At 54.6% G+C, this 138739-nt stretch overlaps 5 protein-coding genes, 1 non-coding gene and 1 pseudogene across 8 annotated transcripts; 3 read left to right on the forward strand and 4 right to left on the reverse strand.

The window, feature by feature from the left end:
• The first annotated feature begins 3139 nt into the window (after positions 1–3139).
• Positions 3140–40471, forward strand: ARID3B (AT-rich interaction domain 3B). Its single transcript, XM_004594703.2, has 8 exons — positions 3140–3774; positions 27854–27925; positions 28040–28112; positions 36607–36790; positions 37292–37566; positions 37647–37901; positions 38480–38578; positions 39822–40471. The coding sequence occupies exons 1-8, from the start codon at positions 3241–3243 to the stop codon at positions 40010–40012; spliced, it is 1683 nt and encodes a 560-aa protein (XP_004594760.2). The 5' UTR covers positions 3140–3240; the 3' UTR covers positions 40013–40471.
• A 4365-nt stretch (positions 40472–44836) lies between these two features.
• CLK3 (CDC like kinase 3) lies at positions 44837–52107 on the forward strand. Its single transcript, XM_058665470.1, has 13 exons — positions 44837–44991; positions 46612–46748; positions 46987–47215; positions 48482–48578; positions 48815–48881; positions 49990–50106; positions 50233–50399; positions 50683–50777; positions 50861–50990; positions 51108–51190; positions 51276–51355; positions 51478–51568; positions 51712–52107. The coding sequence occupies exons 2-13, from the start codon at positions 46612–46614 to the stop codon at positions 51886–51888; spliced, it is 1470 nt and encodes a 489-aa protein (XP_058521453.1). The 5' UTR covers positions 44837–44991; the 3' UTR covers positions 51889–52107.
• A 985-nt stretch (positions 52108–53092) lies between these two features.
• On the reverse strand, positions 53093–101779 carry EDC3 (enhancer of mRNA decapping 3). Of its 3 annotated transcripts, none has more exons than XM_058665467.1 (7): positions 101618–101779; positions 89201–89382; positions 79244–79563; positions 67696–68031; positions 55731–55884; positions 54636–54853; positions 53093–53605 (listed from the first exon to the last, which is right to left on the reverse strand). In XM_058665467.1, exons 2-7 carry the CDS (start codon positions 89362–89364, stop codon positions 53271–53273), a joined length of 1527 nt encoding a protein of 508 aa, XP_058521450.1. In that variant the 5' UTR covers positions 89365–89382; positions 101618–101779; the 3' UTR covers positions 53093–53270. The 3 variants fall into 3 exon arrangements, with proteins under 3 accessions (XP_058521450.1, XP_058521449.1, XP_058521451.1); XM_058665466.1 differs by having other exon boundaries at positions 101578–101779; XM_058665468.1 differs by having other exon boundaries at positions 101705–101776.
• LOC105942332 (cAMP-dependent protein kinase type I-alpha regulatory subunit-like) lies at positions 81929–83409 on the forward strand (annotated as a pseudogene).
• A 4178-nt stretch (positions 101780–105957) lies between the features above and the next one.
• On the reverse strand, positions 105958–110730 carry LOC101533768 (cytochrome P450 1A1). Its single transcript, XM_058665463.1, has 7 exons — positions 110366–110730; positions 107714–108578; positions 107411–107537; positions 107216–107305; positions 106995–107118; positions 106771–106857; positions 105958–106600 (listed from the first exon to the last, which is right to left on the reverse strand). Exons 1-7 carry the CDS (start codon positions 110464–110466, stop codon positions 106312–106314), a joined length of 1683 nt encoding a protein of 560 aa, XP_058521446.1. The 5' UTR covers positions 110467–110730; the 3' UTR covers positions 105958–106311.
• A 7966-nt stretch (positions 110731–118696) lies between these two features.
• On the reverse strand, positions 118697–118769 carry TRNAK-CUU (transfer RNA lysine (anticodon CUU)). Its single transcript has one exon. It is a non-coding gene; the product is annotated as a tRNA-Lys (tRNA).
• A 9655-nt stretch (positions 118770–128424) lies between these two features.
• Positions 128425–132663, reverse strand: LOC131480511 (cytochrome P450 1A2-like). The gene is made up of 6 exons (XM_058665469.1): positions 131833–132663; positions 131323–131443; positions 130681–130770; positions 130323–130446; positions 129283–129369; positions 128425–128722 (listed from the first exon to the last, which is right to left on the reverse strand). Exons 1-6 carry the CDS (start codon positions 132661–132663, stop codon positions 128425–128427), a joined length of 1551 nt encoding a protein of 516 aa, XP_058521452.1.
• Between the last annotated feature and the right edge of the window lie 6076 nt (positions 132664–138739).

A 138739-nucleotide genomic window follows, 5' to 3' on the forward strand; every position in this document is an offset into this window, starting at 1 on the left:
TCTGCCTCTATCCTTCTCTCTCTAACTCTGCCTCTTCCTTTATTTGAAAGGCAGTTACAGAGGGGGAGAGACAGAGATCCTCATCTTCTAGTTCACTCCCGACATGGCCAAAGTGGCCATGGCTGAGCCAGGGTCCCACGTGGGTGGCAGGAGCTCAAGTACTCATCTCCAGCTGCTCTCCCACAACAAGAACATCCAGGAGTCCAACCAGCGCCCACAGGGGATGTTGTGGTCTGTCACAGGTCATGAATCCGTTTAAGGTTAATGCGAGCCTGTTTAGCAGGACAATCCATGGCAAAGTACAAGCGCGGGTAAGTATCCAAGGCGGGGGTTTGTGATCACTAAAAAGGGAGTGTTGGAATGGGAATGAAAGTAGTTTTTTAAAAAAGGGGGAGGGGGGATACTGTGGCTGTTACTCTGCCGCGGTGCAAGGAGGAAGTGAGGGGTGGAGGGCGTCCGCTCGTCACAGCTTGGAGGCCGATAAAGTGCAAGCAGGGGCCGCGTGGGGCGTGAACACTGAGCAGTCCAGTCACTGACTCCACGTTTCTAGGAGCCAGGTGCAGGTGCACGCGGGCATTGGGAGGTGGACGTTAGGGCCGCTGGATACCTGGCCCCAGGTCGAATGGGGGTCAGCAAAGTCAGAGCAGGGCTGGGTGCACATAGCGACCGGGTGGCCGCCCAAACCAGAGAGGGCACCCAGGGGAGCAGCGTCCACAAGGGGCGAGCCGGAGGCGGGACAAGGAGCTGAGAAGCCCAGGAAAGTGCGGGCAGGAGGGACCGGAAGACAGAAAACCCCAAGACCAGTCTATCGTTTATTAACTTTCCTCCCGACCCTCGGCCCGTTGCAGCTACAGCCTTCCTCCGCAGTCCAAACACACTAAGCCGAGAGAGATGCCGTCGCCAGCTCGGCTCTTTTCAACTGCCCGCGGAAGTGCCCACACCGGAACTCCTCTGCGCCTACTCTCTCCCATTGGCTGAAGCTGCAGCCAGCTTCCACCCTTTTCCGCCCTTAGACTCCGGGGGCGGGGCCGTTCCCAGGAGTCACTTCCGCCCCGCCCCACCCCTCCTTTCCCTTTTACGCCGCTTCCGGGCACCGGGCCCCGCCCCGCCCCGTGCGGCCCCGCCCCCGCCCGGGCCCCGCGGTGCGGCCAGCGGCGCCGCTTCCGGTGCGGGCCCCGCCCCGGCTGTGGCCCCCCGGCTGCGGAGGAGGCCGAGACGGCCGGGCGCGGCGGGCGGACGCGGGCGGCCCCTCACTCAGGTGAGGCTCCGCGGCAGGTGGAGGCGAGGCCAGTGGGACCCGGGAAGGGCGTCGGGTGCCTGTGCGAGGGCATGCAGAGAAAGGGGCGCGCCCGGGGACAGCCGGCGGCGGCGGGATGGCCGGCTCCGCGCCCCGGGAAGTTCAGGGGGCGGCGGTGGGGGGCGGCTCGGGGCGGGCAGGTGGAGCGAGCCGCGCGCTGCGGGGCCCGAGTCCCCGGAGCTGCGGGCTCTGGACTCCGGGCTGAGGGTTGCGGGGCTGCGGGGCTCCGGGGCTGCGGGCTCTGGACTCCGAGCTGCGAGCTCCAGGCAGCGGCATCCCCTGGGCTGCGGACTCCGGGGCTCCCGGCTCCGAGCGGGGCTGGGGGTGGGTGTGCGGCCGCTCCAGTCCGCCCCGCCCCGGGGATGCCGCTTGCGGGAGCTCAAGGCGGAACGAGAGCGTTGCCGAGTGTCCCGAGGGGAAGTCGGCGCGGGCAGGCGGGGCGCGAGGCTCGCTGGAACTTGAGTCTTTTCTCGGAAATACAAAAGGCACGGTCAGTGTTTTCTAAGATAAACCCGAGAGCGAGAAGTTTTTTGTTTTTTTTTTTTTTAAATCTCTACTTTTTTTTGGCCTCACTTTAACCAATGTCCCTAATCCTCCACCCCCTCTTATTTATAAAAAAATTCGCAAATGCGAAGTTTTTCTTGCTAAGGGTATGATTACTGCCTCATGAATTTTTGAAGGTGCTAAAGAGAATTTTTTTAACCACCGCTCCATCCCCCTTGACCCTGTCCCAAACGCTGGAACAATGCGAGTATCAAGTCCCAGCCTGCGCAAGGCAGCACCGGCTTTCCTGTGATAAAAGCATTGTAAGCGAGGGGTGCAGGTCTGGTGCACCCTCAAGTTTGCGGGTGCACAGTGATCCCACCCCTACACACCCTGTGTTGATTATTCAAGCTTTTGGGGGAGACCACTGCAGGGAGGCTTGCCATGGGGGAGTTGGCAGGACGACACAGTGTGGATAGCAGGAAGGGGGGGCCATTGGAGAGGAGGAAGAGGAGGGGGTGTGCTTGGAGACCGGGCTGGTAAGAATGCAGATAAACCTGCCCCCAGAAGGCTTTTGGCCTCCTGAGCCCTTTCTTTTTGGGAGCAAATCCGAAAGCAGTGTGGGAGAAATACAGTTACTTGGCTGGCTGCTGGCAGGGGGGAGTTGAAAGAAGAGGAAGAAGAATTAGCTTGTTTAGGAGGCAATATTGATATGTTTCAAATTAATTAACTTTTAGATCTCCCGAGGAATCCCCCCTCCCCCGCTTTTTTTTGAGCCAGGGTTGCAATTTGAACCTTCCAACTCCCCCTGCCCCCCATGTTTCTTTCTTTCATGTTGTTGAAATTGGATTCTTTCGTGTCCAGTTCACCCGGCTCCTGCCACCCCGCCAGCCGCCCAGCAGGCAGGCGACATGAGCTGGGCAATCCGGGGAGCTTCGAGGCAAGGGGAGCTTCATCTCGTCTTGCACCAAGTCTCTCCCCAGTCGCTTCCCAGCCGGAGGTTCCAGTGGGCCTGGCAACGGTGGGGTGTTCTCCCTTGGAGCCACCCCGTCTTTTTTTTTATCCCCGTGACTCCCGTGTTATGGAGAACCTCAGCTGTCTTCTCAGGGATAAACAGATGACTGGTTAGAGGGAGAGGGCACAGAATGCATACCTCAGCCAGATCGTGTCTGGATTTGCTCTCTTTAAAGTGCTCAGGAGCCTCCACTGCCCTGGAACTCCCTGCACAGCCCCCCACCCCCAGGCTAAACAACAGCAACAACAATGTCAGGCTTGGGACCCTGTTTGATATTCGAAACAGCAAGTCTCCTGAGGAGAGAACAGGATGCCTTTTCTACATGTTTTACATAGTTGTTTTTTTTTGTTTTGTTTTTAATTGTTGAAGGTTTTAGCCCAGTGTGCCTGCCGGGCTGTGCCCTGCTCAGAGCCATGCCTGTGTGCGGGTGAAGCTGGGAGCCAGAATGGAGCCCCTGCAGCAGCCGCCACTGCCGCCGCCACACCTGACTCCTCAGCAGATGGAGGCTCGGCCACAGCAGGGGCAGCCAACCAGAGACGCCTCAGGGCTTTATGCCCAGAAGCTAGCGGCCCAGCCGGCCCTGCTGTCTGCCCCAAGGTTGGCTGGCAGCCCTGTCCTGGCGCCCCCTGCCCGAGTTCTCCCGGCCTCAGCCGTGGCCCGAGTCTTCAACCGGAGCCATGGGAACACAGACGCTAAGGAAGACGAAGGTGGCTTGGAAGATGCCGACGGGGATGAGGACGATGCGGAGGCAGATGACCAGGAGGCCCAGGCGGCTCCCAAATATCTTCCTGTGCACAAAACAGCTCGTCAGGAGCCCAGAGTGGCCCCAGCTTCTGGCAGCATGCTTCCAGCACAGCCGGGGCTCCCTGCGCACGGACAGCAAGCCAGAGAAGATCATACCAAAGATGCTTCACGGGCTGCACCTGCCGTGGCCACTGCCGGGCAGCCGAGCTGGAATCTGGACGAGCAGCTCAAGCAGGTGCGTGCTTCTGCCAGGGGAGGTCACGTGTCCCTCCTGAAGGCTAGGGAGGGCACCGGCGCTGTGCCAGCTGGGTCTTGCTAGCCGCCTTCCAGGACTACTACCCCAAACCTGTGTGATAGCCTGGAAAGTGTTTTTCTCACTTGGCATTTGTTTTCCGTGTTCAAGCAATGGAGTGCATAGGTCATTCTTAATATACTGTTCCCAATGGAGTGAGAGAATGACAGCACCGTCCCTCTGTCTCTAAAGGAAGGATGAGCTTGCGCGAATGTTCTGAGGGCTGTCTAAAAATGAGATGTGGGGCTCTAATTATAGGCTTGTGACGTCGATAGAGCCATCCTGCCTGTATTCAGCTTCTTGGCAAAGCCAGGCTGTCTGAGGACACTGTGTTCTTTTTGCAGCCGATCAGAGCTGATAAGAGGCACGTGCAGTGTGTGTGTTCCTACAGAGAACATCTCCCCATTATCTCCTTAGAAATTGGGACAGGCCAGCCAGAGTTGTGCAGTGGGTCAAGCCACCACCACCTATAACGCCGGCATCCCAAATGGGTGCCAGTTTGTGTCCCGGCTGCTCTACTTCAGATCCAGCTCCCTGCTAAATGTTCCTGGGACATCAGTGGAGGATGGCCTAGGTCATTGGGCCCCTGCACCCATGTGGGAGACCCAGAAGAACTCCCTAGCTTTGGCCTGACTCAATCCTGGCCGTTATGGCCATCTGAGGAGTGAATCAGAAGGTGGAAGATCTCTCTGTGTAAATTTGCCTTTCAGATAAACAAATTCACCACTACCACCAATCCTCCCTCCCCCCCCAAAAAAAAAAGTGGGAAAGGGAGAAGAAACGGGTAGACCTCAAAATTCCTCTATAGGCCAGGAAAGCAGATGGAGGATTCTCTCTCACACAACTCTACCTTTCAAATAAATAATGTTTAAAAGAAGAAAACAAAAACAAGTTTGGGAACACAATGCCCAGGCCCCGCCCTGTGAGGTAAATCACTAGGCGTCTGCGGTTGGTGTTCTTACGAAAGAGTTATGTATTTATTTGAAAGTCAGGAGTTAGTAAGAAACAGAGACACAGCTCTTGCATCCATTGGTTTATTCCGCAGAGGGCTGCAGGAGCCGGAGCTTCATCCGGGTCTCCCACGCAGGTGGCCAGGATCGCCGGCATTTGGACCATTTTCTGCTGCTTTCCCAGACATTTAAGCAGGGAGCTGGATGGGCAGTGGGGCAGCTGAGATTCAAACCAGAGCTCTGATGGGATGCTGGTGCTTGCAGATAGTGGCTTAATGCGCTGTGCTACTGTGCCAGCCCCTCTGATTCCGTCTTTCGTTTGTGGCCTTGGCTCACTCAAAGAATGGGAGCGATGAGCTGGTCCGGTGACATGGGTGCTCAGGTGGGGAGTGACAGCAAGCCAGTGGCGGCTCAGCATTCTGCACGTGTAGGCCCAGGGTGCTGGGTTCAAGTCCTCAGAACTGTGGGTTCACTTGGGGCCTCTGAAAAGTCAGATGAGACAGGACTTACAGCAGTGAGAAGTGAGGTTCCCAGCCTGACATTTTTTCATCTTCCGCCCTCCCCCAAGTCTTGTCTTCTCACTTGTGAAGGAAAAAGTGATAGCTCCTTGGGCTGGCACGTGTTACAGTCAGTCCATTGCCCAGGCACGTGGCAGGTGGTGGTGGTGCTCCTGTATCCACAAGGACACGCCCTTGAAGCAGGGCCAGTCCCGGAGCTGCGCATCTCCGCATTCTGGGACAGCAGTAGAGCTGGGACCAGAGTCAGAGAATCCCAACTTCCACGACAGCAGTGCCCTGGCTGCCAGCCCTGGCCCGCCTCCCGGCTGATTGCTTCCATTTAGCAAAACATCTGTGAGCTGCCGGCCACCCCCGCTTGCCTGTGTGGTTGGCAGAGTTCCATGGCGGCCGCTGAGTCAGCCCGTAGTGGGATCCCGCCCTGACAGCGCTGGGAAAGTTCAGGCCCGAGGCGGCTGGGCTGCCCCCGCCTTGGCAGCCGGCCAGCCGCGGCGTGTGTGCGGTTGTTCCTAGAAAGTGCCGCCGCGTGCGCAGAACAAGTGCAGCTCCAGAGCCTGTCTGTCTTCAGGAAGTGCAGCAGGTGTTGAGGTCAAGCCATTAGGGCTTTGAAAAAAGAGACACTGGAGAGTTGGCGTGTGCGGGTACACACGTGTGCTCCGACCGAGGCAGGCACCAGGCTGCAGTGTGCCTCAGTGCCGGGGAGGGGTGCGGACCGGCTGCTGGCATCAGAAACCCTTCGAGTTTGTTTCATTTGAGGCTTCCTGGCTAATTATAGACTGCCTCGCAGAGCACCTGCCAAAATGTTGTACAAATGCTGAGTTGCTGGGGCCTAATCCCTGACCCAGAATTTACCTTCCCTTGGATTTGAAGATCACGAACTGGGTTAGGGGACGTTGGGTGGCAATTACTCAAAACTGGAGGTGTGCCCCTCCTTCTCGTCTGAATTTTAATTTTTCAGAATTTCTTTGTTCTGTACTCCCCTTGTCTAAATCCTATAAGAGTTTTAACAAAATGATTTGGAGCTTTTTCTTAGTAGCACTTTAGGAGGAGTTTAATATCCTTGGGGAGACTCAGTGGAAACTGTTACATGGTGAGACTAGCTTTGTTTCTTTCTTTCTTTTAAACTGTTCTAGGTCTATTCATTTCTGGAAAACAGAGTATTCTTTCTTCAGTAACAGAGACTCCTGTGGTTGCCCCAGATCTTACTGTGAATGTGTTACGGTGTCCATTTGGTTCTTTTGAACAACCCACCTTTTATAGACATCTCATTGTGCCTGGTTCCTGTTCTGAGGGGCAGGTTGGTTTTTGCCTCCAGGAACTGGTGGTTGGTGTGACTGCCACGGGGATCAGAGCCTGCATTGGGTTAGTCTGTGCCCTAAGCCTGCTGAAACCCAGTACTGGATCCCTGGCTTGGCGTGGAGAGCCAGAAATCCATGTTGGTCTTACACACACACACAGACCAGAGACAGAAAAAGCTAACTCTCTGCTTGGCCTTTAGCACAGCCAGGCACTCCACCAGGAAAGCTCAAGTAGCATCTGCAGGATTTGGGGTTGGTGTGGGGGCAGGAGGGATCTCCAGGCACCCACCCATGGAAAGAAACTGAGAAAGCTTGAGGGCACCGCAGACTGGCCTCAGTTGCTCAGTGCTTTTCTTGGGACAGGGAAAGTCAAACACAGAATTACTTCCTGGTTTCCCCTTGACTCCGCTCCTTAGGAGATTTCCGCTTCCATAGGCCTGGGTCACTGGGGTGCGGCGTCCGTTGACACCAGGGTGACGGTAAGATGGATGGTGCCGTTGAGCCCAGCTTTCTCAACCCCGGCAACTCTCGGTGGGGTGAGTAAATGATTGTAAAACAAGACAAAGACAAAGAACCGAGTGTCCGTCCCTCAGAGGAGGAGGCAGAGCCTGCCAGGGACGTTGCTGGCCTCTTAGGGGTGGTCTTCTGTCTGGGCCAGTTCTGGTTTTTTCGAGCCTGGAGCCCTTGCACGGGCCCGAGAATGATGAGTGGGTTGGTAGATGTGCAGGCCAGAGCAGGAGGTGACCTGTGCATTTTTTTGCCTGTGTGGTGTCACTGTGTGGGTCACAGGCAGCTCTGTGCAAAGCACTGGCAGCCATTGCCCATGCGGCCTTAGCCTCCTGCCTTTCCATTCCCTTTGGGCTTTCCAGGGCTTGTGTTCAGGTTTGCTTTCTAGAATGACAGAGTAACTGCACAAAAGATTTATTTATTTTTATTTGAAAGGCAAATTTACAAAGAGAAGGAGAGAGAGAAAAGATCTTCAGCCCACTGGTTTACTCCCTAAGTGGCTCTAACAGCCAGAGCTGAGCCGATCCGGAGCCAGGAGCTCCATCCAGGTCTCCCATATGGGTACAAGTTCCCAAGGTTTTGGGTCATCCTCTGCTGCTTTCCCAGGCCACAAGCATGGAAATGGAAGGAAAGTGAGGCAGCTGGGACATGAACTAGCTCCCATTAGGGATTCTAGCATTTACAGGTAGAGGATTAACCAGTTAAGCCAACATTCCAGCCCTGAATTCCTGGCATTTGTAAAGCTCACTGGTAAGCATGTGAGTTGCCAGGATAGGATGGCAACAGTTCCACACACCTGGAGCCCATGGGGCCACCCTGGCTGGCAAAGGCTGTGTGCGTCCTCCTGGAGTTCATCGGGGCAGGCTCTGTCCTCTCCACCCGTGGGCACCAGAAGACCAAGGAAGCTCGTTTGGCTTTTCCCTTGTGCTCATGAATTGCATACAGAATCCATCTTGTCTCACTGTTGGATAGGGAATGGGCCCAGGGCTCCTGGGGCTGATGGTCCCTGGGTACATGCTGAGTGACTGTGGGACATCACATTGGGGCAGGGAAGTGGTGGCAGGTGCCTCCCAGCCTGTAGCTTAGGGTGCCCACCCTGGCACCCATGATCTGTCTCAGTGTCGTCTCTAGAGGGGTGGTTCTCAGCCTTGGGGGAGCTCTCACCCAACCAGGGTCCAAGTTTCAGTTGTGGTGACTGGAGCAAGGGCAGATGGGTGGAGGACAGGGGTGCTGCTGAAGGGCCCACAGATTCCTAGGGTGTGGAGTGGGGGTCCTGCCACCATGGAGTGGCACCGCTCTAGGATGTGCTGTCGACAGACATGCCCAGGTGCGGCCCTCTGCTTGTGTCTGATCCAAGACAGTCTGCTTGGGTTTTCTTCATTTCTGCTTTTTTTTTTTTTTTAATTTGAAAGGTCGAGTTTAGAGAGAAAGAGAGCTCTTTGAGCTGCTGGTTCACTCGCCAAATAGCAGCAATGGTTAGAGCTGAGCTGATCCAGAGCAGGGAGCCAGGAGCCTCCTCCGGGTCTCCCATGAAGGAAAGGGCCCCAAGGCCCTGGGCCGTCCTCGACTGCTTTCTTAGGCCATAAGCAGGGAGCTGGATGGGAAGTGGAGCAGCCAGAACATATAGGATCCCAGCCCCACAGAATCTTAACGTACCAGACCACAGTGCTGGCCCTGCAGTTCTGTTTTTCAGTACCCATGTGCAGTTTGGTCAGCAGAGTGAGAGTTTGGATCCAGAATTTGAGATGTCTGACTTGGCTGTGGCAGTGGGTATCTCGTCTGTCCATCTGTTTCATTGTGTTGGGAGTACTCCCGTCTCCCTCTCTCCCTGCCTGCCTTTCCTAGAGAGACTGAGAACTCCCATCTGCTGGGTTGCTCTTCAAATACCCACACTGCTCAGGGGCATCAGGCAAACATAACCAGGATCTGGAAATGTCTGCTGTGTGGGTGACAGGGGCCCAAGTGCTTGTTCTGTGCTCTGCTGCTTCCCAGGCTGTGCATGAACGAGAAGCTGGGATTGAGCGAGATGCACACCCGGGCACCCCATGGTGAAGGGGTGTGGACAGTCAGCCCCTAGGTGACACGTCTGTGCCTCCAGCACTTCTTCCTACCCAGCCCTGCATCATGTCCATGGTGATGGGTGGGAGAGCTCGGTGGCCCTTTGAGCCTTGAACCCCCAAGACTAAGGCGTGCGTGCTAGATGAACTGGTTACTTGATAACATTGGATTATTGAGTCAGTGTTGTTTTGAGAGCTCAAGGATGTGGAGTTACACCTCCAGCTCTACCATGTGCTTCTGTGGTACTTGGGTTTTTTTTTTTAAGATGTATTTATATTTTTATTGGAAAGGCAGATTTATAGAGAGAAAGATTGTCTGTCTGCTGGCCCACTGTCTGAATGGCTGCAACAGCCAGAACTGAGTCAGTCCAAAGCCAGGAGTCTGGAGCTTCCTCCGGATCCCCCACACGGGCTCAGGGTCCCAAGGCTTTGGGCTGTCCGTGACTGCTTTCCCAGGCAATAGACAGGGAGCTGGATGGGAAGTGGAACAGCCGAAATATGAGTCAGCGCCTGTAAGGGATCCCATTGGTTGCAAGACGAGGATTTAGCCATTAAGCTATTGTGCTGGTCTCGGTGTTTGTGTTTTGTACCAGTGCACTTGCAAACTTTCAATTCCATTTTCCACAAATGTACAAGTTTGAACTGGATCAGAAGTGGAACAGCTGGGACTTGAACCATTGCCTAATATGGAATGCTAGTGCTGTTGGAAGCAGCTTTACCTGTGCCATCTGCCAGTCCATACCCTGGTGCCTGAAGCAGTTGGGTTCATACCAAATCCAGGAGCCAAGGGCTGCATTCAGATCTCCTGTGTGGGTGACAGGCGCCTGGGTACTTGAGCCACCATGTGCTGTCTCCTGGGGTGCATTAGCAGGAAGCTGAATCAGAAGCAGAGTAGCCAGGACTTGAACTGGCACTCCGAAATGGAATGTGAGTCTCCCAAGCAGGGGCATGACCCACTGCAGTGTGATCTCCTTCCCCAAGCTGTAGTGCTTTGGATCCCAGCCTCTCTCACCCTATGCGTGATCGCTCGTGTTCCAGGACACACGTGTTGTCCCACCATGCCCAGAGGCAACTGTAAACCTGCTACAGAGAGAGAACAAATGTGGACGTGAGAGATCGTTGTAAACTGAATGCCATTATCCAGAGCTGAGGTCAGTTTGTTGTTCGTACCTGAATGCTTGATGAAGCTATACTTCTCCCCTCCCTGCCCTTTTTTATAATTCATTTTATTTGTTTGAAAGAGTTACAGAGAAAAGAAAAAAAGAGTTACAGAGAAGGAATGAGACAGATCTTCCATGTGCTGCTTCAGTCCGCAGATGGCTGCAGTGGCTAGGGTTGAGCCCTGCTGAAGCCAGGAACTTCATCCAGGTCTCCCACATTGGTGCAGGGATCCAAACACTTGGGACATTTTCCACTGCTTTCCCAGGCCATCAGCAGGGAGCTGGACCAGAAGTGGAGCCCATATGGGGTGCAGGTGTCACAAGGTGGGGCTTGTATGTGCTGCACCACAGCGCCCTCCCCGTGGCCGTCAGTTTCAGTGTGTTGGGTAAGAAGCTTGGCATCCTCCGCTGCTGGATTGTGAGGCACAGTGATGTTTAGGTTACAGACACCGCCCGCATATTTCCCACAGCGGCCAGCCTGCCTCCTGCATTTAGCGTTGTCAGTGCTATGTATTTAGGCTGTTTTTCCTGTTTCCTTAACAGAGATTTTCATGAAGATAACGGTATGTTATCTTCTTGCGGTTGTAAGCATGCAGGAGCAATCCCCGTAGGCTTTGTCTGCCACTTGGTAACATTGGAGAGAACTGCAGGGCCTGTCTCCTGGCTGTCCACCCAGATTTCTGCCTTAGTTCCACTTCTGCTCCCTCAATGTCCCTGGATCTGTTCTGTCCTGAAGCCATTTAGATTGTATGTTTAACACGTTCTCTATAATTTTTTTTTAAGATTTATTTTATTTTTATTGCAAAGTCAGATATACAGAGAAGAGGAGAGACAGAGGAAGATTTTCCGTCCAATGATTCACTCCCCAAGTGAGCACAACGTCTGGTGCTGCGCTGATCCGAAGCCAGGAGCCAGGAGCCAGGAGCCAGGAGCTCAGGAACTTCCTCCAAAGTCTCCCACACGGGTGCAGGGTCCCAAGGCTTTGGGCCGTCCTCGACTGCTTTCCCAGGTCACAAGCAGGGAGCTGGATGGGAAGTGGGACTGCTGGGATTAGAACCGGCGCCTATATTAGATCCCGCACATTCAAGGCGAGGACTTTAGCTGCTAGGCCACGCCGCCGGGCCCTCTCTGTAATTCTTGTAACGGCTATAACTGCATGTGCTTGAGGCTGCACACGGCTGACTCCTTGGGTCTGACTTCCGTCTCTCACACGTTGTGACATGTCATGCTTTCATTGCTTGGTGGTGCTAAATCTTTCACAGTTGCAGTTGTTTGTTCTTCTGAAGATTTATTTATTTTATTATTATAGAGAGAGGGCAAGGCAGCGAGAGGAATATCTCCTGTCTGCAGGTTTACACAAATGGCCGCAGCAGCCATGGCTGGACCAGTCTGAAGCAGGGAATGGCTTCTGGGTCTCCCCCGCGTGTAGAGGAGCCCGAGCACGTGGGCCGTCCTCCGCTGCCTTTCCAGGCCAGAATCAGGGAGCTAGATGGGAAGTGGAGCAGTCAGGACTCAAACTGGCGCCCATATTGGATTCTGTTGTGATTGCTTATTTAGCTCAGGTGGTCAAATGCCTTTTGGTTTCCAAATACATGTTTTTTGATTGTCTTTTTTCCAGTATCATTACGTTGTGGTTAGAGAACTGGCCAGATGCTGGTTATCTGGCATTTGGGGTGTGCTTCCCATCATATGGCGGGAAGGAGTGGCCTCCGTCCACAAGGCGGAGTGGGGTGGTCACACTGCTGAGCTATGTCACTCAGAGCATCCTCCTCCCTAGTTCGATGCCACTTAAAATTCTAGTTTTGAGGCTGGTGTGGTAGCCTAGCAGCTAACGTCCTCACCTTGCATGTGCCGGGATCCCTTATGGGCGCCAGTTCTAATCCCAGCAGCTCTACTTCCCATCCAGCTCCCTGCTTATGGCCTGGGAAAGCAGTCGAGGACGGCCCAGAGCCTTGGGACCCTGCACCCGTGTGGGAGACCCGGAAGAGGCTCTGGGCTCTTGGCTTTAGATCAGTGCAGCTCTGGCTAGTGACCGCTAGGGGAGTGAATCAGTGGATGGAAGATCTTCCTGTCTGTATATCTGCCTTTCCAATAAAATTAAATAAATCTTTAGAAAATAATAATGGTAAAGTAAATCTTCTAAAATAAATAAATAAAATGCTAGTTTCAACAGGAGAGTGACCTCTTCCTGCTTGGTGTAGGTTTGGTTGGCTGTGCGCCCGTCATTGCTGGTTGCAGGGGTTATCTGGTGGCCAAGTTGTCAGCAATTGAGGCTGTGCCTGGACCTGTTAGCCCTCTGCTTGTGGATATTCAGGAACCATCTCCTTGTCTTTTCTTATCTCCTGTCCTGTCTTTGGCAGTGAGTTGAGTTTTATACTTTACCATTTTATAAGTTACACTTTGTTTCTAGTCTTTGGTTACTTTTTGAGGTTTCTGTGATTTTTTTTAAGATTTATTTATTTTTATTACAAAGTCAGATATACAGAGAGGAGGAGAGACAGAGGGGAAGATCTTCTGTCTGATGATTCACTCCCCAAGTGACCGCAACACCTGGTGGAGCGCCGATCCGAAGCCAGGAGCCAGGAACCTCTTCCGGGTCTCCCACGCAGGTGCAGGGTCCCAAAGCATTGGGCCGTCCTCGACTGCTTTCCCAGGCCACAAGCAGGGAGCTGGATGGGAAGTGGAGCTACCGGGATTAGAACTGGCGTCCATATGGGATCCCAGCGCATTCAAGGCGAGGACTTTAGCTGCTAGGCCACGCCGCCGGGCCCGAGGTTTCTGTGATTTATCTGAAAGGCTGAGTTAGAGAAAGAGGCACAGATTTCCCTCCAGTGTCTGCCTGGCTGGGGCTGGGCCAGCCGGGACCTTCTGGATCTCCCGTGGGTGCAGGGACCCAACGACTTAAGCCGTTATCCTGCTTTCCCAAGTACATGAGCAGGGAACTGGATCAGAAGTGGAGCAGCCAGACTCAGACTGTTACCCATGTGGGATGCCAGGAGTTTAACTCACCATGCCACAGTGCTGGTCTCTGCGTGCTTTACTTCTGATACAACTTAGGAGCTAATGTACTGATGTACATTAGAAATTCTAGTTTCACCTCCTGTCTCTCCAGTTCTACCTTCCAAAAATAGTGGCCAATATTTTAGTTGTATTTCATTTTAACCTCACCCAAATTAGGCCTTTTCCCCCCACCCCCAATTGTCATTATGTATTTAGGTAACTTGATCTGTTTCTCTTCCATTACTGCATCCTTTCCCTCTGTGTTCACTTGCCAGTTCCCTTCTTTACTTTTATTTTAACCCAGAGGGGTGTTTGTGTGACAGCTGGCCTTCACATGGCTGATGCTGGCTCGTACACTATCGGACAGCTCTGGAATCCAAATTGACTGCATTATTAACACTGTGGCAGTGGGCTTTAGTGTCCCCAGCAATCATTTTTACTGCACCTTGTTACTTTTTTTTTTTTTTTTTAAGATTTATTTATTTTTGTTGGAAAGTCAAGTATACAGAGAGAAGGAGAGAGAGAGGAAGATCTTCCGTCCGATAGTTCACTCCCCAAGTGGCCGCAATGGCTGGAGCTGAGTCAATCCAAAGCCAGGAGCCAGGAGCTTCTTCTGGGTCTCCCAGGCAGGGGCAGGTGCAGGGTCCCAAGGCTTTGGGCCATCCTCGACTGCTTTCCCAGGCCACAAGCAGGGAGCTGGATGGAACGCGGGGCCATGGGGATTAGACTGGCGCATGTATGGGATCCTGGCGGCGTTTTCAAGACAGACTTTAACCGCTACACTATCGTGCCGGGCGCCCATTACTTGTGTGAATCTTTTTCTCCCTTGTCACTTTAGGAATTTTCTTTTTGACTCTCCTTGTATATTCTAGGTTTAGATTTACTTTTTAAAAAAATATTGATTGGGCCCGGCGGCGTGGCCTAACGGCTAAAGTCCTCACCTTGAAAGCCCCGGGATCCCATATGGGCGCCGGTTCTAATCCCGGCAGCTCCACTTCCCATCCAGCTCCCTGCTTGTGGCCTGGGAAAGCAGTTGAGGACGGCCCAAGGCTTTGGGACCCTGTACCCGTGTGGGAGACCTGGAAGAGGTTCCAGGTTCTCAGCTTCGGATCGGCGCACCACCGGTCCGTTGCGGCTCACTTGGGGAGTGAGTCATCGGATGGAAGATCTTCCTCTCTGTCTCTCCTCTCTGTATATCTTGCTGTAATAAAAATGAATAAATCTTTAAAAAAAATATTGATTGATTAGGGTGGCGGCATCCTTGGACAGACCAATTCTCAACCTTCAAGCACTGGCAGCCTGTATGGGCACTAGTTGTGTCCCAGTTGCTTCTCTTCCCATCCAACTCGCGCCTTGTGGCCTGGGAAAGCAGCAGAGGATGGCTCAAGGCCTTGAGACTCTCCAGGCGTGTAGCAGCCACAGAAGAGGCTCCTGGCTTTGGGTTGGTTAATTTCCGACCACTGAGGCCGTTTGAGGAATGAAGCTGCAAACGGACGATCTTTCTCAAGTCTCTCCTCTCGGCCAATCTGCCTTTCCAGTTAAAAAAAATTTTTTTTAAAGTATTGATTTGATTTGAGACATCAGACATTGTCTTGTATGTGCTGGTTCCCTCCCCAAGGGATAGCATTAGCCAGGCCTGGGCCAGGTCTGCCGCGGAGCCAGCCATCCTCTGCTGCTCTCCCTGCTGTTTGGCAGTAAGCTGCGCTCTCAGGCTCCGACCTGGGCTGCCAGTGCGGGAAGCGGTGGTCTCACAGCACAGTGGTGGCCTCTGGCTTTATTTCTCTGTGTCCCCCTTTTGGCCGTGATCTGCTCTTTCAGCCTGATGTGCGTGTATGTTACCCCTCGGCCGCTGTTTTTCTGTTTCCATCTTGCTGTCTTCTGTCATAACTCTATCCCATTCTGGAATACTTTAGCTGTCCATTTTCCAATTCTGATTCTCTTCAGCTGTGTCCTCTTTTGTGAAGTGTTCTCATAATTGGGTATATTGTTGAAATGGTTTTGCCATTTAAAAATTTGTTCTTTTCTCATTCCCCTCACCCCCACCCATAGGTCTTTGAACATTTCTTAATTTTCTGGAACTTTGGAACTTTCTGCTATAAAATTGCTAAAACTTTTTAGTATGAATTTTTAAAAAAAAAAATTATTGGAAAGGCAGAAAGAGAGAAGGAGATAATAGAAAGAAAGGTCTTCTGTCCACTGATTCACTTCCCAGATGGCTGCAGTGGCTGGAGCTAAGCTGGTCTGAAGCAAGGAGCCAGGAGCTTCTTCTGGGTCTCCCATGTGAGTGCAGGGTCCCAAGGCTTTGAGCCATCCTCTCTACTGCTCTCCCAGGCCACAAGCAGGGAGTTGGATGCATTGCCCTAGTATGAAATTTTCAAGCAAGCCCAAGAAGAGAATGGCGAGGCCCACTGTGCCCTTTTCTCATCTTGAAGAGATGGCAATGTCCCCCCCCACACACACTTTTTTATTTGTTTGTAGCACTCGGGGTGGTGGAAGCATCTCTCTGGCATGTCCCTTCTGCCAGGCACTTCGACCCTCACTGGCCTCAGCCTGGAGTCCCACCTTTGCACAGTGACCTTGGGTGACATCTGGCCGCAAGGCCCTGGCAGCTCAGTGGTGACTCCTCCCAGGAGGCCCTTGCCTCTGTGTCCCCTCACACTCGTCTGTGAAGGTTGTGGCTGCTCTGTCATTCTCTCGCTTCAGGTCTGAGCTTCCTGGGAAGACTACGCCGGTCACTTTATAGTTGTGTTTTGCTGTGCAGGTATATCTGCTGTCTGGAATTAATGGGAATGATGTGGAGGAGGGGTCACAAGGCAGGGGTGAAGTTGCTGTTTTGGGACACCCACATTCCATAAGGATGCGGCTAGATGACGTCCTGGTGCCTCCCACTTCCCGCTAATGCATCCTGGGCAGCGGCAGGTGGTGGCTCAAGTTGCCATGTCCCTACACCACTCGTGGGAGGACCTAGATGGAAACCCAGTGCCTTGGCTTGTACCTGTTCCAGCCCTGCCTTTTGGGTAGTTAGGTTAATGGACTGGTAGATGGAATATCTCTTCACCTCTTTTCTCTCTGCCAAATAAAATGAAAAATAAGTTAAATATTAAATATAAAAATGTTTATTTAAAAAACTAAAAATAATTTATTTACTTGAGTGGCAGAGACAAAACTAGATAGTCTATCTACTGGTTTACTCCCCATTTGCTCACAACACATGGAGCTGGGCCAGGTCAAAGCCAGGAGTCTACAACACAGGTCAAGTCTCCTGTATGTGGACAGGGACCCAGGGATTTGTGCTGTTAGCACTGTTGCTGCTTCCAGCTAGCTGGGATCAGGAGCCAGAGGCAGGCCTTGAACTCCGGCCCACCCATGTGGACTGCACTCTGAGCAGTGTCGTGTCAAATGGCTGCATGGCGTTCTGTCTCCTGAGCAAGACTGGCCTCTGGTGCCAGGTGTTTCAAGCTTGTCTGGCTTCCATCGCTGAGACGTCCATCAAATTGAGTTGTGGAGCAGAGCTCAGTCAGGTGCACTGCAAGAACCGAGCAGGGAGAGCTGGGATCACAGTCATGGCTGTGCCTGCTTCTGGCCTTTGCCAGTCAGTCTCTCGGGATTCCCCACAATTTTCCTTCCTTCTGCTTTGATTTGTCATCTGAGAAGCCAGGTGGCAGTCATAGCCCTGTGAGAGCCCCTGACAAGGGCGCAGCTGAGTGCGTGTGGAGCTGTACTGCCTGCCTGGGCTGCCAGGGCACCGCCTGGTCCTGACGGGCTCTGCTGCGTGGAGCCACGCTGCCAGGCTGGCCACGTGGGCACTGCCCAGTCATGGTGGGCACTCTGCTGCCTCAGAGAGGCAGTCACTCCTAGAAGATGGTGCTGCCTTGAGTCTCCCCTGTGGAAGTGTGGGGAGGCCTGCTGTTCCACTCCATGCCCCCTCCCCCCCCAAGAACCTGCTGTTTTCACATCTTTGCTCGTGTGTGCTAGGTCTCCCTCAGGGGAGCGGGCACTGCTGCTGTCTTCTGCTTTGTTGTTGTTGAGTTGTGTCCCCACTGTCCGCTTGTCCATGCATGGCAGTCTCACAGCCTGGCAGAGGCGTGGGCAGCAGGGACTCGTGTGACAACAGCCACCAGACTTGGGTAAGATCTGGTGCGAGCACTGAAGAAAGTCCATGGCTAGGGCTGCTGGCCCCTTGCCCCCAGGGACCAAACTTGAAACAGAAGAGGGATGTTTGCTTTCTTTGTAAAGTAACTAATGCCGAAAGTTTTTTGGAAAAGGGGTATTTTTTTTTTTATTTATTAGATAGGCAAACTGACGGGAAGGGAGGAACAGAAAGATCTTCCAACTGCTAGTTCATACCCCAAATTTGCTACAATGTCCAGGGTTGGGCTAGTCTGAAGCAAGGAGGCTGGAACTTCCACCAGGTCTTCCACAGCTGCCCAGGCGCTTGGGCCATCTTGTGCTCCCCAGTCACGTTAACAAGGAGCTGGATTGGAAGCAGAGCAGCCAGAACTTAAACTGATGCTCATATGGGGTGCCATCATTGGGTGGTGGCTTTATCTGCTACACCACAGGACAATGGAAGCTAGTCTGAGTCCTTGGGACTCCACACACGGGAGACCTGGAAGAAGCTCCTGGCTCCCAGCTTCTGACCGACTGCTTCCAGCTGTTGTGGCTGTTTGTGGAGTGAACCAGAAGATTAGGATCTCTGTCTCCGTCATCACATCCCTCTTTGTAATTCTGTCAAATAATAACAACTAAGTAAAATGTTGTAGTCACCTTCTACTTTTTTTATGATATATGTGTTTTTATTGGAAAGGCAGTTTAACAGAGGAAGAACGGGAAAGACCCTCCATTTGCTGGTTTAACTCCCCCAGTGACTACAGTAGCTAGAGCTGAGCTGATCTGAAGTCAGGAGCTTCTTCTGGGTCGCCCACATGGGTGCAGGGTCCCAAGGCTTTGGGCCGTCCTCCACTGCTTTCCCAGGCCACAAGCAGGGAGCTGGATGGGAACTGGAGCAACTGAGACATGAACCCGTGCCTATTTGCCTTCCTGGTGCTTGCATGCAAAGGGTTAGCCAATTGAGCCTTCATCCTCTCCTTCTAATTTTTTTTTAAGATTTATTTTTATTGCAAAGTCAGATGTTTAGAGAGGAGGAGAGACAAAGAGGAAGATCTTCCATTCGTTGATTCACTCCCCAAGTGGCCACAATGGCTGGAGCCAAGCCGATCCAAAGCAGGAGCCCAGAGCCTCTTCTAGGTCTCCCATGTGGGTGCAGGGTCCCAAGGCTTTGGGGCCATCCTCGCAGGGAGCTGGATGGGAAGCTGGGCTGCTGTGATTAGAACTGGCGTCCATATAGGATCCCAGCACATTCAAGATGAAGACTTTAGCCGCCAGACCACCGTACCAGGCCCCATCCTCTCCTTTTAAAATGTGTAGTTTGAGGGGATGGCATTGTGATTCTGTGGGTTAATCTTGTTACAGTGCAGCTTGAGTTCCTGCTGCGTCACTTCTAATCCAGCGCTCTGGTAAAGAAGTGGAAGACGATCTAGGAGCTTGAGTCCTTGCTCCCCACCCATATGTGGGAGTACTCGATGCGTATCGTGATCTTGGCTTGGGCATGTGCCTGCACTGGGCATTATGGCCATTTGACGAGTGAACTGGTATGTAGAGGATATATCCCCACTCTCTCTCTGTCATTCATTCTGGCTTTGAAATAAACCTTTAAAAAATAAAATGAGGGGGCTGGCACTGTGGCACAGTTGATGAAGCTATTGCCTGTGGCACCAGCATCCCATATGGGCACCAGTTTGAGTCAAGGCTGCTCCACTTCTGATCTAGCTCCCTGCTAATGCACCTGGGAAAGCACTGGGGGATATGGCCCAAGTGCTCGGGCTCCTGGTTTTGGCCTGGCCAAATGCCAGGCATTGCAGACATTGGGGAAGTGAACCAGTGGATGGAGGGTATCTTTCTCTTACTGTTTCAAGTAAATAATTATTTTTAAAGAATGTACAGTTTTAGAGAAGTTTGTTAACATTTTTGTGAAAGTTGGCCTCAACCAGTTTCCTGACTCTCGTCCGGCCTGTATGTTTGTATATATCAGTAGTGACTGCAGAGACCTGGGAGCTGCTCAGGGCTGGCTGCAGGGATCCACGGTGCTGCCAACGGAAGGGAGCTAGGCTTCCCGTCTGATGCCCAGGCTTGAGCTTGCCAGGGGCACCAGAGCTCCTGGTTACCAGCCTCGCATCCCCTTTGTTCTTCCTTGTGGACACGGTGGTGGTTCTCTGCCGGGGGGGCAGGTGGGATGGCACCCTTACCCCCTCCCCCATCCTTTGGGTTCAGCACAGTCAGCAAAGTGCGCCTGATCGCTTGGCGCCTTTCCAGGCCACCGCCTTTGAATGGGTCTGTGTAGCAAGCGGGAGGTGGACAGGCTCTCTGGTTCCCGCTAAAGTTACCTGGCGGCGGAAGGTGTGCATCTGATAATTACAGCCCTAGCGCGCTTCCGAGGCCTGAGCCGTTGAGTGCAAGGCGGTAATCCTGATCTTATCGCAAGGGTTTTGTAGTTCCGCAGCTGGCTAGGAACTGTAGCTCTGTTGCCTCCTGGGCTCGTTCTCTCTGGACTGTCCGTAATCCTGCCCATTACCGCCTGGGATCAGTGAAATCTGTGGCAGGACAAAGAGCATGTTTCTTTGTACCGAGAACTGGCAATTGCACTAGCATCACCAACCACATCTTCCCTGGCAGGTGCACTGTGTGTCGCCTTTACTGAGCCAGTGACCTGGCCACAGCTAACTCGTCTATGTTCTACTTATTTAAAAACAAGAACAACAAAAAGGAACTAATGTACTCCGCCAGATACTTGAGCTTCAGTGGGCTTGGGCTGTGCCCCTTCCCCCACCCCCGGAGCTGTGGTGGCTGCCTTGAGTTTGGCTCCTTGACCCCAGGGTGCATTGTCCACTCACAGAGTCAGAAGGGACCCTGGGATTTCTCTGTCTTTGGATCTGTAAATCCAAGATCTGGACGCTTGGACATTGGGATATTGAGGTGTCTGGCTGTCGGGGACACAGAGTAAAGAGGCACTGGCGGGCCCGGCGGCGTGGCCTAGCGGCTCAAGTCCTCTCCTTGAACGCTCCGGGATCCCATATGGGCGCCAGTTCTAATCCCGGCAGCCCGACTTCCCATCCAGCTCTCTGCTTGTGGCCTGGGAAAGCAGTCGAGAACGGCCCAAGGCCTTGGGACCCTGCACCGCATGGGAGACCCGGAGGAAGAGGTTTTTGGTTCCCGGCTTAGGATCTGCGCAGCACCGGCTGTTGCAGTCACTTGGGGACTCCTCCTCGTTGTATATCTGACTTTGTAATAAAAATAAATAAATCTTTAAAAAAAGAAAAAGAGGCACTGTCTGAGCCCCACACTCTTGTCCTCAGGAAAGGGTTAACTGCCACCCGGGCCTGGAGTGAGGAATGGGAGCTAAAATTGCTTTTGACATCTGAGCTGGGCTTTAATAAGATATTGCAGGTGGTCAAGGAGTAATCCTAAAATAGCCTGGATCCTTAATTGCTTTTAAAGTCAGGCTCCCGCCTCTTTGGGCGGCGCAGCACTAAGGAATGCAGCCTGGCTCCTGGGATCCTGGAGGCGTGGTCCCCGGCTGCTTGGGATGGGGGGTTCTTGGGTTTTTTCCTCCTTCAAATGCCACCAGAAAGAAAGAGCCCAGGCAGCCTTCCTGGGTCAGGAGACCGTTTACTGAATTCTCCACAGCCTGCTGCCAGCTGCGGGCACCTGGCTTCCTGCTCCATGCACAGCCCAGCTGCTTTCTGCCACAGCCAGAGCATCACTTTCTCACACTCCTCCTCCTCCTCCCCCAGTCCACCCGCACCCTGGTTGCTCCACGGTTTTTGACACCAATGCTAATGTGGGATGCTCAGCCCCTGGCCAGCTGCTGGCACAGAAGTTACCTGTAGCTTTGCTGGTCATCCTGAGGGCTCTGAAAGTGCACTTCATCAGATGGAGGGACAGAACACTCTCCTTTGTGAGCAGCCAAACCCTGCAGAGGTGTCAGCTGGGAGCGGGCCACTTCAGCACTGTCCCAGTGCAGAGAGGTTCACCAGGAGGTGAGGCAGGGGAGCGGCTGACAGGGCTTGATTCAGTAGTTAATCCAGGAAAGGTTGGCAGTTTTGTCTTGTGCTTATTTGGAAGAGAGGGAGAAGTTATCCGCGGGCATTGAGAGAGATCTTTCATCCACTGGTTCAGTCCTCAAATGGCCACAACGTCTGGGGCTAGGCTAAGAGGAAGCCAGGAGCTGGTGCTGCAGACGTTTGCTTATGCTGCTGCACCCCAGCGCTGGCCCCAGTGTAAACACTTGTCCACACTCGGCACAATCACATTGTCTGGTTGCTGTTATAGTCATCCCTCGCCGTGTTAGATGTAAGCTCGATGGGGTTAGAGCCTCTCACCTGACATTTTTCCTACTCTACATGGCAGGTCATGATGTCCTGAGGGTGAGAAGTCAGAGCCTGCACTGTCCCAGGAATGAGTAGTCTGGGTCGGTGTGTGTGTGTGTGTGTGTGTGTGAGGAAGAGAGGGAGGGCGATTAGTGTGTGTGTGGTGTCTGTCACATGTTAGGAGTCTGTGTACATGTATGTGAGCACCTGTTTGTGTGTATGTGACATATTAGGAATCTGACTCCCTCTGTGTGTCACATATCTGGGTCCATGTGTGTACCTGTATATGTATGTGTGTGTATGAGAGAAACACGAGTCTGGTGTGTGTCAGAGACATGTAAGAGTCTGGGTCCATATGTGTACCTGGTGTATCTGTGTGTATGTGACAGAGACATTTAGGAATCTGGGTCCATATGTGTACCTGTGTGTGTGAGAGAGGCTGGCTCCCTCTCTATGTGTGTGGCATTGTCCCAACGGAAGTGGGTTTTGGGAGCAGTCCACTGACTTAGTCATTTGTTTTTTCAGGAAGTGTCTTTTGGCCCCCTCCTCTTCACAGTTCACAGTTTAAATTTCCTCCTGGAATTCAAGGCATTTCGCAGCCTGTTTCCATCCTAAGCTCTCAGACTTACAGCCTCCCTGCCAAAACACGCCTTGTTTACCCCAGCTCCCTGCTCATTTAGACTGTAAATCTCCACTGGCTTGAGCTCCGCCCCCACGCTCCCCACCCCCACCATTTTGCTGCCTTGCCCCATTCAATGCTCTCTGTGTCCAGCCTGTTTCCTAACTCATGGTGCCAGCTGTGGGAACCGAGTCTAAGGGAGGGGGGAGGTTCCTCGGCATATCCAGTGCTCTCCCTGGGTGCTCAGGAAATCGGTGTGCTCTAAAGAAGTTGTCACCCGATCTTTGCCTCCTGGGCCAGCCCTGTCTTTTGTCCACATGGGGACACCCACACAGGTGGTCATCCGGAGGCGGGAAGCTACTTGCTCCTCTCTTGGGCATTGCCAAGCAAGGGACTGGCTAGGCTAGTTCTTATCTCACCCTGGTTTTGCCCTTTGGGTGAGCTTTAGAGAAAAGGGGGAGTCTTGCCCCTCCTCCACAGGGCAGCCTTTTGGATCTTAAGATTTACTTACTTATTTGAAAGGCAATTACAGAGACCTTTCATCTGCTGTTCACTCCCCACATGGCCACAGTGACCCAGGACCTGGGCCAGGAGCTTCATCTGGGTCTCCCATGTGGATGGCAGGGGCCCAGGCTCTGTCTCCCGGACACTTCAGCAGGGAGCTAAATTGGAAGTGGAGTAGGCGGACCTCACATATAGCAGCTGACCCCACTGCATCTGGGCACTGGGCCCCCTTTCAGGTGTTCACAGGTCGTGGGCTTTCCCCCATCCTGTGGGTCTCCTTGGGTGCAGGTGATGGGCCAGCACCATTTCTCTTGGGAATAGCTGCTAAAGCAGAGCTGGGGGCTTCAGAGTGGAGCTCTCAGTGTGCAGGGTACCATGTGCTTCTTGTGCCCTTAGAGGTGTGGCTCCTCTCTCTGCCCCTTGTCCCCAGAGTGCTGTGGCTGCTCTGTATGGAGGTGCTTATGGCAGTGCCCAGGTCATGTGAGGGCCACTTCTGATGAGGCCAGGAAGGTCGATCAAGGAGTGGGTGAGAGCCAGCAGGGCCGGAAGCAGGTGCCTGAGGCATCCTCACTGCTTTCCCTCTGTCTTGTTGATGTGGTGGGTGCTCTACTTCCTCACTGTCCCAGATAGCCTTCCTGTCTGTGGAATGGCGCAGGCCCTGCCTCCTCTCCTTCCCCAGCTGCCGCTCCCCACATTCTGCCAGGGCATAAAGGCACAGCACCATGGCTTCCCTGGAAAAAGCTTTTCTCTGTGAGCAAGCAGTGAAACTGGTCTTGTGTGGGTGTGGGACAAATGATTTCCTATTATAACCTCTGTGAGACCAGAGGTTAACATCAGGCTCTGCTAGAGGAGCAGGCCGGCCCTAAAGGAATGCTCAGGACACTGCAGCATCCTGTGTGCACCCCAGGAGGCTGAACGACTCCCCTGCAGGTCAGATGTGTGTGCAGCCTCAGTAACAGCTGCCTAGAGGCCAGGAAGTCTGAGGGGCCTGAGGGAGTGGAAGGGAGCCCCTTGCCGCAGTGAGGATGTGGAGGAATCATGGGGTTGCAGGGTTCACGGGTCCGCCTCAGCAGATTGACCTGGGTCTTCTGGAGCCGCTGTCCATCCCTGGTAGGGGGTGGTCAGAACTCCCCACACCTTAGCTACAAAGTGCTGGGAGGCAGGGTCCGTGTAGAGCAGTCCCAAGACGCAGCAGGAACTGTTGGGGACACTTCTCTAGCTGCCCAGCTGAGCAGGAAAGGTTCATTGTGGAGCATCCCCGCCTTGGTATCGGACCGAAGAGGACAGGCCTCTTCAGGGCTCCCCAGAGCTGACAGCTGCTAGAGGTGAGCATCCCATGGCCACCCTGCTCTGCCAGCTGGCCCGTTCCGGGGCGCCCACATACGGGCAGAGCATGGATTGAGAGGACCCAGACCTGCAGCCCCCTTCTCCTGCCAGGGGTTCTTCCTCCGTTCCTGCTCTTGGGTGTGTATTTTCACACCAGCCTGCTTCTTTCCAGGTTTCACACTCCACACCGCCCCCTCGCCTGCCCCACGAGGCTCTGGTTGTGGAGGCTGGCCTCTCGTCCCAGCTAAGTGCTGCATCACGTGAGTGATCAGAGTGCCCAGAGGTTAGTGTAATTGTAATGAACAAGTAACACATCTCATATCTGTTAGTGCCTTCCAGCTTCCCATATGTGGCCTAGTGGGGAGGCAAGATCTTCAGGAAACTGCTCACATACCAGATGCAGGGCACCACTCTGCTGCACCCCCCATAAGTGCCTCTCAGCTGTGGGGCTCCCACTAAGTGACTGTCCAGCAGGAGCTCCCAGTCCTGCCTCCATGGAGAAGGCTGTGACTTCCCAGTGTGGCTGACCTGACGGGCATCATTCCTCCTAGTGACTGCATGCGCCAGTTGCCGCAGATGACACTAGGTTTCTGGTTGGATGATTGCCATGTAGATCTTGAGTTTTTGCCTTTCTTGTTTGTGTTTTAACTACTGTCCTTCCCACTTGGCCATAGGCTCCCCTGAACTGAAGGTACATGTGCTGCCGCCACCACCCCTGCCACCCTGGGCCTGACTCTGGCACTCCTCAGATAGAGTTGGCCAGACACAGCTGGTGTGTGGCTGTTTGCTTTCACCTTCTCCCTTGGCCTTACCTTGCTACGTGCCAAATGACTGCTATCAGAAAGTGGAGCGTGTCTTAGGCCATGTGGAGCAGGGGAAGTAAAATACAGCTGTGGGAACAAGCCTCAGGCACTTGTTCATGGCTGGGAGCTGAGAGAGACTGCAGCTGGGCCAGATGCAGCTGGGCCCAAAGACTCAAGAAACCTCTGCTCGCAGCCACACATGCCCCTCCCCCGCCACTTGCTGGGTGGCACCTATGGGCCTGGGGAGAAACGAGAGTGTGGCTGGGAAGAATCAGGGGTGAGTGCCAGCTCTGGGCTCTTGAGAGCTGCCCATCCCCACATGGCATGGCATTATTCAAGGTGCCAGTTAGCTAAGATAGCCTGACTTTCTGTGCCAGATGGCGTTGTGATGTGGGTGTAGAACAAGATGACAAACCTCCAGACCTGACATGATGGCTCAGTGGTTAAATTCTCACCTTGCACGCGCTGGGGTGTCATATGGACGTCAGTTCATATCTTGGCTGCTCCACTTTCCTTTCAGCTTCCTGCTTGTGGCCTGGGATAACGGTAGAGGGTGGGCCAAAGTCTTGGGACCCTGCACCTGCATTGGAGATCTGAAAGAAGCTCCTAGCTCCTGGGGTCAGATCAGCTCAGGTCCAGCTATTGTGGCCACTGGGGGAGTAAACAAGTGTATGGGAGATCTTTCTCTCCTCTCTGTAAATCTGCTTTTCCAATAAAAAGAAATAAATCAGAAGACACACCTCCCAGTCGCAGTTCTCCAAGTGTGGGTGAAGAGCTTTGCAGGGTGGCTGTCAGAGCAAGGGGCGGGCGCTGCTCCGGATCTGCGGGTGCCACCTGCCGAAGGAAGGGGAGGTTGCCCGTAGGAGCGCCTCACCTGCAGCCTGGGAGTTTCCTGAGGAGAGGAAGGGAAGAAGAAGTGGTTCAGAGAACTCAGGGGCCTGTTGGCCCTCTGTGTCTTTCTGGCTTTCTGTTTCTCTAACAAAAATGAGGGGAGGCTGTGCCTTAGGGACAGTCTCAGGCTATGCCAATGTCATGGCACCCAGAAAGCACCGTCATGGTTGCTGGGTATGGGGTTTTTGATCGTGAGGTGAGGCTTGCTTCAGATTGTGGGCCCTAGCCCCTCTATCCCCCACTAAAAACGTTGTAGGAGGCAGGCTAAATACTAGGTACTCAGTACTTGGCTATGCTGCCTGGTGATGGCTTCCGAGAACCCTGCTGTGGTGAGCAGGGTCTGGCAAAAATGAGCCTGTGTACTCCACGACCATCAAGTTCAAGTGGCACTCACTACACCCCAGCAAACCTGACTCCCTCTTATTTGGGAACTGTGTTAGCAAAATATAAAGCCAGGATGTGGCATAGCAACTAAAGCTACCACCTGCAATGCTGACATCCCTTATTGCTCAGCAGTTCAAGTCCCAGATGATCTGGTTCCAATCCAGTTCTCTGCTAATGCTGCTAAGGAAAAGCCGTGGAGGATGGCCCATATGCTCGGGCCCCTGGACCCATGTGGCAGAACCAGATGAAGCTCCTGACCATTGTGACCATTTGAGGAGTAAACCAGCACATGCAAGACCTCTGTCTCTGTAGCTTTTTCAATTTTTTTAAAAAAAATCAATTCAAGTTAAAAACAATCAAAAAATATTGTCTAAGGGTGGGCTTGGCTTGACAGGTGGAAGCAATCTGCCAGCATAAGTGTGTGCTGGAGGATGGAGTCGTTTAGGTTGAATTAGGCTTCAGCGACCAGTGATGTGTACACAGGAATCTAGGCTGGGGGTGGGCCCGGTGGGGATTACTGGGGGTCACTGACTGGGCTGCAGTTCCACTGATACACGTGAAGGCTGAGTGTCTGGTGGGCAGGGTTGGGCTGGGCCGTAGCATTCATTGGTTTGTGTAAAAGGGCAGGAGATAGATCTGATCCAGCAGCTGCAACTACCAGTGTGTGCATTGGCTGATGTGGGTGACAGAGTGAACCAGACCCTTCACTGGCAGGCACACACAGGAGTCAGTGCTGCGATCACATCAGAGGAGATTTCTTTGAGGATCCCCCCAGCTAAACGGCTGGACTCAGAACTGCAACCATGGGGAGAGTGGCAAGACCTGTGGTCTGACTGAGGAGGCCATGTGGCAGATGCGGACGGAGGCCTCCTCAGTGGCTTAGAGCAGTGGACGGCACACCCAGATGCACATGGAAGCTGTGGGAGCACACTGGACTCTGCAGAGGACTTTTGGTACCACAGCAGAGGAAGGAAAGTGCAAATTGGTCAACTACCCAGGCCAAGAATAGACAACAAGTATTTGAGTGAATGGAAATTTGGGGGTGGGCTGTGCCAGCAAGTGGACCTTGGAAGGATTTCCTCATCCTCAGATCGGCGAGATCAGCAGCATCTCACAACTCTCGAAAGCACTTGGGCAGAACTCTCAGAACATGCTCCACCTAGGGGAGCCTGGGATGACATCGGGTGGCCGTTCCCCATCGCTGGGTACTGAGGGGGTTGGGGGCTGGGTGCAGCTTCTCTTTATTGCTTCCCGTCCCCCAGATGCAAGCGGAAGAAAGGGAAAAGTTGGAAACAGTGGTCTCCCCCAATTTCCCCTAGTTCTTGACCCTTCCCCACCTGATCAACTGTGTAAACAACAGCAAAAAGAAATTTTAAAAATAATAAATTAATTGAACTTAAACAACAAAGAAAAGAAAAGCCATTGTCCCCGTAAGAGGCAGAGGTAGTGCTCTGAGGGTGTGCTGTGGCATGACCCACCCCACGTGGCTGTTAGGCGCCTTCAGCCTGCCCCAGCGGCAGCTTTGCTCACGGCCTGCTCCTCCTGTGCCTGTCTCAGCCTTATGTTTTGTTCTCCTTTTCAGAACGGTAGCTTGGCCTGGAGCGACGATGCAGATGGAGGCCGGGGAAGAGAGATCTCCAGGGACTTTGCCAAGGTCTGTGGGCATTGCATCCTCAGTGATGGGGAAGAGAGCAGGAGTGGCCGGGGTGTCCCTGGGGTGAGGTCCTCACACCGAGGTGGCATGACCCACCCGCTTTCCTTCTTGCAGCTGTATGAACTGGACAGTGACCCTGAGAGGAGGGAGTTCCTGGATGATCTTTTCATCTTCATGCAGAAGAGGGGTGAGTGTGCATGCCTGGGCACCCCGTGAGGATGAGAGGGCTCCCCTGCAGAGAGGGTCCTCATCCAGTCCCCAGGAACAGATTGGGACTGAAAGGCTGGCAGGGTGGGTTCTGACAAGAGATGCGTGGGACTGATGAGCCACACTTGACCCCACCTGACTTTTGTCTGTCTGGCTAATTGGCTGGTCTATGGAGACCAAATTCAGGTGGATACCTGGTGTCTGAACCTGTAGCTGCTGGGACCGGGGGCGGGAGCCAGGTCCTCCCAAGAGTCCAGAATGCTCCAGGAAAGTAGAGGCAACTTTTCTCCTCATGCGCACTGGCTGGTAGCTTTGGCTCTCATCAGCTTGGTTTATGAATTCGAGCACTTTCAACCACAGAATACACACCCCTGCTTGACAGTGCACCCTTCAAATCCTCTGCCATCCATCTTGTTGCCTTCTTGCTTCCTGCATCCCCCAGAAGCCATCTGCACTTGGACCATGGTGGGACTGATCGGAAGCTCAAGGATTTCATTTCCCAGCTTTCTCTCCCAGCACAGCCACCTCTCCTGCACCCCACAGTGCCCCCTATCCTTGCTGGTAGCTGCTGGTTAGCTTAGAAAGGCAGTGAGAGTTGGGCGTCAGGGTCTCCATTCTCAAGCCTGGGAAGCAGCTGAGAGACTGGCAGCCCCACACTCCCAGGTCTACCTGGGAGGAGACACCCATGCACGGCCTTCCCTCCCAATGACCTCTTAGATGCAGGCCCTGCAAGCTGTATGAGCTGGCGCACGCCCCACGCCCAGGCGCAGCCGTCCCCAGGAGCCCCAGCCTGGAACGGCCTGTGCCTCATTTCCTCCGTCATTGTTCTTCTTCTCTTCAAAGAAGGCTGTTTTCTTTTTGAAGGAGCATGGAAGTGAGATCTGGGTGGCCAAGGGTGAAGATAGGGGATGATGATGTGTTAACTACAGGCACTCCTGCCTTCAGTGAAGCCACCTTGGAGCCTGTCAGTCTTGGTCTCCCTGTGTGTCCCCAGGCAGGAGCCTGGGACTCCTTCAGTGGCGTCCGCGTGGGGCTATTGAGGTCTTGAGGAAAACTTGTGTGTGCCTTCAGCACTCGGGTCAGGCATCTCCGGGGGGCAGGAATGATCCAACGGCTTCCAGGGGGCTCTCAGCCTGGGGACCACACCATGCTGCCCTTGTGGCTGGGCCTCCCCAGACAACCCCCTCCTGCTCCGTGGGGCAAGATTCCCCTCACACCTATCCCAGCCCCCATCTCTCAGACTGGCAACCTGCCCCACCTCCAGGCAGCCTATGCCTTCTGCTGGAACTGGAATGTGAAGGTTAGGGTGCTGGGCCCCACCTTGAGCTGTACTGCGAAAATATGCTAGTGGGGGGTTGTGTTTACCTGTTGTTGAAGGCGAGTTATGGGCTTTCAGGGAACTCGCTGTGGCTGACTGTGTGCTTGGGCAGGAGCCACGGGACTGAGACCCGAAGACAGTGGGGTCGCCTTTAAGTTCATGGTGATCTCCCTCCTGGAAAACTCTGAGTGGCTGCAGAGGGAGAACTAGGAAAAGTACACCTCGTGGCATGCAGGCAGTCTGGGCAAGGGTGTTCAAGCGGCAGATACGTTCCCAGGGCCTGGGAACAGCCTGAATCGGAGGCAGCGTCCCAGGAGCCATGCAAGGGGCTGGGCGCTGCTGAGAGCAGCAGAGGAAATGGACAGGCCGGAGGGAGGAGAGCTAGCACAGCAGGCAGCCCAGTGACTGAGTGCAGCTGCAGGTGATAAAACTGTAACTCGACTCCTGCTTGTGAACCGCTTTGCGTGTTGACTGTCCAGCTGGGCCGGCACCTTCCTTTCTGGGCTGGCACCCTGCGGCCCTGGAGTAGGGTGGGCGGGGTGGGAGCCACAGCTGCTGCCTGCCTCCTGCGGAGCTGATGGGCGGGCTCAGTGGGAGTTAGTGCACCTGAAGTTTCCCTTAGCTACATCTCCTGCCACTGCTGGGCCTCCACTCCGCTGGCTGAGCAGTCAGCTGCTCCTTGGCTGACTGAAAACAAATTGAATTAAACAAACTCTTTGCAGAATATTTCTCTAGAAATGAAGACGTTCCTGCCAGGTCCTGGCGGCCCTTTGCAAAATACAGTTACTTGCCAAAAGCAAGTAACAGTTCTGAACAAGCCCTCCTGGTGGGTCAGCTTGCCCTGTGCTGTCCCAGGAAGCCTGCTGGCTTACCTGAGATGTCCTTGTGGCTATTGCTGGAGTGGGAGAGGTCTGAGGGCTAGTGGGTCTGGTGAGGAAGGCTGGGTAGGAGCCATCCCATTTTTACTTCATCGATGAGCAAGAAAATCTCACTCGTGTTCTCCAGGGCTGAGGCAACATGAGGACAGGGCCCCGTGCGGGCCTAGGTCAGTGATCCCAGCCCACTGGCCTCCTGGCACCCAGGTCAGTGTGCCTGTGCACCTCTTGTACCACCTTGAGACACGTGCGCTTGGCACCAGCAACCCAGCTGCTGCTTTTGGCGCAGCAGGCGACCTTGTCTGCGGCAGTGCCCACATCTCCAGGGTCCTTGTGGGAAGGTGTTCTTACACTTTGTGCCTCGTAAGGGCACTGGAGCCAGCTCCCCAGGGCAGGAGGTGCTCCAAGAATGCCCGGACAGGGCCCTTTCTGGACCCCTGTGAGACATTCTGTGAAGGCCTCACTCCCACCTGCCTGCTGTCCCTCCAGTTAGCTTCAAGGCTCCAGTTGATCTTGATGTTTCAGAAAGGTGGTTCCATGTGTGCTCAGCGTGGGCATGTGGAGGGTTTGCTGGAGAGCAGGCCTTGCTCTGAGGGCTCCTCTGCCCTGGCTGCTGATGGAGGCCCTCGCTCATGTGTTCTGCGCACCTGCAGTAAATGGCCTGGGCCCAGGGCACCCATCCTGATGACTGGAGTATGTGTTGTGTCAGCTAAACAAGTTTTGGCATTCCATTTTCTCGCCCTGTTTTTTTTTTTTTTTTTTTTTAATTGGAAAGGCAAATATATGGAGAGAAGGAGAGACAGAAAGAAAGATCTTCCGTCCTCTGGTTCACTCCCCAAGTGCTGGCAAAGGCCAGAGCTGAGCTGATTTGATCCTGGGAACTAAGAGCTTCTTCCAGGTCTCCCACGTGGGTGTAGGGTCCCAAGGCTTTGGGCTGTCCCTGCTGCTTTCCTAGGTCACAAGCAGGGAGCTGGATGGGAAGTGGAGCAGCTAGGATGTGAACTGGCGCACATGTGGGATCCCAGTGCGTGCAAGGCAAGGATTTAGCCACAAGACTATTGCACCAGGGTCCTCATTTTCTCTTTGAAATTTATTTATTTGAAAGGCAGAATTAGAGAAAAGAGGACAGGGCTTTTCCTGCTTTTAGGATCATCCCATGCACATTGCAGGGCCCTTCTTTTCCCCAAGTCCCAGCCCACTGGCCTCCTGGTGCCCGGGCCAGTGCATCCCTCCACCTCTTCCACCACCTTGAGAAGTGTGTAAGACCAGTGCTGTGGCATAGTGTGTTAAGCTGCTTCCTGTAACACCAGCATCCTGCATGGGTGCTAGTTTGAGTCTCAGCTAGTATATTTCCAGTCCAGCTCCCTCCCCACTTGCCTTTTTAATGCTTGTTTGTGAAGTTTTATTTGTTGGGCTAGACACAATGGCTCAGTGGCTAAATCCTCACCTTGCAAGTAACAGGCGTCCATATGGGCACCAGTTAATGTCCTGAGACTGGGAAAGTAGTGGAGGAATACCCAAAGCCTTGGACCCCTGCACTCTTGTGGGAAACCTGAGCTTCTGATCAGCTCAGCTCCAGCCATTGTGGTCATTTGAGAAGTGAACCAGCAGGTGGAAGATCTTGCTCTCTGTCTCTCCTCTCTGTAAATCTGCCTTTCCAATAACAATAAATAAATCTGTTAAAAAAATAATAAAAGTATTGATATTTGAAAGGCAGATCTTAGAAGAAAGAGTACTTCTGTCTGCCACACTGGTCCCTAGTTTTTTCATCTTTAGTAGTCCGGACCCTGTCAATTTCCACAGCATGGGGAGGAACGTCTGGTTTTTGAAAGGTGTAGTTAGTTTGGGTGGTGTGATCTCATCATTAAATTTAGCCTCTTTTTCAGAATCTTTGGAACTTGCCAGCATGGAGTTGTTGATAGATTTGTCTCTTTCCCGGAGGTGGACTTGGCAGGGCGCCTGGCTGCGGGCTTGTACTCTCTGAAGGCAGCTCTCCTGAGAGAGGTCGTCCTACCAGCCCATGTAACAGAGTGCCAAGTCACTGCTTCCTGGCTTTCTCTGCCTGACTTCTGCCAGTCTGGCCTCACCACGCACAGCCCGGCCAGTGGGGCTGCCTGGCTCGCGTGGGCACCTGCAAACCTGAGTCAGATTAAACCTCCCTTGTGAAGGAGCTCGTCGTGGGGCTGGAGCCCCTGTGCTGTGCACCCCTCCCTGGATGGCCTCACACCCCTTGGCTCTGGGGGTGGAGGGGACACCTTCCCAATGACCCAGTGGCAGGGGAAGCCACTCCATGGAGCTTTACAGAAAGAGACGGCCTCAGTGGTAGTGATGGCAGAGCCCTGCCTCGCACCTGCTGTGGTCCTGTCCTAAAGCTGAGGAGTGAGCAAGCCTAAGACTTCGGAATGACTCCCGGGTTATAGAGCAAGCAGAACTCGCCCTGGTGCACACTTCCTGCTGGTGGTCCAACTGCGGTGAATAGGTCCTGGACAATCAGTACCTACTGTGTGTGTTCTGGGGAGCGGGGCCAGGGTTGCAGTCAATATTTACCTCCCTGGCACACTCCCAGTCAAGCCCGGGGCTTGCTGGCCAGCCCTCCTGACAGGCTATGGAAATGATTAATGATCTTTCTCAAAGCCATGAAAAAGCAGCAAGGATCCCCAGCTGGGCCGTGCCCTGGCTCTGGGGTCCCTGCCCCAGTGACTCCTGGTCTTGCCTGCCCCGGCTGCAACACGCTGCAATAGGGAGGAAGTGGCTTTCTTCCAGCACGCTTGCTCTATCCCGTCTGTCCTTAGAGCTAGAAGATGCCAAATCTCCCCTTCTGCCCAAGCAGGCAGAGGGAAGCCAGATGCTGTGGCCAGTGGGCAGCTCTCGTGTTGCTTAGGTCGTCTTTGGAGTGCTGGGGCCAGCGTCCAGGGCCCCTCCCACCAACAAGGGTTAATGCCCCTGGAGTCCGGAGGCCTCTCAGGCTCCTGGCCCTCATAAAAGCCTTTTACATCCTACATCCGCCCTCCTCCCGGCTGCCTGGGGCAGCCCTGGCTGAAATCTGATAAGGGGCCTCTTTGTTATAACTGTCAGCCTCCAGCCTTGAGGAGGGAACTGGAGACCAGTGGCATTTCTTGGGGTGCAGATAAGACCCTGGATTGCTGTCAGAGAGCCCATGATTAATTACCCTCAGTCCCAGCTCTGGTCCTGACAGCGGTGACTGACAGGCTGCAGGCTCCCTGGGGCGGGGCTGGTGGAGCAGCCCGTGGCTCTGCAGGTGCCTCTGTGCTTGCCAGAGCAGAGCCTCCTGCCAGGAAGATGTGCTGCCCTTGACCCTCATGGGGTAGAGAACCTCCAGGAGCAGCCCCCAGCTGGCCTTTTCTCCCACGCCAGACCCAGTGGTCCCCTGGTCTGAGCCACAGTGATTGCCTGCCCTTTCAGGTTTTGATCCGTGAGACTTAGATCCAGGAATTTCCTTCTCCAGAGTGGTGAAACTGAGGTCCGAGGTCCCCACATCACGAGTGGGTCCTAATGCAGTGCATGTGATGAACTGCTGACATGATCTTACCTGGGGCCCTACCTCATGGTGTCTGTGTACGCTGGACGGTGTAAGGTAGCCTCGACTGCTGTGGAGCTGACCTCTAGGAGAGCCTGGCAGCCTTACCAAGTCCCCTTGGCCACAGTTCTCCACCGTGAAGCAACACAAGACTGCAGGGTGGGCTGGTCTGCAGGGCAGGGCTTCACAGGCCACCCCAGGGTTTCTCACAGCAAGGCTGGCTGGTTAGGCTGCATCACCTGGACTTAAGGCCGCTTCGTCCTGTGTCTGCCCAGATCCTGGGGCCTCTGCATCTCCTTTCCTGTGAGCGAGCGGTGTTGGGGAGGCAGGCGGAGCCTTCATGAAGCATCTGCACCTGGGGCTGTGTGGCCATCAGAGGCCACAGCCCTCGCTTAACCTTGAATACTGTAGGTCCCACCAAGCCCATCCTGGGACCTTGCGAGCAGAGAAGGAGCCCCTCACCAAAACACGTGTGCTCGAGCAGGGGCCGCACAGAAAATGCTAGGTGCCCCATTGTCTTTTTCCTGTTACAAGAAACGTAAATACATCCAAATTTCCTTGCCTCCCCTTACTCTCCCAACAAGTAGAGGATGCAAGAGGGAGATGAGGGGGAGGAAAGCAAATGCAAAGATAGCTTGCAGAGGAGGTGACAGTGGAGAGGGAGAGGAGAAGGGGGCACTTGGGACCCTTGAAATCCTGCATGCTGGGGGCCAGGCTGTTGTGCTGCAAGTTAAACTGGTGTTTGAGCCGGCATCCCATATCAAAGTGGCCAGTTCAAGTCCTGGCTGCTCCACTTCCCATCCAGCTCCCTGCTCATGTGCCTCAGAAAGCAACAGAGGCTGGCCCAAGTGCCCTAGGTGTTATAGCCTTTCAGGAGTGAACCAGTGCATGGAAGATCTCTTCCTCCATCACTCTGCCTTTCAGATAAATTAATTTTTAAATGTATTTCTTTTTGTTATAAGATTGATTTACAGAAAGGAGAAACAAAGAGATCTTCCATCTACTGGTTCACTCCCCAAATGGCCAAAGCAGGCTAGAGCCAAACCAGTCTGAAGCCAGGAGCTTCCTCCCGGTCTCCAGAGCAGCCGGAACATGAACTGGGACCCATGTGAGGTGCTGGCACTTGCAGGGAGAGGATTAACCTGTGAGCCACCATGCCAGCCCCCTGATAAAATAGATCTTTTAAAAAAAGAACTTTTTTGTATGTGATCTTGTGCTAGGGAATGTGTGCATCACGTAAGGTGTAGGTTTGTATTTCGCTGAGAGAGAACCAGAATGCCTTCATCCTCTTTTCCGTTTCCCGTGCTTGCCCTGACAGGGCTGGCCCAGGCTGAGGCAACACCAGGAGCTCCATGCAGGGCACCCACGTGGCTGGCAGGGACCCAGGCACCTGCTGCCTGCAGGGCGCTCATCGGTAGGAAGCGTTGCTGGGACTGAGACCCAGGCATGCCCAGTGGCACCTCAGCCTCCAGGCCGTTCACCTGTCCACTGTGCAGGATTTCTAACAAGGAGGCAGGTGATGCAGTGATGGCATCATTGCCACGACACAGTCCAGCAGCAGTGTGCAGGTCATGTGGATTGGAAAGGAGCTTTGGGTGGAAGGTACCCAGGTTTAGCCCCTGTATGAACACTCTGGCTTGATGGGGAGCAGGCCCCAAGTATAAGAATGTTCAGGAAGCTTCTGGAATGTGAGCTTGGCAAGACCTGTTTGAGGGGTGGGGCTTGTAAGTAGTTCTTGCTGAGTACAGGCAGTGTCGTGCGAGGTGTGGATTTGCTGAGGCTGTGAGCGTGCTGAGTTGGCAAGCCTGAGCTTGCCCTGGCCGCTTTGTCCTTCACCCTCTCAGGACCAGGGTCTTGGAGCAGCAGCACTTTGGAAGAGGGCCTGGTTCTGTCATGGGGCTCCCACATATCCCTGCTCCCAGGAGGGGCTTCCTCCTTGTCAGTGCCAGGTCCTTGTGGCTTTTATTATCCTGCAGAAGTATTGTTGCTGGGGGTGAGGGGAGGGAGAGAGGAGCAGAGACTGCACCCTGGCCTCTTGGAGCTGGTCTGGGGCCCGGGGCAGCTCTGGAGAGCTCCGGGAGATGAGGCAGGGAGGGACAGGGCAGGCAGAGGTGTGGTGGGCGTACAGTAAAAGGATCTTGCCATCAAAGGGCAAGCAGTCTTGGTCCTGCCACGAACAGTGACCCTTCCCTGCGGAATTCTCCCCTCTGACCCCAGGATCATTAATCCCGGGGCTGCCAAATGACAGTCATCCATCAGGCCTGGATGGCAGGGCCCCTCCCACCCTGTCCCCTGGTGCTCGTTAGCGGCCCTTCCTGCTTGGTGCCAGGTTTCCTAATCAAGTCCTTAGCTCCCCTCACTTCCCCTCGGGCCAGGGGGCGGAAGCCACCATACCCCTCCTCCCTCTGAGCAAGAGGAGGGGCCCAACCCAAAGCTCACCTCCTAGGCAGGGCCTCCCTGCCAGCCAGCTGGGAGAGGGTGGCTACTGAATGAAATCTGAAGGCACCAGAGGAGTCTTAAGTTGCACAGTCATTCCAGAATCATCTGAAATTATTCTGTCGGGGGGAAAAAACAACACCAGAACCAGAAGTCGTTCAGGCCAACCCTGTTACTCGAATATGGGACAGCGGAACCAGGGAGGCCGAGCGCTAAGCGGATTTGCCTGCTTCCTGGCTCCCAGGGCTGCCCTGAACCTGCCCCAGGGAGGTGACACAGCTCTGCTGTCTCCCCCTGGTGATCGCAGGGACCCCCATCAACCGGATCCCCATCATGGCCAAGCAGACGCTGGACCTGTACATGCTGTACAAGCTGGTGACGGAGAAGGGCGGCCTGGTGGAGATCATCAACAAGAAGATCTGGAGGGAGATCACCAAGGGCCTGAACCTGCCCACCTCCATCACCAGCGCCGCCTTCACCCTCAGGACCCAGTGAGTGGCCCGTGCTGGGTGGGCTCTCTTCCCACCCCCTGGCCCCGCATTCTCCAGAATTAAGTGTGAAGTTCAGTCATTAAGCCCACGGCCACCACAGCCAGTGAGTGATGGGCTTAGACTTGGGGCCTGGTCCTTTGGCTCCTGCCCACTCTGGGCTGTCCCACAGTGGAGGTCCTGGAGGACTGCAGGTGGTCTGGCCCCACTGGGAGGCTGAACTGTTCTTGTCACTGCTTGATTAAATTATGGGGGGATGGAGGAACCGAAGCCAGGAAACAGCTCCTCCAACTGCCTGGCTCTGTGGGGCCAGAAAATCAGGGAGCCGAAGAAAGCTCACACCGGTGTGGGCCCACGCCTTCAGGGCTGCTGTGCTAACTCATTCGCTCCCTCAGTGAGCGGGACCAGTGACCTGAAGGGGACTGCCTCAGAGGCCCCTCGTGTTGCACTGCACAGGCTCCTGGGCTGTGCGTGCTGACGGTGCCCGTGCCTTGTGCCATGCAGGTATATGAAGTACCTCTATGCCTACGAGTGTGAGAAGAAAGCCCTGAGCTCCCCGGCCGAGCTCCAGGCAGCCATCGATGGCAACCGCAGGGAAGGCCGGCGTCCCAGCTACAGCTCCCCGCTCTTCAGCTACTCGCCTTCGGCTGCTGCTGCTTCCACCGGAGCCCCTGCCCTCCTCACCCCACCCAAGATCCGCTTTCCCCTCCTCGGGCTTGGCTCCAGTGGCGGTTCTGGTGCCAGCGCACGGGGAGCCATGGCCAGCACGCTCAGGAAAGGTGCGTGGGACCTTGTCTTGCACCGGGTCTTGGGGCAGGCAGGTTTGTGGGGCACTGGTCCAGCTCCCATTCCTTTCTAGGTGACGCAGCCGTGGGGACAGCAGCACCTGTGCCAAATCGCCTGACTGTGCCCGGAGCCTTGGCAGCCCAGGGGGCCGGCCCTCGCACAGCCACACTGGAGCAGCTACGGGAGCGGCTGGGCTCAGGGGAGCCCTCCGAGAAGAAGGCTGCGAGGCTGTCAGAGGAGGAGCAGCGCCTGGTGCAGCAGGCCTTCCAGCGTGGCTGCCTGGGCACGGCACGGCCGCTGCCCGTGAGGATCCGGATCAACGGCAGGGGTGAGGGCTGCTTCCCTGCCCCTCAGCCCACATGGCCTGATCAGGAGCCCTGGCCTCCAAGAAGGCAGGTGGTCACTCCAGGAGGCGGCTGGAGGCCTAGAGACAGCCACCTGCCCCTCGCTTCAACCCAGGGGCTCACCCTGCACTCACACCTCTCAGGATACAGGCATAAGTCAGGCACCCTGGGCAAGTCTGAGAAGACAACCCCCTCCATCATGCCCAAGGTCAGTGTGGGCTGCCAGAGACCCACACTTGGAAGGGACAGGCGTTAGGCAAACTACTTTGCCACCCCAGCCCCCACGGTCCATGTCTGTTCCCCTGCTCGCTCTCGCCCTCGGCTTGAAGCTGAGTAAGCCCATGTTCATGTTGGGAAGAGAGCCTCCACTCCCACCCTGGGAAGAGCAGAGGGAAGCTGGGGCCAGCAGGTTGTGCAGGGCCACGTGTCCTGGGCCTGGGCAGAGAACCCTGTGTGCCCACTGCCCAGCCCCGTCTCCTCAGGGTACTGGCAGGGCGGGACCCAGCAGAGGGGAGGGGGCTTTGCACAGCCTTGACCACAGCTGCATCGCCTGTGTCTGCAGAGGACAGAACTGAGGCCTCGGCTGCCGCACTGAACCTGACCGCCAGCAGCATCGGGAGCATCCACATGTCCGTGGACATCGACGGCACCACCTACGCAGGTGAGGCCTTGGAGCTGGGCGGGTAGGCAGAGGCCACCCCAGCTCCCTGGCACCTGGCGCCCATTGCAGGGGTCACTCAGTGGGAGGCTGTGAGGTCAGTGCTGCCTGCACTCCACGTGGAGCCTGCAGTAGCCATCCTCCACGCATGCGCCGTCACACAGGGTCCAGGCTGTGGGGTCAGCGGCCTTGCCGTCTTGTGGTTGTCTCTGCCTGGTTGGCAGCAGTGCTTGGTGTAGACCCTTGCCAGGTCCCTGCAAGACCTTTGGGGTGCCTTGTCTCTGAGCCCCTGCCCTGCCCTCCCCTCCCCCAGTGCCGGAGGCCCCTCTGGACTGGGGGTCCGTACCCCAGGGGCCTTGGGATGTCATCTGTGTTCAGAGTGGATGCAGATGTTCTTACTGTTCATTTTTCTAATTTTTAAGATTTGTTTTTAATTTAAAAGGCAGAGTTACAGAAAAAGGAAGAGACAGAATCTCTATGCTCTGGTTCACTCCCCGAATGGCCACCATGGCTGGGGCTGAGCCAGGTGCAGCCGGGAGCCTTGGCCTCCATCCTGTGTTCTCCCATGGGCGGCAGGGTGCTGTGTCCACAGCAGAGCAGCTGGGCTTGGATCTCTGCTCTGCTCTGCTTGGGGATATAGGCATCTGAGCAGGTGGCTTAGCCAGCTGGGCAGGACACAAGACCCCTGGTTTGCATCTCAGTCCATGCTTTTCTGACTCCGTGAATGCAGAGGGCTGCCCATGTTCGCGGGCACTGCTGTCCTCCATGGGCTCCCACTCCACCACTCTTGGGCTGAGCCTGGCCACAGCAGTGAAGCTCAGTGGGTGAGCAGGGGCTGCAGGCCAGCTACCGACTGGGGTGCCCTGTGGCTGTGCCTTCCATCAGGGCACACCTCTGTGCTGGGTACTGCGGTGGGGCCAGGGACACATGTCTGTCCCTCGTATTGCAGGGCTGGAGTGTGGCGGCATTCACAGGAGGTGCCCGAGGAGGTGGGCCTAATCCCGTGCCTTGGGTGCTGTATGAGCCAAGCGGGGTAGATGAGGGTTGTGGAGAGCGCAGGGGAGGAAGAGGAGTGGGAAAGGAGCTAGTAACCTGCCCTCCCTACCCTCTGCCTGCAGTGGCAGGCTCCTCATGCCCTGGTCGCCTGGCACCCTGGCACCCTCTCAGCCTGTGGCTTTTCTGACCTGGGTACCCACAGAGCAGGGCAGGGCGCTGACTGCCAGGCTGAGCCACTGTATCCCCGCAGGTGTGCTGTTCGCCCAGAAGCCCATGGTGCACCTCCTCGCCGGCGCCGCGGCCCAGGGCAGCAGCAGCAGCAGTGCCAGCAGCACCAGTGGCACCAGTGGTGGTGGCGGAAGCAGCTCGCACTGCTCGCCCAGCCCTACCTCCTCACGGGGCACGCCCAGCACCGAGCCCTCCACCAGCTGGTCGGTGTGAAGCGGCCGACTGGCCTGCCGTCCTGCTGTGCCCTGCCCTGCCCACAGGAGTGGAGGGAGCCCATGCACAGTTTACCTCATCTCACGGGGCCGCGTCCCACACGTCGGCTCCCATCAGGTCCTGCTGTACTCTGGGGGCCCGGAAAGGGGCGGGGCGGCGTGGTCCAATCAGGGATTGTCCTGGGGAAGTGGACGGGGTCTGTGGGTGGCCACCTCCCTCCTGGGCACAGTGTAGCGACAATCTGTAAGCCGACTCTGGCGGCCTCCATTCCCTTCCCTTTTAATTTATTTTCCTCCTGCCTTCTGCCGTGACCAGGGCCACTGGTCTCCTGGCTCAGTCCCCAGGAGGGAGCCCCCCCCTGCCTGCTGCCGGGTCCCCAGGTGGGGATCTCTCTTGTGAGTCTGGAATCAGTCCTAAGGGACGCCCCCCCTCCTAATGGTCCCAGTGAGGAGTCCTTCCCCCCCGCCCTGTCCCCGTCCCCTATGGCCCGCCCTGCCCCCGCTGGCCGGTGCCCCCACCCCCGGTCCCAGCCTACTGAGGCTGTGGGGCTCATCGAAATACCTCAGATTTGTAATTGTCGTTTGATTCTGCAGGAAGTATTTGCAGCTCTGATACCTTTTTTTATATGTGTTTTGCTGACTTTTGAGGATTTTTTTTTTCAATTGCTGTTGTCGTTCTCCTTGTTGTCGTCTTCGTTGTTGTGGCACCAAAGAAAGGCAACCAGATCACCCCGGAAGCCAGATGGGTGCTTGCCGGCCCAGCCCTCCGGCCTCTCCCCGGCAATGGCAGCAGGCAGGGGCCACTCAGGGATTGCTGCAGCTGGGAGCAGGGTGGTCCCTGGGGGGATCAGGGCGGCTGGTGGGCAGGCCCGCCTCGGGGCACAGGTACCTCCCCCAGCTACCTGCAGCCCCACCCCTCCCTCAACACTCACGTGCAGTCACTGGCACCCACACCAGTGTCAGTGGCACGTGTGCACACACACACACATGTGACTGCATGCCCACATGAACAGGCAGTCACCCCACAGGCCCCGTCCACTGCAGCTGACCCTCCTCCGGCCATGGAAGCCTCGCCCTTCTGGGCACTCTTGGAGGTGACACAAACATTTGGCCAGTGTGTCTTTCTCAGGAGTTTGTTGCAGGGTGTGGAGCCTCTGCTTCTCAGAGCCTCTCTCCTGCCTTAGGCCGCCTGTCCGGCCTAGCCCTCAGTGAGCCTGAGAGTAGGGTGCCTTCAGGGGCCACAAGAGAGGAGCCCTGCCCCCCTCCTACCCACCTTCCGTGTGTGGTAAGCAGGACCATGTGACAGTACAGGGGAGCCCCCAGGCAGCGAGGCCATACCTCAGCCGCCCTGCAGCCAGTGTCCATGTGTGTGGTGGTAGTTTTCTATCTTCCATGTTCTTGAATGTTTGTATTTCAATAAACCTCTACCTCTTGCCACAGGCCTGTCTCAGTTCCCTCTGCTCCCAGGGCACAGCGGGGTAGGGTCTGAGGGAGACCCGAGCTGCCGGAGCCTGACGATCTTCCCCTCTGTGTCTCCTCCTGTTTATCTACCTTTCCAATAAAAAATAACTTCAAAACAGAACAAAACAAAAAAAATCTAAAATAAGAAAGAATAGCAGAATTACAGAAGGAGAAGGAAATACGTTTCATGTACTGGTTCATTCCCAGACGGCCACAGTGGCTAGAGCTGGGCAGGTTGGAAGCCAGGAGCTTCCTGCAGGTCTCCCACATGAATGCAGGGGCCCAAGGATTTGAGCCTTCCTCTGCTGCTTTCCCAGGCCACATCAGCAGGGAGCTGGATGGGAAGTGGCACAGCTGGGACTCAAAACTCTTGCTCATAGGGGTTGCTGGTGCTGCGAGTGCCAATATGGTACATTCAGAAGTTCATGTGGAATTGAGGGGAAGGAGCCAACTGTAGCATAGCAGGCAAAGTCACTATGGCTCCTGGCTTCAGACTGGTGCAGCTCCGGAGGCCACTGGGAAGTGAACCAGCGAAGCTGTCTTCCTGCGTGTGTCTCCCACTCCATGTGACTCTGCCTTTCAAACAAATACCATCCCCACTTTGGCTATCTGGAAAATGACCCCCAGAAAGACTGAGCAAATGGCTTGCTTGGAGGAGCCACAGATGCCAGCAGCCACCAGCTGGGCATTCACCTTGCAGGTGAACCAAATAAACCTCCATGGGCAGCCTGGCAGGGAGAGCTCAGAGCAAGCTCTAGGAGGTGGAGGAAGTCACCTTGTGTCACACAGCCCTCATTGAAATCACCCCACTGCCAGCTCCTGAGCCCGTGTTCTGAGCCGCTGGTTTGTGGACAGTGGGGATCGCTGTCGGAGACAGGCTGGAGCACGGAACGCTGAGCCCTTGCACCACTTTGCTGCTCAGACCCGTGTAGGAGGGCTGTGGCTGGCCCGCCAGCCAGTGCTGCCACCTCTCGCTGGGACCCTGCAAGCCTGCGGGCATGGCTGGCACCCAGCTACCTGCTCCCACAAGATGAGTCCTGCCAGGGACCTGGGCAGCTGCTGAGGGGCTTTGGGAGGCCCAGGTTGGTGCTGACTTTTGGCTGTGGTTTGTGGCCAGGCCAGAAGTCCCGATCTCGCAGCAGATAATTGGTGCTGAGGGGATGGTGTTCAGGAGCTGGGCCTCGGGCTGCTGTGCCGTGCCAGGGAACTGGTTCTCAGCTGAGGGTGTTGAGTGGAGCCGAGCCCTGTCCGCATCCTGGCTCCCCACATCATTGCCACCCTACAGGCTCCGCCAGTGCTGTCTTCCAGGATCCACCCAGCCCTGTGAAACAAAAGTAGCATTCTGCTTCTACTCTGAAACAACAGCTAACCACCTTGGACTCTGTACTTAAGACGGGGCCCAGCATTGTGGCAGAACTGGTCAAGCCACCTTGTACAGTGCTGCCACCCCATCTGGGAGCACCAGTTAAAAGTCCTGGCTGTTCTACCTCCCATCCAGCTCCCTGCTTAAGCTCCTGGGAAAGCAGCGGAGGATGGCCCAAGTGCTTGGGTTTCTGCCTCCATGTGGAAGACACACATGAAGCTCCTGGCTTTGGACTGGCACAGCTCCTGCCATTGCAGCCGTTTGGGGAGTAGAACAGCAGGTGGAAGAACGGACTCACCTCTGAGCTACGAAAGTCTTCACTGAAACAGGAGCTTCCATCTGCTAGTTCACTTCCCAGATGCCTCAGATGGTAGAGGATGAGCCAGGCCAAACCTGGGCAGCCAGCATTCCATCCAGGTCTCCCATGTGAGTGCAGGGACCCAAGCTCTGGAGCTATCTCCTGCCTCTCCAGGTACACATCAGCAGGATACTGGAATAGGAAGTGGAGCCAGGACCTTTTCCCAGGCATGCTTGAAATGGGGTGTGCCCGTACCACCAAGCGCCTGGGGTGGCAGGGGTCCAAGTGTGTGGTCTGTTGTCCATCCTCCCCTCGCACTGCCCTTTCCCACTTGCAGCAGGAGCAGCTGGCTGCCATGTCCTGCACCCTCACTTAGCGTTTGCATCCCCTGCTGTCCAGGAACACGCACGATGCACCTGCTGTGTGGCCACTGCCCAGTTTCCCTCCGCCTTCCCCTGGGGGCGGGGTTGGAGAGCAGGCTCACTGCCGCGCGCCCCAGCTGACAACCCTGGTGTGGCCCCACCAAGCTGTTATCTCTACAAGCCAGAGGTGAGGCAGCCCACAGTGGATGGTCACACCCAACCACTTCTCCCAGCTGCTGCCACCTCCCCAACACGGGCTGGTAGAGACCAGTGTCTGCCGGCTAGGAGCAGAGGCTACAGAAGGGGACAGCTGTGGGCTGGGTCACTTGTGGTCTGGGCGCAGAGGCCATCCTCACAGGGGCGCTGTTCATAGCCTGACTGAGTGACCTGCAGCTCCGAGAGGCCACCCACGCCACGGCCCAGCCCCTGGCCAGGGGCACCAGTCAGTTGGTCACGGCCAGCGGCCCCAAGTATTTCCACTACTGTCCCAGAACATGCACCCCACCCGTGCGGTTCTTGGGTGGGTCTGTCCAGATATGGGTGGGAGCCTGGAAATGGTGGGGTCCATAGGCTGTGACAAGATCATAAGCATAGGCTGTGACAAGATCATAAGCCCTGCAGGTCCCTGGGCTGGCCCAGCCGTGACCCGGTACTCCCAGCAGCTCAGGGCAGCCCCCCCCTTCCCTGGAAGATGACCCAGTGCTCTCCACACCCACTCCCCACCACCAAAGGGCTCCCCAAACCCTGCTGCTCCCCCTAACTGCCAACTCTGTCTTCCCAGTTGGAAGCAGGATTGTGTGCCACGCATGGTCGCCTGGATCTTGGGGCGGGGGGTCTCCTGGTCCGTCCAGTAGGATCCCTGAGGTTGGGAGGGGAGGGATTGCCCCCCACATCCCGCCAGTCTGACGCCCCTCACCCTCACGCCGCGCTGCACAGCCCTGGCGCCAGAGGACGCCAGAGGCAAGGGAGGAGTCCAGGGCCCGGTGGGCGGGACTGTGGCGGCCCGCCCCGCTGTCCGTGCCGGCGGCGCACGCATGCGCCCGAGGCGGGGGGGCGGCGCCCTCGGTGTGCTCCTCCGGAAAATGGGCTTCGGTTTGGGGCGGCTAAGGCCGCAGAGTGACCGGCCGGCTCGCTTCCTCCGCACGCGCCGCCGCGCGGTCCAGGTGTCGTTCGCTGCTTCCACAGCAGCGATCCCGCCTCTCGGCCCCGGTCCCCGGTCTCCGCGCCGGCCGGGAACGCTGTCCGGGCTGTCCCGGGGCTGCCTACGAGCGTCCCACCCAGACGGGCACCGTGCGGAACCCGAGGCTGCGGCCGCGGCTCCGCCCCGAGCTGGGAAGGCGGGGTCTCCAGCGCCTTCGAGTCGGAGTGGGCGGCTAGAGCGGCGGCTGCGTCAGGCGAGGGGGCGGGGTCGCCGCGGGCGGAGGCCGCCGCCGGAAGCGGAAGAGGCGCCCGGTTCGGGGAGTGGGGCCTAGACGCGGCCCGGAGCCTGGGAGACGGTGAGTGCGGGCCGGGGGCGGCGGGCGGGCGGCCGGGTGGGGTGAGCCGGGCGGCGGACGGCGGGCCGGGCCGGCAGGCGGCGGGCCGGACGCTCGCGCGGCGGCAGGCGGCACCGCGGGCTCCCCGCCCGGCCCGTCACCCCTGACCCGCCCCGAGGGCGGACGCCGCAGCCCCCGGCCCTGCGGGTGGTGGTGGTGATGGGGGCGGTTCGGGGCCCGGCGTGGGGTGGCCCGGCGGGCTGGGCCGTGGCGGTTGCCGGGGACGGGGCTCGGCGATGGCTGCATTGCCGGCTTGGCCGCCTTCCAGCCCCTGCTCCGTGCCCTTGGACGGGAGCGGCGGCTCGGGCGGCCCGGTGCGGGCCCCGCGCCAGCCAGCAGTAACCGCGGGGGGCCTGGCTGCGCTGCCCGGCGGCCCAGCTCTCCCCGGGAAGGGCGGGTGAGCAGCCGGAGCCCCGGGCCGGGAGGGCGAGCGCCTTCACCCGCCTGCAGCCTTTTGCTTTTGTTTGTTTTTAATCTTACTGTTGATGCGAAAACCAGAGTGACGGGAGAGCTCTTGCACTTGCTGGGTCACCCCCCAATGGCCGCCGTGGGCAGGGCCATCTGGGTGCCTGTGGGTGCCCGGGGCCCCAGCACCTGGCCGTGTGCCACTGCCTCCCCAGGTGCCAGCACCCAGAGGGCAGAGCGTGTCCCCCCTGCAAAGTCGGGGGCTCGGCCAAGCCGGGGTGTGACCTGTGGGTCACCCCTGGGAGGGAGCCCTCCAGCCTGGTCCTCGGGTGGCCTGGAAGCAGGGGCAGGACCACACACGCCTCCCAGGAGGGCACGTGCCCTGGCCGGGGAGCGTCCTGGAGATCAATTAGTGCGAGACCTGACTCTGCTGTCCATCCCTGGCGTGGGCACCTGACCTGGGCTAATTGCAGAAAACAGTGAGCCATCACTCAGGTGATGGCATGACTGAACAACCACAAAGCCGAGCTCTGGGAAACCGCCAGGGACTTGCCCAGTGGGCCTCGGGAGCCATGACTCTGGGGGGATTGGGAGGGGTTTCTGCCTGGGGTCCTACTCTCGGGCTGATGACCCAGGGCTGTCTGTGGCCGGGGGAGGCCCCGTCAGTGGTCTGGATGGGAGCGGGGCAGGGAGCTGGCCTCAGGGACAGTGAGGTGCGGCCTGCGCGGAAAGCCTGGGGGACAGCTAACCCTTGGCCACTCTGGGGAGGCTGCTGGGCAGTGAGGTGGGCGTGGTACCTCAAGGGCGCTGGATGGAGCTTGGGCTAGAACCACAGATGCTCCTCTGCAGGACCCTGGCGGCCTTCCAGCTGGGGCTGGGCAGACCTCTGGGCTGGGTGCACCTGGGTGAGCCTGTGTGGTGCTTCCCCAGGCGCCGTCTGTCTGAGCTTTCCTGGGGTTCCGCGGCAGGCAACTGCTGTAGAGTGGAGGGACCTAGGGTCTCCTGGGACGCTGCTCGCCCGCCCCGCCTGGGTTCGGCCCTGGGCCGGGGGCTCTACAGCAGAGGGTACTGCCCTTTGTCTGCTGGCAGCCCTGTGTGACCTCAGAGTTCTCTTCATAAACCCCTAGGGGGCCCCCACCCCATGCTCAGCCACACACACTCTGTCTCCTGGCCTAGATGCATCACTGCAAGCGGTACCGCTCGCCCGAGCCAGACCCGTACCTGAGCTCCCGCTGGAAGAGGAGGAGGTCCTACAGCCGGGAGCACGAGGCCAGGCTGCGCTACCCGGCCCGCAGGGAGCCTCCCCCCCGGAGGTGAGAGGGCCCTGGGGGGGAAGAGAGGCTCTGATGGGTGGGGGTACATCCTTGATGGAGCCCGCCTCTGCCCAGCACTTGCCTCGCACCTGCCTCGCACCTGCACTCCTGGCCCCAGCAGGAGCAAGTGGACTCACCCCCATCCCCAGTGTCCCTTGCTCAGCCAGCCCTGGTTCCATTTCTGTCCCCAGACCTTGGGGAGCTGCCCCTGACCTCTGTCCTGTGTCCCTTTCGGCAGCCATGACCATGACCACGTGCCCTACCAGAGGAGGTACCGGGAGCACCGGGACAGTGACGCCTACCGTTGTGAGGAGCGGAGCCCGTCCTTCGGCGAGGACTGCTATGGACCCTCTCGCTCTCGCCACCGGCGGAGGTCACGCGACCGAGACAGGGCGCCCTACCGGCCCCGCAAGCATGCCCACCACTGCCACAAACGCCGCACCAGGTCTTGTAGCAGCGCCTCCTCGGTGAGTGGTGGCCAGAGTGCGCCGCCCGGCTGCCGGGCCTTGGCTGTCTAGTCTCTTGGGCTGCCTGGTGTGGGGGAGTGCCGCCGTCCAGGCGCCCGCTCGTCGTTTGGGCCCAGTGCAGGGCGCTGGCTCCTGTCTGCTGGCTCCTCACCAGGGGCACCTGAAGGGACTTTGGCTCCGGCGTTGGTTGATCCCTTACCTGTGTGTGCGTCCAGGCTGCATGGTGGAAAGGGCAGGGTCTCTCCTCAGGGACCCCAGCGAGTTTGCTGTGGCCCTACCTGTGCCACAGGAGGCTGGGCCGCAGTGGTGCTGGTTGTGGACAGCTTGCCCTGGGCCCCGGTTCTGCCCAGCTGCAGCATTGTGCGAGAGCTTCTTCCTTGGTCTCATGTTCAGTGACATGCTGGTGCTGCGTTGGGGGGCGCCCAGCAGTGGCAGAAGGGCCCCCGCCCTGGCCTTGGGTGGCCACAAAGTAGTGCTCCTTGCCTGGTGGGTTCTGCAGGTTGGGTGGGAGGCAGGCCAGTGGAGTGCCACACCGGGCCCTCAGGGGGCCCTGTCCACTGTGATTGTGGGGTGGCACAGCTCTGACAGGTGGCCTGGGGTGAGGCCGCCTGATGGCCTGCGCAGTGCCACACGCTGCCACAGGGAGGCAGCGTAGGGCTGTGGCTCTGCTCCTCTCACTGGTGCAGAGGTTTGTGGTGGGCACAGGTGCCAAGGCCAGGGAGCTGGCGTGGGCCCACGGGGGCCGTGGTGGTCGGAGGCCAGGCTGCCTGGGTCGTAGTGCGGAGTCTGGCCGGCAGGACCGTCTGGGGCAGGTAGCAGCTCGGCCCTGGGTGGCGGCTGGCTGTCGGCTGTCGGTGGCAGGAGAGGCTCAGCTGGGCTCCGTGTGAGCAGTCAGGCTCGTCGCTGCGTCTTGCGCTCAGGCCAGAGCCGGCCGGGAGTGGAGCCGCACCCGGCGCTCTCTCTGCGCCTGCTCCCTGGCCTGCGGGCTCCTCCTAGCAATAATGTCCGAGTTTCTTTACGTACCTGTAGCTGTTTTTACTTTTCTGTTTTTGAAGTCAGCTTGTGTCTTGACGTGTCCCTTGCAATATCCCTATCGTTATATATGCTGTGTGCCTTATGAAATGCTGGGATCTGGAAAATCCAACCAACCAACCCACCGGCTCCTCACCGTCTCCACCTCTGCCTTTGACTGACACATCAATCTGTCAATCGGAACCGCCTACCATGCGATTGGTCGGATGGCGTTTCGGGGGGCGGTGCATGCAGAGAAGCCAACAGAGCAGTAAGCGCAGCAGCCGAAGTGTGGAAGATGACAAGGAGGGCCACCTGGTGTGCCGGATCGGCGATTGGCTCCAGGAGCGATGTACAGCCACCTTTCGTAAACTTTACCTCTACTTCCTACCCCTGTTAGACCAGACCTGCCCAGAGGGCTGCTGGTACGCTGGCGCCTCAGGGCCCCAGTGGTGACCTAGCAAGTTGTGTTAAGAGTGTAGCCGTGAGAGAGCCTTTTTGTTTCTGAGAATTTGAATGCTGTGAACCTGCAGGAGCCGCCGTGCCCCTGCCCTCAGACACTCACGCACAGCTTCTGTTCTCTCCTAGATGAGATCGTGGGCAACCTGGGTGAGGGCACCTTTGGCAAGGTGGTGGAATGCCTGGACCATGCCAGGTGAGCCTCAGCAGAGACCCGGAGACGGGGGTGGGCGCACCAAGGGGCTGCCCTGTGGCAGGTTTTCTAAGGGCTGTGTGAGGGGCCTGGAATCAGGAAGAAAGTGTGGGTCTGGCAGGCAGGAGGCCCCTGTGCCCCAGGTCCTGGTGCTCCAGCTCTAGCGGGCTGCCTCGGAGCCAGGCCAGTGTCCCACAGCCCTGGGCATCTGCACCAGGCAGGCCAAGGCTGACGCCTTGGGGACCATAGGGTATGCCCGTTCACCTGTGTCATGCTGCCCCTTCTCAGGCCTGGGAGCCAGAGTCCCGCCCGTTAGTGTGCAGCTCTGGCCACAAGATACCGGCACGGCTCACTGGCTCTTCACTGTGCTGAGGCAGAGCGCCCCCATTAGGGCTGTATGCAGTGTCCCTGTGTCAGAATGGGGCTGGGGAAGAGTGGACCCTGGTGGTGCCAGTCAGCCCCATGGCTGCCAGCTGGGCAAGCCCCCTTTGTCATCAGTTTCCACTGAAAGTCCTGGGCCCAACGTGGCCCATGTGAGTGCAGGGTGCCCTTGGTGTGGGGACCAGATGGAGACACCCCAGAACTCTAAGGTCAGGGTGGTGCAGGCTTGGCATTCAGACCCTCAGGGGGTCGGCCGCTGGGGGACAAGGGCTTGCCCTGGGAGGCACTGTAGGGCGCGGCCTCCCAGTGAGAGGGGAAAGGAGAACTCTGGAGCAGCTTTGTTCCACAGCCTCAGAGAACACACCCTCCTAGGCCAGGGCTGCCCAGGTTGTGTGCCCTGGGCATCTGGGGGCTTGCCTGGGTGGCCCACCTCACTGGGCTGCTTTTCTGCTCACATCCCATATGCGGCAGCCCAGGGTGGGGTCGGTGGGCTGTGCGGAGTGCAGGGATGGTGGCGGCCCTCAAGGGACTTAACCAAGGGTCCTGGCCCCAGCACCAGCACCCTTCCCCCTTGCCAGGCCTTGGCACCTTCCTGGACTGCCCGTGGGAGGCTGAACGTGTAGCAGGTAGCTGGCCCCAGCAGGCCAGGCCAGCGCCAGAAGCCTCCCTGTCAGGCCCAGGGCAGCTGGGTGACTGCTGACGGTCGCTCTGCTTCCTTCCGGGGGTCCAGGGGGAAGTCTCAGGTTGCCCTGAAGATCATCCGCAATGTGGGCAAGTACCGGGAGGCCGCACGGCTGGAGATCAACGTGCTCAAGAAGATCAAGGAGAAGGACAAGGAGAACAAGTTGTGAGTGTCACCCGGCCCGGGAGGCCGCACTGGGGAGGGGATGCCACTGACCTCTCTGCACCTGCGCCTACGTGCCGGCCCGAGGGCGGCTCCCACCCAGTCTCAGCCCGCCCGTCCCGCCCACAGCCTGTGCGTGCTGATGTCAGACTGGTTCAACTTCCATGGCCACATGTGCATCGCCTTCGAGCTGCTGGGCAAGAACACCTTCGAGTTTCTCAAGGAAAATAACTTCCAGCCCTACCCCCTGCCCCACGTGCGGCACATGGCCTACCAGCTCTGCCACGCCCTGCGCTGTGAGTGCCCCGCCTCCCAGCCTTAGACCCTTGGGGTCCTCCACGGTTGGAAGGGTGACGGAGAGATTGAGCATGTAACAGCAGGTGCAGCTTGGCCAAACCTGGAAGCCTGACCCATGCTCAGACCCAGCACTTGAGCTGTGCGGGCTGGCTGTGCAGCCGCAGGAGTCTTAGGCCTGACTCGGCCTCCCACTGCAGCAGTGTCCAGAGCCTGAACTCAGAACAAGGGGCCCCTCCCGGGCGCAGGGCCAGCCTGGGGCCTCAGTACCGCCTCCCCCCACAGTTCTGCATGAGAACCAGCTGACCCACACCGACCTGAAGCCCGAGAACATCCTGTTTGTCAATTCCGAGTTTGAGACCCTCTACAATGAACACAAGGTACTTAGGAGCAGGAGGTACCCATGGGGGGTGGGTCTCCCCACCGGGGCAAGTCGGGACTGGCTGGCTGTGTGGCCTTGCAGAGCTGTGAGGAGAAGTCGGTGAAGAACACCAGCATTCGGGTGGCCGACTTCGGCAGCGCCACCTTCGACCACGAGCACCACACTACCATCGTGGCCACCCGGCACTACCGGCCACCTGAGGTGATCCTTGGTGAGTGAGGGCCAGATGTGGGCCGCGTGGCAGGGGGGAGCTTGCCCCAGCCCTGCACTGGGCTTGGGTGGCAAAGCGGGGCCTGGCGCTCACACTCCCCCTCCCCTTGGCTTTCAGAGCTGGGCTGGGCTCAGCCCTGCGATGTCTGGAGCATCGGCTGCATCCTCTTCGAGTACTATCGTGGCTTCACGCTCTTCCAGGTGCCCTGTGGGGGGTGGGGCCGAGGGGGCGTTCCTGGGCGAGGGGCCTGGGACAGGGCCTGACCCGCGTCCTGGCATCCTGCAGACCCACGAGAACCGAGAGCACCTGGTGATGATGGAGAAGATTCTGGGGCCCATCCCTGCCCACATGATCCGCCGGACTCGGTAGGAACCCTGCTGCTCTGCTGCCCAGGGAGGGGTCCTTGGACATGGCCACAGCCACAATGTCCCCACCAGCCTTGCCCCTGGTCCCCGTTGACCTGGCATATGTGTGTGACCTCTGTCAGGAAGCAGAAATACTTCTACAAAGGGGGCCTAGTTTGGGATGAGAACAGTTCGGATGGCCGCTACGTGAAGGAAAACTGCAAACCCCTCAAGGTCAGCCTCCCCTCTCCCCAGGCTGTGGGTGTCCTCCCTGACCCTCCCTTTTCTCAGGTGGGGGTGTGAGGGGAGCCCGATGTTGGGATGCATGGGTGCGGGGACCCCGTGTGGCACTCCGTGACTGCGGCATGTCCCTGCAGACCTACATGCTGCAGGACTCCCAGGAGCACGTGCAGCTCTTCGACCTCATGCGGCGGATGCTGGAGTTCGACCCTGCCCGGCGCATCACGTTGGCAGAGGCCCTGCTGCACCCCTTCTTTGCTGGCCTGACCCCTGAGGAGCGGAATTTGCACACCAGCCGCAACCCAAGCAGATGACAAGCGCAGGCTGTGAGCCGGAGTGGGACTGGGCTGCTGCTGGTCCCTTGTTTGCGGCCTCTCCCACCGGGCCCGGGGCCAGAGCCACACCATGAACAGTGCAATGTGAAGGCAGGCAGGAGCCTGGGGGACGTGGTGCCCAGCTGCCAGGAAGCACAGACTTGACCGAGCTATTTATACGTTGTAAAGTTATAATAAAGTGTTTCTTACTGTTTGTAACCCCGGGTACAGTGTGTCCGTCGCCAGGCTCCTGTGCTCCCTGCCACGATAATAAAGTCTTTCTCAGCAGTTCGGCTATGGAGCGCTGAGTGTACACTGGGCCAGCCAGGTCACCTGCAGGGCAGTCACCACACAGCGCAGCCTCGTTATTGTCTCTTTATTGTCACCCACCCAGCCAGGGCCCTCAGAGAGCAGGTGGGAGGAGCCTCAGTGCTGCCTGGGATACGGAGGGAGAGGCCTGCAGACTGCTGTGGCCCTCAGCAAGGCGATACCCCAGGCCACTGCCCCCCAAAATGCTAGCCTGCTCTCCGGATCCTGGGCTTGCCTCTGCAGTGCCTGGCCCAGAGCAGAGCCCCTGGCTGCCTCACACTGCAGAGACAACTTCACGTTGCAGGAGGGGAAGGGCCAGCCCTCCCATCAACTCCTAGAATAAAGGCCCCAGAGCATAAGAGACCCTCGAGCCGAGTCCTCTGTAGCAGCCTGGTCCCAGCCCGCCAACCCAGAACTAGTCTTGCTTTGGCACCCTGGACACAGGTCAGCTGACTGGTATGAACAGCAGTGCAGGGCTGGGGAGCGTGGGCAGGGATGCATGCCCTCCTGGGGGACAGAAGCCACAAAGGAGTGTTTCAGGGGTGGGGTGGGGAGGTCAGAGGAACCCTAGGACACAAGCACCAGGGAGCCTCGTCTGGCTCAGCACCAGGTTCCCCCAAGGGCCTCCCCAACACTGACCATTAAAGCTGTACCCTGAGGAGGCTCCCCAAGACTAGGCAACCCCCAGCAGAGGGTGGGCACTCCAGCACTACAGAAACACAACCTGGGGTGCCCCATCTGAGGAAGCCTCAGATCAGTGGTGCAGGGCCTGCCCTCCCACCTCTCAGAGATGCAGTGGAAAGGAAGCCACCGCCCTCGGGATTCCGGTGGGTGGGGGCAGCCCAGTGGACGGCATGGTTAGAGGACGGGCTCTGCCGCCACAAGCACTCCACCCAGCCCTCTGGAAGCAGAGCCCCCGGTACAGGGCAGGTGGGGGTTGGAGGGAGCCTGCCCCAGCTGAGGGCTCCATTCTCTGGCCAAGAAATCAACCCAAAAGAGCAAAGCACAACCAAGTCCAAGAAGCTTCCATCCTTAAGGCGCTTGTCCTCTGCAGCGGGAGGCTGGCTGGGAGCCTAGGCCGAATGCAGGGGGATGACAAACTTGCAGCCGAAGGGCGAGTGGTAGTTGATGCCCACCTCCTGGAAGACCTGCTGGGGAATGCCGATGTCGCACAGGTAGACCCGGCCCGCGTGCTCACCCAGCGGCAGCGGCAGGCCCAGGGCCAGGGACCACTTGGCATCAATGCCCTGTTCGACTTCATGCACGGGAGGGTCTATGCTGAGGACCGGAGCGCGGTTCTGGTTGGCCCAGGCCACAGCTGCCTTGTACCAGGGCTGGTCCCGCAGGAAGGCGTTCTCTGGGCAGTCCAGGCAGTTGATGACCAGGTCCACGGGGCTGCTGGGCAGATCTGCAGGGAGACGGCAGCTACAGCCTGCAAGGCCCACGAGCGGCCTCCTCTAAACCCCTCAGGCCTGCATTACAGGAGGGCCTAGGTACCCCCACCCAGCATCCTGCACAGCACACATTGGGAGGGTGCCACCCACAGCTCAACCAAACCCAGGGAAGTGCCTCTCCAGCCCAGCTGGGGCAGGAGCTGAATCACCCAGGAAAGGGGACAGGAGGCAGGCAAGAGCACTCGCTGCAGGGCACCGAGCAGAGGTCAGCGGTCCTCTGTGCCCACAGGAGCACGGCCTGAGAACAGGTAGCCTGGGCCCAGGCGTGACCCTCACCAGGCCCACCCTCCAGTCCTGCTCTGCCCCCTTGGCTCCATACCAGCCAGTACAGCAGGTAGCTAGGGCTCACACTCCCACCACACCCACCACTCCTGCTCACCTGCCCAGGTCACCCGAACTCCCTGATTTCTCAGCCTCCGGCCCAGCCCTCCCTACCCGCAGCTGAGGTGGCGTCTCACCATGGCCTCAATGCTCCCGTGCACTGGGGCTGTATGCTCTCAGCCCACCGCACTGGCCCCACTCAGAGACAGCACCTCAGTCACTCAGGCCAAGATCACAGAGCCATCCCGAACTCTTCTCCCACACCTCTGCCAATGTGCTGGCTCCCTGCACCACGGCCGCCAGCCCGCACTGCACTGGGTCAGCTAGCACCTCGTGTACCTCCTGCAGTGCTGGGCCCCGCCCTGATGCTGTACCCACTCAACACTCCTTTGCTCCCTGCCCCCACCTTGCAGAACGTCACGGCTGTGAAAAAAGAGCAGTAAGCGCCTGCAAGCCTGATCATAGCCTTTGGCATCAGGGGTGGTGCCTGTTCCATGAACATCTGAGATCAGCAAGTCCCCAGCTGTGCCCGGGAGCTGAGGGGACGGAGCAGGCCAGGGGCACCCAGGCTCCCACACCATGGGCTTCCACCAGTTGCCACTTGGTGGCGCCAGCAGCCCGCCCAGGGACTAGGGCAGCCCGCCTGGGCGCAGACACACCCACCTTTGAGGCTGGACACCTGCTGGCCCTGGGTCTTGCTGAAGAGAGAGAGTTCGTTGGTGATGGACTCCAGCATCTTGACAAAGTTAGGCAGGAAGAGGATGACTTGGACGTCATGGTTGGCCAAGTGCCTGCCACAGCTGATGCCCTGAGCCCCTTTCACATGGGGCCCACAGAGCAGCGCCACCGTGGGCCTCTGGTGAACATTTTTGGGGTTTAGCCTGGAAGAGGGTGAGGTAGCATCAGCCACAGTCCGGTCCCTGCCACTGTTGGAGCGCCAACCCCATGTGACTGTCAGGGCCTCGCCCCAGGAAGCTCATGCAGCCCCTTCTCATGGGCTCAGGGGTTCCTGGTGTGGCCCACTCAGCCCCATGTGCCTGCTGTCCCCGGCTGATGCCCAGGCAGCCAGCACTCTGCACACAGGGGTTTGCCTTCTCCCCGACCCAGCTCAGCCTCGCCTCGGGCTCACTCTGCTCTCCTTTCCGCAACTCCTAACTCCCAGCTGGTGCCAATGTAGGACAGCACTCAGCAGGGGACAGGGAGGAATGATGGAAGGCAGAATGCCTGGGAGAGAAACAGAGGGAGGTCCCCTGCTGGTTCACTGCCCAGATGCCCACATGGGCCAGGCCAGGAGCAGGGCCAGCAGCCGGGAGCTCACTGAGGGCTCCCACAGGATGCGCAGGAAGCAGAGCACTCAGGCCATAAGCCACCTCCCAGCTGCATGAGCAGCAAGTGGGCTGGAGCACAAGAGCTAGGACTCAAACTGATGCTCTAACACGGGTGCTGGCATTGCAAGAGGCCACAGCTACACCCCTAATTCAGGGTGACTGCAAAGTGTCTTCCATGGCCAGCCAGGCTCCCTGGGCTGGGTGGGAGTCTGCCTTCCCAGGACGCTGCACCAAGGCAGGTCTCTTGGCAGTGGTGGCCGACACACAGGAAGTGCCTGGCAGGTATCAGCCCGCACCCTGCCCATGCCCCTGTTCCCTGGCCCCTGTTCTCTGCAGTGCAGTCGTTAGGATCATGGCCAGCTCTGCTCGGTCTGGATGCACCCCTAGACCTCACAGCCAGCTCTGGCCCAGCCCAGCAGGAGGCACGTACCTGTTGGGTCCCCCGAGCAGAGTCAAGGCCATCTGGCTGGCACACACGCCGGTCACCTCCAGCCTCCGTTCCAGAGTCAGCCCGTGCTTCTCGGCCACAGCCAGGAGCTTCTTATGCAGCTCGTAGGAGACACTTGGAACGACCAGGCCAGAGTCTGCGGGACAGAGCGAGGTGAGGGGAGCCAGGGAAAGCCAGTCCTGACACGGGCTCCCCTTTCTCAGGACCCTGCACCTGGTCACCTCCCGCCCCGGCAGCCTGCATGCAGGCCAGAGCAGCCGACAGCCACCCACGAAAATACACCTTCCTTCCCGGAGGTGGGCGAGCTCAACCTGCAGGGGGCTGACCTCCACTCAGGGCCTGGCCACCCACCTCCATTCTTGCCTGCATTAGCCACTGTTCTTTCCAAGCGTTTCACCTGCTGCTGTCCCAATGTCCCCCCTCAGCACAGGAGGCACCTCCAAACTACTGGCAGGGGTTCGTGTAGGGCTTTCACTCCAGGCAAATGAAAATGACTTCACAGAGGCCATGGCGAGGCCTAGCCAAACTGAGACAACGCTACAGCCAGTACCTGGCGTCCCCAGGCTGGGTCCACACCAGGGCAGGATGGCAGCGGCCATTGCAGCACTCTGCCCCCGAGGCCCCACACTGACCGTCCCTGCAGACAGACCACGCCCTCCAAGCTCTGGCGTTCAGCAGAGGTGAGCACACATAAGCCCAAAGACAGGACATGGCCTTTTTCCTTTTATAAGGTATATGTATTGATTTGGGAGGCAGAACTACAAAGAGAGGAGACAGAGACAAATCAACCACCTGCTGGTCCACTCCCCAGATGGCCACAATGGCCAGGCACTAGGCCAGTCCAAAGCCCAGAGCTTCTTCCAGCTCTCCCCTATGGGTGCAAGGGCCCTAGCACTTGGGCCATCCTCTGCTGCTTTCCCAGGTATGCCAGCAGGGAGCTGGATTTGCAGTGAAGCAGCAGGCAGCTTTATGTGCTATGTCACAGAATTCATCCAGTGCCACCATGGGAAGGTAAGAGGACTACCTCCTGTGACAGAAACAATTAAAATGCTCAACATCAAAAACGCCACCCTGTCAGCTCCCCAAGGCCCAGCCCCGTCCTGACCACCAACAGTGCCGCCTTCCAACTTTGCTGTGACGCCAGTCCCGGCATCCCAGGGGGCATGTCAATAGCTGATTTAGAGCCACGTTTACAGCAGCAGTTTCCAGAACGAACAAACAGCCTCAATAGCAGTGTGCTGCCCAGCCTGTCAGACAGACCCTGGTCCTGCCTGCATCACAAGCCCGTCCCCACAGTCCCCACGCCTGCTTAAAAAGGCTGCTGCTGGGCTAAGCATCCTCCAGTCCCTAGCTCACAGTAGCATCTGTTGTCAGCCTCCCCACCCCCAGCCTCCAACTCACACAGCCTCCCCCTCACTGCCCCCCAACACACACAGCCTCCCCCTCACAGTCCCTAAGGGCACCCATGGTGCACAGGTCCCTCATCCTTGCTGACCTGAGTGGAGGCACCGACACTGAGGGTGACCAGCCAGGAAGGCAGCGCACTCACAGCTTTTCCCAAAGGAAAAAAACGTCCCTTCCAAACACGGCCCAGTCCACCCAGGCCACCCAGCTGATGGGAAGGGCGCAGAGGGAGCGGATGCCTCAGCAAACGAGGCCGCCACCCAGGGCGTGGGGTTGCCAGCTAAGAGCCACTGGGAGCTGTCTGGGCACTGCTGGGAGCTGGATTAGCAGGGCCAGGCGGGGCCAGGCTCCTGGGCTAACAGTCACCTGGTTAGGCAGGCACAGTCACCTTTACCATGAGCAGATGGGGGAAGGAGTTGGGGGCAGGCAGCCCCTTCCAAAGCCCTGGGGAGGAGACACACAGGCAGGACACCCACTCTGGCCAAGGCCAAGAGAAACCAGGCCTAAGTCTCAACCCCACTCTTGAAAACCAAAGGGCCATTCCACTGATCAGCCAGCACAGACCCTTCATGGAAATCAAGACCATAAAATAAAGCTGGCAGAACTTCTCCAGGCTAAAAGAAAAGATACTTAGCAATTGCAGTGTACCACAGCAGATTAGAAACAGCACCCTGCTCCCTCTGCCCACGGCAGGGGGCCCAACCACAGCACCTGGCAACAGGTGGGCTTACCACACCATGCCACCACTGCTGGGTTGCCCAAGCAGAACATGCAACCTTGTGCACCAAATTTAGGAATGGGCCACAGTGGGAGTCAGTGCACCCATAAATGAGTGATAGAGCTGGGATGTGGGGTGGGACAGAGGGACCCAGAGGCCTCCTAAGGTCTGGCCGCCAGACACTCACATTCTCTCTCTCTCTCTCACACACACACACACATCTATATCAGATCAGGGGGCTGGGTCTAGTAAGGCTTTTGGAGGTCTGCCTGAATTGGCCACTACATCCACCAGTGAGCACGGGAGCCATACTGGCTGTGGGCTGGGACCACCTGCTGACAGACAGCAGAGCTGGGCCATTGTACCTGCAGGCACACATGACTGGGTGCAGGCTGGACCAAGCCACAGCACTCACTGACATGGCTGAGTACCAGGCCTGGGGGCCAGTCTCTGACCACAACACCCGAAAGTGTATGAGAGCTAGGTCTAGGACCTGTGAGGCACACAGATGCAGTCTGAGGGTCTCTCCAAGTAGGACACAATATCTACCAATATGCATGGGAACCAGAGCTGTGGGTAGGTCGAGCCAAGCAGATGCACTCCCTGGTGCATGTGCGGGCAGGGAGTTGGATAAGCTAAGCTGCTCTACTTGCCGGCACACTCAAGTCAGGTCTGAGGACCGGCCTGGTAGGGATTCTTGGGATGCTCCCAACTCGACCAAGACACCCGATGCCAGACTTCAGAGAAAATCACACAAATGTGTGATCTGGCTTGGAGCACATGCTGCTAGACTAAGCTACCTCAGCTGCATATATACCCAGATGCACACAAAAGAGAAGACTCCTCCAATCCAACACAGGACTTAAAGCACCTCATCAAAGAATGGAAAGAGAAGCAAGTTGAACAACACTTCAGGCCAAGATCTACAGCAAGCACCCACATCTGGATACACCAAGGAAGACATGGAAAGCCAACAGAACTTACTAGCAATTTCTCACCTCTGCTTTGAAGAAGCCAACAAGTTTCAGAACAATTAAGACCACTCAAGTAACACCCTCAGGACATTCCTCCCCCATCCCACACTGGGGTAAGGCAACATCAAAAGACCATCCCCATCCCTGGCACTCCTGTAGGCTGACAGCAAGGAGTAGCGCCCATCTCTCCTTGCTCAAGTTCCCACTGAGAGGGAAGGCAGAAACTTCTCTTACCTCCCCTTCACTCTCCATCCTAATCAACAGCCCACATGGGTTTGCAACCGCCTCACCTTTGGGAAGTTTAAAAAACTTAGAGAATGGGCCTGGCGGCGTGGCCTAGCAGCTAAGGTCCTCGCCTTGAACGCACCAGGATAATCCCGGCAGCTCCACTTCCCATCCAGCTCCCTGCTTGTGGCCTGGGAAAGCGGTCGAGGACGGCCCAATGACCTTGGGACACTGCACCCACGTGGGAGACCCGGAAGAGGTTCCTGGTTCCTGGCTTCGGATCGGCGCAGCACCGGCTGTTGCGGTCACTTGGGGAGTGAATCATTGGACAGAAGATTTTCCTCTCTGTCTCTCCTCCTCTCTGTACATATGACTTTGTAATAAAAATAAATAAATCTTTAAAAAAAAAAAAAAAACAGAATCAGAGAGAGAGCACCTCGATACTGCCAGGCACAGCTGAATATCAGGTGTTAGAATCTTCTGTGGCGAAACTTCAGCAGCCTGCTGGCTACTGGTGGGTCCCAAGCCGGGACATCTCCATGCTCAGTTCCCTGACTCCAGCCACCACATGCATGTGGTGAGCTGTCCCCGGGCAGCCAGTGGGCCATTTGGCACCAGGCTCCGCCTGCTGGCCGCCCAGCAGCAAGCTCTAGGGTTTTGGTTCTTTGAATTGCTGCTTATGTAGCTCCACGTTGAACCCACTGAGCTTCTGGGATGTGAATCAATCCTAAAGATTCCCAATGACAGAGTAACTTTTCCTTCGAAGAACTTGTAATTACTGAACAATGCTGACCACCAAACACCAGTCCATGCAAATCCTAAGACTCGGGGCTTGTCTAGCAGGATCATATCCTATTACCTGACATGATGGTAGGTCAGCACACGGGTCACATCAGGCAGGACCACGATATTAACCAGCACTCTAGAGAACCATATCCGGGGGTAGATTCTGTGGGAGATGTGTGGGCCAAACCATGTGGAAATTCTAGCACCACGGGTTAGTTCAAGAGATGGGGTGGTGATGGACTAAGCTAGGTGTGACCAAGCAGCCTGCCATCACTCACAGGTTAAGGAACAACAGTCTGGACTGGTCAAGACAGCAGCACCCGAATGTGCATCCTGAATAGGGTGTGGGGTGGGCCGGGCCACAACGTTCACCAGCTCATACAAGGCCAAATGGAAGGCCAGACTGCGCCAGGCACTGACCTAAAACCTAATGGCATGTATGAGAACTGGGTCTGGGAGTGGATCAAGAGGAGGAACTTGGGAAACTCCCCTGGCGGGTCATAGTTTCTGCTGGTGAACACATGGTCCAGACCTGGGGGTCAGACAAGCTGGGCAAAGTAGCTCCAACGGCTGGCCAATGTGTGTATCAGTAATGGAATGGGATGTACCGGGCCGGACTGAGCAAACCTTAGCCCACAAGCAAAATTAGAAACCAGGATGGAGCACAGGTCATGCCGAGCTAGGCTCTTGCACCTACTGGTCTGCGTGAGCCAGGGACACTAAGACACAGTGTCTAAGGCAGGGGTCGGAAAAGGTGAGGGGCTGTGCCAAGCTAAGTCAGAGCAATCCCTGGCATGCGCGCGATCTATGGCTGGGAACAGGCCCAGTTGGGGAGCTAAGGGGACACCCTATTGGAGTTGAGGCTCCCACCAAGGGGCACGTGGGCTGGAATGGGGACTGCATTCTGATCAGGATACAGTTGCGGTCTCGCTTGGCACAAGTGTGGACTGGGACTTGAGGCACCAAGTCGGGCCAGACTCCAACACCATCTGGTGTCCTGGAAGACCAGAATAGATGTGGGATGGACGAGGCTAGGTCTCAACCCCTACTGAGCCATGTGTGAGCTGTATGTGGGTATGGACGAGCCGTGGCTGGGCTGAAACATCCAACAGCAAGAACCAGATTGGGTTGAAGGCCAGTCAGGAAAAGTCACTGTTCCTGCTAGGACAGGAGGTGAACTGAGTAGGGCTGGCTCATGGACCCCCTGGTATGCGAGAAATCTGGCACTGGGAGGGGTTCTGATGGAGGAGCCTGGGCAACTCCTCTGAAGATACTTAGCAATTGCAGTGTACCACAGCAGATTAGAAACAGCTGGATTAGCAGGGCCAGGCGGGGCCAGGCTCCTGGGCTAACAGTCACCTGGTTAGGCAGGCACAGTCACCTTTACCATGAGCAGATGGGGGAAGTAGCATGAATAGGCATGGAAAGTTTCCCACTAGCATGCATTTGGCATGGGTCGGGGACAGACCAGGCTGAATCAGTTCACGTCATCCACTGGCAAATCCGAGCACCAGAACAGATTATAGGTCAAGCCAGCTTCGGTTGCGACAAAAACCAGTGCACATACGGAATGCCAAGGTGAGGTTGCCTGTACTGGATGTGACTGCAGCGCCTAACAGCACACGTGAGAACCAGAAAGGGAGGGGGCAGAGCCGGCAGGGGGATATGGAGGGGTTCCCTTGCTGGACAGCTACTCCCACTGGAGAGCATGAGCTGGGATGGGGGCAGACCAGACCAGGCAGGGCTACAACACCTGTGCACCTCATGTGGACTAGATCAGGGAAAAGTCAGGCTGGGCTGATTATTCCTACTGGTGCAAACTACAATTTAGAGTAGGTGAGGGTTGGTTGGCTTAGCCACAGCATCAGCTGGCAGAAGCTGGCACTGGGGGCTAATTCTGTCAAGTTAAACCACAGAACCACCTGGAGAGAGCATAATCCGGTGGTGGGAATGTCCTGGGAGGAAAATAGTGGGCTCCTCCTTCTTGGGTTACCACTCCCACAGGAGGGCACGAAAACTAGGACAGGGGATGGGGTGGCTAGACAGAGAGACACTCAACAACATCTATGAGGGCTGGATAGTTGAGCTGGTTATATGGAAATAGGTTTCAAAGCCCATCGACATGTATGAGAGCCAAATAGGATGTGGGACAGACTGGACTAGTCTGCTACACATACTGGCAAACCAGGGTAGGGGGTGGGCCTGGTGGAGGTTAATGTGGGTCACTCTGACTAGGCTGCAGCTCCCACTGGTTTATGCGAGGGCCGAGTGTGTGCTGGGCAGAACCAGGACGGACTGCAACACCCACTGGTTCTAGTGGAAGACAGCACTGGAAACAGAATCGACCCAGCAATTGCAACCACCAGCTGATTGGGGCGATGGACTGTGCCGGGCCCTGTACTTGCTAGAACATACAAGAATCTGGTCTGGGAACACCTCAAAGTTTCTTTGGGGATCTCCCCAATCGAAATGCCAGACTCAGAACCCTAACCAAGAAAAGACAGAAGACAGAACAAGTTAATAAACCACCTCAGCTATATATTGGCAGTGAAAAACTAGGCAAACAGAGACTCTAGGATGGACTATGTTAATCAGTTGATTCTTCAACGACCTCATCATGCTTGGAGTGGCGAGACTGGCAGCAATTCATAACTGGTGAACTATCAAAACCACTTGAGCAAGACCCTCGGAGCATGCCCCACACTGGGGACCTGGGGTGGGTGGAAGACTAGGTGGGGCTTCTCCCTTAAAATCCCCCTTTACCTCAGATATATGAAGGAAACAATATGGAAATAATAGTCTTACCCATTTTCCTGTAGCCCTTGAACCTTTTTACCCTAATTAACTATGTAAAGATTGTCAAAAATATAATTTAAAAAATGAAAAAAAAAAAAAAAGGAGTCTTCTGTGGCAGGTTCAGGTTTCCCTAGAGCAAGCCTGTGGCTGGCTGCGTGGGAGGTCAGGGGTGGCCGCAGTGACCAGTGCACAGCTGCTCACTGTACACACACACAGAGCCAGCGTATCCCTGGGGGGAAGAGGCAGGTCAGCATACTCGTCTAGTAACTTCCCTTAACGTGGACAGTTTTTTCCAATAGTAGATACTGGAAAGAAAAAAAAATTAGCAAGGAGCTTCCCAACTCACTGTACAGCTCTGCCCACTGGCGGTGCAAGCACTGAGGGCACAGGGCAGGCCTGTCCCTAAGGTCCCCACCCTGACCACAGGGGCAAAGGACAAAGTGCCGGCCAGGGCTCTCCCACCATGAACCTGCTCCATGTCTGAAGGCCAGCTGGGCTGCACATCCATCAGAGAGACCAGGGGCTCTGGATGGGGCCTGGGAGGGACTGCATGTAGGCCCAGGGGGGCGTGAGCCAATGGCGATGGCCCTGCCTGGCGCCAGAGGCTGGCATAAGGGCCCTGTATCCAGCAGCGGGCAGGGCCTGACTCTGGAGGGCTTTATTCAAGCCATACTGCGTTATGCAAGATGGACCTGGCAGGTAGAAACAAGGGCAGGAAAACCACACAGAGTGCATTTCCAGGGACACAGGGGACCTGTGGTGTAGCACAAGCCACCACATAGGCAGAAGGTCAAACAAACTTGGAAAGGAAGAATGCTCCCAGGATCGAAGCAGTCTGCTGCCAGGGCTGGGTGGAAGCCATCCACTCAGTGCCAGGACAGAGATGGCTGCTTGTGTGTCTACACACTCAGCTTCCTCCGAGACATCAGCGCCTCACACTGGGCACCCAGGATCAGTGACCCCGTGGGGAGAGAGGGATGGTACAGGAAGCAAGGGCATAGGCGTGAGTGACTGAGCTCGGATGTGCCGCACCAGAGGCTAGGGCTGAACTCAGTTCCTCCGTCACTCAGGATGGGACACCTGTCTCCCAGGCATGCAGCCCCTGCGGAGACCAGCACCCATCCCAAACACCCAAAGCTTCCATACCAGCGCCTGTGTGGTGGCACAACAGATTAAGCTGTTACAGCATCACCTGTGATACTGGTTCAGGTCCCAGCTGCTTCACTTGCAAGCCAACTCCCCACTAAAGCACCTGGGAAAGCAGTGGAGAACAGTCCAAGCACTTGGGCCTCTGTCACACAGCACACAGCAGACAGAGTCCAGGCATCTGGGCTCAGCCTGGCCCAGCCCAGCCATTACGGCTATTTGGGGAATGGACTAGTAGATGGGAGACTGAGTGGGGGTGGTGATGGTGGTGATGGTGGTGGTGATGGTGGTGATGGTGGTGGTGATGGTGGTGGTGGTGGTGATGGTGGTGGTGGTGGTGGTGGTGGTGGTGGTGATGGTGATGGTGATGGTGGTGGTGATGGTGGTGGTGGTGGTGGTGATGGTGATGGTGGTGGTGGTGATGATGGTGGTGGTGATGGTGATGGTGGTGGTGGTGATGGTGGTGGTGGTGGTGGTGATGGTGGTGGTGGTGGTGGAGAACAGTCCAAGCACTTGGGCCTCTGTCACACAGCACACAGCAGACAGAGTCCAGGCATTTGGGGAATGGTGATGGTGGTGATGGTGGTGGTGGTGGTGGTGGTGGTGGTGGTGATGGTGGTGGTGGTGGTGTGCGTGTGTGTGTGTGTCTGTGTTCTGCTCAAAAGGAAGGGTTTGTGAAGAAAGGTTAAGAGCCCAGGGAACGAGAACTCAGGTCACTCTGGGTCAACACAGCCAGACAGGTTAACAGACCCACCCCTCAGAAAGCACAATGAGAGAAGCATGGCCAGGGCTGAGCACCTGCGAGCTGTACAGTCGCACCTTGAGACCCCGCACACAGCAGGGAGACTGCAGAAGGTACCACTGTTTCACCACCTCATCTCTGCAACTTAGACTGGAGGTCAAGGACTTCCTATACCATCCCTGTAAGCAGTTGTCCTGAGGTGTTTTCTGTCCAGACACCAGAAAGGCATGAGGAACTCCACGCCAACTGTGGCAACTCGCAGCTCCTCCCCTCAGCCACTCCGCCTCCTCTGCGATGCGGCCCAAAGCTATTTACCATCTTAGCCAACAACCTCGTGACCAAACTCCCACAAAGCCCTCTCTGTTCACACCACTCGCCAGCTCCTGCCAAGCCTACTGCGAGAATCCCCGTCATCTGCCTGCCAGCCCCGCTGCCTGACCCAGGCTCCCCGTGTTCCCCGCCCCTCGGCACTGCACACAGATGCCACCTTCCAACCTCCTGTTCTGTTTAACAACTCCCGGGCAAAGACCGGCTCAGGGTGACTGCCAAGGGGTCTCTGTCAGTTACACTGAGAAGCAGGACTGTGTAACGCAAAGAGCTAAACCAGCTGCTTCCTGGAGGAGGGTTCCCACCATGATTTCCCTGACCCCCACACAGCACGGCCACCTTGGGTTTTGGCCAAGGCCCAGCACTTGACACATGGAGTGTGCCCACAGTTCAACAAGGAGAGAACTTTGCGTTTTTGTTATTAGACACAAGCCACTGGGAAGGTAGAAAGTGAGGAGAGGATGCAGCGAAAAGCATCCCCCCACCTGTCTGCTCAGGCATTTAGGGCCAAGTCTCCCAATTCTCACTGTACTATCGGCGACCCAGTGGCCTCCCTCCCACATGGAACCCCCACAGGCACTGCGGGATCCGGGCGGCCACTTCCGTCGCTACTGAGGGCACACTGGAAGCAGCAGACAGGCAGGGCAGCACCGGCCAGAGGGACGGGGAACGGCTCAGCTATTTACATGAAGTTCAACTCTGAGCTAGGCTGTCTGTCCCTACTGAGGTGGTAAAAACCAAGTCACACCATCGCGGCCACTCAAGGAAAAGTCAAGCGCCAGGAGTCCTGCCAGCAGGAGGCGGGAGGGCGTAGCAGAAACCAGCCCAAGGCAGGTGGAAGTGCAAACAGGCCTGGGCAAAGCCAGACACAGCTGAGCTCCAAGCAGTCTACAACACAGCCAGCTCCTGTTTTCCTTGCAGCACAGGTCTCCCCGTTAGAGACCCCAGTATTTACATTTATCCCTGGAGCCAGCACTGTGGCTCAATAGGCTAATCCTCCACCTTGTAGTATCTGCATTCCATGCAGACACTGGTTCTGGCTACTCCACTTCTAATCCACTCCCTGCTTGTGGCTTGGCAAAGTGGGGAAGGATAGCTCGGGTTCTTGGGCCCCTCCACCCACGTGGCAGATTCGGAGGAGGCTCCTGACTTCAGTTCAGCTCAGGCCACTGTGGCCAACCGGGAACTGAATCAGCAGATGGAAGATCTCTCTGCCTCTCCTTCTCTGTGAGTCTGCTTTACGGATAAAATTGAATTATTTTTTTAAAACAGACATTTTTATTGAAAAGTCAGATTTACAGAGAGGAGAGACAGCAAGAACTTCTGTCCGATGATTCACTCCCCAAGTGAGCACAAGAGCCTCAGTGGCTGAGCCAATCCGAAGCCAGGAGCCAGGAGCTTCTTCCGGGTCTCCCACACAGGTGCAGGGTCCCCAGGCTTTGGGCCATCTTCGACTGCTTTCCCAGGCCACAAGCAGGGAGCAGGGAGTTAGAAGGGAAGTGAAGGAGTCAGAACACAAGTTGGCACCCATAGGGAATCCTGGCACCAGCAAGGTGAGGATTTAGCCAATGGAGCCATCACGTTGGGCCTAAAATTAAATAACCTTAAAAAGTTTTCACCCCCAGGATTGGCACTGTGGCACCACCTGTTAAACCACTGAGGCTGGCTCTCTATCCCAACTCACATCTTGGCTGTTGCATTTCTGATTCCACTCTGTTCCCACCACTCTCACATGGGAGACTATGCTGGAACTCCGGCTCCTGGCTCCAGCCTCTCATCACTGTGGTCATTCAGGGAGTAAAACAGCAGATGGAACCTCTCCCTCTGGTCTCTCCTTTCTTACTACGCTTTCAAATCATTTTTTTTTTATATTTTCTTTTTTTTAAAATTATATATAGAGAGATTTTCCATCTGTTGGTCCACTCCCCAGATGGCCACAACAGCCAGGCCAAAGCCAGGGACCTGGAACTCCATCTGGGTCTCCCACGGGAGTGCCAGGGGCTCTCAAGTATTCGAGCCACCCTTCTCTGCTGGTTTCGCAGGCACATCAGCAGGGAGCTGTACTGCAAATGAAGCAGCCAGGTCACAAACCAGCACCCATGAGATGCTGGTGTGGAAGGAGGATTTATCCACTACAGTACAACACCGGCCCCCAAATGAACAAACCTTAAAGAAAAAGGGACCGTATTCCCCGCACTGCAACTGTCAATCCTAAACAGACACACTCATGATCTCCCCTTAGCTCCTACGCACTCAATGCCGAGGGTTTTCCCCCATGTGCCAAGAAACCTATTTAGTAACATGGTTTGGGGAAGAGCAACGGGGCCTGAGATGAAGCGGACGGACACCTTTTCAGCAGCTGCCTTAGATGGGAACGGCTGAAAAGATTCCAAGACAAAACAAGGAACTCGCACACAGGTGAGGTAGCAACGGGGCCATCATCACACAGGCGCCCTACAGGAGCCCTCAGTGACGGAGACCTGGAACCAGTCACCTCAACGGCCAGGGCTGGCCCGAAACAGCACAACAAACAAGGTGACCGACCAAAGACCCTTCCTCTGCACCAACAAGCGCTAGGAAGAACAGAGCAGATGCCGGGTGACGCCGACAGTGGTAATAGAGAGCCACGGAGGAGACGCTGTATAGCTTCCACAATCAGCTGGCACCCTTGGCTGCTGCAATGCACACGCTAGAGCCGCAGAGCACTCATAGACCCCCCAGGGCTGCCCCCTCCAGGGCAGGGCTGGCCCTGAGCACCCCCAGAGCCAGCTCCTACAGCAGGACAGTGACTCGGAAGGCAGAGGGGCCAGGCCCAGTGGGAGCACTCACCGGTGCAGAATTCCTTGCTCCCGCTGTGGGGCACGGTGATAGGCCGGTAGACGATGGGCTCCGACTCCAGGATGTTCTCATCATGCCGGTAGCGCGCTGGCCTCTCACCAGGGGGACCCCGGGAGCGGGCACCACTGCGCCTCTCATAGGTCTCAATCTCCTCAAACACGGCAGCCTTGTCAAAGAGGGCCAGGTTCCCCTCAAAATCAAAATCTGTGTCTGGGATTTCCTCGATGTCATCCCCGAAGCACTCGTCGTCTTTGCTCTTCATCTGGCCATTCTTTAAACCACTTTTCTTCGGAGTCGCCTGGTTTGGGTGCCTGCTGCTGCTCGACCCTGGGGACAAACAGTGACCCAAGTCAGCACCCAGGGACATGCTCGGTGGGGGTGGGGTTCCCTCGTGGGGCAGGGAGACTCTGAAGGGGGGTGGTTGACCAAGTGCTCCCCTTCCCAAATCTCTCCTGCCCTGCTAATGAGGAGCCGGTCCCTGACAGCCAGGCCTCGCGGAGGCACAAGTGCAGGGCTGGCACGCGGTCAGCACCACCTGCACTCTGCCGGTTGAGTCAGAAGCCCTAACACCTGCCCCCACAGCGTGGGTCTAGCCAGTGGCTCTGACCCCTTAGCTGGCCAGCCACCAGTCTTCACACCATCTTCACCCTACGCAGATGAGGATACTGGAGCTCAGGCTGGACCCTAGCAGTGCAGCAGTCTGTGGCTCAGAAGATTCTAGATCTTGACCCAGCCATATGCTGATCACTAGACTGTGGTATTCTGTATGATCTCGTCTTACGGCCAACATGACCTTTCTCGAAACTTCCTCTTCTGGGTAGGCAGTTTCTGCATAGGCCGTACGCAGACACCAGACGGGGACTCCATGCAGCCAGCTACCCTCTCTCCTCTGGGATGCCATCTGGCTCCCATACCTTGGTCAACAACAACTCCAGCAGCCATGGGGATGCTCTCAGACTTCTCCATGGCATCCACTTCTAGGGAATCCTGAACCACATGTATTCTCCAACCTCATCTGACCACCCTGAGACAGTTGGCCACCTGTACAGTAAGCCTCTTCCAGTCACTTCCTGTCCACAAGCTGGCTGCCTCAATTACTCAAAACACTCCAAACAGCAGTCAGAACCACCACTGGTAACCCTGTCCCACGCTTACATACACACAGACTTACACAAATGCACACAAAGTCACAGCTCAAGCCCTCCCAACCCAAGGGCCAGGGTCAGAGATAGAGGACCAAGGCACCCCAGACAGCCACATCAACAGATGCTGCAAATTCAGCGTCTTCTTAACACTCAACTGAGGCACAGGAAGAAGCTGCGCTGACAGTCAGGGGAGCCACCTCAGCTCAGTTCACAAAGCAGCACAAAGCTCGCCCGAGGCTGGGTGAAGCTCCACTGTGTCTCCTGCTGAAGGCACAGAACCGAGGCTCGCTGCTCAGCAACAAGGAAGAACTGTATGCACACACACAGTGTGAGCCAGATCCTGAGCTTGGATAAAATGCCACCAGAATAGGTGAGAGCAGAGCTGGATAAGGAATGGGCGGACAGGCCAACTCTCCAGGCAGGCAGCCACGAGAGCAGCAGTTACCCCAATCAGCAGCCCCCAGACAACCAGTGTAAACCCACACTGACTGCCCTGAGTGGATGACAGAGGGCACTTAAAAGTGTTTGTGCACATCAATCAACAGCAGCAAGATAAGCTTATTCTGGTGTCAAACATTTTTGAAATGCATGCCTGACAGGTCATAAAGTCATGCAAAAGGTTTATGATTTTTAAAAAAAATCATATGCACGGATTTCAAAACACTGTTTGTACCTAAAGGAGTTTACCAACCACAATCCAGTAAGCAGAGACCAGGCTTCGAGAGCTTCATTCACAGCATTAAGTGTACCTGAGCAGGCGCTGCAGGGGGCTAGGTCATCGTGGGGAATCCTGGGAACCACTTTCCATCCAGCTTCCTGCCAATGTGCTTGGGAGGCAGAGTACGGTGGCCCAAGTACTTGGGTTCCTGACTCCTGCTGTCTGACTTTTAGACATGTGAGTGGATCAGAGGATAGAAAAAATCTCCACTGCATTCAAATAACCTTTTTTTTTTTTAAAAAAAAGGAGTGGGTCCAGCACTGTGATACAGTGGGTTAAGACACTAACCGCAACTTTGACATCATGTAGATAACTGGCTTATGTTCTGGTTGCTCCCTGCTAATGTGCCTGGGAAGGCAGTGGGACATAGCCCAAGTCCCTGGGTCCCTGCCACTCATGTGGGAAACCGAGAAGAGGCTCCTGGCTCCTGGCCTCAGACTAGCCCAGCTCTAGCCACTGCAGCCATGCAGACAGTGAACCAGTGGATGGATCATCTCTCTCCCTCTCTCTCTAAAATCTTTGTCCTTCAAATAAGTATATCAATCTCCAAAGAATCATGGAATCGCTTTTTCAACTCCACACTCCCTCTGTAATGCTGAGGCCGAGTTCGGCAACTACTTTTCTCCCTTGGGAGCATGCTTCCTGTTAGGCCCCCACCAGCAGCAGGAAGTGAGCGGAAGGAAAGAGGAAGCAGAGGCAGGACTTTCCCCTGTCTGGTGCTCCTGCCAGCCTCTCTTTCAGGAACGCACAGATGACTGCAACAGCCAGGCCTGGCCCAGGTCCCAGCCAGGTCTCCCACGTGCGTGGCAGGGGCGAAAAAGTTTGCTGCTTTTCCCAGGTCACCAGCAAGAAGACAGGTTGAAGTAAAGCAGCCAGGACACAAACTGGCATCCACATAGCATGCCAACATGCAGGGGGTGGCTTTACCCACTGTGGCACACAATGCCAACCCCTCTATTAACTTCAGTTTAAGAAGCAAAAAAAAAAAAAAACAAACAAAAACAAATCAGTAATATTAAAGAAGTAATTTCTTTACTGTAAATTCCTTTTTAGTTCATCCTTTTATGTGTCACATCTAATGTATAAAATAATAGGTATGGAATAAGCCAACCAAATTCTCGCCATTATCAGAGAAATATTTAGTTCTAGAAAGTATTTTAAAAAGCTCTCATGAAATACTATCAATATTATGAATCAAATTTGTGATTTGAAAGCACTATTAGGCCAAAGCACAATGCCTCCGAATAGAAGAGGTCTCAGCTGGCGGAAGAACGGGTGGGCTACCTGTCTGCTGGCCACTGCACTTACCTACCACACCAGCTGCGCCCGAATTCCAAACACCAATTTACCCGTGAGTATTCTGGTCTGAGTACGTTTCAGTACAGACTCAAGGAACACCTGCCATGCACTGGCACCCTTGGTGCTTGAGGGTCAGTGTCACACTGCTGGAAGAAAAGTGGCTAATAGCTGGTGGGCATTCTGGGCCTGGTTAATGCCAAATTTGTGTTAACCACACCAGTGTGCCAGCACAGCTGCCTATTCTTTTTTTAAGGATATGTGGGGGACATATGTTTGCACACTGGCAGATGAGGTCTGGAGACCCACATGCAAGCTTGGGTGGGCTCCAGGCAGGCAGGAAGGGCCCCAGGCTGACACAACACACCGCCAGAAGACCAGGTTTGGGGGGCTGTGGATTGCTCAGGGAAGGGGGTCTGGGGATGTGTGGGAGGGAGGACTGCTGAGGAAGAATGTGACATGAGGAGGAACGACTTCTGAGAGACTTCCACCAACCAGGCTACTGAACTTGCAGGTAAACAAGGGGGCTAAGACCGGGCGGTTTGGAGGAAAATCAGAGAAACTGGGTTGTACCAATGAACCTACCCATGTGGAAGACCTGAGCTGGGCTTGTTGGTATCAACCACCGCCTACCAGTGCACACAAAAGGTAGTGCTAGGGGCCTGCCTGGCAGGGCTTGAATACAGTACCCACCAAGGAGTGTTGGGACAGGGGGTAGGCCATGCTAGGCTGGGCCCTAACACTAACCAGCATGCAAGAGAACCGGGTCTGAGGGCAGATTCTGTGGGGCATATGTGGGCTCACCACTGTGGGACTGCAATACCCACTAGGTTGCTCAAGATGAGCCAAGCTAGGCATGACCATGGAACTCACTGACACTTAGAGTAACTGGGGTTGGGATTAGGCTGGGCTGGTCTAAGCTGTAGCACCTGCAGGTGCACCCAAGAATTGGATAGCGTGGGCCAGGCTGCAATATCCACCAGCACATACAAAGGCTGAAACTGGGGCAGGGGAGTGGACTATGACAGGCAGGAACCTAGCACTCACTGACACTCATGAGATCCAGGTCTGGGAGTGGGTCTGGTGGAGGAACTTTCCCTACTGGGCTGTAGCTCCTGCTGGTGAGCATGAGAGTCAGGGCTGGGTGTGGGCCAGACCAGGCAAGACTGTTTCACCTGTCAGCAGATGTGTGCTGGCTTCTGGGATAGACCAGGCAAGGCTGGGCCAAACCGTAGCACACTGACATATGCAGAAGTCAGCAAGGGGTGTGAGCCATGCAAGGCCAGGCTATCATACCCACCAGTTTGCATGAGAGCTGGGGCTGAGGACAGGCTGGACAGGTTTAGGCTGCAGTATCAAATAGTGAGAGTTGGGACTGGGGGCCAGTTGAGCTAGGCCAGGCTAGAGCACCCAATTGCAAGGGCCAAGATTGGGGTTCAGTCAAGCCAGGCTGGGTCAGAGCACCCACCAGCACGCCCAAGACCTGCAGCTTGGAGCAGGCATGGCAGGGGAAGCTAAGGGGATTCACCTACTGTGCTGTGGTTCCCACTGGTGAGTGAAAGAACTGGGAATGGGGGCAGACTTGGATGAACATGGCTAAAACATCCCTTAGCATGCGTGTGGGCTATGTCTGGGATGTGGCTAACTCCAGCACTCACTGGCGCTTGCAAAAACCAGATGGTTGTGGGACGGACTTGGCTAGGTCTCAGCACTCACTGATGCACAAGAGAGTTGGGTATGGAGTGAGCCAAGCAGGGCTGGGCTGCAGAATCTACCAGTCAGAGCCAGATTGGGTGTGGGCTGGTCTGGCAAGGCCACAGTACCCACCAGTGAAGGTTGGGATTGGAGTCAAACACCCACCAGTGTGTGCAAGATCCATGACTAGGAGCTGGTCTACTAGGGGAGCTCAGGAACTCGCCTGTTAACTTGCCACGCCAAGCTGGTGAGCTCAAGAATCGAAGCTGGGGGCAGTCCAGGACAGGCCAGGTGACCCATCAGCCTACATACGTGCCAAGTCTGGGGGTGGGCCAGTTGGGATAATCTGCAACTCCCCCTGGCAGGTGAGGGAGTCAGGACAGGGTGCAGGCCAGGCCAGGTTGGGATGCAATGGCTGTCAATTCACATCAAGGCTGAAGCTGGGGGCAAACAGAGCAGAGTCAGGCTACAGCACCCGCCAGAGAACGCCATGCCAGACAGGGCAGCAGCTCCCACCAGCACATGCAAGACCCCAGGCGGGGAAGCAAACCTGATGGTGAGCCATGGGAGCTCCCCTGCTTCCACTGGGGAGCCTAAGAGCTGTGACTGGAGTCAGTTCAGGCTGCAACAGAACCCAAGCAGGGCTGCAACAACCATCCGCCTTGCATGTGAGCTGGGTTTGGGGGAGGGTCTGGCTAGGCCAGCCCACTGCATCTCCAGGTGCATGCCAAGGGCCAGGGTGTGGCAAGTGTTGACTGATTGGACTTTGCCACAGCATCCACCAACAAGTCCTAGGACAGGGTGCAAGCCGTGGCAGTACTCCCTGAAAAGTGTAAGATCTGGGGCTGGGACTGGGCCTATAAGGGAAACTGTGAGCACTCCTCTGCTCGGATGCAGCTCCTGATGCTGTGCATGAGAGCCAGGGCTGGAGGCGGGCCAGACTGGATAAGGTGGTAGCACCTGCTGGAATATGTGCTGACTGGTTCATGGAGTGGGGTAAGCTGAGCCAAGCTCCAACGCCCTACCCGAGAGCTGCAGCTTCTGCTGGTGTAAGCAATGGCCAGGTCTGTGGCATGCTGGGCTGGACTGGGCCACAACACTCATCAGTCTGCACTGGACGTGGGGCTGGGAACAGAATGACTAAGTAACTACACCAGTGTGTATGTAGGCTGACATAGGTAACTAAACTGGGCCCTATACTGGGTGGCATATATAAGAGTCAGGTCTGGGGCTTGGCGTAGTAGCCTAGTGGCTAAAGTCCTTGCCTTGCATGCACCGAGATCCCAAATGGGCACCAGTTCATATCCCGGCTGCTTCACTTCCCATCCAGCTCCCTGCTTGTGGCCTGGGAAAGCAGTCGAGAAAGGCCAAAAACCTTGGGACCCTGTACCCATGTGGGAGACCCAGAAGAAGCTCCTGGCTCCTGGCTTCAGATTGGCTCAGCTCCAGCCATTGCGCTCACTTGGAGAGCTAACCAGTGGATAAAAGATCTTCTCTCCATCTCTCCTTCTCTTTGTAAATCTGCCTTTCCAATAAACTAAGTAAATCTTGAAAAAAAAAAAAAAAAGGTCAGGTCTGGGTCACCCCAGGTGAGGTTTATTGGGGGACTCCATTAGTGAATCACCAGATTAAAAAACTCCAGCCACAAGGAGAATCACAGAATCTGAGGTCTGGCCTTGGAACGCATGCTTTGAGACAGGGCCTGCTTGACTGCTGATGCCTGTGCAGCGACGGCATGCCAAGGTGCATGGGTGGGACACTAGGGTGGACTCTGTCAGCCAAGGGAACTTTGCAAGGATTTTCTCAGTCTTGGAGCAATGCAACCAAGTGTCTCAGAACTAGGAAGACTACTCAGGCAATAACCTGGGAACATTCTTCTCCACTTGGGCTCTCTAAGATGTCATCGAGTGGACATCCCCAGCCCCAGGTACTGATGTGGTTTGGTGGGGGGAGGAGGGGGATCCGTCCCCTCCTTTCCCTCCTAAGCCACACAGGAGGAAAGGGGAGAAAAGGAAAACTGGAAGCGTTTGTCCCAGTCACCTTTACCCCATACCACGACCTTCCTTACCCTATTCAATGGTCCTAATGGGCTTGCACTCTTGTCAACTATGTGAATGTCAAAAATAAAACAAAACTAAAAAAGAAAAGAAAAAAGAAAAACACCTGCAAGCTAGTACACTGTGATGCCATCTCCTCAAGTCCATCAAGACTGCCACCTCGCCCAGCACGGGCCCTGAGCACCTACGACTGTGATGTACAGGCCACAGCACCCGGATGGCAGCACACAGACCCACGGCCCAGGGGCTCCTCCCCACTGCTGTGGCTCAGCTCACACAGTTCAATTCCTCCGCTGCAAACTCACTGCCATCTGACCATGTGCCCCAGTGTCCCAGCACACACCGTGTTCTGAGGGCCCCCGGGCTTTCAGAAGCCGGCAGAGAGCTCTGAGCCACTCACACCTGTCATCCCAGTACTGTGCATAGAGCTCTGCTGAATTCAGAAATACAGTCATAGCCAAACGCAGACACCAAACAAACAAAACTCAAAGTCTAAAAAGAGGTTGTAAAAGGGCAACTTGCGATGAGCTGATACATAGGAAAGGGAGTCACCAACGATTACTCCAAGACTGCAGTGTGACAGAAAGGCAGCAAGGTGAAGCTGTGGGAGTAACACGAGAGGAGGTGAGGCCAGGGCTCCAGGGCAGACAGGAGCCACATCACAATGGGTGGACGCTCAGCAGCTGATCCCTGAGTGGAAAGAAGGGACGGGGCAGAGCTCTGGGCCAGGGACGGAGCCAGAACACAGCTCAAGAAAAGAGGCACAGAGAAACCCCAGCGTTCAGAGTGAGGACACAGGCCCGACACCAGTACCAGGGTGTTCGGATGTCTCTGGAGACAGAGGGAGGCCATAGGGTAGAAACAAGCCAGCCTGCTTGGTTTAAAAAACACAAAACAAAACAAAACAAAACAAACAACAACAACAAAAACAAAAAAAAAAAAAAATGGCTGGGCCCAGAGCAGCAGCCTCATGGCTAAATCTTCACCTTGCACATGTCAGAATCCCATATGGGCACCAGTTCGTACCCCAGCTCCTCTACTTCCCACCCAGCTCCCTGCTGTGGCCTGGGAAAGCAGTATAGGATGACCCAGAGCTGTGGGAACCTGTACCCATGCGGGAGTCCCAGAAGAAGCTCCTGGCTCCCGGTTTTGGGATCAGCTCAGCTCCAGCCATTGTGGCTACCTGGGGAGTGAACCAGCAGATGGAACATCTTTCTCTCTATATCTTCTTTGTAAAATCTGCCTTTGCAATAAAAATAAATCTTAAAAAAAAAAAAAAATGACGAACAAAGACTGCCTGCTTGCCATACCACGTGAGGAAGCGCCAGGGAAAAAACACAGACAGACAGCTGGGCTGCAGTGAGCCAGGCTGGCTCTGGTGAAGTGGGTGACGCCAGCTCCGCCAACACCCACAGGCTGTGTACTCAGAGGGCCTGGGTTCGTCTGCTTTGCCTCTATCTCCATCTCCTGGGGCTCCTCTAACTTTTCATCCACTCCTTTGACACACACACTCACTAAGGACCCACCACCGGGAGCTGGGAAGACACTGATGTCACAGGTTGGCAGCAGAGAACGAGATTATACAACAAAGGAAAGGCAAGCTAAGGCGCTCATTGTCTTGCTCTCACGAACACTAACACTGGGAAATCCAGGGTCACTAAGTGTCTCGGTACTTGGCTCACTGAGTCCAAAAGCTCTGGCTCTGAATTACACTGGCCTCTGACTGCAGGGACAGAAAGGCACTTCCTATGGGTAAGATAAACAGGGAGTTCCAGATGTCTGCCCTCTCAATGGCCAGGGTCAAGCGGGCACTGGGATTGTGGGACTGGCGGCTGGCCGCCTTCCTGCGCCTTTTCTCTGCCAACCACTGGCACAGAGACCCTTTGGCCACGACAACCTGTAACAAACCCATTGTTATGTAATCTTCAGTGCCACTTATTTATTTATTGGGTTTTGTCACACACATCGTAAAGGGAAACTTTGTCCTGTACTTGACATGCAAAAGGACACCTAAAGGTCAAGCTGCTCCCCTTTCCAGGTCAGACACAACAGGCTCTGCGAGAAAGTGCCTAGAAATATCCAAGACATCAACTTCTAAATTCCGGGCCCTGGGCCCTCAAGTCTGTCAGGTGTACCAAGTACAACCAGGGGGTAAGCAATCAGGAGGGGGCCACGCATTGCAGCACAGCAAGTCAAGCTGCCTCTTGTGGTACCAGCATCCCACGTGGGCACTGCGTGCGTGCCCGGACTGTTCCACTTCTCACCCAGCTCCCTGCTAACAGCCCAAATGTCTGGATCTCTAGCACCCATGTGAGAAGCCTGGAGGAAGCTCCTGGCTCTGGCTGGCCCAGTTCTGGTTGCTGCGGACATACGGGGAATGAACTAATGGATTGAAGATGTCTCTCTCTCTAATTCTGACTTTCAAATAAATAAAGAGTTCTTTTTAAAAGAAAGTCATGGGCCTGGAGGCATGGCCTAGTGGCTAAAGTCCTCGCTTTGAACGCGCCGGGATCCCATATGGGAGCCAGTTCTAATCCCAGCAGCTCCACTTCCCATCCAGCTCCCTACTTGTGGCCTGGGAAAGCTGTCGAGGACGGCCCAATGCCTTGGGACCCTGCACCCACATGTGGGAGATCCAGAAGAGCTCCTGGCTCCTGGCTTCGGATCAGTTCAGCTCCAGCCATTGCGGCCACTTTTGGGGTGAACCATCGGATGGAAGATCTTCTTCTCTGTCTCTCCTCCTCTCTGCACATCTGCCTTTCCAATAAAATAAAATAAATAAATCTTTAAAAAAAAAAAAAACTCATAAGCCATAGTAGGGCCTGCACTGTGTTGCAGCAGGTGAAGCTGCTGCCTTGAATGACAGCATCCACACTAAAGCAACCAGTTCAAGTCCCGGCTGCTCCGGTTCTGATCGAGCTTCCTGCTGATGCTCCTGGGATGGAAACAGCACACGGCCCAAGTGCTTGGGTCCCTGTACCCACATTGGTGACCAAGTTGGGAGTTTTAGGTGTTTGACTTTGGACTAGCCCAGTCCAGGACACTGAGATCATTTGGGGAATAAACCAGCATAGAAAAAAACCTCTATATATAAATTGGCCTTTCAAATTGAAGAAGAGAACATGCCCTTAACACAATGTGATGACAACAGTACTTTATCTCTGCAGTCTGCCTGCTAGAAACGTTAAGACTCCAACGTAATCGGGAAAAAAAAAAAAAAACCAGCACCAAATACCAACTGAGGAACGTTGTACAAAATGTCTGACTCCTCAAAACTGCCCAGGCCATCAGAAACTAGGAAAGCTTGAGAACCTGTCAGAGCTAAGAGAAAGACCCAGCTCCTAACTGTGGCATATGCTGGTAGGATCTCAGAGAGAGGACATTGGACAAACACCAAGGCAATCGAAATAAAACAGAGACTGTCCAATGAGTCAGTAATTGTGTACTAATTTAAACAACATTCAGAATTAAAATGTTAATAATAGGAAAAATACAGAGGAAAAACACAAATTGCTAAAAAGGTCATCAACAAGTACATGAGGGATTATAAGCTGCTTTAATATTTGAAATTTTAGGGTCTGCCACAATGGCTCAGTGGCTAAATCCTAACCCTTGCAAGCACCAAGATCCCAAATGGGCACCAGTTTTAATCCCAGCAGCCCTGCTTCCCATCCAGCTCCCTGCTTGTGGCCTGGGAAAAGAGTCGAGGATGGCCCAAAGCCTTGAGACCCTTCACTCATGTGAGAGACCCAAAAGAAGTTCCTGGCTCCTGGTTTTGGATTTTTCTCTCTCTCCTTCTCTGTGGATCTGCCTTTCCAATAAAAAAATTCAAATTAGGGCCCGGCGGCGTGGCCAAGCAGCTAAAGTCCTGGCCCTGAACGCGCCGGGATCCCGTATGGGTGCTGGTTCTAATCCCGGCAGCTGCACTTCCCATCCAGCTCCCTGTTTGTGGCCTGGGAAAGCAGTTGAGGACGGCCCAAAGCCTTGGGTTCCTGCACCCGTGTGGGAGACCTGGAGAAGGTTCCAGGTTCCTGGCTTCGGATCGGCGTAGCACCGGCCGTTGGGGCTCACTTGGGGAGTGAATCATCGGATGGAAGATCTTCCTCTCTGTCTCTCCTCCTCTCTGTATATCTGCCTGCCACCCCCCAGCATGCACATCAGAGAAGGCAGGACTGAGACCCAGAGCTGAGATACAAGGCTAAGCATGGCACATGTGACACAGGCATCCCAAGTGGCAGCTTACTGCCAGCTTGAGGTGTCACGGCCACGCTCCCCCTCCATTCTGCGAACAAGAGTAAGGCCACAGGAAGTTACTCCAGAGTCCTCTGCAAAAGCCCAAATGCAGTGCAGTTCAGACTTCACCCCTGCCCTCCAACACTGGCTTTAAACCCCACTCTTGCGGCATGTCAGTAGACTCTGGGTAGACTCGGCTTGCTCCTGAGGGAGGTGACATGGGAGCAAGCGCCAGAAGCTCACAGGTGCATCCAATAGCAGATTTCCTTCCGCATAACACCTTTTCTGAGACCTGTGCTGCATGCTGTCAAGCTCTGGCAGCACCCTGCTTACAAGAGCAGCCCCGGCCTGGCTGAGTAAGCGCTCACCGCCCTGCAGCAGCCGACCCTACTCACAGGAGTTGTGCCGGCGCCGGAAGCTCTTGGACTGACTCAGGGACTCCGTGTGCCTGTCCACATAGCTCTTGGAGCACTGCTGCTGTTGTGGGGACACGGCAACGTCCTGGCTCCGCATGTCTGTCCGCTTGGGGATGTTCTGAGGGGCACTGCTGGAAGAGGTCGGCTTCTTGACCAACTTGCCCGTGCCATTCTGATTGATGCCAACTGAGTACCCCATGCCAGAGGGGCCTGACTCCGTTTGGTGAAGATCGCCAGAATGCTGGTTGTCTCCTGGACTTGGTATCTCCAGAATTTTCAACTCCGTAATGTCACCTGCCCTGAAAGAAACAAGAGAATCCCCATCTGGGAACCATGTGACAGTGGTCAGAAGGCCAAGGAGGAGCCTTCGCCCGGCCAGCCATCACTGCCCTCCAGTGAGGCTTGTGGCAGACATCAGGAAAGAAGGCAGGGCCCAGCTGCAGCCCTCCACTGGTACAGCATGCCTGCACCAGAGACACACCGGTCACCTTCCGCTTCCAGATTGCTAACACACACTCCCTCACCCACCAGCAGGCACCCACGAAGCATCGCTGACGGCAGGAGCGCCGTGCTGCAAACAGCCACTTGTTGGGGTGCTCACAGCCCAGCCAGAGAACAGACCCAACACCCCAACAAGAGCAGGCTGGGCTGTGAAGGAGCAGGGGCTGCAGAACAAGGATAAAACACCCAAGTCAGCTTGGCAAACAAAGTGTGGGCCTGAGTAGGGGAGATGAGACTGCCAAGCGGAGGACGGATGGATGAAGGCCCAGAGACTGAGAACATACGGGAAACGAGGCTACGGGCGGCACTGCAAACATCGCTGTGTCAGAGGATGCTGCCTGGGGATGGCCTTTGGGAATGAAGATGCAGAGAAAACCAGCAACCACCTAGGACCTCATCGGCCCTCCTGCCGTGGCTGCAGGTCAGACATAGAAACTAGAGGCAGGGCCCCAGTGACAAGACCAAGCAAGAAAAAGGGGACGAAACAGCGGAATGACACGGTGAAGGGAGCATGGGCAAAGCAACATTTACATAGCATTCAGCAACTGACCGCATGTGAGGAACAGAGGAGCTATTAAGACTCCTAAGTTTCTAACGTGGGTGGAAGGTAGACCTCTGGGAGAAGTCCATGGGCAGAGCACAGTGCCTTCAGCTCAGGTTGCCTTGTGTGATGATCTGCAGCTGGAAATGAGCAGAAGCTAGGTTCCGGAGCTCAGGCAGTGGGACGACATCCCTAGCAGACGCGTAATGTATCTACGAGACTGGAGAGGACAGACAAGCAAGGGCCACAGGTGGAACACTGAGTAAGTCCATCTTAAAGAGGCAGCTATGAGCCAGCATGATGATGGAGCAGGGAAAGCTGCCACCTGTTCATGTCTTGCTGTTCCTCTTCTGATCCAGCTCCCTCCTAAGCAGCCTGGAAAAAGGCAGAAAATGGCTCAAGTGCTTGAGTTCCTGCTACCCACCTGGACGATGCAGAAGAAGCTCCTGGTTTAAGCCTGGCCCCAAACCAAAGCACAGATCTCACCCTTTCAAATAAATAAGTAAATCTTTAAAAAAAAAAAAAGTGGTTAGAATGCAGGAACACAAATACTGGGCAAGAAAGCCCACAGTGATGACAGAAACTATGCAGCTGGGGGCAGGTATGGGGCACGGCACTCAGACACTGCCTGGGGCGCTGGCATCCCATATCAGTGTCTGGGTTTGAGCCCCATCTCCATTCTCCATTTAGGATTCCAGCTCACGTGCACCTTGGCAGGCAGCAGGTGACGGCTCAAGTCCTGCAGGCCTTGCCACTCATGGGAGAGACCCAGACCGAGTTCCTGGCTCTCGGCTGCTGTCTGGCACAGTCCCAGCTATAGTGAGAGCATTTGGGGTAATGGACCAGCAGATGACAGATCTGTCTGCATTCCAAAAGAAGGAGGAGGAGAAGAGAGCACTCCAACAAGACTGGAATGGTGAGTGAAGCTGGCAGGCAGGTCACCTGTAACTCCAAGAAAAGCCAGTTCCCTAAGAGGATCAAGGCAGGTCACAGACCATGCAGGGAGGGAGGCGGGGAGGGTGAAGGCAGAAGAGAATGAAGGCTGCCTGCTCTGCTAAGCACTGTGGTGCGAAGGGAGAGGAAAAGACAAGGCAAGCCTGGCAGCCAAAGCCAGATCAGGGGAAGGAGGGTATTTAACACGGGGCAAGACCGCAGGAGCAGAGACAGCTGTGCATGCAAACACCAAGGGATGGACTGAGGCGGTGAAGCCAGCCTTGTACAGGATGATGTGGGTGCACCCGTGGGAGATGTCCTGTGGACAGGTGGGGAGCAGGGAGTGCTCAGCTGATCAAGGAGGCACTCCCATCACAGCCTCCCCTCTACTTTCTGGAGCATCAGAACGAACACCATCAGGTTGTGAAGATACAAGTGGACGTGAGGCCCACTGGCACACCGAGGCCTTCACCTGGGGCTCCCATGTGCTCTGGGGATGTGTTAGGATACAAATCTACAAAGATAGATACGAGCACATGGGAAGAAAACCAATAAAGACGCCACACAGGAGCCGCTGCCACGCCGTTATAACCAAGTGGAGCCCCGTGGGAAGCAGTCGGTAAGGGAGCCCCACACACCATCCATCACCCCATCCTCGCAGCCTCGTCCCCACCTGCCTGCAGAGCATCATGGCAACGGAGAGCACCAGCAACGAAGAGCGCAGCCTCTGCAAGTGTGAGCTCTAAGTGCAGAAGCACAACATCCAGACCCTGCTCAAGGGCTCCATCGTGCAGCTGTGCACGGCCCGGCCCAAGAGGTCCTTGCCCTTCCTCAGGGAATACTTGGAGAGGCTGGAGGCAGCGGCCAAGCCGATTCAGAATCTGCAAAAAGCCAAAACCTGCACAGACTCCAGGGAGGATGAAATCTCTCCTCCTCCACCCAACCCAGTGGTGAAGGGGCAGCAGCGATGAGGGACCAGCAGAGCCCAAGTCTACACGGAGGAGGACATGGCATAGGTTATACCTATGGACATGGAAAGGTTATACCAAAAGACTTTAAGATGATGGCTCCTTTAGCCAAAGCCATTGAAAAGAATGTGCTCGGGCCCGGCGGCGTGGCCTAGAGGCTGAAGTCCTCGCCTTGAAAGCCCCGGGATCCCATATGGGCGCCGGTTCTAATCCCGGCAGCTCCACTTCCCATCCAGCTCCCTGCTTGTGGCCTGGGAAAGCAGTTGAGGACGGCCCAATGCTTTGGGACCCTGCACCCAAAATGGGAGACCCAGAAGAGGTTCCAGGTTCCTGGCTTCGGATCGGCGCGCATCGGCCCGTTGCGGCTCACTTGGGGAGTGAATCATCGGACGGAAGATCTTCCTCTCTGTCTCTCCTCCTCTGTGTTTATCTGGCTGTAATAAAATGAATAAACCTTTAAAAAAAAAAAAAAGAAAAGAACGTGCTCTTCTTGCACCTTGACGATAATGAGAGAAGAGGTATTTTTGACACCATGTCTCCAGTCTCCTTTACTGCTGGCCAGACTGTCAACCAGCAAGGTGACGAAGAGGATCACTTCTATGTGATTGATCAAGGAGAAATGGATGTCTATGCCAACCACGCGTGGGTGACCAGTGTTGGGGAAGAAAGGAGCTTTAGAGAACTTGCTTTGATTTATAGGACATCCAGAGCAGCCACCATCAAAGCGAAGACTAACGCCAAGTTGTAGGGTGTCGATCAAAACAGCCAGAGGAGAATCCTGATGGGGAGTACACTAAGAGAAAGATGTATGAAGAGTTCCTTAGCAAAGCGTCCATTTTAGAATCCCTGGACAAGTGGCAAGGCCTCACTGTAGCTGATGCCCTGGAACCTGTCCAGTTAGAAGATGGGGAGAACCAGGAGATGAATTCTTCATTATTTTAGAAGGGTCAGCTGCCGTGCTACAGTGTCGGTCAGAAAACGAAGAATTTGTTCAAGTGGGAAGGTCGGGGCCTTCTGATTACTTTGGTGAAACAGCACTTCTCATGAATCGTCCTTGAGCTGCCACCGTGGTTGCCCACGGGCCCTTTAAGTGCATGAAGTTGGACCGACCAAGGTTTGAACATGTTCTCGGCCCATGCTCAGATATCCTCAAGCAAAACTTCCAGCAGTACAACTTCCAGCAGTTTTGTGTCGCTGTCTGACATTTGCCTCCTGTCCCTCCCCTTCCTCTCCTCCCCAAGCCGAGCTTCCCTCTTGCAGACTGCTTTCTCCCTGCTGGCAGCGCCAAGTGGCCACTGGCATTACAGCTACTTGTCTCTTTATATTAAAGTTGCTGTTACCACACCACCTTTAATTTGGGGCATTACCTGAATGTTCAGACACCAATAAATAGAAAGACTCCTCTTGGAGATTTGGTTATTCCTGCTTCTCTCTGTTCAATGTTAGTAGTATTCAACCTGGGCTGTGAGTGCCATGCTTTTTTGGTGAGGCGAGATCCCAGCACCAGTTGAATTACCTTAACAAGGTCACAGTGCAAGAATTTTTGTTAACTGACATAATTTTCCAGTTGTAAGCATACTCAGACTGTGGCCACATGTGCCGTATTTCTTTATAGAATAAATGATTTCTCATTAAATGCTAAGGATTAAGAAAAATGGCTATAGAAAAATCTTAGTATAGTAGAAAGATACATGACTGAAATTAAAGTAGCTTACAGGTGGAAAAACGCCCATCTTACTAATTATTACATGGGTGTGATCAGTTATGTTTCCCACTTTTAACCAGGTTTTGTGTTTGCCAAGCTCATTTGTCTGGTTTTGTTTGTACCTTGTTAATTCATCTTCCCTCTCCAGTTCTGAAAGTTTTTTCAGTGTGGCTGTCTATACCTGCCTTTTAAAATGAAAACCAAATTATCGACAGCTAATACAAGGTTATCATTTAACTACAGCTGCCTCACTCAGAAATTCTGACCAGACATTGATTTATCTAGCTAAATACTGATCATCAGATGCTGAGTTGAGGACAAGAATTTGAGGCCTACATTCTGGGTTGTTAGCTTAGATCTTCTGGTTAACTTATGACCTTCAGTTCTCTCCCTTGTGTGTTAAATTCTGATTCCAGGAGATGGAATTTGTTCAAAGTAGGAACAGATGAACAAATGTCATAACAAAGATGAAGGTGATGTTGCTAAAAGGAGAAGCCAGGTGACAAAGTTCAGTATCATGAACTTTCTGCCATTCAGTTTTCTGAGCCATAAAATTTGGAAAGACATTTTTTACTTGTTCTAACCTCTTCTGCGTTGGTGGCATGGCAGAACTGTGTCTGTGCCGTCTCAGATTGGTCTTAAAGGCCATCCTGCTAGGTGAAGAGAGCCCTCAGAAGCGTGGCGGCTGCTGGGGGTACTTAAGTCAGGTCAGACTCAATGCTTGGGACTCTGGCCATGGACATTATGGCCACGGGGTGAGCAAGTCCTGGGCTTTCCCAGGCCTGAGAGATTTCACCCGTCAGGGTAAGTACACCATGATGGAATCTCAGGAACTGGATTAGGTCCTTGGCTCTGACCTGCTGCCACCACCTCATGGCAGGAGGAGCCTACGGGGTGCTTGGCTGCAGGGCTTGGGTGAAGGGAGCCCTTAGCAGCAAGGCGACTGAGCCTTGGGGGTATCTGAGCCAGGTCAGACTCCATGCTTGGGACTCTGGCCATAGGAACCACTGCCATGCGGTGAGTGAGTCCTGGGTTTTAGGCAGCCAGTATGCCAAGTGGCACTAGGTTCCGCCTGCTGGCCACCCAGCAGCAAGCTCTAGGGTTTTGGGGGTATGTAATTGTTCCCACTGGTAAGTACGGAGCTGGGAAGAGAGCCGCGTTCTGGTCTGAACATGGCTGCATCGTACCTTGGCACAAATGCGGACTGGGGCTGAGAGCACCAGATTGGCCTAGACCCCAGCACCCACTGGTGCTTGTGAAGACCAGGATAGGTGTAGGGCAGGCTATGCTAGGTTTTTGCCCCTGCTGAGTCATGTGTATGCTGTGTCTGCGTGTGGACCAGGCTAGAGTGGGCTGTAACACCCAACAATAATAACCGGAATGGGCTGAAGGCCAGTCAGGAAAGGCCATTATTCCTGCTAAGCCAGGAGGTGAACTGAGTAGGCCTGGCCCATGGACCCACCTGTGTGCGCGAGATCTGGCATTGGGAGAGGTTCTGATGGAGGAGCTTGGGAAACTTCCCTGCCAGGCACAGTCCCTGCAGGTGAGTGCAAGAACCACAACAGGGAGCAGTCCACACCAGGCCAGGGAAAGGTACCCGCCGGCACACATATGGCGCAAGTCGGGGGGGCGAGTCAGGCAGGGCTAGTTCATATCACCCACTAACGAATCTGAGCACCAGAATGGAGTGTGAGTCAGGCTGGGTTTGGTCGCAACACACACCAGTACACATGAGGGCTTGGAATGAGTGCCGGCTAGGTTGCACTAAGCTGTAGCCCCCACCAACCTGAACTGGAATTGGGGCTGGGCCAGGCCAGGCCAGGCTACAGACACTCACTGGCAAAAGCTGAGAAGAGGCAGGCCATGTCAGACCGGGCTGCAGCACCCAACCAGCACACCCAAGACTTGGGGGATGGGGAGGGTGAACCTGGTAGAGGGATGTGGAGGGCTCCCCTGCTGTATCACCACTCCCACTGGAGAGCATGAATTGGGATGAGGGTAGACCAGACCAGGCAGAGCTACAATACCTGTTGGCCTCATGTGAGCTAAATCACGGGAAAGCCAGGCTGGGCTGACTACTCCTACTGGTGCATGCATAAGTCAGAGTGGATGTGGGTTGGTTGGGCTCTGCCACAGCATCAGCTGGCAGATGCTAGCACAGGGGGCTAATGCTATCAAGCCAAACTGCAGAACCACCTGGAGAGTACAAGATCCGGAAGTAAGAGTGGGCCCAGTACGGAAACAACGGGCACCTCCCTTTTGGGTTGCCACTCCGTTTGGTGAACATGAGAACCAAGACTGGGGCAAGCATGGCTAGACGAGAGTGGCACCCGTTGGTACACCCGATGGCTAGATAGTGGGGTTGGGTTGAACTAGGCTTCAGTGCCCACTGACATGTATGTGAGCTGAATGGGATGTGGGACAGACTAAAGCGGTCTGTTGTGCGTACTAGCAAGCATGGGAACCAGGGCAGGGGGCGGGCCTGGTAAGGGTTATTGGGAGTTGCCCCTACTAGGCTGTAGCTCCCCCTGGCTTATGTGGCCAAGTGTGTGGTGGGCAGGATTGGGATGGGCTGCAACACCCATTGGTTTGTATAAAAGACAGGGCTGGGGCCCGGCGGCGTGGCCTAGCGGCTTAAGTCCTCGCCTTGAACGCCCCGGGATCCCGTCCCATATGGGCGCCGGTTCTAATCCCGGCAGCTCCACTTCCCATCCAGCTCCCTGCTTGTGGCCTGGAAAAGCAGTTGAGGATGGCCCAAAGCTTTGGGACCCTGCACCCGTGTGGAAGACCCAGAAGAGGTTCCAGGTCCCGGCATCGAATCGGCGCATACCGGCCCGTTGCGGCTCACTTGGGGAGTGAAACATCAGATGGAAGATCTTCCTCTCTGTCTCTCCTCCTCTCTGTATATCCGGCTTTCCAATAATAATAAAATCTTTAAAAAAAGAAAAAAAAGACAGGGCTAGAGGCAGAACCGACCCAGCAACTGCAACCACCAGCACATGCATAAGCTGAATGGGGCAACGGACTGTGCCAGACCCTGTGCTGGCAAGCACACACAAGAATCAGGTCTGGAATCACTTCAGATGAAATGTCTTTGGGGATCCCCCCAATCACAGTGCCGGACTCAGAACCCCAACCATAAAGAGAATTGCAGGTTTCATGGTCTGAGCGTGGTGTGCACGTGTCAAAGCTGAGCCACCTCAGTGACTCAGAGCAATGGACAGCATATCCAGGTGCACATGGAGTATATGGTAGTACACTGGGACCTGCAGAGGACACCTGATACCACACAAAGGACAGAACAAATTGATCAACTACCCCAGCCAAGCGTTGATAGTGAAAATCTGGGCAAGTGGAAATGCTGAAGTGGAGTATGTCAGCCAGTTAATTCTGAAGAGAGTTCTTTGTGCTTTGAATGTCGAGAACGACAGCAATTCAGAACAACTGAACTATCAAAACCACTTGAGCAGTGCCCTCGGCGCATGCCCCACACTGAGGATCCTGGGATGGTTGGGAGGATGGGTATGGCTTCTCTCTTTTGTCTCTCCTCTCCCCCAGATACAGGAAGGAAAAAAGAGAATGTGGAAACAATGGTCTTACCCACTTTCCTGCAGCCCTTGACCTTTTGAGCCCTAATCAACCACATAAAGATCATCAAAATTTTTAAAAATGTAAAAAAAAAAAAAGACCATCCTGCTCACAAAGTCTGAGGTTGACTTGTCTGGCTGATTTTTTTAACTGGTGTTTTGAGTCTTAACTGTGTTTCAGATTTTTTTTAGCCTTATGTGTTACGTTATTCCAATGATACTAAACACTGTATTTTTTTTGTTACTTTTTTGAAACAAAAGTTCAACAGCTCCATAAATACAGGCAGCTTGTTTTCCTTGTGATTTATATAGATTGTAAAGGGTTACATTAGGGAAGACTGCAAACTTGCTCTGTTATTAACCCTTCCCACACTCTCCCAGGTGTTATGAATTGGTCATAGTTTTTTGCTTTTTGGTTTTGTTTTATTTTGTTTTGTTCTCTTTTGTTTTGTTTTCCCCGTAGATTCGGAAAGCTTTGATTATTACTATATGCGAAGCAAAATCTGGGAAAAAGGTTTTATTTACATCTGAGTTCAAGATACAAAGCCACTGTGTTACAAATTTTTAATTTCCAAGGTAATCCACACTGAGGATTTTCTGATTTATACTTTGTATTTAGCTATCTTTTTATATTTAAAAATTGAAAACATGTTCTGCTTTTACTCACTTAGAGCTCAATTTGATATTTGTTTAAATGTCAAAAATGTGTTAAATTATTTAAAATGCCACATAATTGCACAATCTTATATATGTATATAATCACATGCATTTGTAATTAGATACATACACTGTTTTTTAAATGAGTTAACTCCGAAATCATTTGGCTTGCTATTTACTCCTTTTTGTAGTTTTAAAATATGAAGTTTAAAGGTAAGCCTAAATTTGAAAATGATCACATTTAAAATTTTATCTTTGTGCAGTCGAAGTCTATGTGAGGCCTCCCTGCTGGCATACTTTGAGCTGGTACTCAGGGTTTTAGAAGCCATTGTTTCCGGGCCTGGTGAGTGAATTACAAGATCCACTGCTCTGGAAAGTATCAATGGCCAAAGGACCATTTTGTAATGTTCCCTGGTTATCAGTCTGATTATACTGTGTGTGTTAATATGCTCTTCTTCGGGGCCTGGTGTGATAGCGTAGTGGTTAAAGTCCTCGCCTTGCACGCCCAGGATCCCATATGGTAGCCGGTTCTAATCCCGGCAGCCCTGCCTCCATTCCAGCTCCCTGCTTGTGGCCTGGGGAAGCAGTCGAGGACGGCCCTAAGCTTTGGGACCCTGCACCCTCGTGGGGGACCCGGAAGAGGTTCCTGGCTCCTGGCTTCAGATTGGCTCAGCTCTGGCCATTGTGTCCACTTGGGGAGTGAACCATCCAACAGAAGATCTTCTTCTCTGTCTCTCCTCCTCTCTGTATATCTGCCTTCCAAATAAAAGTAAATAAATCTTTTTTTTAAAATATGCTCTTTCTGTTATACACTGTCATAATGGTAGGTCACATAATAAAACAAGATTAAATGGTTTAAAAAAAATTTTTTTAAGACCCCAAATACAGGGTCGAGCGTGATGGCTCAACGGCGAAATCCTCACCTTGTTAGTTCATACCCCAGCTGCTCCACTTCCCCTCTGGCACCCTGCTGGCAGCCACACCCGGCCCCTGGCTCCACAGAGCCCCACGCTGGGCTGGGAAGAAACCGGCCAGGACACTCACCTGAAGGTGACTTCGGGCACAAGACACTTCACCCCATTGTGGAAAGGTCGTGTGAGTGAGATAGTCTGGCTGATCTGGTCCACGGCAGACACCCTCCCCTGGTAGACACCCAGGCTCTCGCCACAGTTGATGGACACAATGCTGCCCAGCCAGTCGGTCGCCATGCTGCAGATGCCAGGCCACTGTGAAGAGAAGGCACCGTTCAGTTCATCCCAAGCAACACATTCTTAATTTACTTCAGTCAGTGAACACAGAGGCAGACTCCATAGCAAAGACTGCTGAATGAAACGGTATGCCTGCCCATAGCGAGCGTTACCTTACATACACGAAGATCTTGCAACTGCTCTAAAACAATGGGAACTGGATGGAGAGCGCTAGTCACCAAATAACAAATGACACACACTATCATCTGTTCACCAGCAAGTGCAGGGCCTCGGAAAGCAGGACCGACTCCCAAGGGCTGCCATCACTGCACACTCTCAGCCCACAGCCGATCTACACTTGAAATGAACAGGGCCCGGCTCAGTAGCCTAGCGGCTAAAGTCCTTGCCTTGCACGCACCTGGATCCCATATGGGCACCAGTTCTAATCCCGACTGCTCCACTTCCCATCCAGCTCCCTGCTTGTGGCCTGGGAAAGCAGTCGAGGACGGCCCAAAGCCTTGGGACCCTGCACCTGCGTGGGAGACCCGGAAGAGGCTCCTGGCTCCTAGCCTCGGATTCTTTTTTTCTTTCCTCCTCTCCGTAAATCTACTATGCCTTTCCAACAAAAATAAATAGATCTTTTAAAAATTTTACTGATTTTTTACTAGGCAGATTTACAAAGAGAAGGAGAGATGGAAAGATCTTCCACCTGCTGATTCACTTGCCAAATAGCCACAACAGCCAGAGTTGAGCTGATACAAAGCCAAGAGCCAGGAGCTTCTTCTGGGTCTCCCACGTGCGTGCAGGTGCCCAAGAACTCAGGCTATGTTCTGCTGCTTTCCCAGGTAATAAGCAGGAACTGGATCACAAGTGGAGCAGCCGGGACACAAACTGTCATTCATAGGGGTAGCTTGCACCTGCAGGCAGAGGATTAGGTAGTGAGCCATTGTGTTGGCCCCGAGTTCTTAGTCTTAACTCCAAAAGCGCAACTCATCCAAAGAAAAACCATTCAAATGGACTTCTTGAAAAATTAAACTTTCATTCTGCAAAGCCTTAGTAAAGGAACAGAAAGGCAAACTACAGGCTGAAGACATTTGCAAACCACATATATGATAAACGCAGTGCACATAACATGTAAAAGAACTGTAACAGTAAAACCCCAATCAATCCAATCAGAAAATAGGAATAGGGCCTGGCACGATAGTGTAGTGGTTAAGGTCCTTGCCTGGAACACGCCAGGATCCCATATGGTCGCCAGTACTAATCCCAGCATCCCCGCTTCCCATCCAGCTCCCTGCTTGTGGCCTGGAAAACCAGAAGAGAACAGCCCAAAGCCTTGGAACCCTGCACCCACGTAGGAGACCCGGAGGAAGTTCCTGGCTCCTGGCTTCGGACTGGCTCAGCCCCAGCTATTGCGCTCACTTCGGGAGTGAATCATCGGATGGAAGATCTTCCTCCCTATCTCTCTTCCTCTCTGTATATCTGACTCTCCAATAAAAATTAAATAAGTCTTAAAAAAAATTGCCTTTCCATAAAAAATAATAAATAAATCTTTAGAAAAAAACAGATGGCATCAAAAGGCACCCAAAAAGGATGCTCATTGCAAATTAAAATGAAAACTAACTATCATACAACTTTGAAGGCGGCTAAAATAAACAACCAGGCATGCTGGTACAGCCATTCAGACACTGCCTGGATACCCACAGCCTGGAGAGAGAGCCTGGTCCTTGCACCAGCTCTGGTCCTGAGCCCAGTTTCCTTTTGATGCATACCCTGGGAGGCAGCAGGTGGTCACCAAGTCAGTCAGTCCCTGCCACTCATGTGGGAAACACACACTGAGTTCCCCGTGCTCTGCTTCAGTCCAGTCCAGCAGGTGGTCTACCCTCTTACACACACGGTGCCTGGCTTCAGCCCAGCCCTGGTGTTGCCAACATTTAGAGAGTGAACCAGCAGGCGGAAGCTGTCTGTCTCTCTGCCCTTCTAACTACGCGGAAAAGTCATAGCCAAGTCCTGGTGTGCGTGCAGAAAAACCACACCACTCACGCACTGCCTGTGGAAATGGTACAGGGCACAGCCACGCTTACCTAAGCGGCAAAATTCACAAAATATCCAACCCACAGCTTGTGTATGACCCAGCAACTGCATGCCTCATCATTTACATCATACAAAAAACCCATGCATAGGTGGTGGATTAACAACCTACTGTACACTCATACCATACACAACACAGCAGTGAGGTGGGGACAGCAGGAGAGTGAAAAATGCCAACCCACCCCCAAAAATTACGTTCAGTAAGACTCCATTTGTATACACTCTTGAAATGGCAAAGCTATAAAGTGGAGACCAGGGGCTGGAGCTGTGGCGCAGCAAGTTAAACCAGTGCTGGAGAAGCCAATATTCCATAGTACTGTGACAGCCCTGACTCGCCACCATTCTGCTTCCGACGCAGCGCCCTGCTAAGGCACCTGTGAAGCCAGTGGATGGGCCCCAGTCACCCACGGGGGAGCCATGGGCGGACCTCCAATCGTCCTAGAGGCCATTTAGAGAGCGACCCAGTGAATGGAAGAGCTTTCTCTCTGTCTCACCATCTCTCTTGAGGTTGTTCTGCCTTTCAAATTTAAAGCAGAAGAGGGACAAAGAAAAAAAGAAGATTAGTGGTTCCAGGGACCGAAAAATGTAGGTGGGCACTGCTCTAAGAGAGCCACAGGAAGGGGTGTCCCACAGCTGGACAATGTCAATGTCAGTGCATTGCACAGAGACACTGAGTTTCATAAGACTCAACCAACAGTATAAACCGGGAAAATATGCACGATCTTGGTGTATCACTTCTTGTAACTGCACATGGTTCTAGAACTATCTCAAAATAAAAAGCTTCATTTAAAAATTACATTAAATGCGTGGAAACTCATACATGATCATATCAACAAAAGCAGGAGGCTCCACAACATTTACCACCATTCATGATCTCTAGAGTGGGCAGCTGGCAGCTGGCTGCCACAAAGCAGCTACAGCTCACAGTACACCTGTGTTGTGGGCTAAGGAGCTGATTAGTGCTCATTAGGCTGAGCAGGAACAGGAACTGGGCAGGAATAGGAACTGGGCTTGTGGCTAAAAACACCTAGACTAATTGGACTCATCTGTATCCAATATCCTGCTAAATGAGGAGGTGGGAGGGAGAGTATATAAGGAGAGGTGAAGGAGTAATAAAGAGAGAGACTTCACAGAGACTTCCACCATCACTGGTCTCCTGTCGGTGCTTCACCCCAGACCCTCTCCCTGTCCACATTACTGGTTCTGCCGGCCGGAGCATACCTGTATACCTGCAGTGAGAGAGCGCAGGCTTTCCCTCATGGTAAGCATGTCCACCCTGATCACCTGTGCTTCTATTTAACACCACCGTGCTGCAAGTCCCAGCCCAGTGCAAGGAAACATGATACAGAAAGCCTAAATGCTGGACCAGGAGGAGGAAAACTGTCTATTACCAATGATAAATGATGTGGAGAAAATCCTCAAGAATGCACAAACACAAATTTCACCACAAATGAACTCAGCAAGGTCAGAGACCACATGCTCAATGTGGACAGGTCATATAACAGCAGAAAAAAAATCACAAGCGAAATTGTAGTAGCTTAAAATATTTAGGAATATATCTAATAAATCTGCTGCAACTTTACAAGGAAAATTAGCAATGACTGCTGAGGAAACTCAGTGGACAGACGCATTCCGTTCACAGATGAACTAATGTGAAGGTGCACTGTCAATTCTCTTCAACTGACGTACGTATCAAATACAACTAACCCAACACCAGATGGCCTTTTTGGAAAAACTGATTCTAAAATGTAATACAGAAAGACAAAGTCTGTAGAACCACCCAAATGGGGGCGGTGGGAGGGAAACAAATATGTCTTCTCTATCACATGGCATGATTTACTCTGAAGTTAGAGCAAGCATGACGCTCTACCCCAACTACACCCCAGACACACTGGCCTCCACACTGCTCAAACCCACCCCAGCCGCTGCCTCAGAGCTCCACACCAAGTATCCTCCACACTATCCTCCTCCCTTCCCTCCTCCCCTCTGGGAACAGGTGGCTCCAGTCTTTCTTTCTGGGATCAGGCTACATGCTACCATTTTGAGACACCTCACCCGGCTCCTCATCGCCACTCTGTGTTTCCATTGTGTATGTCACCACCCAGAACAGGGCAAAGGACCCTGTCTTATTCAGCCACCAAAACTGCCTGGAACGGGAGCCAGCACCACAGCACAGGAGTAAAGCCACCACCCTGCAGCACCAGCAGGCCAAATGGGCACCAGTCGGAGTCCCGGCTGTTCCACCTCCAATCCCACTAATACACATGGGAATGTAACAGAAGGTGGTCCAAGTACTTGGGCTCCTGCACCATGTTGGGGACCTGGATGAGACTCCCAGCTCCGGGTTCCTGGCTTTGCCCTGACCCAACCTCAGCTGTTGTGACCATTTGGAGAGTGAATCAGCAGATGTAAGATCTGTCTCTCTCGCTAACTCCTTCAAATAGATAAAATAAATCTTTAAAAAAAGACTGCCTAGAATTTAAGAGGAACTCAATTTAAAGTCAATGGGTGAGACCAGGCATAGTAAATGTGACTGCAGTTACTCCCTCCAAGCCAAAAGCATTTAAATACTTAGACCTAAATGCCCTGGTTCCTCTTGAAAACATTTTTAAAAACACAGCATTTCTTAGAGCCGGCCGTTACGTGAAATCCTCTGTAACACATAAAATGAACACTTTTGGCTCAGCATAGAAGTCAGCAAACAGAGAGCAGTTGACAGAAACCTCACACACACCTCAAGCACAAAGGCAAGCGCTGGTGGCTTCAGTGATGCACTCAGAAAAAGGACACTTCAAGCTGTTTTCAAACACAAACTTCAGACATATGCCCACATGAAACAGGAAGTCTCAAAGAAGGAAAAAGAACAAAAAAGCACGCATGAGAGGATTAAAAAACACATTCACGTAGTAAAGAAAAAAGAGTGCACAGTAAGCACCCAAAACCCCTAAAACCCAAAAATGACCCCCACCTTCGGGATAAATCAAACTCTGGGCCACTCTGTGTGGATCCGCCAAGCAGGTGGCCTGAGCTGGGCTGAGCCTGAGGAGCCCCCACACACCTACCACTCAGTGGCAACAATTAGCAGGTCTGTCGGAATTCAATCAGATAGCAGAGCTAGTCTCAGAAAGCCACAAGACTGGCACAACCACAACACCGAAAAAGGCACAAGGCACACGCCTCAGGCTCATTTCCACTTCCTAGGAACTTCCCCTCACAGAAACACACGTTTTAGGGCTGGCATGGTGATGTATCAGGCTTGTCTTCTGCCTGTGGCACCAGTATCCCATATAAACACCAGTTCCAGTCCTGGATGCTCTACTTCCAACCCAGCTCCTTGCTTAAGCACTGGGAAAGCAGTGGCAAAGGGCCCAAAACTTCAGGGATCCTGCACCTGTGTGGGAGATCCAGATGAAGCCTCCTGGCTCCTGGTTTTGAGCTGGCCAAGTTGTGGTCATTGTGGTCATTTGGGAAGTGAACCAGTGAATGAAGATTCTCATTCTCTCATTTTCTCTCTCTCTCTCTCTCTCTACCCCCCACTCCCATAACTTTCAAATAAATCAATCTTTAATTTTTTTCCCTTTCCCATTGTTAATATCCTATCATAATCCTACTCCAACCTTTAAGTTGCAGAATTTTCATCAGTTGTGGGGGGGGGGGGAAAGGCTTACATTTCTCCACTTAATGTTTTAATTTTTTTATAAGAGATGGAGGGAGAGGCAGGCAAACAGAGCTCCCACCTGCTGGCTCAATACCCAGCACAACCAGAGCTGAGCGAGGCCAGGCACCAAACCCAGGCCTCCTGCGGGCACAGCAAGAACCAGACTGCCTGAGCCAGGACCTGCGGGGGGCAGGGGGCAGGAGCTGGGCCTGGAAGCAGAGCCAAGCGCTGAAACAGCCTTCCCAGGCGGAATGCCAGTGTGCCAAACATCCACCTCAACGTGCATCAGTCAGGCACTGAGATGTCACACACTCAAGTTTGTATTAGGCTAATAAAAACTGAGTAGAATTTTAATACTTTGAAAATGTGGGTGCTAGGTGACAAGTATGTATTCTCTCATTTAATTCTGTATTAATAAAAACATTTTTTATATTTATTTTTTTATTGGAAAGCCTATTTACAGGGAGAGCGAGTCACAGAAAGATCTTCTATCCACTGATTCACTTCCCAAGTGGCCGCAATGGCTAGAGCTGAGCCTATCTGAAGCCAGGAGCCTGGAGCCTCTTCTGCATTTCCCGTGCAGGTGCAGGGTCCCAAGGCTTTGGGCCGTCCTTCACTGCTTTCCCAGACCACAAGCAGGAAGCTGGATGGGAAGTGGCTCCAAATCAGCTCAGCTCAGCTCAGGTCTAGCTGTTGCAGCCATCTGGGGAGTGACCAGCTGATGGCAGATCTGTCTCTCCTTCTCTCTGTAAATTTGCCTTTTAAATAAAAATAAATAAATATTAAAAACAGTAATAAGACCCTGAGTTGGGATATCCGTACCCCTCAGTGGAGTTCCTGGGTTCAATGCCTGGTTCTTGCCAGTGCAGACCCCAGCAGTCCACGGTGCCAGCTCAAGTAACTGGGGGTTCTTGCCACCCACGGGGGAGACCAGACTTGGTTCCCAGTTACAATCAGGTAGTGAGTGGCCAGCGGCGTGGCCTAGCAGCTAAAGTCCTTGCCTTGAACGCCCCAGGATCCCATATGGGTGCCGGTTCTAATCCCAGCAGCCCCACTTCCCATCCAGCTCCCTGCTTGTGGCCTGAGAAAGCAGTTGAGGACGGCCCAAAGCTTTGGGACCCTGCACCCACGTGGGAGACCCGGAAGAGGTTCCTGGTTCCCGGCGCCGGATCGGCGTAGCACCAGCCGTTGTGGTCACTTGGGGAGTGAATCATCGGACGGAAGATCTTCCTCTCTGTCTCTCCTCCTCTCTGTATACCTGACTTTATAATAAAAATAATAAATAAATCTTTTTTAAAAAAGTGAAAGGTTAACAAAGAACATATAACATTAAAAAAAAAAAATCAGGTAGCGAACCAGAGGATGGGAACTCTCGCCCTGTCCTCAAAGACATAGGACACTTTATAGTATCCACTCAATCTTTGGCAAACTCCCTCCTCCCTTTTATCAGAAACTTCTGCAAAATACGCACATCAATGCATCACTCCAGGGGACAGGTACTGTGGTGTACTGGGTCAAGCCTCAATGTGAGATGCTTGCACTCTCTAGCAGAACACCAGTTTGAGGCCCAGCTACTCCACTTCCAGTCCAGCTGCCTGCTAATGCAGCTAGGGAGCCAGAAGATGACGGCTCAGACAGCTCAAGTACCTGGACCCTGCCACCTATGTGGATAACCCAGCAGGAGTTCCAGGGTTCCTAAGCATCAGGGTAGCCCCAACCTGTGTGTTGTGGACATTTGGGAGTGAACCAGATCAAGCTCGGGGCTGGCACCATGGCATAGTAAGCTAAGCCTCTGGCCCGTAGTGCCAGCATGCCATATGGGAACCAGTTTTGTGTCCCAGCTGCCCACCTCCAATTCAGCTCCCTGCTTACGGCCTGGGAAAGCAATAGAGGATTTCTCAAGTGTTTGGGCCTCAGAACACCTGTGGGAGGCCCAGAAGCAGCTCCAGGTTCCTGGCTTCAGATCGGTTCTGGCTTCAAGTTCTGGTCCATGTTCCACGGTTCCCTCAGAGGGTACCACGCAAAGCAAGAGTACACACCTGAGCGTCACAGCTCTACAAGTTCTCACAAATACATCACCTGCATCCAGATCCAATTCATCAACGCTCCGTGAGTGCCACAGTGTTCGGCTGGCACCAGCCACCGTTCTAACACCTACCAGGAAGGATTAGCCTGGCCTGTTTTTGTACTTCACACAAACAGAATCTCACTTAAGGTCCCTGGTTTCTATTTTAACAGCACACCTGTGAGCATCACCCTGTTGAGAATATCGCAAGTTCAGAAATTCCCCTACAGCTATGCTACACTGTTACAGAAGTAAAGATTCAATGTGTACACCCTCTCCACCTTGACAGAGTTGGGTTACTTGCAGCAGTTAACTATTAGCATTCTTTCTTACTTGCATTAGCCTTGGAGGAAGGCAGCCACTTTTGCTAGGCCTTTCACATATGAAGTCACACAGAAGGTATTGTCCTTAGCTCGACTGAAACTGCCAGTTTCTCTGTGGTGGCGCTGTTTCACAACCCACCTGCAGCCACACACCAGAATACACAGTCCCTCTGCTCCAAAGCACGGCCAGCGCCTGCTACCATCACTCACTCCCCCTCATTTGGTCACTTCCTCAAACACGAACTGTGTTCTCTTGCCACTGCTGATGGTGGTTTTTTTTACCAGTAAGCTCCTTCCTCACCTCTCACACCTTGAAACTTCCTGGACTATTACTGAGAATAACTTCTCTCCCAGTTGACCATCACTTGGATGCTGCTGCAGCTTCCGTTTCTTAGGCTACACCTAAAGGACGCTAATGCTTCCATCACTCTTCTCTCACACAGCTGGGACAGCCCTCAAACCATCAACCCACACCCCTCCTCTTCTGTTTTTTTGCTTTTCTTTTTTTAACGCTTATTTAATTTTACTGGTAAGAGAAAGAGCTTCCATACACTGGTTCATTCACCAAATGGTTGCAACAGCTGGAGCTGAGCTGATCCGAAGCCAGGAGCCAGTAGCTTCTTCTAGGTCTCCATACAGGTGCAGGGTCCCAAGGTTTCGGGCTGTCCTCGACTGCTTTCCCAGGCCACAAGCAGGGAGCCGGATGGGAAGTGGAGTGGCCTGGACAAGAGCCAGCACCTACATGGGATACCAGTGCTTGCAGGATGAGGATTTAGCTATTTAGCCATTGTGCCGGGCCCACCTCTGCTATCTTTTGTTTAAGAGTGGTGACACAGTTTGATGTACAACAAAGCCGACATTTTCCCTGAAAAGTGTACCTACAATAGTGAATCATTCCAGTTATTCCACCTCTACAAAGAACTGGTTACCTTATACGTGGCCAAAAATGTTAATAAGACGTTTCAGGAAATCACGATGTCAGTGCAGCTACATAGCCAATACTTACTTTGCAAATTTGCTATTTACACTCAAACCACAGACATCAGAACATTTAGATGTTCCAGTTTAGTATTAATTATAGAACTATTTTGCTTGAATTCTGAAATACCTGATTTCCCAGACTGCCACACGGCACACTGAATACAGGACCCTACCTCCTTCTACGATGAGAAGGCGTCAGAGGACAGAGTCAAGGAGCCCTCACACACACCTGCAATACAATCAGGGCAGTTGCTAAAGTGAAGGGTAAATCACAAATCAACAGCCTGCTAATCACAGGCCGGGCGACCTGCAGCTCATCAGCTGTGCCAGGTTTCAACACACAGGCTGCAGAGCCCAGGAGATCCTGCTAAGGACAACCGGAATTAACCACCTGGGAGACCAAGATGACGTTCCTGGCTCCTGGCTCCAACGTACCCAGCGCTGGCCACTGTGGCCATGTAGGCACTGAACGAGTGGAGCGAAGAGCTCACGCTGCTGTTTCAAATAAGTAAATCATAATAAAGGGAAAGAAGAGAGAAAACGGCTGCAGATGAGGGAGCAGTCACAGAATCCCAGCAACCAGAGGGTTTCCACACACCAGGACACACACATGCAGCCTCGAAAGCTTAGGAAAACCAGAAATCTTACAAGAACACAGGCACGGGTGGGCACTGTGGCACAGCCGTTCAGCCACAGCATCCTGGGCACCCCACATCCAAGTGTGGGTTCAAGGTGCAGCTGCTCAGCTGTTCATCTAACGCACCTGGGAGAGGCCTGCCACCAACCTGGGAGGCAGGTCCAGCCCTCGTCACTCTGACCACATAGGGAACTCGAGGATGGAAAATCTGTCTCTCCCTCCAGTCTCTGTCACTCAGTCTTTAAAATAATTTGCTTTTAAAGAAAAGAAACGCTCTGGCCTTGTGCTAGTAATAAGTGCACATGTTTCATGTTCCGAGGACACCGGAAGGAAAAGAGCAGAACTCTGGGTCAGACAGTCCAAACCCCGACTCCCTTCCAGACACACTCAAGCAGAATGGCCTGGCACATTATCCAATCTCCATTATTTCATCCTTAGAACAGGGCTCCTGCCAAGTTCAAAGGAGAAAGCCAACACAGGGTATCCCGTATCCAACTTCAGTTCAAATGTCTCCTCTCAGCAAAAAGATTAGCACTCAAGCTATATTCCTGGGGAGATTAGATTGTAAAAAATCAAACACAGCTACCAAGGGCCCAGCGCAACGCCTCAGTGGCCAAATCCTCGTCTTGCACAAGCTAGGATCCCATACGGGTACTGGTTCATGTCCCAGCAGCTCCACTTTCCATCCAGTTCCCTGCGTGCGGCCTGGGAAAGCAACGGAAGACAGTCCAAAGCCTTGGGACCCTGCACCCACGTGGAAGACCCGAAAGAAGCTCCTGGCTTCGGATCAGCTCAGCTCCGGCCATTGCAGCCACTTGGGAAGTGAACCAGCAGAAGAAAGAATTTTCAGTCTCTCCTTCTCTTGGGAATTAAGTCCTGCCTTCAACTTGCTACGGAGAAACAGGAAAGCCAGGGAATCAACTTCCACAGGAGTCTCTTGGCATCCTCCTCTTGTGACAATTATAGAACAAAAAACCTTTGACTAAAACATATTCCTTAAAGTAATCTAGCCTGTTGCCAATAAAATTTACCTGGAAAGTGACCATATGCAAGCGCCTACATATCATCCAGTGCAGTTTTGTGCAATGCGAGGGTGGGGCTAGGAGAGAGCCCCCCCAGGTCTACTCTCCACTCTAGCAAAAAGATGGGGTGACTGGCTGGATGCTGGCGGCATTAGGTGGGGTGTGATTGCAAGCCTCGGTAGACGGGAGAAGCTGGTGACCCAAGCTGGGGCTTCTACACTTCCCCGTACGCCTACATGAACCCGAAGGTGGCCCGGAGAGTTTGCTCATGGAATTACCCACCCTTTGCAAAGCAACGTGGGACAGAGCGGCACCTCGCCCACTAGGGTTATTATGGAAACAACAACAACAAAAAATTCCTCAAAAAAAATTCCAAGGCATTAGCACGCTGACCGTCCTCCTTTGAGATCACAATGCAGATGCTGGGTCAGGTAACATCAAGAACAGAAACAGAAGTCTCCTGCCTTTCCAACAACAGGTCACAGCTCGCTGGTGTTCAGCTAGCACGTGGGCTGCAACCAGCTCTGTTCTTTGAACGAAATGGAGAATGTCCACTCTGTGTGTGTACAAAGCATGGACATGTAAATGTATCAAACTGTGAGTCACACACAGTTGTACCCCAACAATGGTGATCAAAAGGAAACGTTTCTGGGACCAAACAGCTCAACAGGCTAATCTACCTGCAAGCACCAGCATCCCCTATGGGTTGGTTCAAGTCTCGGCAGCTCCACTTCTCATCCAGCTCCCTGCTTGCAGCCTGGGAAGGCAGGAGAGGACCGCCTGAGGCCTTGGAATCCTGCACCTGCGTGGGAGACCTAGAAGAAACTCCTGGCTCCTGGCTTCAGATAGGCACAGCTCTGGCTTGGGGAGTGAATCTGCAGACGGAAGAGCTTTCTGTCTCTCCTTCTCTTTGTAAATTCTGCCTATTAAAAATAAATCTTTAGGGGAAAAAAAAAAAACGGAAACGCTCTTGGCAATCTCTCTTTTCACAGAAACCAACAAATGGCAATTTTGTGCTGGGAACACCTAAGCCATCCACCCATTAAATCAATCAAGGCCGCGCCAGGTGAACCGCATACCTCGGAGGCAGGCATGCAACAGGACGATGCAACCAGCTCAGCCGGTGCTCCTCAACCCAAGGCCAGATCGCTGGGAGGCCTCCTCCCAGGTGGGCAGTTAGTGCAAACCAACAGCCCAGCCTCCCACGCCCCGAGGCCGTTCACCCCGCAAGAGTCTAAGGATAAACAACGACCCCAAAGGGCGGAGGCAGGGCGCTGGCCAACAACACTACAGGGGCCGCTGCCAAGCACCCACCCCGGACCCCAGCCCAGCTCCTCTCTTCCTCTTCCTCCTTCCGACACCCTACGTCTGCAGCCGCCAGGCCCGCCGCGGCGCTCGCGCCCTTCCCGGCCACCCCGTGCAGCCAGAAGGAGAAACTGAGGCACGGGACCGCTCACCGCGGAACTAAGGCTGCGAAGGCGACACACACACACACACCGGTCGTCCTCGGCTCCCCCCACTTCCAGCTCCGCTCGGCCCGGCGGCCTCGGAAGCTCCCCGGCCCCCCGACTCCGCGCCGCTGACCTGGGCTTCCGAAGCGCTTCACGCCCAGCGCACCCTCAGCTCCCTGGAACCCGCCGAGGGGCCTTCCGTTCCACACCCACCCCCACGGCCGCCGTCCTGAGGTCACTTCCGGCGCGACGGAGCTTGGCGCCCGGGAAATTCGAAAAGCTGGTGGGGACGTGGGCGCGTGCGCCACCATCTTCTGCTTGCCCAGTTCAGTTCCGTACACTTGAGCGAGAGAATGTTTGGGCTGGGAGGGTCGTCTTCGCGGACTGCATATAAAGCTCAACAGCTCCCCGTTCCTCTCGCCCGCGACCACTTTCTTCCCGCGTCTGGTCAACCTGGGACTCATCTTTACTAACTCTCCGACGCCCCCAGCGCCGACCCCCTTTGCACCTCGGCGCTTTGGGGTCGGGAGTGAGAGGTTAAAACCAGCCAGTGTGTGCCTGGCTGCTCGGGTCTGGCCAGTGCTCGGAACATGGGACGGTGCCACCCTCCCTCCCCTGAGCATTTTAGAGTTTACAACGAGTTTTCCATGTTCAAATTGGCAAGAGGGGCCTGCATCGTGGCAGGTTCGAGTCCCAGCTCTCCACTTTCGATTCAGCTCCCTGCTAACCCACCTGGAGAAAAGCAGCAGACAGTATCCCCAGGGCTTGGGCCCCTGCCACCCACGTGGAAGACTCGGAACAAGCACCTGGCCCCTGACTGCAGTAGCTGGGGTGTGAGCCAGTGGATGGGAGATCTGTGATTTCTCCCCCTCCTGTGCCCTCTATAACTAAATCTTTTGAAAATAGCGGAAATAAAATTTGAAAGACCATATATAAAGCCTGATGTGCAGTTTGGGAATTGCCATGGAGGGTGAGTGGCAGAAGCTAGGGTAGCAAACCTGGCTTTACAGGAACAATTGAGAGATGAGACCCAACCCCTAACTAATGTCGTTAGTGGATTAGATCACGGCTTCTCTGCTGTCTCCTTTAGCCCAAGGTGCCCTCGCCAGTCCTCTGGGATGAACACTTAATGAGAGGAAAGGTGCTGCAAGCCACCACGCCCAGGAGTCAGTAAGAAACTTGACCGGTGTTATTGGGGGTTGTCAGTTGAGGGGAATTCCAGGTCTGGGCAGAACCTCCCACCTGCTTGGCAATCACTCACCAATGAAACCCACCTGGTGGTCAAAAAAAAAAAATCCTTCAAGAGCAGGACATCACTATCTAGAAACTTGGACAGGAGCCTCAAGGGTCCCTGTCAACCCCAAGTTCAGGCCACAAGAACCTTGACCCTGGCCTCTCGGGAGCCCGGGAATTAAGCAATAATAATAGAGTTCCTTGCTCAGAGCTTTGTAAATAAATACTTGCTTTCAACGTCAGAGATTGGCTTCACATTGAAAGAGTGACCCCAGGTGGGAGAGGGAGGGGATTGTAGTACAATTGCTTCAGCTGTTGAGGAGGGTTGTTCTGAAACAGGAATTTCATAAAATTTCCCCTTTCTGGGAAATTTAGCCTAGTGGCTAAAGTCCTTACCTTGCATGCACTGGGATCCCATATGGGTGTCGGTTTGTGTCCCGGTGGCCCCATTTCCTATCTAGCTCCCTGTTTGTGGCCTGGGAAATCAGTCGAGGATGGCCCAAAACGTTGGGACCCTGCACCTGTGTGGGAGACCTAGAGGAGGCTCCCAGCTCCTGGCTTCAGATAATTTCAGCTCTGACCATTGCAGCCACTTCGGGAGTGAATCAACAGATGGAGGATCTTCCTCTCTGTCTCTCCTCCTCTTTGTATATCTGATTTTATAATAAAAACAAATAAATCCTTTTTTTAATTTCCCCTTTCTAGAGGATGATATATGCACGCATGCGTGCGCGCGCGCGCACACACACACACACACACACACACACACAAGCATCGCCAAAAGACTCACCAGGTCTGGAAGGACCTTGGATTTTTGTCATAAGTGAGTTTTTACAGCAGTTGAGGCTTGGGGCAATGATGAACAGAAAGAGCAGGCAATTTCCATGAATTTCTTGTATACACAACCCTAAGAGTTCTCCAAGCTTTGAGGACTCCCACCCCCGAGCCTTCACTGACTCCCTAATTTTGTTACGGACGTGGTTAAAATAAAGGATCTTGGTTTCTCCTAAGAAGCCAGAAGCTTCTTCTGGGTCTTCTGCATGGGTGTAGGCACCCAGCTTATTCAGAACATCCTGCATTGCTTTCCCTGTGCCTGGCAGAGGGGCAGCCAGGACCTGAATTGGCACTGCTCTGAGATGCAGCACAGTACTGTGATTGCAGGGCAGCTGACACCACAACACTGGTCCCTGAATTTGCTTGTTCTGGACGGACATCTCATATAAATGGAATCAAATTAGGGTACTCTTGACAAGTGTGTTGGAAATGAAATTGGTGGAGAAGTTGACTGTGTTACAGACAGATTCTGCTATCCATGCACAATATACATTTCCTATGGACTTTTTGACGAGATCTCTCAGCTGCATGGTCTCCAAACATTTTTGCATCAAAATCAACAAAATAAGCTTACCTTTTAACTTCATTTGGGAAATGTGTACATGAAGTATGTGGCCTTTTGTGTCTAATTTTTTAAAGGATTATTTATTTGAAAGAGTGACAAAGAGAGAAACAGAGAGAGGTCTTCTGTTTATTGATTCCCTCCACCTCCCGAAATGCCCACAGCAGCTAGGGCAGGGCCAGGACGAAGCCAGAAACATGCAATTCCATCCTGGTCTCCAGTGTAGGGTGGCAGGGGCTTAAGAGGTTGGGTCATCATCCACTTCCTTCCCTGGTAAGTCAGCAGGGAGCTGTATCGAAAGTAGAGTAGCCCCTGTACTGGCAGACACACGAGAATCGGGTCTTGGATCACCTCAGGTGAAGTTTCCTTGGAGATCCCTCCAACTGAACTGCTGATCTCAGAACCCCAACCATGAAAAGACTATGTCAGCCAGTAGATTCTGAATAGATTTCATTGCAACTGGAACAGCGAGATTGGCAGCAATTCAGAACTGTTGAACTATCAAAACTGCTTGAGCAGGACCCTTGGAGAGCGCATCACAACGGGGACCTGGGATGAGAGGGAGGCTGGGTGCGGCTTTTCCCTTTGTTTCTCCCCTGACCCCAGATACAGGAGAAAAAAATGATATTAGTGTGGAAACGATGGTTCCCACTTTCCTGTAACCCTTGACCCTTTGGACCCTAAGCAACTAAGTAAGATTAATAAAAAAGAAAAAGAAAAGAAAGTAGAGTAGCCAGGATTTGTGAGACGTGAATGCCCTCAGGCCATAACATTACCTTAACCCACAGTGCTGCTAACCACCCCTCCCCTGCTCCTGGCTTCACTGAACTTATTTTCCAGGTTCGTCTGTGTCTTGGCATATAATTTCAGTTATCTTGTTTTTTGTGTTTTTTTTTTAATACAAAAATAAATCACTACAAGAATGACTTAAAGAGTAAGTGTTGCAGCACAGCAAGTTAACCCACCACCTGGGATGCCCACTGAGGAGTCCCACCTCAGCTTCTCACCCAGCTTCCTGCTAACATACATCCTGAGCAACAGCAGGTGACGGCCTGAGCGCTTGGGTCTCTGGACCCAACGTGGGAGACCAGGATGAAGCACCTGGATCCTGGCTTTTGCTCGGCCCGGTCCTGGCCGTGGCAGCTGTTTGGGACTCCTATGGGATGCCGACACCACAGGTGGCAGCTTTATACCACAGCACCAGTCCTGAGGGCAAGGTTTTAATCACCAAGTCTGGTTAGGGAATGTTTCCTGCGAGAGAGGGAGGCAGAGAGTCAAGCCGACTGCCCAAGAACAATGGCTGTGCCCTCTTCACTTGCCTTCCTCCTCTTCCTCGCACAGGGAAACCCAACACAAGACGGCTCTAGGTGGGTAGGCACGTAAGTGACAGCTTCATTCAAGACACAGAAAGTCCCCAGCAGCAGCAGCAGGTCAAGAACGACTTTATTCACAAATCGCACATGCACAGCTGGTTAGACATCTCTCTTGCACTGAGTAAATTGTCCTTAAGCGCTGAGATATGATAAGTGCAAGCAGCCAAGAACGTCATGGCACACGTGACCATCAAAGACTTCTTAACTCGGAATTTGGGGAAGGTGTTAGAGCTGCCAGCCCCTCCCGGCTCCAGGACAAGTCCAGACATACAGGGCAGCCCTGTATGTCCCCACAGGGACACGTGTCCCAGGCCCACAGGTGGTCTTGCTGCTCAGCCCTATTCTGCAGCAAGACCACCCTGGGGAGGAGGGAGTAGCAGCAGTATCTTGAGGAGTCTCCTATCATCAAACAGGGTGCACAGGTCCTGATGGAGATCTAATCTCCCTGTGTCTCCAGCTAGCCAGCACCCACACAGGGCCACTGTGGGCTTCCAGAGACTTCTTCAGAGGGCCTCCTTCCTCCACTGGCAGTCCCTGGGGTGGCCTCTGCCATGGTCAGCACTCAGAGGGACAAGTCCACAGAGGGGATGGGCATGATCCCTCTGGTATTAGACTAGGATCTGTGAGTTTTGGGGTGAAGCATGGTCACCCCCATCCTGCCCCACACCCGCTCTGGGGCCCAGGCTGGTCAGGTGGGCAGAGTTCAGGCTGACTAGACCTCAGTGGGGAGTGCTCCTTCTAAAAGCGCAGCTTTGCCTGGAAATGCTCACAGCGGGCGTGCTTCATGGTCAACCCATAGATGGGGGTCATGTCCACCATGGCATCAGGTGTGACCGTGAACTCCAGCTGCTGCAGCAGCATGGCCAGGAAGAGGAAGACCTCCAGGCGACCGATGTTTTCTCCCAAGCACCTGCGCTTGCCCAAGCCGAACAGCAACACCTTCTCTGTCTGCGCCTTGTCCACCGCACCTCCACCAGGGGTGAGGAATCTCTCGGGTCGGAAGGTGAATGGGTCACCCCACAGCTCCCTGAAGCCACAGAAAGGCTGCACTGAGCAGTCTGTCCCAGGCTTCAAACTTTCCTTCCCGCAGGTCAGGCCCCCTTCCCCCCTCCAAAGCCCCAGCCTGCACACAGGAGCCTCCCGCCACCCTGGGCTGTCTCTGCCCTTCCCTCCCTCCCTCCCTCCCTCTCAACTCACGGGTCATGGTTGACCTGCCACTGGTTTATGAAGACGCAGTGCCCCTTGGGGATATAAAAGCCACCTAGACTGGTGTCTCTTGTGGTGCTGCCCAGAGAGGAAGCTCAGTGAGACTCAGGGTGACACCCTGCCCCACCTCCCAGCCCCAAGCAAGGATGTAGGAGCATGCGGACAGACTGCAGCAAGACCCCTAAGACACAAGAGTGAAGCTTGGGGCCTCTCACCTGTGGGGGATGGTGAAAGGGAGGAAGGAAGAGTGCCGGAAGATCTCTAGGATAAAGGCTTCCAGGTAGGGCAGCTGGGGGCGGTCCGAGAACCGAGGCGGCCGTGCCCTGCCGATCTCAGCATCTGTGGAGCACCCAGAACCCGGTGGATCAGGGAACTGCCCAGATCCTTTCCTGGGAAACCTGCCTTGAGCCCCATGAAGGGAGCCCTTGCCACCTACCCAGCTCCTGCTGGACCCGTTTCTGGATGTCGGGGTTTGTCACCAGGTACATGAGGCTCCAAGAGATGGCATTGGTGACTGTTTCAAACCCTGGATGGAGCAGAAGAAAGGGGAAAAGTGAGGCTTGGGTGGCTCAGGACACCCGGGTGCATGCTGGAAGGGTGCTGGGAGGGGGGTGGGGGAAGTGGCTCATACCAGCTCCAAAGAGATCCAAGACGATCTCATTGATCTTGTCATCAGACACCTGGATGTTGTCATTCTCATCCAGCCTGTCATCCTGATAGTGCTTGATCAAGCTGTCTGTGACATCCCGAATGTGGCCCTGGGTGGGTGAGTGACATCCCACAGTCACACCCACCTCTCCCAGGGCTTGGGGGTGGGGGTCCCATTTTCTCCTCTAGCTCCAGAATCCCCACACGCATTGCCTCCCCTCCATCCTCCTAGTAGCTGGTCCCATGGGCTTCCACAGTCCCACTGGCCCCCTCCCTCCCGCCATACCTTCTCGAAGGTTTTGTAGTGCTCCTTGACTATCTTCTGGGTAAAGCTGTAGAACCTCTTGTTCAGGTCCTTGAAGGACTCCATGGCAGGATTTGGCAGGTAACGGAGGAGTGGGATGAAGTCAGCTGGATTTCCGGAGGCCGCCACCTCTCCGAACTCATTGTTCAGGTTGATGAGGCTAAGCAGCTCCTGGTGGTCATGGTCATAGCGCCGGCCAAAGAGCATGGCACAGATGACATTGGCCACAGACACCACCACATACCTGTAGGGGTCAAAGCGCCCCGTCTTTGCCATCAGCTCCTGGAACTTGCCGATGAGATGCTTGGCCTCGTGGCTCACGTGTTCCTCTAAGTAGCAGGAGGTAGACGCGGGGTCAGAGGCCAGGGAGAAACTGCTCAGAGCATTTTGGGCCAGGCGCCTGCGGGCAGCCCACACGGGCCCCGAGTCTGGGCGGAAGATTATGCTCTGGCCGTTGTTGATGAAGGAGGAGCTGTAGAGGTCCGGCCGGCCCTTGAAATCGTCGGCCTGCCGCACCAGCGCCTGCTTGACCGTGTTCAGGCCACTGAGCACCACAATGGGTGTGGAGCCCAGGCGGATCTGAAACACATCTCCATAGCGCTGGCTCAGCTCCGTCAGTACCAGGTGTGGGTTCTTGCCCAGGGTCAGCACGTGCCCCAGCAGGGGCCATCCCCAGGGCCCCGGCAGACTCTTCAAGCCTTTAGGAACCTGAGATTTTGAGGTTCCAACCACCCAGAACACCAGGCAGAAGATGGCAGAGACCAGGAGCAGCCCGGTGGCCGAGAGGGGGACTGGGAATCCCAACACAGAAATCATGGTGTGAGGGTGTGGGGGGTCTTCCCCGAGGCTGCAGAGGAAAAAAGGATGAAGCTAAGAGATGAGGGGAAAGGATGAGGAGTGGCTTTCCCACCCAGAACTGCCCACCAGGACACAGAGGAGGAAGCCATCTGCCATGCTACCCCCACAGCATGCCAAGAACGTCCTATTCATCCTTCATTCAGTCATCCTTCATTCAGCCCATGAGGGAGGTATAGTGGGGTTCAGAGAGGGCATGTAACTTGCCTAAGGTCACCCAGCCAGGACTCACTGGCCACTGAACCATGAGTCATACTCAGCACCTAGTGACCTATACTTTACATTTGCCTAACACTAGCTTCCCATCCACCTGGCGGGGTGCTGGGGGGATTGTAATCTTAAAAGATATCAGTATGCAAGCACATGCTGCTTCGGTGTTTTCCCCTAACAGAAGGATTGAGGGAGGAGGAATGTCCAGCCTTCAGGTTCCTATAAGAACAGCAACCTTATTAGGGCAACTACAGGTGGGTCTCAAAATTCGATACATCTACAACAGGCTGACATTAAGTTGACCATTCTGTATGACCCACACATGGCAAAGGCTCTTGCCACATTCTAGGCACCACCAGCCTCCCCCCAACACACCCCACCCCCTCTTCTGATCCCTGCAGGGATTCCCCCAGATCCCTCCTTCTTTGTTGCTCATTCCCAGCATCTAGGGAACCCCACCGGACCCAAGAAGGGGCCACTGTCCAGGCCACACTGTTTCGGCCACCCTGCTCTCACCTACCCACAGTTTAGAAGCTGCTTGCTGCACAGTGGGTAGATAGCGCACCCAACCACAGAAATCCAGGCCAGGATTTCTGTTGAGCTTCATTTCTAATGAATGAAGAGGTCACACCTCCCCCTTGTGCCCCTCCCCAGAGTGTGGAGACTAAATGGAAGAGTCCCACTAGGCCAGGGCTATAAAGAAAGTCCTGATTGGAATATTGGCTATCAGGAATGAATCCAAAGGGTATGCAAATTCACTGAACACACTTTTCCCGCAGATCCAGCTCCACCTGGGGCCCTGGGCTGTAGGGAGGCCCGGAGGCCCAGGGTTGGAGCTCAAGTGAGGTTGAAGCTCATTTCCCTACTTGGTCTCTGTTAGAGACCAAGACCTGCCGGCTCAGAGCTGGAGATACCATCCCACTCCACCCTGCAGAACCTGTGTCTCACAGCAGGGTTTCCCTATTAGAGCTGCCTCAGGACCTGGGACCCTTCCTCTTCCCAGCACTAGAGCCACCTCCTATTGTTGGCAGGCTTATCTGGAGGAGCCCAACACCAACACCAAAATGTACTAGATTACGAAGTCCCTGGGTGAGCCAGGGACACAAACACGCCTTGGTGGCCATGGTGGGGAGGGGGCATTCTGCTGCTTGCTTTCAGTAGTAATAATAAAAGTCAATGGACATGACAGGTTCCTGGGTAGTGCCCAGGGGGTGGGGGTGGGGGGTAACAGTGGGGGAGGTGTCCTGCTCAGTACAGCCAGGACTTCTGAGATCTGCAGAGCACCACCCTGGAGAGTAGAGCTACTGGGGAACAGAGTATGCACGGTACAGCCAGCTCCCTGGATCTACCATAATACTCAGAGAAGACCCCAGAGGTGTGGTGCTGATGTGGAAATTGGGACAAGTCCTGTTCTTCCCCCAGCCACAATGTTCATATGAGGGACTGGACAGTCCTGGGCACCTTTGGTGGTAAGGCAAGGCCAGGGGCCACCTAGGGAAGCCTGCAGGCACCAGAAGTTGCCTTCGGTGGGCGAGGGAAAGTGCAAGCCAAGTGCACTCAGGCACTCACCTGTGGATGCCGGGCAGGTGCTGAACTGCTCTGGGAAGAGCCTCTTTGCAGTCAGGGACACTCGGGAAGGAGGACGGAAGCCTGCAAGGGCTCACCTTCATGGTGAGCAGGAGGGCACCGCCACCTTTATAGGAGGCCTGAGGGTAGCCACGCCTCCTGGTACTGGAGCGGTGAGGGAGGGGCTTGGGGGGGAGCTGGCTGGCGCTCCAGGGTGGGAAGAGAGGTGGGGAGGCAACGCCTCATCTAGGTGCCAGCACATACAGGGGTGATGACAGGGGAACCTAGCACCCTTCCTTCACCCCAGTTCCAAGGCGCACCCCTTAAGCATGGCAAAGGCCAGAGGCAGAAGCGAGAGAGGGGGCCTGGGATGGGGGTGGGTAGATGGGGCGCGCTCGGTTGTGGATAACGGGGGTTCTTAGCCATCACTTTTGCAAAAACCGTGGCGCGATGGTGCCAGGGCCTCTTCCCTCACTGCCAGCCAACCGACCAGGCGGGGCGGGGCTCGCTGCTGGCGACCATTTCCTCGGGGTTACTGAGTCCCCCGCTCGCGTGAGAAGCACCGCGACCCTGTGCCCGAGGTCATGGCCACCGGAAGGCCAAAGGCGCCGCTGGGCTGGCCCCGGCTCCCAGGGCTCGGGGTTTGCACTGGCTAACCCAGGGTCTCAGATGACCCAGAGCTCCCTGCCCGCCCGTCGAGCTTGATCCCTTGGCTCTGGGCGAGAGGTCAGGAGTTGCTAGCGCTTGGAAGGACGCTTAGGGGGACCGGGGGCAAGAGAAATCAGGCAAGGGCAGAGGAAAAGGCCTGCAGGGCCCCCACCCACTCGCACCCCGGCTCCAGCCTGGGCTGTCGGGCTGGAAGAGCCGAGGGGTTCGGAGTTGCCCCCGCCCGCGAACCTGCACCTGCAGGGCTTGCCGGGGCCAGAGGTCGCGCGGCCCCTCCCCGCGCCACCTGGCCGGAGGCGCGGCGCCCGGGAGTTGCGTGAGAAGGGCTGGAGGCCCGCGCAGCCACCTCGCCGCCCGGTCCCTGGTCCAGCACGGGTCCCGGCGCAGTCACGCGAAGGTGGAGGAGGGGGACAGAGGGCAGGGGGCGCGGCTCTTAAAGGGCCAGGGCCTGGCCGGCAGGGGCCTAAGGGTGTGGGGTGGCGCCCAAGCATGGCAGGCGTGCGCGCTTGGAGATGGGGGGCGAGGCGGCCAAACGGCCGGGCTTGCGTGCGGAGCTCTCGTGTCGCGGCCGAGTTCTGGGTCCACACCCAAGGCTGCCTACTCTGACGCCAGCTGTGCGCGAGGCCGAACCCTGCAGACATTGCACGTCTGGGGACAAAAGCCATGTTTGCATGTCTGGCTTAACCCGTCCCCAACTCACTCATCATCACCTGCTCTTGGAGCACGCACACTGGCCCAGGCCAGACAACAGCCTTCCCTGCTGCTTCACTGACTCTCACAAAATGTGTCCCCAAGCACCTACCGTTTGCCAGGCAGGAGAGCAAAAGGAACAAGGGGTCTGCACTCAGAGGGATGGGGACAAGCGTCTCCAGAGGGGTGGGTACGGTGACTTAACAGGCTACTACTCCACGTGCAAGCACAGGGATCCCATATGGGTGCCGGTCCCTGTCCTGGCTGGTCAGCATTCCATCTAACGCCCTGCTTGGGGTTTGGGGAGAGCAGGGAAGGACGGCTCAAAGCCTTGGGACCCTGCACCCATGTGGTAGACTCAGAAAAGATTACTGGTTGCTGTTTGGCCAGTTTGGGAAGCCAAGAGTGAACCAGCAGATACAAGATTTTTCTCTCTTCCTGTAAATCCGATAAGAATAAATAAATCTTCAATAAAATAAAAAGTCTGTAGAAAGCCAAGCAGAAGTATTGTAATTCTAACAAAACAGGGTGGGCAGGGATCTGACCCCCACCCAACTCCTAACACCCCCAACCCTCCCAGGAGAGGTGAGACAACACCTGGTGGGGGAGCAGGGCTCTTTAGGGGAGGGAGAAGCAGTCACCAGAAATGGTGAAGATGGGGGTGCCTCTCCCTCCCGTGTGGCGGAGACTTGGAGGTTACTGCAGAGGTGGGTGTGGTGGAAAGGAGGTGCCTCCCCTCTAGCCTGGGGGAGACCTGGTACTTAGTGCTCAGGTGGGTGTGGAGGGAGCACCTGGTGGGCAACACAGCATTCCACGCACCCTGTGAGCCATGGACACCCCTCAGGTGGCTGTGAGAGGACATGGGCAAGGATGGGGTCTCTTGTGTGACACCTGTGTTCCCGTCTGCTCCTGCCCTTCCACCTCTTCCTCCACCTAGCAGCGACAGGATTTTTTTTCCCCAAAAATGCAAACCCTCATTCCGTCACCCTGTTACTTGCACCTCTTTCTACCTAGCCAACCTCTCACCATGCAAAGGGTCCCCAACCCCTTCCGTGCCTCCCAGGTTCATAGATGGAACCTCACATGGAGCACCCCCTCCTCCAGGGTGCCCTTTGGAATCTCATCCTCAGCCATATAGATTTCTGCTTCTGGCCATCCTCTCTGTGATAACTCTTAGGCCAACCTAGACTTACTGGGAGGTCTGTGCCACCTGCCGATTCTTCCCTTGGGCCATACATGGACAAACCAAGCTGCAGGAAGCAGACCTGCAAGGCCAACTCTGCAAGACATGTACTGATTGGCAGGGACAGACACAAGTGCCTCCCAGAAATGGAGAACTTATGCCACTTCTCATCATCTGCTGTATAACCCAACCCTCTATGTCATCCAGGTCCCCACCAAAGGGGTGTGCCCTTCAATCCAAGCCGTGCTGAAGATGCAGACAGAGCAGCCCAGCTGGCATGGCAGCCGTGGTAGTGAAGAAAGGCAATGAGCCCCAGCTGCATCCCAAATCCTCTCCCCGAGCTCCCCTGACGGTGGCCCAGTCCCCAGGCTGGAAGATGGCCACGTACTGTGGCTCCGGACCAGGGTCTCAAGATGCCTCATCACTTGACAGAAGGTGCACTGCCCTGGTGGCATTACCCAAGGGGCTCTCATGCCCAGATAGTTGATTAGCTAAGAAAGCCAGTTTCTGTCACACCTGCCAGCTGGACTAAGTGATGTGAGAAAGGCAACGTCAAGCAACACCTGGAGCTCTGTGGTCTCTTGCCGGCAAAAAGGATATTGCAGCTCAGTTGACTGGATAAGAAGGCCGAAGGTGGGCAACAACAGCCTCTAGACCAGTACCAACCCCATCCCTGCAACCTCCTCAGGCCCCTAGACAAGAGTCAGGCTCATGGGGTTACAGGAGGTCTGCCTCAGCAGGCACCGGCCAGAGGAGGAAGGAGCCGGGCAGCAGGTTGAGAACCTTGGCCTGGAGCTCAACACAACGCTGGGTCAAAGGTCCCAGGTTTGCGTGAGAAGCCCTTGGCCAGGCTTCCCTGGGGATCAATACCAGGAGCAGAGGGGCAGGGGACAGCAGGGTACATGGAGGGCTCTGGGGTCAGCAGAGCCATCCTGTCCAAAGCTTCAGGCCAGCACTGCCAAGGGCCACAGTCCAGGGCACCAGCAGGGGCTGCACCCCAAGCTAAGCCCACACAGGGTCAGGAAAGGCTATGGGGGAGCCAGCCAGGGCGTTCAAGGCAGGGAGGCAGGATGAGGCATCCCAATGTGGGCTGGGGCAGGGGCGGGAGGACTTTGAGTGCGGGTGGGGAATGTGTGGAGAACTGGGACTTGTGTCCTGCTGTGCCCTCACCCTAGACAGCCACCCTGTGTCCCAGCTCAGCTCTGAGTCACCTCCCCTCTCCTGCTGTGTCCCCAGAGAGCTCCTGAGAGGCAGTCCTCAGCTCCCTGGCCCCCACCTGCTGTAATTAAGGTGCCTGGGACTGGTGCCGTGGAGTAGTAGGTAATAGCTCCTGCCTGCAGTGCCAGCATACCATATGGACACTGGTTCAAGTCCCAGCTACTCCACTTCAATCCAGCTCCTGGCTGATGGCCTGGGGGAAAGCAGTGGAAGTTGGCGCCAGTACCACGGCCTCTGCATCCACGTGGGAGACCCGAAGAGGCTCCTGGCTTCAGATCAATGGTCATTTGGAGGAGTGAATCAGCACATGGAGGATCTCTGTCTCTTCCTTCCCCCCTCCCTGTACTTCTGTTTCTGTTAATCTACCTCTCAGTCTTCTCAAGTTGAAGTATTTCTGTGACAGACAGAGGCAGAGGCAGAGGGACACGGAGCGAGACAGAGAGATCTTCCATGTGCTGGCTCACCCTGCAAATGCCCGCAGCAACCAGGGCTGGGCCAGGTGGAAGCCAGGAGTCAGGAGCTCCACCCAGCTCTCCTATCTGCAGTGCAGGAGCTCAGCATTTAGGTCATCATTTGCTGCCTCCCAGGTGCATCATCAGGAAGCTGGCTTGGCAGTGAGCAGCGGGGATTGGAAGCAGCACTCCCATGTGGCAGACAGGTGCCCCAGTGCAATCCAGGCCCTCTGACAGGGGTTGTGGTGTCCTGACTAGCAGCTTCAGCCCTGTGCCCAGAATGCCTCCCTTTAGCACTCACACCTGCAGTGGCAGGGAGCTCACTCCGGGGGGCAGTGTGGAGCAGAGCGTGGAGGATGATGGGCACAGCATTACTCTCATCTGTGCCTCCTGGTGCCACCAAAGTCCTTCCTTGTGGTGCACTGGGGAGATGTGCGAGGCGCACACAGAGGAGACCCGACTGGCTCTTGCTGCCAATGGCTCTTGCTGTCGTCTGGGTTGTGAACCAGCAGTTGGGAGTTCTCTCTGTGTGTCTGTCCAATTCGTTGTAGCCAACCTGTGCCCACGTGGGAGACCTGGAGGAAGCTTCAATCTCCCGGCTTTGCACGCGCTAGCTGCAGCGCTTGCAGCCATTCAGGGAGTGAATCAAGTAGATCAAAGTGCTCTCTGTGTCTCCTTCTCCCTGTAACACTGCCTGTCAATTAAAAAGAAGTAAATATTTCAAAAAGTCAACAACAAAGTTTTACCGAGGCTGAGAGTGGAGAAGACAGGATTTGTTTGCAGCTTCTGTCTGGAGACTAGAGTCTAGAAATAGATACAGGCAGTGTGCCCACAACACTGGGAATGTCATTGACATCCATGAATCACATACTGAAATAGTGACAGTGGGGGCTGGCTTTGTGGCTCAACGGGATAAGTGGTTGCCTGCGGTACCACATCCTACACATGGACACCAGTTTGAGTCCTGGTTGCTCCAAATATGATCCAGCTCCCTACTAATGCACCTGGGAAAAGCAGCAGAGCATGCCCAAAGTCCTTGGGGCTCTGCACTAAAATGTGGAAGACCTAAAAGAAGCTCGTGACCGCTAGCTTCAGCCTGGGCCCCTGAGCCCCACGTCCTGGAGCTGAGGCAGGTGGACATACCAGCATGGCTGTGCTTGCCTGTGGGTTGGCTTGTGGTTCCTAAGAACACAGAGGTGGTTGGTCCATGTGGGCTCAACTTCATCTTCTTCATTGTGGTTTCAGTGCCCCACTGATTGAGAGGTGAATTTTCCATGACAAGCATCACAGATGAACAAGCTGGCCAGCAGTCTCGCCATCACCCACCCCACAGAGGGCATGGCTCCAGGGGTCTCACAGCCTGGAGCACCTGCACAGGCACGCAGGTGCGAGGCCTGGGTGCAATGAGGCGAGCAAAGGGCAGGGGCAGCCGTGGCTTGCCTGTGAGAGGCATGAGGGTGAGTGCACGCACACGGACAGGCATGGGCCTGCTTGCACACGGTTTGCATGAGTCGGCCAGGTGTGTGCTGAGGTGGATCAGCATGGCAGCCAATATGTGCATGCTCGCAGGTGGGGGCATGTGTCTGCAGGTGTGCCACCCTGACCCCATCCTGTGCCCTCTGAGTCTTTCTCCTCTTTGTGATGGGTTAGGGGCTAGTTGCAAGGCAGGGTGGCTGTCCGGGTGTGTCTGCTTCTCCTGCTCCTTGGCTGAGGTCCCACCTGTGGTCCTAAGGAGCAGGCCAAGAACAGAAGGGGTGTGGCGGGAAGATGAGGAGCATGATGCAAGCCCACCTCCGAGGCCAGCCCTATCCTTTTGGCCACCTGCCTGTGAGGTGAGGATCACTGGGCTCTTGTGTGGGGTGTGTGCCTGGCAGCCCGTGACCCTGCCTCTTAGGGCACCAGGTCTGATGGGGGAGGCACAGGAGCCACCTGGAGCCTGGAGTCAGTGTGCCTGTGCACGTGCAAGAGAAAGTGCACGGATGTGGGTCAGCATACCCAGATGGGACAAGCTCCTCAAAAGTGGGAGTGAGTGAGCTTGTGCTGTTGGTGGGGACAGGAAGTACGCAAGGGGTGTCCTGGGCCTCCCTGGGGCAGGCGGCAGGGGGCAGTGGCCCGTCCCTCTGGGAGTTGAGTTTCCTGCAACAGCTCCTTCTCACGCAATGAGCCGGAAGGGGTTGGAGGCCCATTGTTCTTTGGCACGCCAGCACCCCAGCCCTCCCTAACTCCTGGGTATGTGGGGAAGGGAGCAGTGGAAGGAAGTGGGCTGAGCCCAGGCCCTGGCAGGACCATTCGGACAGTGTCCTGGGAATGCTGCGTCCCCCTGTCCTGGTGGATGCACCAGCCAGAGACTGGCATTCCTGGTGTGCGTGTGTTTGCACGTGTATGCCTGCACACATGGGAACCTAGCACTTTATACAGCCTTCTACTTACACCTCCTTCCAACCCAGGTGAAATAATCTCTATGCACAGAGCTCAGGTGAGCAGCCCCAGCTGAGGGGTGAGGGATCTGGGCTGTGCCATGCCAGGGTTCCCTTTCACTGCCCTGCACCTGCTGGGAACCGGCCCTGTTAGTTCCCATGTCCCAGGAGAAGGGTGGCCTGGCGAGCTGACAGGTGTCACCATGGCTTGCTAAGAGCAGACAACCATTACCTCTTTAACCAAGCACACAGAGCTACCTCCAGAGCCCACAGGAGGTCTCCATGAGGGACCAGGTGGAGCTCAGGTGAGCTCCTCAGGTGCGCTCATCTTCCCAAGTGCTCAGCCAATGCTGTGCTGTTTTACTGCCTTTTGGTTTGCTTTACTAATGGTCTTTTTCTTTTTGTAAGATTTATTTGTGGGGCGCTGCAGCGTGGCCTAGCGGCTAAAGTCCTTGCCTTGATCGCGCCAGGATCCCATATGGGCACCGGTTCTAACCCCGGCAGCTCTACTTCCCATCCAGCTCCCTGCTTATGGCCTGGGAAAGCAGTCTGGGATGGCCCAATGCATTGGGACACTGTACCCGTGTGGGAGACCTGGAAGACGTTCCTGGTTCCCGGCATCGGATCGGCGCACAGCGGCCCGTTGCAGCTCACTTCGGGAGTGGACCATCGAATGTTAGATCTTCCTCTCTGTCTCTCCTTGTTTCTGTATATCTGACTTTGTAATAAAAATTTAAAATTAAAAAAAAAGATTTATTTGTGTATTTATTTATTTACTTACTTATTTATTTTTTATTGGAAAGACAGATGTACAGAGAGGAGAAGAGACAGAAAGGAAGATCTTCCATCCGATGAATCACTCCCCAAGTGACCGGGAGACAAGAACTTTCTTCCGGGTCTCCCCGCGGGCGCAGGCTCCCAAGGCCTTGGACCATCCTCGACTGCTTCCCCAGGCCACAAGCAGGGAGCTGGACGGGAAGTGGAGTTGACAGGATTAGAACCTTGCCTATATGGGATCCTGGCGCGTTCAAGGCGAGGACCTAAACCGCTACGCTATCACACCGGGCCCCGCTAATGGGCCCTTGGGGTTAGGGTTTTAATTTTAGGTAATAGGAACAATGAAGGAATGGCTGTTGTTGGAGGGCAGCAGCTTAAGCTGCTCAACCTCTCCTATACGAGTGCCAGTTCAGGTTCTGGCTGCTCTGCTTCCTACCGGCTCCCTGCACACACACCTTTGGGAAAGCAGTTGTCAGGAGCCGTGCACTATAGCCACACTGTAGCCATTTTGAATATAGACCTATGGGACAGTGGAAAATCCCCGGTTGGCTAGATGCTTGGGAAAGAAGGTATGAAACTAATCACACGCTTAGCTTCAATTGTTCCTAGCAACTGTTTCAGAATGTGATTGATGCTGTACTTACCGACATGTTATTACTGATTACCTATGCTATTGCTAATATGTTGGTTACTATTGTTGATATGGTGCCTGCTCAAGAACAATCGGTCTTGAGACCATGGCTTGCGTCCCAGTTTCTCTTTCCCTGAGCCTTAGTTACTGAAGAATATAAAAACCCTCAGTTGAAATCAATAAACTGACAGCTTGATCAGACCTACTGTCTTGCTGTCCATTCTTTGTGTCTCTTGTCCCTTCATTCTCTCCTAGGTGGTTGCGACCCCGTTGACTGTCCTGCTGGACGGGAGAAATTGGCGCCCAACGTGGGGCTTTAACCCACGACCCTGAGATTAAGAGTCTCATGCTCTACCAACTGAGCTAGCCGGGCAATTTGTCCCGTCCAGCAAGACAGTCAACGGGGTCGCAGCCACCTAGGAGAGAATGAAGGGACAAGAGACACAAAGAATGGACAGCAAGACAGTAGGTCTGATCAAGCTGTCAGTTTATTGATTTCAACTGAGGGTTTTTATATTCTTCAGTAACTAAGGCTCAGGGAAAGAGAAACTGGGACGCAAGCCATGGTCTCAAGACCGATTGTTCTTGAGCAGGCACCATATCAACAATAGTAACCAACATATTAGCAATAGCATAGGTAATCAGTAATAACATGTCGGTAAGTACAGCATCAATCACATTCTGAAACAGTTGCTAGGAACAATTGAAGCTAAGCGTGTGATTAGTTTCATACCTTCTTTCCCAAGCATCTAGCCAACCGGGGATTTTCCACTGTCCCATAGGTCTATATTCAAAATGGCTTCAGTGTGGCTATAGTGCACGGCTCCTGACAAGCAGTGAAGGATGGCCTAAGTGTCTAAGCTTTTATGCCCACGTGGGAGACCTGGGTGGAGTTCCCAGCACCTGGTTTTGGAGCAGATATGGCTAACCTGTCCATTTGGGAAGTGAACCAGTTGTTGCAAGGCGTCTCTCTCTGCCACCTGACTTTCAAATAAATAAGCCCCGCCGTGTTAGCTCAGTGGCTAAGTCCTCACCTTGGAAGCGCTAATGTCCCAGCTGTTCCACTTCCCATCCAGCTCCCTGACTGTGGCTTGGGATCGTAGTGGAGGATGGCCCAAAGTCTTGGGACTCTGCACCCACACAGGGGACCCAGAATTTTCTACTTGCTCCTGGGTCAGATTGGCTCATCTGCTGTTGTTGCTGCCATTTGGGAGTGGAACAGCTGATGGAAATGTTTCTCTCTGTTTGTCCTCCATTTAAAGCCATCTTTCCAGTAAGATTGAATAAATGTTTACTAAATACATAAATAAGATTTTTTTTAAAAGAAGAGAGAAAAAAAAATCAGTGGGAAGCAAATGGTTTTTTTGCACTTGCTCCCTGAATCCTTAATGTCTTACACCAGTGACATCACCTGTTAGAACTGATGGCCAATAGTGGATTTTGGTTTTTTGTTACTTGTTTTTAAAATATTTTGTTAGTTATTTTAATATTTGATGATTTTTACATAGTTGATTAGGGTGATAAGGATCAAGGGCTACAGGAAGGTGGGTGAGACCATTGTTTCCACATTGTCTTTTTTTCCTTCCTGTGTGTGGAGGAAGGGGGGAGATAAGGAGAGAAGCCACACCCAGCTTCCCAAACACCTCTGTACCCTGCGATGAAGGACAGCCGCCCGACACAACCCCAGGATCCCCAGTGTAGGGCATGGTCCAAGCGTCCTGCTGAAGAGGTTTTCATACTTCAATAGTTCTGAATTACTGACAATCTCGCCACGCCAAGCGTGACGAAATCTCTCCAGACTCCACTGGCTGACATAGTCCACCTTAGAGTCTCCACCCAGATATTCACTGCCAACACTCGGCTGGGGTAGTTGATTGATTTGTTCTGTTCTCTATTGTGTCACCAAGTGTCCTCTGCAGGTTCCAATGTACTGCCATATCCTCCATGTGCACCTGGATATGCTGTCCACTGCTCTGTTAAGCCCCTGAGGAGACCCAGCCCTGACACGTGCACACCATGGTCAGACCATGGAACCTGCAATTCTCTCCATGGTTGGGGTTCTGAGTCCAGTGATTCAATTGGGGGAATCCCCAAAGAAACTTCACCTGAGGTGATCCCAGACCTTATTTTTTTTTTTTTAAAGATTTATTTCAGACCTGATCCTTTTTTTTTTTTTAAAGATTGATTTATTTTTATTGCAAAGTCAGATACACAGAGAGGAGGAGAGACAGATAGTAAGATATTCTGTCCATTGATTCACTCCCCAAGTGACCACCTTGACCGGAGCTGAACTGATGCGAAGCCAAGAGCCAGGAGCTTCTTCTGGGTCTCCCACGCAGATTCAGGGTCCCAAGTCTTTGGGCTGTCCTTGACTGATTTCCCAGGCCACAAGCAGGGAGCTGAATGGGAAGCAGGGCCATCGGGATTAGAACTGGTGCCCATATGGGATCCTGGCACAATCTAGGCAAGGACTTTAGCTGCTAGGCTGCTGCGCCAGGCCCAGATCTGATTTCATGTGTGTGCTTTGCTAATACAGGATCCAGCACAGTCATTCGCCCAAATTGGCTTATGCACATGCTGTTGGTTGCAATTGCTGGGTCAGTTCAGTCTCCAGCCCTGTCTTTCTTTTTTTTCTTTCTTTTCTTTCTTTTTTTTTTTTTTTTGGTTTCTTTTTTTTTTTATTATTCATTAATTACATTGTATTACATGACACAATTTCATAGGTACTGGGATTCTCCCCCCTTCACCCCAAACCCTTCCCCCATGGTGAATTCCTTCACCTTGATGCATAACCACAGCTCAGGTTCCGTTGGGATTCCCTAATTACAAGCTCACACCATGCCGAGTCCAGCATCCCACTTGTCCAGTCAAGTTCAACGGCCTCTTAGGGAGGCCCTCTCAGGTTTGAAGGCAGAGCCAGCAGAGCGTCACCTCTATCAATTAGAAGCTCCAACATATCATCAGCAACAGTCCAGGAATGATGAGGCTGGTGCAGAGTCCACTGATTGACATAGTCTATCTTAGAGTTTCCCCTTGTCCAGTTTTCCGCTGCCAACATATAGCTGAGGTGGTTGATTGATGTACTCCATCTTCCATCTTTTCTTGGTTAATGTTTTGATTCCTCCATTTTGTTCAGGGCAATCCCCAAAGAAACTTTGAGGCGTTCCCAGTCCAGGCTCCTACATGTACTAGTAAGCACAGTGCCCGCTACAGTCCATCATTCCGATCAGCTGGTGGTTGTAACCCCTGGGTTGGATCTATTCTGAGCCCCGACCTCCATTGGAACCAATGAGTATTGCAGCTCTCCCCAGCTCTGCCCATCACACACTCGTCCCTCACCTAACCCAGTGGGAGGTGTGCTGGTTGGGTGCTGCATTCCCTACTGGCACAGGCCATTTTGCCTTGGCATTTTGTGTTTTGTACTGTTTTTTTTTATCGCAACCAAACCTGGCCAGGCCCCTACACAGTTCCAGCGCTCGGGCTTGCCAGTGGATGACGTGAACTGACTCAGCCTGGTCTGCCCCAACCTGAGCCAAATGTATGCCAGTGGGTCACTTTCCAAAGCCTCTTCTGGGTTGTTTACCTCCATGCTTCCTGCGTTTATTTGTAGGGTCAGTGTCCTGTCAGAGGAACTGTTCAGATTCCTCCATCCGACCCCTTCCTGGTGTCAGGCTTCACGCATACCAGCAGGTCCTTCGGCCAGCACCGCTCTTCAACCCCTTCTGGTTCCTGCTGTTGAGAGTTTCAGCCCAGCCATGGCTCGTCCATACCCACATATATCTCATATATGGCTCAGTTGGGGTTGAAACCTAGCCGAGCCCGTCCCACATCTATCCTGGTCCTCCGGAGCACCAAACTGTGTTGCAGTCTAATCCAGCACGGTGCATCAAGTCCAAATAGATATTTGTGCCAAGGGATTACAACTGTGACCCGACCAGAACTCAGCCCCCTTCCAGTTCCACCCAGCCAAGGCCTCCCCCAAGCTCCCCACCTAGGCCTGTTCCCAGCCAGTGTTAAGTATGCCAGAGGTTGCTCTGGGTCAGCACAGCGCGCCCCATAGACTGTCATGTCTCCTGCATAGACTCCACCGGCCCTTCTAAACTGTCCAGTGGGGTCAGAGTTTCCAGGGGATTGGTCCATGCATACCTGACACATTCTAGCCCTGAGTATGGTTCTCGAATGCCAGTCAATGTCATAGTCCTGCCTTCTGTGACCCCTCTGCTGATCCCTCATCCTATCAGGTAATTGGGTATCCTGCTGGACAAGCCCGGAATTTTGCCTTTTGAATGAACTGGTGTTGGCAATCTGCACTATAAAGTGACTACAGGTTCTTCAGAGGAAGATTAACTGCCATTGAGAATCTTAAGGACTAATACACATTCCAGGGGAACTGTGGGTTCAGCATGGAACGATTCATGTAGCATATCAAAGAAACCAAATTCCAGAACTTCCTGGCCAGGCGGCCAGCAGGCACAGCCTGGCGCCAAATGGCGAACTGGCCGCCCGAGAGCCGCTCACCCCATGTACGTACATACGTGGTGGTAAGCCTGGCTGTGCTAGGCTGGAATCATGGCGGGGGACCTGAGCCCTCCGGGCAGCATAGCTGCCAGGGGTTGAGCCGCTCAGGCCCCGCCCGGATCCTCCTAGCTCCTCCCCCGCTCCAGCCGCATGGCGCGCTGAGGTGTTCCAGATCCACTTCTCAGAGTCCCAGGACAACCCCCCCACTCCCAAAAGAGGGCCATCAAACCAGGACCCCGGCAAATCAGGAAGCCGCCCGAGAGCCGCTCACCCCATGTACGTACGTACGTGGTGGTAAGCTTCAGCCCTGTCTTTCATACAAACCAATGGGTGTTCAACCCAGCCTGATTCTGCCCCACCACACACCCAGCACTCATGCACACATGTGGGAGCTGCAGTCAGAGCAACGGGCAATAACCCCACCGGCCCGCCCGCTGCCCTGGTTCCGGTGCTTGCCAGTATGTACAGCAGACTGCTCCAGTCTGTTCCACATCACATTCAGCTTTCATACATGTCAATAGGCACTGAAGCCTAGTTCAACCCAACCAGCCCCACTATCCAGCCCACACACATACCCACAGGTGCCACTCTCTGTCTAGCCACGCCTGCTCCAGTTCTGGTTCTCATGCTCACCAGACGGAGTGGCAACGCAACAGGGAGGTGCCCATTGTTTCCCTACTGGGCCCACTCTCACTCCCGGATCTTACACTCTCCGGGTGGTTGTGCAGTTTAAACTTGACAGGATCTGCCTCCAGTGCTGGCATTTGCTAGCTGATGCTACAGCAAAGTCCAACCAACCCACACCCGATCTCTCTTATGCATGCACCAGTAGGAATAGTCAGCCCAACCTGACTTTCTCCTGGTACAGCTTACATGAATCCAACAGATATTATAGCCCTGTCCAGCCTGGTCTGTCCCCAATCCTAGCTCTCACACTCACCAGCGGGAGTGGTGGTCCAGCAAGGGGCCCACACAGCCCCCCTACCGGACTCCCCCTTCTGGTCTCACATGTGCTGTTTGGGTGCTGCGGCCCAGTCTGGAATGGCCCACCTCAGCTCGGCATTTGCCAGTGGGTGCCTATAGCCTGGTTGGGTCCAGCCTACCCCCAATTCCAGCTCACGCTGTTTAGGGCTACAGCCTAGCCCAGCACAGCAGGTCCAGATCTTGCACCCATCAGTGGGTCCATGGGTCAGACCTACCTAGTCCACCTCCTGTCCTAGCAAGAACAGTGGCATTTTCTGACTTGCCTTACCCATTTCATTTTTTTCTGTTAGGTGTTAAAGCCCAGCCAAGCCTGGTCCACACGCAGACACAGCTCACACATGGCTCAGCAGGGGCAGAGACATAGTCCAGCCTGTCCTACTCCTACCCTGGTTCTCACGAACACCAGTGCATGCTGGAGTCTACCCCAGTCTGGCACGCCCCAGACCCAGTCCACACTTGTGCCAAGGGAGACTTCATCCATGTCCAGATCAAGTAGCATCCCCCAATCTGGCCTTCACACTCACCAGTGGGTACCACAACCCAGCCAGGTCATCCCCTTAGCTCCCCAATTAGATCTGTTTCCATCCATAGATCTTGCTTGTGCCAGTGACCCAGCTTGGCATAGTCCCTCATCTGTCTTGGCTTTTGCTTTTGGAGGCTGTTGGCTGGCCTCCCCAGCCTGCCCCAAGTCCCAACTCTCACTGGCGGGTGCTGGAACCTGACCCTGCTCATGCTCAGTTTGCTCCCATACCTGGCTCATGCAAACCAGTAGGTGTGACAGTCTAGCCTGACATGACCTTTACTCCATCCTGATTTGTGCAGTTGCCAGTAAGATAAGGTTTGTTCAACCCTGTCCAATCAGTCCCCCAGTAAAATCAACTCACACATTTGCCAAGAGTTGGAGCTACCTTGCCCAGTGTGCCTGACCACCAGGCCTGGACCATGTGTTCACCAGCAAAAGCTACGATCCACTAGGGAATCCACTAGCTATGATTCACAGGTTTCCCCTCTCGGCCCACTCCCAGATCCAGATCTCATGCATGCCAGCGGGTGCTAGGCCCTTGCCTGGCATAGCCTGTCTCTCCATCTTAGCCTAGTATGAGCTGGTGAATGTTGTGGCCCGGCCAACCCCACTCCCTGTTTTCGGATGCACATGCGGGTGCTGCAGCCTGAACCTGCCCAATCTATTCTCAGTCCCTGTACCCGTGGGTGTTGGCAGGTTCCATGGTCACACCTAACTAAGCCCATCACCAACCCAACTCTTTTTTTTTTTAAGATTTATTTTTATTGGAAAGTCAGATATACAGAGAGGAAGATCTTCCATCCAATGATTCACTCCCCAAGTGGCCACAATGGTCAGAGTTGCACTAGTCTGAAGCCAGGACCCATGAACCAGGAGCTCTTTTAGGTCTCCCACACAGGTGCAGGGTCCCAAGGCATTGGGCCATCCTTGACCACTTACCCAGGCTACAATCATGGAACTGAAGGGAAGTGGAGCTGTCAGGATTTGAAGCTATGCCCATATGGGATTCTGGCGTGTGCAAGGCAAGAAATTAAGCCGCTAGACTATGGCGACAGGACTTACCTCAACATTTGAGCTAGCCAGAGGGACTTGTAATTCCACAGGGTTTGGCCCACATAACCCCCACAGAATCTACCCCTAGACCTGGTTATCTCACATGCTGGTCAGTGTCATGGCCCTGGCTAATGTGACCTGTCCCCTGTTTCAACATTCAGTTAGGTACTGGGATCTAGGCCTGCCAAACAGGCCCCTAGCCACAGCTTTTGTGTCGACTGGCGTGTGGTGCTCAGCTATGTTCCATGCTAACAGGCCCAACTCAGGACTCCCATGTGGGCTGCTGTATCAGACTGACCCATACAGATCTTCCGGTCTCTCTCCTCCAAACCACAAGTTAGTCCTCTCACTTACACGTAAGTACAGTAGCCCTGTGGTTGGGAGTCCCTCAGGATTCGTTCCTTACTGCTGGGGTCCGTGCAGTAGGTGTGGATGAAATGAAGATGTGAAGAGAACAGCTTCCCTACTTGGCAGGGCCCAGGGGAGCTTCCAGCTGTTTGGCAGGGCCCGGCAGATTTCTCTCTGACCACCTTCTTGCGGTTTCGCTCCGTTTGCATGAACACTCAAGCACCCCACTAGGAATTCTGTAATCTATTGAGGCATTGTTATTTGCCCCTGTGAGATGGTTTTTGTAACCGATGTGAGCTTGAGAGTTAATGTCGCTTATAATGTCTTGGTGAGTGGGCCTTTGACAATTTACACACAGGAGCACAATTAAGCCCATGCCATTTTGGACACCTTGTTGAGTACTTAACCATTGCCTCAGAATCTGGCCCAGACATGCAGCACACTTTCTGGGAAAGGGCTTAATAAGTATCCTAAATATTAGTGCAAGTGATGGGAGTAAGAGCTGAAACTGCTATGGCAATAAATATAGCTATTGTTATCTCAAAGGCTAACCTGTCTTTGCAATTTCTTTGGAACATAGAAAATGTAACTGTTTTAGCCACTTTTACGATGTTTAGCTAGAGGAATTAAGGATGCTTTTATTAAAGAAATATGTCTCTGATTATTGTTTCATTGTTTCTGGGGTTGTAGAGCCTATACTTGTAGGGGGATTTAACATTTGAAACTTTTGTCTTGGATTTTTACATTTTTTCCCTTGTAGTCTATTTTCCCATAAAATAATGGGTAAAATGTAGACATAGAAATGTGGTAGGAATGTACTACTGAGTAGCAGGTCATCGCATGTGCCTTGGCCTTGGAGTCCTGGCTGTCGCTCCATGGCTATTACAGAAGAATGAATAATGGCTTGCTTTGAAGAATATGAATGCAGTATTTTGCAGAATTTTTAGGGACACCTGCTTAGCCCTGAAGTGCAGACAGAATGACCAAATGTCTGCACATGCTCCATTAGACTTAAAGTAAAAATAGAACAATTAGTTGTTTGTGTAGAAGCTTGTGAGGTGTCTGAGTAAATAAAAAAGGACAGCTTCTTGAGCGGTTGCAAGAGGGCACCATGTGACAGTGTCCGTGTCTTTCTCTATCGCTGACTCCACGCATACTTTCCGAGCTCTGAACTCAGATGGAGCTGGAGTCCGGCACCTTACCTGGGCCCTTCCCACTCAATTTTGTCTTTAAAGATTTCTTTATTCATTCACAGGGCAAAGGTAAAATGAAAGTGGGAGAGAAGGAAGGGAAGAGAAGGAATTCCCAGGCCCTGGGTCACTACTTCAATAGCCACCAGAGCCAGGCTGAAGCTAGCGGTCAGGAGCTTCTTTTAGGTCTTCCACATTTTAGTGCAGAGCCCCAAGGACTTTGGGCATGCTCTGCTGCTTTTCCCAGGTGCATTAGCAGGGAGCTGGATCATATTTGGAGCAACCAGGACTCAAACTGGTGTCCATGTGTAGGATGTGGTACCGCAGGCAACCACTTATCCCGTTGAGCCACAAAGCCAGCCCCCACTGTCACTATTTCAGTATGTGATTCATGGATGTCAATGACATTCCCAGTGTTGTGGGCACACTGCCTGTATCTATTTCTAGACTCTAGTCTCCAGACAGAAGCTGCAAACAAATCCTGTCTTCTCCACTCTCAGCCTCGGTAAAACTTTGTTGTTGACTTTTTGAAATATTTACTTCTTTTTAATTGACAGGCAGTGTTACAGAGAGAAGGAGACACAGAGAGCACTTTGATCTACTTGATTCACTCCCTGAATGGCTGCAAGCGCTGCAGCTAGCTCGTCCAAAGCCAGGAGATTGAAGCTTCATCCAGGTCTCCCACGTGGGTGCAGAGTCTCAAGGCTTGGTCCATCCTCTGCTGCCTTCCCAGGTCTCAAGCAGGGAGCTGCATGGGAAGTGGAGCAGCCAGGACTTGAACCGGCACCCTAAAGGATGCTGCCATGTGATAGCTTAAGCTGTGGTGCCTCCTCTCAGGTGCTAGAGCTCAAGGATGGGGCATGAAGAATCTCCATTCATGCACCAGGGATGGTCCCTTCCTCCCGTTTCTCTTCAGGCGTCCCAACACTGGGGCCAGTGATGAGAGCAGTGAACAGAGAAAGAGGTGCCTGGGAAGTAGGCAGCCCAGGCGCTGGTCTCAGGACTCAAGAGAACAGACCCCATCACAGGCACACTGGAGCATGAGCAGCCAGCAGAAAGCCACAACACACCACAGAGTGGGCAGTTTCATTTATAGGACGTGCCAGGATCTCAAAACCACAGCAGGAAAGTAAATGAACAGCTGCTTAGGGTAGGGATGGTGGGAGGCTGGGGCAGCACGGTCAGGGAGCTGGTGACTGCTGTGGGCATGTGAGGGGAGGTTACATAACTGCACGCATGGTGCAGGCAGATCACAGGGGTGTGGATTTCCTCCAAGAGAGTGGGCTGCATGCATTGAGGGGGTAATGACCAGTGTGAGAATCCACTTAGCCAAGGAAAGCAAGAAAGGAAAGGCTGGGACCCTCCTCCCTCCCCAAGATGACTGTCCTGCCCCGCGCCCTCTGCCGGCTGCTTCACTGGGTGGAGAAGCGCAGGGTTGCCTGCACGTGCTTGCAGTGGGGGTGCTTCATGGTCAGCCCGTAGATGGGGGTCAGGTCCACGGGCAGGCCGGGGGGCACACTGAACTCCAGCCGCTGCAGCAGGATGGCCAGGAAGAGGAAGACCTCCCAGCGGCCCAGGGTCTCTCCGATGCACCTGCGCTTGCCCATGCCGAACAGCATGACCTTCTCACTCAGGGGCTTGTTGAGGGCCGCACCACTGGTGGTGAGGAATCGCTCGGGCCGGAACTCCGATGGATCTCCCCACACCTTCCTGCCAGAAGGAAGAGAGGAGGCGGGCTGTGAGGGTGAGCCTGGAAGCAAGGTGCCTGGACAATCCATGCTGGGGGCGGGCTGGGGTACTCCAACAGGGGCCGCGAACATCTTCACTGCTGAGCTCAACACCTGCTCCCCGACTGCCACTCATGGCAGCGAAGTCAGAGAAACATGGACTTGAAGCTGGTCATTTGGAAGAGGCTGTCCTGCCGTGGGCCCTGCGCTGTGCCCTCTGCTCTGCCCTCTGCCTTCTGCTCTGATCTGTGCCTACCCTTGTGCCCACCCCATGCCATATGCCCTTCTTTGTGCCATGTGTTCTGCCATGTGCCCTTCCCTGCTCTCTGTGCTCTGCATGCATGCCCTGTGCCATGCTGTGTGCCTTCTGCCCAATGTCCTGTGCTCTATGCCCTGTTATGCCCTGTGTCATGGCATTTGCCCTGCCTTGTGCCCTCTGCTCTGCCCTATACTCTGTTCCATGGTTGGAGTGGGGACAAGCAGCCTCTGGGCGACTCAACCCATCAGGTCTCCCTCCCATCACCCCGAGGGACGGGCACTCACGGGTCGTGGTTGATTTGCCACTGGTTGATGAAAACGCAGCTGTCCTTGGGAATGTGGAAGCCGTTCAGGGTGGTGTCCCGGGTAGTGCTGAGCAGGGAAGAAGGATGCCGTCAGGAGCACTCAGGCTAAAAGCTGGAACCACTCTCCCTCCTGTGCCCACTGTGCTCCAACTTCCTCCCTTGAAGTCACGGGCCCCCACCATGGAAGGCAAGGTGAGGGGCAGGGAAGGGACAAAATCTCCTCCCCATGCCTGAGCTGCTGGCCAGCCACTTAACTATCTGCAGTTCTCCTTCCCTCCGCCTCCCTGCTAACACCCTCCCAGGAAGGATACAGAGGTTGGCCCAAGGGCATGGACCCCTGCCTCCCACAGGAGAGACCCGGTTGGAGTTCCAGGCTCCTAACCTCAGCCTTGGCCCAGCCCTGGCTGCTGTAGGCATTGGGGGAGTGACCCAGTGGGTGAGTGATAACGTGGGCCCCAGGTGCTCCAGTACTGGGGCAATTCAGGTGCATCAGTGGGGAGCTGGACCAGAAGTGGTGCAGCTAAGACTTGAACCGGAGCTCTGATAGTGACAGGGAAAGCAGCAGCTTAGCCTGCTGCACCATAAAAGCCTCTTGCTTCTTGCCAGAGTGAGTGTCCACTCACTCCCTGGACACCATGTGTAATGTCAGGCACCACAGGCTGTAGACCCAGGTGAGGGCAGAGAATGAGGTTTGTGCCAGCCAGTTGGGGTCCAGATGCTCTCCCCATGGAGAGAGGGCAGGTGTGTTTTGGGATAGCCCCACCAGGCCCTGCAAGAGCTGGTCGGTGGGAGCCAGGGAGAAGGCCTAGTCACTCTAGACAAAAGTATATGCCCAGGAGACCCGGCCCTGCCCTCGGGAATCCCATGGGCTGGGGTCTGAAGAAGAGGCTGCTGGTGCTTGCAGGTGCAGAGGGGTGCAGGCAGGAAGGGGATGGGTGGGAGAGGTGAGGTCGGGAGTGTGGCTGGGAGGAGGCAGAGGAGACCAGGCAAGGCTGGGGAGGGCAGAACAGGCAGCCTCACCTGTGTGGGATGGTGAAGGGGACGAAGGAGGAGTGGCGAAAGAGCTCCAGGATAAAGGCCTCCAGGTAGGGCAGCTTGGGACGGTCAGAGAGCTGGGGTTTGCGGGCCCTGCCAATCACGGTGTCTGCAGAGAAGCAGGGAGAGCTTGGAGCTGCTGCTGGGATGCTCCTTGGCACCCTTGCCATGCTAGGTTGTGCCTGCTCCCCTGAAGCCCCACACCCCAAGCCCAACTCGACCCCACCAGCTGTGGGGACAAAGGTGGGCCTTGCTCTATGGGCTGAACTGACACTGGGCAGGTGCATTGCAGGTATGTGTGGATGACCAAGGCCTTACCGCAGGGTCCGGCAGCACCACCTACCCAGCTCCTTCTGGATCTTTCTCTGAATCTGGGGCTTTGTCACCAGGTACATGATGCTCCACGAGAGGGCTGTGGTGATGGTGTCGAACCCTGGGCAGTGTAGGGTGCAGGGAGGGAGAGATGAAGGAGACTCGCATCTTCCAAGCACCTGCCAGCTGCATCTTCCTGAGACCCCAGCTCATGGGATTCCCGAGGGTAGGGTAGAGCCTCCTAGGCATTGGCTTGGGACATTGACATCAGCGTCAGCTCCCCAAATGGTCACAACAGCCAGGAGCCAGGAGCCAGCTGAAGCCAGGAGTCCAGACATTCCTCTGGGTCTCCCCTGAGTGTTCTGGGACCCAAGCACTTGAGCCATCCTTTGCTGCTACTTTCCCAGGTATATTAACAGGGAACTGGACCAGACATGGAGCAGCAGAGACTTGAACTAACACCTTTAGGGATGCTCTTATTGCAGGTGGAAGCTTAACCTATTATGCCATGGCACCAACCCCAAGAGCATCCTATGTTGTCAGATGGGGCAACTGAGGCACCGAGGAGGAGATGGAGCCAGAGGAGCATTTTGCATGGGGAGTTGGTGGCACAGTCTGGGCAGAGGTGCCCAGCAGGCACCTGTGGCTAAAGGGACAGGTCTCTGGCTCGTACCAGCTCCGAAGATGTCGTTGACCAAGTTAGTGATCTTCTCCCGTGGAATGAGGCCACCATTTTCTGTGGAGCTCTTTTCGCAGTGCTTGAACAGGGCACCCGTGATGTCCTGGATGCTGTCCTGGAGGGTCACAGGCTTAGGGCACCCACAGCAGGTCTTTGGCCCTCCCACCCCTGCCCTGTGCTCCTGGCAGCGGGGTGGGGCTCACAGCAGGGAGGCTGATCCAGTTCCAAAGCAGGAAGAGGTGTGGTGTGAAGAGGGAAGCAGGCAACAGGAGAGCTGGGGATCAGCCTGTATCAGGGTTCAGGTTCCTGAAGGACAAAAGCCTTCCCCCCTACACCACCCCACCCCCTGCCGACAGCAAAGGCACCCCCACCCTCTGCTGGGACCCTGATAGGGAAGGAGGAGGGATGCAGATGCCTAGGCTCAGCTTGGAGGCGTGGTTGGTCCTAGGCCATGTGGCTGCATCAGCGGGCCAGGGGTCCCAGATCACCTGCCACTGGGCTCACCTTGTCGAAGTCCTGATAGTGCTCCTGGACTGTTCTCTGCAGGAACTGCAGGATCCTGTTGTTAAAGTGCTTGTACTTCTGCAGGGTGGGATTGGGCAGATAACGCAGAAAGGGGAAGAAATCCACAAGGTTGCCAGATGAGGCTGACTCCACAAAAATACTGCTGTTCCGCACAAGGTCCAGCATCTCCTCGCTCTCCTTGGGGAAGTGCCGGCCAAAGAGCATGGCCCCGATGACGTTGGCCACAGATGATACCAGGTGATCATAGGGGTCGAAGCGCCCCGTCTTTGCCATCAGCTCCTGGAACTTGCCGATGAGGTGCTCGGCCTCCTGGCTCACGTGCTCCTCCATGTAGCAGGAGTTAGAGGACACAGGGTCAGAGGCCAGGGAGAAACTCTTCAGGGAGTCTTGGGCCAGGCGCCTGCGGGCAGCCCACACGGGCCCCGTGTCCGGGCTGAAGGACATGCTCTGGCCATTGGTGATGAAGGAGGAGCTGTAGAGGTCCGGCCGGCCCTTGAAATCGTCGGCCTGCCGCACCAGCGCCTGCTTGACCGTGTTCAGGCCACTGAGCACCACAACGGGTGTAGAGCCCAGGCGGATCTGAAACACATCTCCATAGCGCCGGCTCAGCCGTGTCAGCGCCAGGTGTGGGTTCTTGCCCAGGGTCAGCACATGCCCCAGCAGGGGCCATCCCCAGGGCCCTGGCAGACTCTTCAGGCCTTTGGGGACCTGAGGTCTCCTAGCTCTCACCACCCAGAACACCAGGCAGAAGATGGCAGATGCCAGGAGCAGCTCCGTGGCCGAGAGGGAGACAGTCAGAGCCATTGCCATCTGTAGGGAGGGAGGCAGAGAGAGGAGGGGCCATCCATCTGTGTCCTCACTTGGGCTCTGAGCTGTGTCCACGCTGCAGCCTACAGAGCAGCCATTGCCCACAGTTGGATGGTACAGACAGCTCAGCACAGCTGCCTGTCCCCAACCCAATGTGTGTGTGTGTGTGTGTGTGTGTGTGTGTGTGTGTTTATGGTTGGCTTCTGATTTGGTTCCTGTTCACATCCAGGAGAAGGGAGCTTGGCCACCATCAAGGTCCCAGGGTGGGGTAAACAGCCTGGGGCACACCTCCTCTGTACACCCCGTGGTCATCACCAGGTAAGATTCCCCCTCCGTCCCCACACATACACACACCAGGGATGAGTCTGTCTGCCATTGCCTGGGAGGCTGGGGTTTGGGCAGCAGACATCAGGACCCTCCCCTCGTCTGCTGCACTCCAGGCAGGAGCCCTAGGTCCTACTCACGTTGCTCCTTGACAAATGGAAAAGGTAGGGTCCAGAGCTGGATGTTCTCCATGACCAGGACTGGACAGGCCTCCTACATGGAACCTGCTCCCTGCCCACAGTACCCACCAGGACTGGGCAGACTTCCTACATGGAACCTTCTCCCTGCCCACAGTACCCACACTCTCCTGCCTTCCATCATTGCTACCCGGGATGTAGAGTGGGGAGTCCCAATGTCCCAGGCCAGTTACCTGCACAGGTGGGAGCTCTAGCTCAGCACAGGTAACAAGAGCTGTCCACAGCGTGTGCCTCCAGACCAAGGGGCTTTTATGTTGCCTTCCACCTATCAGGTTGGCTGGACTGGCCAGATTGGTCATTCGATGTTGAAATTGAATCCCAGAACAAAGCCACTAGGATCAACACTTGGCTTCTGGCCATGATCCTAGAGTTCAGCCAGCTGCCCACACCCAGCGCCAGGAAGGGTGAGGGGCCAGGAGGTGAGTTCCCAGCACGGGACTGGGGAGATCTGCTCCTCTCCAGGGCAGGCTCCTCAGACCTGAAGCTGTCCCTGGAGGGAGCATCTCGGCCCAGCATGGTCTTGCTCCAGATCAGGTTCTAAAGGTATGCCCTCCAGCTTCTGTGACCCAGCCAGCTCCAAATCTAAGCATTAGAGTCAGTGATGTGGTTCTGCAGAGTTCTCTCACGCACCTGGCTCCAGGGACAGCCATGGGGAGAAGCCAAGATGCAAAGGAAGGACTCCAGGGCGTGGGCAGCTCCTGGTGTGTTGGACTGGAGCTCTTCAACGTGGTCCCAGGTCACCAGGAGAGATGCAGACAAGGGGTTGCTTGAGGGATGCAGTGATCCACTGTGACATGGGGAGGAGATCTTTCACAGGCCACAAAAGATGGCTTTGGGGCTATCATGCAGGGGCTATCTGCAATCTTTGGCTCTATCTGTCTCACCTATCATTTAACATCTCTGTGAATCATCTCCCTGTCATCAGGCTTCCATCTTTTGATCATTTATCTATCCATTGATGAATCATCTGTGTACTACCTATTAATCTATCTACCTCTTGATCTATATCTCTTTTTCATCTATCTATAGATGTCTTTCTCTATCAGTCTCTAACATGACACACACTACATCATGGTTCTTGTACATGGCAGCGTGCTAAGCTTTGGCCTGGTCCTGCCCAGTGCCTGCACCAGAACCACGCCACCCACTTACTAACAGATGGTACTACCTTGCATGGCTTTACAAACTTCCAGGATTGATTCACATGCCTACCAGCAGGGTCTATGGACCACCAGGGGAGATTCCCAGGTTCCCACAACAGTCACACCCCTTGACACAGATCTCACATGTGCCAGCGGATGTTACACCCTTATCTGGCATAATCTGCCTCCTTTGTTCAGGCCTATGTATGAGCTGGTGAATGTTGCAGCCCAGTACACCCATCCTACACCTTAAACGTGGGGGTGCCTGTGGGTGCTGCAGTCTGGACCAGCTCAGCCTGTTCCCCATCCAAGTGTCCCCACCCCATGAGTGTCAGAGGTTCCATGGTCATGCCTAGCTCAGCCCATCACTGCCCTGTCCTTAAGCAAACCAGCAGAGATGGCAGTTCCACAGGGGCAGGCCCACATATCCCTCACAGAATCTGTCCCCACACCTGATTCTCTCGAGTGCTGGTTACTGTCATCACCCAGCCTAAACATTACCTATCCCCATTCCAACTCTCACTGGTGGGTACTGTGATCTAGCACAGCCAGGTAAAGCCCAGCCCTAGCTTTAGTGTGCACCAGTGGGAGGTGGTCATCCATGGTCGATGTTGACTAGCCCTGTTCAGGTATCCCACGTGGGTAAGTACATTGGTCTGACCCTTAAAGATCTTCCAGTTCTCCCCTCCAAAGCGCTCAGCGTCAGCCCCCTTGCTTACCTGCAAGAACAGTGGCATTGTTGGTGCAAATCCCTCAGTGGTCCTCCCTCCCACACATCCCTTCACCCCATTACTTGAGCAACCTGCCTTCCATCCTTTGCTATGGTATCAGATGTTCTCTGCAGGACCCACTGGACGGCCATATCCTCCGTGTGCACCTGAGTATGCTGTCCACTGCTCTGTGTCGGCCACTGAGGAGGCTAGGATCTGCAAAAACAGCAGCCTTGTTGATGGAAGTCCCTCAGAGGCCATTCCTCACCTGGGCATAAACCCCCAGGTCCTCTGCATGCCTACACACCCGGGACCCCATAGGCACACCACTGGGAGTCCCAGGGGCTTCTCCCACACCATTGGTGCCCTGGACTGCCCAATCTGAGCTACCTCTGCTCTTTCTGGAGTCATGGGATGACTCCATCCATGCACACAGAACTGAATAATCCACGCCAACCTGAACCCGTCTGGGGCTCACAGACAGGAGCCACTTTTTGTTTGTTTGTTTGTTTGTTTGTAGTTTTTTAGGACTTTTGATTTTTATTGTAAAGGCAGATCAGGTTCACAGTGAAGAGAGACAGAGAGAGAAACATCCTCCACCCATGGTTCACTCCCCAGGTGGCCACAATAGTCTGAGCTGAGCCGATCAAAGTCACAAGCCAGGAGCTATTTCTAGGTCTCCCATGTGGACACAGGGTCCTAAGTGTTTGGGCCATTTTCCACTGCTTTCCCAGGCCACAAACAGGAAGCTGAATATGAAATGGAACATCAGGGACATGAACCAGTACCCATATGGAACATTGGTGCGTGGAAAGTGAGGATTCAGCCATTGAGCCATCATGCTGTGCCCTGTGAAAAGAGCCTTTAAGAAAGACCTAGGTCTTGGGCCCGGCAGCGTGGCCTAGTGGCTAAAGTCCTCGCCTTGAACGCCTCGGGATCCCATATGGGCGCCGGTTCTAATCCCGGCAGCTCCACTTCCCATCCAGCTCCCTGCTTGTGGCCTGGGAAAGCAGTCGAGGACGGCCCAATGCATTGGGACACTGCACACACGTAGGAGACCTGGAAGACGTTCCTGGTTCCTGGCTTCGGATCGGCACACACCGGCCCGTTGCAGCTCACTTGGGGAGTGAATCATCAGACGGAAGATCTTCCTCTCTGTCTCTCCTCCTTTCTGTATATCTGACTTTGTAATAAAAATAAATCTTTAAAAAAAAAAAAAAAGAAAGACCTAGGTCTTGGTCACATCTCAAGGGAGACTAAGAAGCTGCCTCTGCTTGGGTGTGAGATGCAAACCTTAATTTAGACTGAGCTGGGTTGTTGATGCCTGAAATCAGAAAAGGTGTAAAGCCAGCACCTGAAGCCACGGAGGGGCAAGGAGGGCAGGTGGGAGAGGTGGGACCAAGTCACAGAGGGCTGGAGATGGCTGTATTCATCAAACAGGACAAGGTCAGATGGTGGTCGGGTTCAAGAGAATTGATCTGTCGTCAATGAAGTAACGGTCACGGTTGACTCAGATGTCCTCCGTTTGCCTAAGGTGTCTTTTCTGTTCTAGGATCCCATCAAAGATACAAGGTGACACTGAGTCCTCTGACTCCTCAGGGTTGTGACAGTTTCTCTGTCTATGTGAGCTGCTTATTGGAAAGGCAGAGTTGCAGAAGAATGGAGAGGAGGGACACAGAGGGATCTCCTATGAACAGGTTTGCTCCCCTTATACCCGCTACAGCCAGGACTGGACAAAGCTATAGCCAGGAGTGCAGAACTCCACCTGGATAGCCACTCGGGATGGCAGGGCCCAAAATACTTGCACCATCCTCCACTGTTTTCCCCAAGTGTGTGAGCAGGGTACTGCATCACGCGGTGGAGCAACCAGAGTTGAAGTGGTGCCCATCTGGGATTCGGGAGTTGTAGGCGGCGTCTTAGCTTGTGGTGACACATGATTGGCTACAATGAATTGGACAGACACACAGAGAGAACTCCCAACTGCTGGTTCACAACCCAGACGACAGCAAGAGCCATTGGCAGCAAGAGCCAGTCGGGTCTCCTCTGTGTGCGCCTCGCACATCTCCCCAGTGCACCACAAGGAAGGACTTTGGTGGCAGCAGTAGGCACAGATGAGAGTAATGCTGTGCCCATCATCCTCCACGCTCTGCTCCACACTGCCCCCCGGAGTGAGCTCCCTGCCACTGCAGGTGTGAGTGCTAAAGGGAGGCATTCTGGGCACAGGGCTGAAGCTGCTAGTCAGGACACCACAACCCCTGTCAGTGGGCCTGGATTGCACTGGGGCACCTGTTTCCCACATGGGAGTGCTGCTTCCAATCCCCACTGCTCACTGCCAAGCCAGCTTCCTGATGATGCCCCTGGGAGGCAGCAAATGATGACCTAAATGCTGAGCTCCTGCACTGCAGATAGGAGAGCTGGGTGGAGCTCCTGACTCCTGGCTTCCACCTGGCCCAGCCTTGGTTGCTGCGGGCATTTGTAGGGTGAGCCAGCACATGGAAGATCTCTCTGTCTCGCTCCGTGTCCCTCTGCCTCTGCCTCTGTCTGTCACAGAAATACTTCAACTTGAGAAGACTGAGAGGTAGATTAACAGAAACAGAAGCACAGGGAGGGGGGAAGGAAGAGACAGAGATCCTCCATGTGCTGATTCACTCCTCCAAATGACCATTGATCTGAAGCCAGGAGCCTCTTCGGGTCTCCCACGTGGATGCAGAGGCCGTGGTACTGGGGCCAACTTCCACTGCTTTCCCCCAGGCCATCAGCCAGGAGCTGGATTGAAGTGGAGTAGCTGGGACTTCAACCAGTGTCCATATGGTATGCTGGCACTGCAGGCAGGAGCTGTTACCTACTACTCCACGGCACCAGTCCCAGGCACCTTAATTACAGCAGGTGGGGGCCAGGGAGCTGAGGGCTGCCTCTCAGGAGCTCTCTGGGGACACACAGCAGGAGAGGGGAGGTGACTCAGAGCTGAGCTGGGACACAGGGTGGCTGTCTGGGGTGAGGGCACAGCAGGACACAAGTCCCAGTTCTCCTCACATTCCCCACCCCCACTCAAAGTCCTCCCACCCCTGCCCCAGCCCACATTGGGATGCCTCATCCTGCCTCCCTGCCTTGAACGCCCTGGCTGGCTCCCCCATAGCCTTTCCTGACCCTGTGTGGGCTTAGCTTGGGGTGCAGCCCCTGCTGGTGCCCTGGCCTGTGGCCCTTGGCAGTGCTGGCCCGAAGCTTTGGACAGGATGGCTCTGCTGACCCCAGAGCCCTCCATGTACCCTGCTGTCCCCTGCCCCTCTGCTCCTGGTATTGATCCCCAGGGAAGCCTGGCCAAGGGCTTCTCACGCAAACCTGGGACCTTTGACCCAGCGTTGTGTTGAGCTCCAGGCCAAGGTTCTCAACCTGCTGCCCGGCTCCTTCCTCCTCTGGCCAGTGCCTGCTGAGGCAGGCCTCCTGTAACCCCATGAGCTTGAGGCCTAGGGAAGTTGCAGGGGGCAGGGACGGTACTGGTCCAACAGCTTAACCTGCACCCGTAGATATGTTCTTTAACCCAGCTGAGTTCTTTCCCTAACTCAAGCACACACAGGACCCTGTCCAGCTAGGTAAACCCCTCTCTCAGTTCTCATACTCACCCTCTGGAGTACTGGCCCAGCGGGAGAGCCCTGCTGTCCCCTACTGGTCTCACCACCCTACCCCCACAGAGTGTGTGTGGATGAGA

Source organism: Ochotona princeps, chromosome 6 (assembly GCF_030435755.1).
Source record: "Ochotona princeps isolate mOchPri1 chromosome 6, mOchPri1.hap1, whole genome shotgun sequence".
Classification (NCBI taxonomy): Eukaryota; Metazoa; Chordata; class Mammalia; order Lagomorpha; family Ochotonidae; genus Ochotona; species Ochotona princeps.

What these genes read in the sequence shown, in the direction of transcription:
- ARID3B (XM_004594703.2), top strand. Translation starts at nt 3,241, where the DNA reads ATGGAGCCCCTGCAGCAGCCGCCACTGCCGCCGCCACACCTGACTCCT. An exon ending in CATCTTCATGCAGAAGAGGG is followed by an intron (nt 28,113 to 36,606) that starts GTGAGTGTGCAT and finishes TGGTGATCGCAG; the next exon opens with GGACCCCCATCAACCGGATC. An exon ending in GATCCGGATCAACGGCAGGG is followed by an intron (nt 37,902 to 38,479) that starts GTGAGGGCTGCT and finishes CTGTGTCTGCAG; the next exon opens with AGGACAGAACTGAGGCCTCG.
- CLK3 (XM_058665470.1), top strand. Translation starts at nt 46,612, where the DNA reads ATGCATCACTGCAAGCGGTACCGCTCGCCCGAGCCAGACCCGTACCTG. An exon ending in AGGGAGCCTCCCCCCCGGAG is followed by an intron (nt 46,749 to 46,986) that starts GTGAGAGGGCCC and finishes CCCTTTCGGCAG; the next exon opens with CCATGACCATGACCACGTGC. An exon ending in GAATGCCTGGACCATGCCAG is followed by an intron (nt 48,882 to 49,989) that starts GTGAGCCTCAGC and finishes CCGGGGGTCCAG; the next exon opens with GGGGAAGTCTCAGGTTGCCC.
- EDC3 (XM_058665467.1), bottom strand. Translation starts at nt 89,364, where the DNA reads ATGGCGACCGACTGGCTGGGCAGCATTGTGTCCATCAACTGTGGCGAG. An exon ending in GTGCCCGAAGTCACCTTCAG is followed by an intron (nt 79,564 to 89,200) that starts GTGAGTGTCCTG and finishes TGTTTCTTTCAG; the next exon opens with GGCAGGTGACATTACGGAGT. An exon ending in CTGCTCGGGGGACCCAACAG is followed by an intron (nt 54,854 to 55,730) that starts GTACGTGCCTCC and finishes ACCCTCTTCCAG; the next exon opens with GCTAAACCCCAAAAATGTTC.
- LOC101533768 (XM_058665463.1), bottom strand. Translation starts at nt 110,466, where the DNA reads ATGAAGGTGAGCCCTTGCAGGCTTCCGTCCTCCTTCCCGAGTGTCCCT. An exon ending in CACCTGCCCGGCATCCACAG is followed by an intron (nt 108,579 to 110,365) that starts GTGAGTGCCTGA and finishes TTTCCTCTGCAG; the next exon opens with CCTCGGGGAAGACCCCCCAC. An exon ending in CCTTTCACCATCCCCCACAG is followed by an intron (nt 106,858 to 106,994) that starts GTGAGAGGCCCC and finishes CTCTCTGGGCAG; the next exon opens with CACCACAAGAGACACCAGTC.
- LOC131480511 (XM_058665469.1), bottom strand. Translation starts at nt 132,663, where the DNA reads ATGGCAATGGCTCTGACTGTCTCCCTCTCGGCCACGGAGCTGCTCCTG. An exon ending in ACTATCAGGACTTCGACAAG is followed by an intron (nt 131,444 to 131,832) that starts GTGAGCCCAGTG and finishes GTGACCCTCCAG; the next exon opens with GACAGCATCCAGGACATCAC. An exon ending in AAAGATCCAGAAGGAGCTGG is followed by an intron (nt 130,447 to 130,680) that starts GTAGGTGGTGCT and finishes GCTTCTCTGCAG; the next exon opens with ACACCGTGATTGGCAGGGCC.